General features: G+C 32.8%; 3 protein-coding genes and 1 long non-coding RNA gene across 11 annotated transcripts; 3 read left to right on the forward strand and 1 right to left on the reverse strand.

Annotated features, from left to right (window-relative positions):
• Nucleotides 1-12,751: 12,751 nt before the first annotated feature.
• Nucleotides 12,752-21,179, forward strand: LOC127722996 (uncharacterized). The gene is made up of 2 exons (XM_052229409.1): nucleotides 12,752-12,826; nucleotides 16,976-21,179. The coding sequence occupies exon 2, from the start codon at nucleotides 17,633-17,635 to the stop codon at nucleotides 19,547-19,549; it is 1,917 nt and encodes a 638-aa protein (XP_052085369.1). The 5' UTR covers nucleotides 12,752-12,826; nucleotides 16,976-17,632; the 3' UTR covers nucleotides 19,550-21,179.
• Nucleotides 21,180-27,985: 6,806 nt separating this feature from the next.
• LOC127722990 (glutamate-rich protein 3-like) lies at nucleotides 27,986-95,292 on the forward strand. 6 transcript variants are annotated; one of them, XM_052229400.1, is made up of 21 exons: nucleotides 27,986-28,627; nucleotides 31,347-31,440; nucleotides 31,959-32,156; nucleotides 36,156-36,278; nucleotides 38,235-38,333; nucleotides 38,963-39,190; nucleotides 41,454-41,516; nucleotides 43,114-43,318; nucleotides 45,857-46,043; nucleotides 47,076-47,206; nucleotides 52,161-52,223; nucleotides 72,666-72,910; nucleotides 74,415-74,481; nucleotides 75,321-75,402; nucleotides 77,031-78,490; nucleotides 80,098-80,193; nucleotides 84,229-84,402; nucleotides 85,433-85,593; nucleotides 86,056-86,187; nucleotides 87,508-87,599; nucleotides 91,337-95,292. In XM_052229400.1, exons 1-21 carry the CDS (start codon nucleotides 28,023-28,025, stop codon nucleotides 91,932-91,934), a joined length of 5,103 nt encoding a protein of 1,700 aa, XP_052085360.1. In that variant the 5' UTR covers nucleotides 27,986-28,022; the 3' UTR covers nucleotides 91,935-95,292. The 6 variants fall into 6 exon arrangements, with proteins under 6 accessions (XP_052085360.1, XP_052085359.1, XP_052085363.1 ...); XM_052229399.1 differs by lacking the exon at nucleotides 36,156-36,278 and adding an exon at nucleotides 37,124-37,264 and having other exon boundaries at nucleotides 75,327-75,402; XM_052229398.1 differs by lacking the exon at nucleotides 36,156-36,278 and adding an exon at nucleotides 37,124-37,264 and having other exon boundaries at nucleotides 27,987-28,627.
• On the reverse strand, nucleotides 73,463-74,314 carry LOC127723006 (uncharacterized). Of its 3 annotated transcripts, none has more exons than XR_007991787.1 (4): nucleotides 74,133-74,314; nucleotides 73,787-73,956; nucleotides 73,649-73,716; nucleotides 73,463-73,508 (listed from the first exon to the last, which is right to left on the reverse strand). It is a non-coding gene; the product is annotated as an uncharacterized LOC127723006 (long non-coding RNA). The 3 variants fall into 3 exon arrangements; XR_007991788.1 differs by lacking the exon at nucleotides 73,787-73,956 and adding an exon at nucleotides 73,993-74,026; XR_007991786.1 differs by lacking the exon at nucleotides 74,133-74,314 and adding an exon at nucleotides 73,993-74,042.
• A 17,164-nt stretch (nucleotides 95,293-112,456) lies between the features above and the next one.
• Nucleotides 112,457-126,938, forward strand: LOC127722994 (uncharacterized). Its single transcript, XM_052229407.1, has 2 exons — nucleotides 112,457-112,519; nucleotides 123,022-126,938. The coding sequence occupies exon 2, from the start codon at nucleotides 123,043-123,045 to the stop codon at nucleotides 126,271-126,273; it is 3,231 nt and encodes a 1,076-aa protein (XP_052085367.1). The 5' UTR covers nucleotides 112,457-112,519; nucleotides 123,022-123,042; the 3' UTR covers nucleotides 126,274-126,938.
• Nucleotides 126,939-133,539: the final 6,601 nt, after the last annotated feature.

Here is a 133,539-nt window from a genome sequence, read left to right on the forward strand (position 1 = left end):
CTTGGTCTTTTGTGGGTAGTTGTCTCATTGGCAATCATACCACATCTCCTTGGTCTTTTGTGGGTAGTTGTCTCATTGGCAATCATACCACATCTCCTTGGTCTTTTGTGGATAGTTGTCTCATTGGCAATCATACCACATCTCCTTATTTCTATAATGTTATATGAACACTAACCCTGTTTTGTACTAGATTGACAAGCTGGGCCAAATTTTTAATGTGGAAGTTCACAAGGCTGCAGTCAGCAAGAAAACATGTCAGCCTACTGGGACACATTATTCTGACTTGGAACTGATACATGTCAGCCTACTGGGACACATTATTCTGACTTGGAACTGATACATGTCAGCCTACTGGGACACATTATTCTGACTTGGAACTGATACATGTCAGCCTACTGGTACACATTATTCTGACTTGGAACTGATACATGTCAGCCTACTGGTACACATTATTCTGACTTGGAACTGATACATGTCAGCCTACTGGTACACATTATTCTGACTTGGAACTGATACATGTCAGCCTACTGGGACACATTATTCTGACTTGGAACTGATACATGTCAGCCTACTGGTACACATTATTCTGACTTGGAGCTGATACATGTCAGCCTACTGGGACACATTATTCTGACTTGGAACTGATACATGTCAGCCTACTGGGACACATTATTCTGACTTGGAACTGATACATGTCAGCCTACTGGTACACATTATTCTGACTTGGAACTGATACATGTCAGCCTACTGGTACACATTATTCTGACTTGGAACTGATACATGTCAGCCTACTGGTACACATTATTCTGACTTGGAACTGATACATGTCAGCCTACTGGGACACATTATTCTGACTTGGAACTGATACATGTCAGCCTACTGGTACACATTATTCTGACTTGGAACTGATACATGTCAGCCTACTGGGACACATTATTCTGACTTGGAACTGATACATGTCAGCCTACTGGTACACATTATTCTGACTCACATTATTCTGACTTGGAGCTGATACATGTCAGCCTACTGGTACACATTATTCTGACTTGGAACTGATACATGTCAGCCTACTGGGACACATTATTCTGACTTGGAACTGATACATGTCAGCCTACTGGTACACATTATTCTGACTTGGAACTGATACATGTCAGCCTACTGGGACACATTATTCTGACTTGGAACTGATACATGTCAGCCTACTGGGACACATTATTCTGACTTGGAACTGATACATGTCAGCCTACTGGGACACATTATTCTGACTTGGAACTGATACATGTCAGCCTACTGGTACACATTATTCTGACTTGGAACTGATACATGTCAGCCTACTGGTACACATTATTCTGACTTGGAACTGATACATGTCAGCCTACTGGTACACATTATTCTGACTTGGAACTGATACATGTCAGACTACTGGTACACATTATTCTGACTTGGAACTGATACATGTCAGACTACCGGGACACATTATTCTGACTTGGAACTGATACATGTCAGCCTACTGGTACACATTATTCTGACTTGGAACTGATACATGTCAGCCTACTGGTACACATTATTCTGACTTGGAACTGATACATGTCAGACTACCGGGACACATTATTCTGACTTGGAACTGATACATGTCAGCCTACTGGTACACATTATTCTGACTTGGAACTGATACATGTCAGCCTACTGGGACACATTATTCTGACTTGGAACTGATACATGTCAGCCTACTGGGACACATTATTCTGACTTGGAACTGATACATGTCAGCCTACTGGGACACATTATTCTGACTTGGAACTGATACATGTCAGCCTACTGGGACACATTATTCTGACTTGGAACTGATACATGTCAGCCTACTGGGACATATTATTCTGACTTGGAACTGATACATGTCAGCCTACTGGTACACATTATTCTGACTTGGAACTGATACATGTCAGCCTACTGGGAAACATCTTTCTGACTTGGAACTGATACATGTCAGCCTACTGGGAAACATTATTCTGACTTGGAACTGATACATGTCAGCCTACTGGGACACATCTTTCTGACTTGGAACTGATACATGTCAGCCTACTGGTACACATTATTCTGACTTGGAACTGATACATGTCAGCCTACTGGGACACATTATTCTGACTTGGAGCTGATACATGTCAGCCTACTGGTACACATTATTCTGACTTGGAGCTGATACATGTCAGCCTACTGGGACACATTATTCTGACTTGGAACTGATACATGTCAGCCTACTGGGACACATTATTCTGACTTGGAGCTGATACATGTCAGCCTACTGGGACACATTATTCTGACTTGGAACTGATACATGTCAGCCTACTGGGACACATTATTCTGACTTGGAACTGATACATGTCAGCCTACTGGGACACATTATTCTGACTTGGAACTGATACATGTCAGCCTACTGGGACACATTATTCTGACTTGGAGCTGATACATGTCAGCCTACTGGGACACATTATTCTGACTTGGAGCTGATACATGTCAGCCTACTGGGACACATTATTCTGACTTGGAACTGATACATGTCAGCCTACTGGGACACATTATTCTGACTTGGAGCTGATACATGTCAGCCTACTGGGACACATTATTCTGACTTGGAACTGATACATGTCAGCCTACTGGGACACATTATTCTGACTTGGAACTGATACATGTCAGCCTACTGGGACACATTATTCTGACTTGGAACTGATACATGTCAGCCTACTGGGACACATTATTCTGACTTGGAACTGATACATGTCAGCCTACTGGTACACATTATTCTGACTTGGAACTGATACATGTCAGCCTACTGGGACACATTATTCTGACTTGGAACTGATACATGTCAGCCTACTGGGACACATTATTCTGACTTGGAACTGATACATGTCAGCCTACTGGGACACATTATTCTGACTTGGAACTGATACATGTCAGCCTACTGGGACACATTATTCTGACTTGGAACTGATACATGTCAGCCTACTGGGACACATTATTCTGACTTGGAACTGATACATGTCAGCCTACTGGGACACATTATTCTGACTTGGAACTGATACATGTCAGCCTACTGGGACACATTATTCTGACTTGGAACTGATACATGTCAGCCTACTGGTACACATTATTCTGACTTGGAACTGATACATGTCAGCCTACTGGGACACATTATTCTGACTTGGAACTGATACATGTCAGCCTACTGGTACACATTATTCTGACTTGGAACTGATACATGTCAGCCTACTGGGACACATTATTCTGACTTGGAACTGATACATGTCAGCCTACTGGGACACATTATTCTGACTTGGAACTGATACATGTCAGCCTACTGGTACACATTATTCTGACTTGGAACTGATACATGTCAGCCTACTGGTACACATTATTCTGACTTGGAACTGATACATGTCAGCCTACTGGGACACATTATTCTGACTTGGAACTGATACATGTCAGCCTACTGGGACACATTATTCTGACTTGGAACTGATACATGTCAGCCTACTGGTACACATTATTCTGACTTGGAACTGATACATGTCAGCCTACTGGTACACATTATTCTGACTTGGAACTGATACATGTCAGCCTACTGGTACACATTATTCTGACTTGGAACTGATACATGTCAGCCTACTGGTACACATTATTCTGACTTGGAACTGATACATGTCAGCCTACTGGTACACATTATTCTGACTTGGAGCTGATCAGTCTTTGCTCTTACTCTTTAATGCTGCATGCTTAGTGGAGAATCAGCCAATACCAATTTCAAGTCTTAAATATTTGAAATCAAACAGACTGTATGATGTAGGCCTCCTGTTGTCTATGGTTATTTTTGTTGTTGATTTATTGATTTATTGATGATCACCCCACGTGTCCTTTTATTTATAAAGAACTGATATCAGTGTACTTATTCTATGATCTGTACCACCTTTTATGAGATAACAGACTTTTTACATCATACATTTAACTATTAGCAAGTTTTTCTGATCCCCCGGCTTTTTTAACTTGTGGTCTTGTTAACACTTCTGACCAGTTATCTTGTTTCTGTAACATTCGTTCTTTCAGGAAAATCTTAAACATGTCTATAGTCAATGCCTAATAAAGACATCAAAACTATATAAATGAAAATAACACTTTATAAATTTTGTGTGTCTGAAGCGTATTTTCTTGATTTATCTTCATCTGGAATGCTCAAACCTAAAAACTGAAAAACCAGGATGTAAATGATGTATAAATGCAAAGAAAGGAGCTACATAACCAAAATGGATCTAAAAATAATAGCCAAATTTAACTATGCTCAATTTTGTCGGAGTATGCAGAGGGAGTTGCAAATATGAATCCAAGTTTTTTCTAACAATTTCTTAATCTATCAACAAGTTGGAATAGAAGTAGGTTATAATAATCTCAGCTATGAAGCACTGGCTATTGAGCTGATGATATCAGCTGGGAATAGCAGTCTGAAAGTTATACATTATTGATAAATAATCTTTGGTTATAATTTGTGAAAAAATTGACAAAATGCAAACATTGGAAGTTCTGCTAAAGCAGTATGTGTTATACCTGAAGCCGACTTGGTGAAAACATGATACTTGCAAGCGTGTGACTAGTAATGACTAGGGATGTCAATGGGAACTCAAATATCGCTCAATAGTAACGAGTGTTTAGTACCGAGTATCAAATACCAAAGTGATACTGACTTATTGGTTACCTGTTAAAATGTTGTCACCTTCTTTAAGTATAATTGATTTTTACTGAGAGCATCTCTCGGGAAATTAAATAGTAATCTTTGATTAATCAAAAGTTTCCAATGTTTGCGCTTGATTGTCATTTACAGTTCTTCCGAAAAGAGGTGGACTATGCACGAGAGCAGCTTTCCTAGGCTTACATTTGGCTAAACATGTCTTAGACATTCCACCACATATATACCATCAGAGCAAATATTTTTTGTCTTTAAGACTGTTATTTACATATATATATATGACAAATAGTTGAAAAACCAACTCTGCCCAGAAAAAGTTGACAAGATAATATCAAATAAGAACAAATTCCATGCACCCTGTGGTGAACCTCAAATGATGATTAAACTAATCATCACCCCTTTGTTAATCATTAAATGTGTTTTCTTTATGTCACCAAACAGGTGTTTATTAAATTACTGATTCGATTACAATTAGTATTAGTACATGTAGAAAATGAGCTATTGATTATGGTATAAAGTTCCTGTGACTATTATCTAGTCCTAGATAATCAGTGATAATAATGTAGACCTACATTACGCAAAATTGGTAGCTACGGTCTGTGTTTTCCATTTTATAGATATTTTCCGAGCAAGTACTTTGTTAATTCTTCACCAAATAGCATCATTAGTAATGTCTAATCTGAGGTACTGTCCCCTTTAGGAGCAAACCTTATATGAACACACCTTTTTTTGGCTAAGTATGTAATTCAATTTAATCTCATTTAACTACATATAATAGATGTTAGCTGAAAAATTATGACTTAAAATGCAAATTACTGAACAATTAAACGGCTTAATTTAACATGATAGACTTACAAATTATGTGTTAGAGCACAAACTACAGATAAAAACAAGTAAATTATAGCTGGCACTAGTATTTATGACCTGTAAATGTATCAGTAGAAAACATTTATTTCAAGAGTACAAAATACTACTTTATCTAGAGGGAAATATGTTCTATCATTGCTAATTTTTCACCTGTATAAATGAATTAAAATTCATGGTTGGATACTATCACGAAATGATTTTTTTTCTTTGTTTAAGTAACAGTGACCTTGAATTTCGACCTGTTTTCCCAAATCCTCGTCTCTTCTATCTGTAAAAGTTTCATTCTAATCAAGAGAGGAAAATTCAAGTTACCACCCAGATATCAGTTTTTATCTCATTTTCTATTTTAAGTAACAGAGACCTTGAACTTTGACCTATCAAGTCAAACATCACTATCCTTTTTACCCTTGCCAATATCTGTATCATTTCAATCAAGAAAGAGAAACTGAAAAAAACATCTAAAAACTATTCTTCCAAACCAATTTTATATTTAGTAACATATAAACTTTGACCTTTGAACTACTGACCCAAAATGACTCGGCTTCTCCCCTTCCCAATGTCTTCCATTTGTATAAAATTTATAATGATAAAGCAGGGAATCATTAAATAATTGTCTGTCAACTAACTAAAGACTGAACTTGACAGAGGGACCAAACAGGCAAAATTAAGGATCACTACATTTGCTCCAAAATATTTCAGGAGGTGCATAAAATTCAATGTTATTACAAATAAAGATATAATACTTTTTAAATTATGTGAAATTGATACCCTCTAAGAATAAAACAGAGGCAAAAGATACCAAAGGGACATTAAAACTCATGAGTCGCAAAAAAAATGAAAACGCCATAGCTAAAAAAAAAAGGAAAAGACAACAAACAACAGTACACAAAACACAACATAGAAAACTAAAGACTGAGCAACACGAACCAAACCAAACACTAAGGGTGATCTTGGGTGCTCTAGAAGCCCTGGTAAGCAGATTCTGCTCCACTATTGGCACCCGTCATAAGTTCATATAAAGGACCAACAAATGCACTTGAATCTTTAATTTAAGAACTCTATAAACAAGATCAAAATAAAAAAATACAAATCATGTGGACATATGTTTTAGTGCATTTTCTTAGAGAAAAGGTTATTTAGCAAGGTTAATCGATGTATAGACATTGCTTTTCACTCTCAAACTTAACATTATTATTATTCAGATTAAAACATTTAGTTTGTGAGGGAGTAGCCTTAGTTTACATATCATTAAAATCCATCATACTATTTTTTATTTCTATAATAATCAATTTCTAAAGCAATAAAATCATGTCTGTAGCCAATCCTGATTACACATTAATTAATCTAAATAAATATTTTGTTTTAATTACTGTTTTTCTTAGAAATTTAAAATTTCAAACAAAATTTTGATTTCAATGAAAGAAAATATACCAGAAAATTTCTTCAAGGAAGTAGGAAACAAACTAAACATTTTTAATAATTTTTTGTATTCATATATCATTACCATTCAGGACCAGTTTGTCAGGTTATATATATATACTACTACTAAAATAGCAAGATTAAATTTGTTAGCCGACATGACGTAAAACAAAGAATCAAAGAATTCAACTTTATATATAACTTATATAGGACAATGGTGTCGTTTAAATATTACACCAATCAAGGCCCTTTTGTTTTCCACATAATTAATATTACCAATAATTAACACGTTCTGGGTCGAATCAGAATTCTTCCAGTGGTTGCTTTGTATCTATGTTACACTATAGTACACTATTTGAAAAGTCTGCTTTCTTCCACATCAATACCACTATTAATTTTGGTCAATTAGTTAAAACATTAAATTTAGTTTTTAGTAAGTGTATTGCAGTAAGAAAACAAGGACGGGTTCAAACAGAAAGATTTTAACCGCAGTGAAAACTGTGCACCTTACAATCAGCAAGACTTTATCAGATGAAAATACGTATACTAAAAATCCAGGCTATGTACTTTAATTCGGTCGTGGTTAAAGTCATCAAGTTTGTGACCCGACTGTCTGAAATGCTGACTAACTGGGAGGAGTAGTCAACATTTCAGAAAATCGGGTTACAAACTTGATGACTTTAACAGCATGAAAATCCTTGTGATTGAACAGAACATTCACTGGAGTGATGCCCATCGACAGGTTCTGGAAAGCTTTTGGATAAAGGAACTAAAAGTACTTCATCAAAACAGCATCAATAAGAAATACTAGCAGTTTTATAGAGGGCTCTTCTTTTAATTTACACACATTCTATTGCATTTTGACAATTTTGGATGTATGTATACACAGACACGTCTATAAAGTATTGAGTTTTGTTTTAATTGATGAGGTTCAAGATTTGGAATTCATAATATTCTTTATTTCTATAATAATCAAAAAAAAAAAAATTCTATTACCATTTTGCTTAGAAATTGAAATTATAAATTAAACTTTAACTTTCAGTGAATGAATATACAAGAAAATTTTAAAAGTAAGTAGGGAATTGACCTAATATTTTTAATTTATATTTATCAATCTAGGTTAACATTCAGGAACATTATATCATGTTTAAAATATAACTGAATATTAAATAACTTTCTCTAGACCTGTCCTGGTACCATCTAGAGCATGTAGAGGGCTTAATCTCCTAAGCTCATTAAGATGGAGGGATTGTAGTACCAGCTAGAGGGCTTAATCACCTGGGCTTATTAAGATGGTGGACTCCTAGTACCAGCCAGCGGGCTAATCTCCTGGGCTCATTAAGGTGGAAGTATCCTGGTACCAGCAAAAGGGCTTAATCTCCTGAGCTCATTAAGATGGATGGTACCTAGTCCCAGGCAGAGGGCGTAATCTCCATGGCTGATTAAAATGGAGGGCTCTTGGTACCAGTTAGAGGGCTTCATCTCCTTGGCTCATTAAGGAGGGCTAGAATGCCAGCCAGAGGGTTTAATCGCCTGACTTTTTAAGATGGAGAGCTCCTGGTAACAGCTAGAGGGCTTAATGTCCTGAGCTTATTAAGATGGAGCTTCTGGTTCCAACCAGAGGGTTTAATCTCCTAGGCTTATTTTAAGGTGAAGGGCTCCTGGTACAAGCCAGAGGGCTTAATATCATTGGCTTATTAAGGAGGCCTAGAAGTGCCTGCAAGAAGGCTTAATTTCCTGGCTTATTAAGATGGAGGGCTCCTGGTACCAGGTATAGGGCCTTATATTCTTGGCTTATTAAGATTGAGGGCTCCTTGTACCAGCCAGAAGGCTTAATCTCCTCGGCTGATTAAGATGGAGGGCTCCTAGTACCAGCCAAAGGGCTTACTCTCATGGGCTCATTCAGATGAAGGGCTGATACATAAGGGACCATTGGAAACTAACTTGTGAATATCTGTTTATCACATATTTTAACTAACTCTAAAACAAAACATTGAATTTTTACTTCTATTTTTTTATATTTCATATATTGATATATATACCTAGTAGTTATATTATCATATCAATATTAATTATTATGGCAATAAAATAAGATCACTTGTTTTACAACATGTATCACATAAACTAATCATGATTAGGATCAATGTAAATAAAGTGATGGTCAGATGAACTTTACCAGTAATTCTTCACCAAAAAGCATCATTATTAATGCCTAATCTGAGGTACTGTCCCTTTTAGGAGCAAACCTTATATGAACACACCTTTTTTGGCTAAGTATGTAATTCAATTTAATCTCATTTAACTACATATAATAAATGATAGCTGAAAAAAGATGACCTAAAATGCAAATTACTGGACAATTAAACGGCTTAATTTAACATGATAGACTTACAAATTATGTGTTAAAACACAAACTACAGATAAAAACAAGTACATTATAGCTGGCACTAGTATTTATGACCTGTAAATGTATCGATAGAAAGCATTTATTTCAAGAGTACAAAATACTACTAGTACTTTATCTAGAGGGACATATGTTCTATTATTGCTAATTTTCACCTGTATAAATGAATTAAAATTCGTGGTTGGATACTATCACGAAATGAATTTTTTTCTTTGTTTAAGTTACAGTGACCTTGAATTTCGACCTGTTTTCCCAAATCCCCGTCTCTTCTATCTGTAAAAGTTTCATTCTAATCAAGAGAGGAAAATTCAAGTTACCACCCAGATATCAGTTTTCATTTCATTTTTCTATTTTAAGTAAAGGAGACCTTGAACTTTGACCTATCATGTCAAACATCACTATCCTTTTTACCCTTGCCAATATCTGTATCATTTCAATCAAGAAAGAGAAACTGAAAAAAACATCTAAAAACTATTCTTCCAAACCAATTTTATATTTAGAAACATATTAACTTTGACCTTTGAACTACTGACCCAAAATGGCTCGGCTTCTCCCCTTCCCAGTGTCTTCCATTTGTATAAAATTTATAATGATAAAGCAGGGAATCATCAAATAATTGTCTGTCAACTAACTAAAGACTAAGCCTGACAGAGGGACCAAACAGGCAAAACTAGGGATCACTACATTTGCACCAAAATATTTCAGGAGGAGCATAAAATTCAATGTTATTGCAAAAAATAAAAAGACATAATACTTTTTAAATTACTGTGAAATTGATACCCTCTAAGAATAAAAGAGAGGCAGAAGATACCAAAGGGACATTAAAACTCATAAGTCGGGAAAAAAATGAAAATGCCATAGCTAGAAAAAAAAGGAAAAGACAACAAACAACAGTACACAAAACACAACATAGAAAACTAAAGACTGAGCAACACGAACACAACCAAAAACTAAGGGTGATCTTGGGTGCTCTAGAAGCCCTGGTAAGCAGATTCTGCTCCACATGTGGCACCCGTCATTAGTTTATATAAAGGAACAAAAAATGCACTTGAATCTTTAACTTAAGAACTCTATAAACAAGATCAAAATAAAAAAAAAAATCATGTGGACCTAGGTTTTAGTGCATTTTCTTAGAAAAAAGGTTATTTAGCAAAGTTAATCGATGTATAAACATTGCTTTTCACTCTCAAACTTAACATTATTATTATTATTAAGGTTAAGACATTTAGTTTGTGAGGGAGTAGGCTTAGTTTACATATCATTAAACTCTGTCATACTATTCTTTATTTCTATAATAATCAATTTCCAAAGCAATAAAATCATGTCTGTAGCCAATCTTGATTACACATTGATTAATCTAAACTAAATATTTTATTTTAATTACTGTTTTTCTTAGAAATTGAAAATTTCAATGAATGAAATATACCAGGAAATTTCTTCAAGGAAGTAGGAAACAAACTTATCATTTTTAATATTTTTTTTTATCCATATAGCATTACCATTCAGGACCAGTTTGTCAGTTTATATATATATATTAGACTCAGATCGACGTCCGGTCTCTAATCGACGTCCGTTCCTATAATCGACGTCCAAATCTGACGTCATATTCTCAAATCAGTGTCCAATATTTTTACCCTCTATTAGACGCCAATTGTGACGTCGTGTATGGCCAAAACGACGTCCGATCGGTTGTAGTCTTCTCTTATCGATGTCCAATATCAATAAAAATAGATTACTGCACGTATACATGTACATGGTGGATTTCGGCTAATTAAGATGGAGGGCTCCTAGTACCAGTCAGAGGGCTTACTCTCGTGGGCTTATTCAGATGAAAGGCTGATACATAAGGGACCATTGGAAACATGGCGTTGTCAGTTTATTTTCGACTTATGAGTTTGAATGTCTCTTTGGTATCTTTCGCCCCTCTTTTACTTGTAAAGATCTGTTTATCACATATTTTAACTAACTCTAAAACAAAACATTGAATTTTAATTTCTATTTTTTCATATATTGATATACATGGTAGTTATATTATCATATCAATATTGATTATTATGGCAATAAAATAAGATCACTGGTTTTACAACATGTATCACATAAACCTATCATTATTAGGATCAATGTAAATAAGGTGATGGTCAGATAAACTTTACCAGACAGACATATGCCCACCTTACAAACATTGCATGCACAAATATAATTGACCTGTTGCTCATAGTATCTGAGAAACAGACGTAACTCAAGGTTCACTTTAGGCCAAATATGGCTTTGAATTTCAACTTTATCATAAAATTTCAAAATGGCCATAATTTGGTTCTTAAATGGATCTATTTCAAAAAATTTACTTTTTTGTTAAAAGAAATCACTTCATACGAGTACAGTTTTGGCTTCAAAATCAGCACATTTTCGATATAGTGTCAAAATATGATGGTTTTGTCTATTTTTCGGACCTAATAGCACAACGACATGAATAGCTTGAGGAAACTCTTTGCCGCAACCTAGGATCCAAAATGTTCTGTAACTAAGAGTTGCCAATGATGATATTGAATCCCAAGACACAAAAACTTTCTGGATCTTTGGTGGCAGCCAAGGTAAATTATGCTAAAAACTGTTAAGAATTTTTGAAAATTTTACCAAAACTGACGTTACAACTCAAATAATGCATACTTAAAAGAGTCAATACTTCGTCAGTTTTGATATGAAGTGCCAAAATAAAGTTATTTTGTATTAATAGTAATATCGTTACTATTTCTATGTGAAAATTGTAGTATAATGGCCTGATTAAAAAAAAACATAAAAATCTTAGGGCCAATTTTAACCCTTCGTGAACTTGACCAATGATCCATAAAAATGAGGTACAGGTTAACTAATATTTTTATATCGAGTGTTCAAAATACTTATTTGCTTGGAAGGACAAATAACTGTTCACCTGTATAAATTTGTTCCAAATCAGTAAATGGGATACTGGAGTTATTAATCAAAATTGTAACCAATACTTTTTTCAGAGTTCCAATATACTTATAAACCCCTTCTAAAATATACTAAAACAAATTGGGCAAGTTTGATACATGTGCTCATTTTTTTAGCAATCAGATTTATGTTTTGCACACTACAAATTTGCGCTAGAAATTGTTATATGTTAAGTGCTTTGTGATGAATGAATGAAGGAAATAAATACTTACATTTAATCTCAGTGGGTTTTTATTATCATTATCTTTCATCGATCTCAGTGGATTTTTGTTTTAACTTTTCATTAATATAACTCTATAATTGGAAACTTGAGTTTGTCTGCCTATAAATACTGTAATTTCATCGTATAAGAAGCATTTTCTATGTGAGAGTTGAAACATTAGATAAGTTACCAATAGAAAACAAGTAAATGAGTGTAGTCTTATTAGAAGGTAAGTAAAGTTAATATGCTATGGGTAAATGAATTTAGGGCTGCGCTGATACTTGGGTGGTTTGTTTCAATATAAAATAATGCCAACAGTGATATATTCAACAATTTATAATAAAGGAGATGGGGCAAGACTCCAAAGAAACAAAACTGTTGGTGCACTGTAAAGGTCTTGTAATGACTATTAAAAATAAAAAGGCACCAGGGATAATGTGAACATTTTTCAAATTATTAATTAATTAATTACACGAAAGCAGAGGGGAGGTCTCCCAGGAACAAAACATGGTTGACTAATAAGGTCTGGTCATGGCATATAAGAATATACATGTATATGGTAAAGAGGTTAAAATTGAACCATTTTAAAGATATCTAGCAATTACTGATCAAAAGTACTTGAAATGTCTTGCTACCGCAAAGCAAAAAGTACATGGTTTTGTTGTGGGCATGAAAATGTTCCTCAAAATCATTTATTTGACCTGCACTGTTTGATTATTAAAGTCCACTTTATCTGAAATGACCGCCATCAAAACAAATTCTGAATCAAAAGGTCTGCTTTCTTATTCAATTTGTGACATTGAAAACCAGACATGAGATCTGGTGTTCAGGAAGAGTAAACTAGTGGTAGCCGTTATGTTGTCCCTGAAAGGGATTTTATTAAATTATGATCAGGTTGAGGTATAAATTTGTCTTGTGCTCCAGAAAGATTTGATATATCCTCCACCCTAAATATACCTCTTTCTCCTTTCATTTTTCAATTTTGGGTCTATTTTAATAGGATTATTTTGTTTATATACAGGCCTACTGTCATGTGAAATATTTTATTTAAAAATGACATTGAATGTCAATGATTCTGCATTTCTTATAAATGTAGTAGTGTTTTTGATTGATTGATTATTGCTTGCTTTACGTCAAGTAGCCATTATCTCGTGCTTATTGCGAACGACTAGTATTTTTGACAGGTTGAGGGTATGATCTACAGCCAATTGCTATAAAAGGAAATTGAACATTATTTATAGATAGAAATTATGAATTAAAATAATTGAGAAAAAAATATCTCATCTTATATTTTTTTTTCTACAATCAGATATTCTTAAAAAGGTACAAATAAAAAGAAGCAATCAACATAATTACGTCCCAATTACACAAACATAGTGCTTAGTATATTGTTTAGCATATATTATGGTGAATATAAAATTCTAATTGACATTAATAATTAAACAACATAAAATGAAAAGAACTCTGGTGAAAAGTTTTCTCATTGTCATTATTAGCAGACCACGTCTCTAATTGTTTTTAAATATAATTATTATACCTCAGTATGTTTTTTCTATGTCAAAAAGAATGAAATATTTGTGCTATTTCATTCCACAGACTATTTGCCAGTCAATTGTTTCAAAGACTATTACCCCGGTCAATAGTTTTATAAACATATTTCCCGTACTTTTTCATACTAATTTTTCATTGGACAACCAGGCGTCATTGACTATTCTGCTTGGATTTGTGTGTTTGGCAACGTTAAACTATGAAATATCGTAAACGGCATAAACTGCATGTGTTTGTTGTTGTAATTTCAAGTTATATATTACTTACAGAACCAATTAAAAAAGAAAAAAAAATTTACGCGACATAGTTTAAGAACTGAAACATAACACATGTATGGCATGGGTCTGTCGTCGTCTTCATATGTGATTACTTTGGTGTACTCTAATATATTTTAGCTAGTAGTCATTATATTCACGGGAATTTTCACACAAGGATTCTTGTATTTGTCAATATTTGATTTACTGTAATCATGATCAAGACCCACATGGGCAAAAAAATAAAAATAAAAAAAAACCTGATAGTTCATATTGTCCATGTTTATGCCAAATTTTATGCCCATGTTTATGCCTCTGGCCTTTGTTAGTCTTGTATGATTTTTAATTTTAGTTCATTTATGTTTTGGAGTTTAGTATGACGTCCATTTTCACTGAACTAGTACACATTTTTGTTTAGGGGCCAGCTGAAGCCCGCCTCCGGGTGCGGGATTTTCTCGCTGTTTTGAAGACCCATTGGTGGCCTTCGGCTGTTTTTTGCTCTTTGGTCGGGTTGTTGTCTCTTTGACACATTCCCCATTTCCATTCTCAATTTTATTATGTGACTATTTTTTTTCCAAAGTGTTGTATGTAGATCGACTCGAGCAATAGTTGGTATCTCATGGACAACAAACTTGCTATTATCCTCATAACCAGTCAATAGGTGTATAATATCTGATGCCAATAATAAACATTTAAGTATATTTAAGATGTGCTATTGAAACTATGGTATCTTTCTGTTTCCTAGTTTATACTTCCGTACTAAGAGGAAAATTCTTCACTACGTAATGACAAAGTTTGGAAAACCCCGCTAAGAAGAACCTTAGAAGAACATCCTTCACTTCAAATATAAAAGTATAGATTTCTAATAAAAATTTCCTCATTTCAAATTATCTTAAATAAATCATTATATGAAAAACAAACCATATAGTTACAAATATTGATAAAATTTGCAACAAAAAAAATTTGTTTGAAATGATTTCATTAAATCTGTGTTTGTATACTATAATTGTTTCCCCCCTTACTTTAGGCACACTCTTAGACTAGATATCTAACTTATAAAACAAACTGTCAACCCAACGATTGGTTAATACTACATTTAAAATAAATAAAGAATGTGTCCATGACACAGATGATGCCTCCGCTTGCATATAACATTATAAAGGGGCATAACTCGAGAACAGTACAAGTGACGCCACCCAAATTCGAACGTGTTTAGCTCAAGTTTGGCTACACAATTTCATTCCTTATATATATAGTCACACGTTTGAATCTCATTCAATAGGAAAAACACCACTAATTCAAAGCCCTAATCCATGCAATTTCCCATACATTTCCTTTGTCACAATGCTTATGTTATCACGTCACAGTAAGAACCGATAGTTCAATGACATAATTTACACCAATAACGATGGGTCAACTAGTGTAACCCATTCATAAAAAAACATCTTGAGATTGGTGTATTGCTTTCTATGTTAAATTATGAAACTCCCAGCATTCATAGCTATTATTTATTATGTTCAAATCAAGTGATAGACATTTCATGTCAAAACTATACCTTATCCTGACTTGTGTTTAAAAATTCAACATACCTTTAATTGCATATTAGAGTGCACTGCTTCCCAGACGTTTGGTAGAACAAAAACAGGTACTTCTGATCCAAGCAACAGGGCAAATATACCCTCCTATTTTAATTTCATATACTGTATTATGTTTTTTCACGGTGTATTTCTTTTCACGAATTTCGCGGTAGATATATTTTCGCAAAAATAAATACACGCGAATACAAATGCAGCTTAAATAGATGTAAAACCTTTGAAAAATTTTCTCCTGAAGTTACACGTACATGCACGTTCACCTGGTTTCCCTTAACAATACCTCATTTGAACTGTGAAACCCGCAACAATTTAATCTGAGAATACTAATAATCTCTTTCTAACTGTTTTGTTGATTGAATAATCTTTGTTTATTTTGTAAACAATTTCATTGACCTGTTATTTATAAGTTTATATTTTGTTTAACAAATAAAGACTTAATTAATGAAAATTTAAATATTAAATGAACATATTTAAAAAAAAAAACACACTTTTGAACCCAAGTATGTATTGACTGATAAATAGATTTTTTTATTGTCATATTGTGAATGAACTATTACCGAAGGTATAAAATAAAATTGTACTTACTTTTAGCTTTATTGCCTCAGGCTAAGGCTATTTACCTTGTTAAAACGAAACTTTTGTTCACTTAATACAGAACATCCTTTATTGATGTTTTGATATTTTCTGCACAACCGCGAAATTAAATACACGCAAATTCATCGGCAATACCGATTGCGCGAAAATAGGTACACGCGGGAAAAAGTACATATTCAGTATATCTTTAATTATCCATAACTTTTAGCAAGGGTTCTATAATGATCCCTAGCCCTTCAGCTTTCATTTGATTAAAAAAATCAAACAAATATTTTACTTATTTACAAAGCTACAGCTATACATGAGAACTATTTTGTTTACAATATACTACTTATTTTAGTGGTTCTATACTAATTAGTAAAATATGCAAGTCTTTATTTATTTAAGGGAAAATAAACATGAACCTTTAGAAGGATAAAAGACTATCTAGATGATAATACAGAACCATTAACCAGAAACAATAATACAGGTAAAAGAATATCTTGACAATACAGTAATAATACAGTACCGTCCAGAAATCATTACAAGGATAGAGAATATCTAGACAATCATACAGTTCCGTCCAGAAAACATTACAAGGAAGAGAGACAATCACCACAATCATACTTTACCGTCCAGAAACCATTACAAGGATAGAGAGAATACCTACACAATTATACAGTTCCATCCAGAAACCATAACAAGGATAGAGAGAATACCTAAACAATACAGTACCGCGTCCAGAAACCATTCCAAGGATAGAGAGAATATCTAGACAATCATACAATACAATCCAGAAACCATAACAAGGATAGAGAGAATATTTATACAATTAAACAGTATCAACAAAAAAATAGACCAGGATAAAAGTCTATTTAGGTAATAATATAGAAACCATTACAAAGAAAAGACTAAAGACAATAATACAAAAACAACCAGAAACCATTACAAGATAAGGGAGAGTTCCTAGACAATCATACAGTACCAACAAGAAACCATTACAAGGATAGAGAGAATATCTGTACAGACAAACCATTAAGAATCTCTACAGATTTAAAGACAATTATGTCTTGCAGTAAAACAGAATCATTGCATTTTTATAAATATTTGTGTCAGAAGATTGGATCAGAAGAAGTAGTAAAAGCTAGACGACTGACACTTATAAGTACAGACGTCGAATCTTCCACCAAATTACTTCCTCAAATAAGCAGTGGAAGTAAGGGAGAAGGACTAAATCTTAAAGGTAGTGATCATGATATAATGTTCATTCATCCTTTATATGCAGTAATCGAATCAGATAAAGATTTTGTCCAGAATTTGAGGACTGTGTTTGTCATGGATACTGATGACACATCTCCTTGTTTTACACATCTACGCTTGTATGACAATTATGCTACTATACCATATAGTATTAAACAAAATCTACAACAACACAGAGGAGAGAACCTACTTTCAAATGAGCTATTTAAGTCACAGATAGAGAATATTATTCAACCGGTTTTTCCAGAAATGCCCACTATATTTCATGGTCCTTGCTTATCAGACATTTATGGTTATATTGATTTAGCATTTTGCCTTAAAGCTGATCAGTGGGTATCTCAAGCTCAACCATGGATCTCTAGATCACGTTCATTATGGCCTAAATCTGAAATTATTTCCAAAATTAAATCATGCGGTGTTTTATTTGTTCCAATTGGTAACAAGGGGTCCATAAATGAGAATCTGCAGTGGCGAATATCATTTTCTGTAGCAGAAAAAGTACTCATATTTTCTTTTAGTCATACCCAGTTACTATGCTATGCTATGTTAAAAATATTACTGAAAGAAATAGTAGATAGAAATGAAGATCTAAAAGGTTTATTGTGTTCATACTTTTTGAAGACCCTTATTTTTTGGATTTCAGAAGAAACAGAAACATCAGTCTGGAGACCAGACAATATTATACCCTGTTTTATGGCTTGTTTACAAAGGTTACTATACTGTTTAGAATATTCAACATTGTTACATTATTTCATTCCTGAAAATAACTTGTTTTATTTAAGGTTTAACAGTATAAACAGGAACACATTAATCAACATCTTTAAAAATTCATATCAAATAGGAGTTCAGATTTTCTCATCATCTCAGACTTTGCATGATTATAGAAGGTTTCCATGCGAAATAACAAGATCAGTGTATGAAATTAATTCAATAATGAAGTCAATTAAAGCGCAAGGTGACAGTAAACAGTTACTTTTCATAAACATGCTAAACATGTTCAATACTTTGCTACATCATTGTAAAACATTATTATCTAGATATATCTTTAAACAGACAATTGCAACTGCATATCGAATAATCCCTTTTGCACTTCCACATATAATTAACACAAACAATAAAAAACAATACAAAAACTACAAATGTGAGCTCAGCCAGTTGTTGGTTGGTGTACATTCAGATGCAGTTTCAGGGTGGCTGAAATTGGCTTCTTTCTTCTATGTTCACAAAAAATATTTAACATCAATAAATATTATAAATTACAGTTTGTCAAAATGTACAGATGAATCTTTTTTGTCAAAGACGACACCGAAACAGATGCAGAAACTGAAGTTTATACCATTGTTGAAGACATTTTCATTTCCATTTGTTACATTTAAAATGTTAGGATCAAATTCCTCAGGCATCCCAAAGGAACTTCAGTCTGGTAGAACCATTTTGGGATTATTTGCTGGTATTTCCCTAAATGTCATATCATTTGCACATTTCCTGAATTTTCTATGTTGTTACCATCTACAGGACTTTAGATCATGTCTAGATTGTATAAATAAGTTATCAGAAATAGAAATAGCAAATCCTTTTATTTCTAGTCAACATTTAATTTTACTGGGAATAGCTGTTCAGTTGTTAGGTGATAGAGAAAGAGCAAAACATTATTTTTATCTTGCTGCACAGAGAGATAAGTATAACTTCACAAGTGCTGCATCCAGACTGTGTCAACTCTGATCACAGAGAGATAAGTATAACTACACAAGTGCTGCATCCAGACTGTGTCAACTCTGATCACAGAGAGATAAGTATAACTTCACAGGTGCTGCATTCAGACTGTGTCAACTCTGATGAGGATGCCTGGCTTATGATGTATTTTGTTAACACAAATTGCCCCAATTCTTTTTTTACTTTTTTCCAGAAACAAGATTACAAATGTCAAACAAGCATATTATGCTTTATAGTAAAATTCCTTGAATAACTTAAAGGTCTGCTGACTATAATAAACGTTATCACATGAAAATTAAAGTATTCCCTGAAATCACACAAAATAAGTTATATATAGCTTAAAATTGATGTTAACAGGAGGCTGGAAGGATGTACTTCACTCACCTGGTAATCATTATGACTGCAATCTTAACAATGAATAACCTAAGTCGTGGATAATTCTAGTCAAATTAATTTTTCAACTGATAAAAGGTTTTTGGAGACGAGCTATTTTACAGTAGTTATCTATGTGGTATTTGCATCCACCTATTTAGTTTTAGATTTTCAAATTAAGTTGGCCTTGAGTAGCACTGAACAGACATTAATTGTAAAAATACACCTGTGCATGCTCTGTGGCAGTAAGATTTGTACTGCTAATGTTATTAATGCTGCTAGGAACTGAACTTGTAGCATATATATTCTTTTGCATCCACTGAAGAACACCTAAATGCAGAACATGCCATTGGATACAAACTAATAATAAATGTATGGATTATCTGTGAATTTACCATTCAATATACTGGTAATTCCCCTGTAATTACATTTATAATAAAAGAGGAGGTATGATAGCGCCATTATCTGGCCTCAGGCATTCTAAAATAGTTAAATCATAAATTATCTTTAAAGTTAAAAAATTATGTTACTTATATTGATAAATGAACAAGAAGTTATAATAAGAATTCTTCAGTGCAGAAAGGTCATGCGTAATGTCACTATGATCATGATGATGTCATATGTTGATATTGACATATTTGACCTAAAATGGCAATTTTCCCGACACTTTTAGAAACATTGTGTTAGCAAAGGTCTTACCCAGAAACATATTTTACACAGATTAAAATGTTTGTAAAATACAACTTGCAGAACAATATATGTACGGGTAAAGCCTTGGTTCATATCAAAATATTTAATGGAAAGATATCAAAATGAGGCTATTTTAACAGTTTTTTCAATTTTACAACAAGTTTGAAGTATGACAAAATTCTAAATATTTATACTGATGTCTGACAGACTAAAGTCTAGCAAACATCTGAGGATCTTATTTAGTATATTTCTAATATTTCTATATTTTCAAAATGAAGGGGCCAAAAAGTGGCCTGATCAAACCTCATCCTTTCATATTTTTTGTTGTATTTTAAATGGTAATTATGCTATAACTAAATAACAATGTACATGTATGTATACTACATCATTTCATTTCACACCATATAATTATAATCAAATATATATGTACACTGTTGTATTATATATCATTTCATTTCACAGCATATAATTATAATCAAATATTGATGTACATTGTTGTATATTATATCATTTCATTTCACAGCATATAATTATAATCAAATATTTATGTACATTGTTGTATATTATATCATTTCATTTCACAGCATATAATTATAATTATATATAAATGTACACTGTTGTATACTTTCAGACCCAATAAACCATTTTATTTCATTGCATTTTTACTTTGACTATAATTACTGAAAATTTTTAACTACTGAATGAGTAGGTTCTGCCTACTCATTTGATATAACTTATCAACGTAGTTAGTGAAACATGATGAGTGTCACATGTAGAGCAGGATCTGCTAACCCTTCTGGAGCACCTAATATAAAAATAAGAAGATGTCGTATGATTGCCAATGAGCCAACTCTCCACAAGAGATCTAATGACACAGAAATTAACAACTATAGGTCACTGTATAGCCTTCAATAATGAGAAAAAACCCTTACCGCATTGTCAGCTATAAAAGGCCCCGAAATGACAAATGTAAAACAATTCAAACAAGAAAACTAACAGCCTAATTAAGGTACAAAATAATGAACGAAAAACAAATATGTTACACAGAAACAAACGACAACCACTGAATCACAGGCTCCTGACTAGGGACAGGTACATACAGAATGTGGCGGGGTTGACTATTTTGCTGGCGACAAACCCTCCCCCTAACCTGGGACAATGGGACAACGACAAAACACAAGAACAAACTAAACACAAGAACAAACTATACACAACAATAAACGAAAAAGAAATATAAGAAACAGCAATTAATGACAACCACTCAATTACAGGCTCCTGACTTGGGATAGGCACCTAAGTTCAACCCCAGTTTTTGTTAGGGTTTGTGTTGCTCAGTCTTAAATGCTCTATGTTTTGATTTGTAGACTGTTGTTAGTCTTTTCGGTTGCATTTATGAAAAACATATGTACACACGCTGAAATGTCTCCCCTGCATTATGGTTCATGATTGATTTTATGTTGAAAGTATTTACAATAACGGTTTGTTTTACAAGATGAAAAGTAACCAAGTTATCAATGATCAATGTAAATGGGGTCAAGGTCAAATGACCCCTGCCAGATAGATATGTACATTTAACAATTATACACCAAAATTAGTTAGTCTATTGCTTAAAGTATCCAAAAACAGACCTATCTACGCAAACTTTATGTTGACCAACAACCCATGAAAACGTGGCCAAGGTTAGATTAACCCTGCCAGAGGGACCAACCAGGAAAACTGAACATTGACCTATGAACCATGAAAAGGAAGTCAAGGTCAGACAATACTGCCAGACAGACATGTACACTTTCCAATCATTCAATACACCATATATAGTTGACCCATTGCTTATCATATCTGAAAAACCGACCAAACGAAAAAAAATTAACAATGACCAATGAACTAAGAGAATGAAGTCAAGGTCATATGATACGTGCCAGATGAACATATATAAGAATAAGGAGATGTGGTATGATTGTCAATGAGACAACTATCAAACAAAGTTCAAATGAAGTAGATGTAAGCAATTATAGGCAACTTTACAGCCTTCATCAATGAGAAAAACCCATACTGCAGAGTTGGCTATAAGAGGTCCTGACATGGAAAATGTAAAACAATTCAATTGATAAACTATAATGTGTACTAAGTTTCAAGTTGATTTGACCTCTACTACAATGTAAACTACCTGAATCAAAAACTGTTGTACTCTGCCCTCCAAATCAGCACAAATGGTTAAGCTCAGTCACTTGTTAAAAATTGAAACATGTCCAATAATACTACAAAGATTTTTTGTTTACGCACTACTTTTGTGTTCCTTAATTTGAGGCGCATTAGGGATATTGACCGAACTGGGGCAAGCTGATATTTCGGGTTAATGATTTCCAGATTAAAAGTCAATGTCATTATTATTTTTATTGGCAATTTTTTTTTAATAAGAAATTACATGAAGGAGTTCATAAGACTATTTGTAAGCGTACATAGGGTTGTGATAGTTGTTCTGTATCTGTTGTCAGAATAAAGTCGTATGGATTTTATTGATAAATTGATGTGGAATGACATGAAAATTAAGTGACGTTTCTGTATCACGCTTCTGTATCACGTTTCTGTATCACGTTTCGTCATTGGTTTATATTTTTGAATATCTTGTCTTGTCCTTGATCTTAAAAATGTTGAGCAGTAGTATCAAAAGGGAAATGTAATACTTGGCAATAAATAATGGTATTGTACAGTTCTATGCATGGTGCCTACAAGCTTTAATCACTAAGGTTTAGTTGAAACCTAGTCTCCAATGAAACAGGATCATTTCAACCATCACTAGACAACTTTAAGAGAATTAGGAAGAGTTTAACAGTTATTGTGTTACTTGTATGCCTCAACCGCTAGATGATTGGGTGCATTAAGGTTGATCCGTGTATGTCCATCCTTCTGTCCCGAAATTGGTCTCCATTCTCTAATTTTAGTTTGTCTCAACCAAATGAAATTTATACACAATCCTTATTGCTCCAAACAGAAATCAAGTTCGAATTTGGATGGTGTCACTGTCACTGTTCTCGAGTTATATAAAAATAAGGAGGTGTAGTATGATTGCCTGAATGAGATAACTATCCACCAAAGTTCAAATGAAGTGGATGTAAGCAATTATAGACAACCATACAGCCTTTAACAATGAGAAAAACCCGTACAGTATATAGTCGGCTATAAAAGGCCCAACATGAAAAGTATAAAACAATTCAATTGAGAAAACTAATGGCCTAATTTATTAGTAACATCACACAATAAATCAACAGTTGAACATAATTATGTATTCATTTATTATCAAGTCATCACCAGGTGATTTGTTATTTTTAACATTCTTAAGGTGGTACCTAACACTACAGGGAGATAACTCTGTAAAAATCAGCTAAACGTTTTAATCACGTTGTATTGTTAAGGAAATATTAAGCTTCTCAATGATCAAAATTAGTGTTTGTCAAACTGCTATATAACCAATGAAATTTTTCTGATAAAGTGGTTGGTTCAAATTTTTTGAAATTTTTATATTTTTGTCAAAGGGTCAAAGTAAACATTTTGTCAAAATTTTAGGAAAATTAAACGAGCCAAATTAATATTAGTCAAGGTGTTGGGTACCACCTTAATAGCTTTAATAACTTCGTCTCTTGTAATACTATTGTTCAAGAAATCATATGATTCCTAGTGATAAATATCGAAATTAGGTTCCGAGTTTGCGTCATAATCTTTATTTTTATTCATATCCTTATAAAGGAATGAAAAAGAGATTGTAAGCCGATCTCATTATTAACTGTCTTTTTTTTCACGTTCAAAAGTTTTCAAATATTCACGGGGGGTTTCTGGTTCTTAGTGTTTTCATTTTTTGTTTAAAATCAATATTAAAAAGACGAATGCTATTAGTCATAGTTTTCTTATAATGTTTTTCACTATTTCTTAATCGTTGCTTAAATACATTATAGCCATAATGTTTAAATAATCTTAGTGATTTTCTATATGCTTGTCTACTTTTATTACAATCTTTATTAAACCAGTTCTTGTTATTATTATTATTCTCATACTTAGACGTATTGACATGTACACCAAACGTTTTTTTAGCAGGTTTAAGAAGAATATTTGTTACATCGTCTACTATAACATTTATACAGTTTTGATCTACAACATCGACATTTTCGCTCTTTTCTAATAGACGTGAAAATAGTTCATCAACAACATCAGTATTTATTTTACCTTTGAATTCTAAAATTTGGTTCATGCTTCCATTTACCTGTTCAGTATCGTTTGTAGAAAACGATTTAGTCTCCTTTGGTGAGACTTTTTCACAATTTAACTCGAGAAATAATGGAGAATGAATATCAGAAAAAAGACTGCAAAAATATAGAACTTCAAAACCCTGCAAGTCTTTGCAGAAAATAATATATTTTGACGGTATATAAGTCAGATAATGCATATTTTGAGGTTTTTCTTTGCAGTATAACACACCTTTGGGTGTCAGGATTGACCAAAAAAGACCTCCCTACGGTCGGTCTTTCGTTTGATCAATCCTGGCACCCAAAGGTGTGTTATACGACAAAGAAAAACCTTAAAATATGCATTATCTATAACGCAAAAAATATTTAGAAAACAACTATCAATCAATTATAAAAATAAGAATATGTGGTATAATTGCCAATGAAACAACTCTCCAACAGAAACCAAATGACATAAAAGTTAACAACTATAGGTCACCGTACGACCTTCAACAATGAGCAAAACCCATACCGCATAGTCAACTATAATTAACATGGTTCAATTGATGAACAACAAGTTTTTCTTAATTAAGACACAATAATTACATTGCATGTATGTTTCACGAGAATCTGTTAGTTTGATTGGCTAACAACAATCGCGCGTCATTCAAAAATTAACCTTCATATATCAAAATGAAATGTTACATTCGTGATGACACGTGCTTCCACAAAAACGTGCACAGGTAAATAAAGGAAAAAATTAATAAAACTCTTTTTTCATGGTCTCATTAGCATAAAAATGTAATTATAAGAAATGAATGCTTCTTTTTGTAATTTTATTGGGGTGTAAAAGTGTTGATCGTGCACACATTTTTAGAAAATACAAAATGTGCTTCGGTCAACACTTTAACACCCCAATAAAACTACAAAAAGAAGCATTCATTTCTTAAATAATATTCATCTAATTTCAAAATATACGGATGTGTCATGTCCCCTATTGTGACTTTTCTGACTGTCTCGTAGGAGAAGTACGCTTCCCCAATCGACATTACAGGTCTCGCTGCTATAGGGATTCACGCGATTTACCGTTTAATCTTTCTCTTTCTTTATATTTCTAATTGATTTACGAACGGATCAGTCTAATTTCATTAAATTGATAAATGTAATAGACATGTTACGAAAAGGTAAATACTCGACGCTAGACGTTAAATGCGGGGACTGTGTCAAAACATTTAAACCGGTAAAATTAAAATCACATGGGTGATGTTGACCAGCTATAACCTACACACGTCATGCATGGTTCATTGATTTTTTTTTTACATTCATTATTATCAAAATTGTCTTCAACAATAATTTGTATAGCGCTGAATAGCATTTTGATTTTATGAATGCATATTATTATTTGCTGTACGAAAAAAAAAACCCATTGAGCTATTAATTACGTTTCAACAACAAATCTATATTGACCCTGTGTATTAAAAAAATACAAGGGAAATTTGCTATTCCCCTTAATCATGTAATATCAGATACATACAAATATTTTCTTATAACTCCAGCCTGTTTAATAAACCGCGATTATTTTCTTATAACTCCAGCCAGCTTAATAGACCGCGATCTTAGACTACAGTTTTAAAGTTTGATTTTGTAATATGACAAGGACTCGTCAGCGTTTTGTTTGCTGAAGTAAGATGAAGGATGTCACTAGTGGAGCAGGAATATGCTCACCCTTTGGGCTTCCAGAGAGCCTAAGTTTACTAGATTTTTGGTTGAATTCATGTTGTTCAATTTATAATTTTCTGTGTAATTTCTATTGAACGTTGTTTTTCTTGTCGTGCTTTTTGTAGGGGTTGCCATGGTTTTGTCTGTTTAACTTTTCTTTTCTTTTCAACTGATGGTTTTCATTTGCTCCCTTCGCATTTCTCCCCATGTTTTTTTTTTTTTTTGGGGGGGGGGGGGGGGAAGGGGTAGGGGCTAATTACTTATTTGAACCATAGCTACAAAACTGAAATAACCGCTATAAAACAAACAACATTTACCAAATAAAATGAAATTTTCTTCCTTTACAGTAAAATATTGTTTAATTTTGCAACCTATATTTATAGTTATAAAATAACTATTAAATATCTTCCGAATCATTGAATCTTGTGATCATCAGTTGTACAGTTAGATCCAGGATGCATGTGGAGCAGCCCGGGAATGTATACCTATGAGGTATCTTAGCATTAACTCCACATAAAACATACTTTATTAATGGTTTCTATGTACAAAATATTTAGACCGTGGTTAGTTTAGTTTAAAACAAGTTACCAGATATGTGTTTGATAGAGAATATGACGCATCGTGTTAGAAACTAACTTGTCGAAGTTTTTAAATGATGAGTTGATTGAATATTTTAAGCTGAATCGTCATAAAACTTACTAAAAAATAAGCAAAAAATACTGGTAAGTCTTACATACTATAATGTTTTGTATTCTTATCAGAAGTAGTAAGAATCTGCAATTCTGTAAGGTTTCTTAAAGAATTGTTTAAATTAGCTCATCCATTTTAAATTAGATAGTGTTGAATTTTGTGAAAAGAAGTAGTAATAATCGTGAATTCTGAAATGCGTTTGGTAAAATTGTATAAGATTAATTCATACTTATTTAACTTTATTATGTTGTAATTTTTTGTATTTTGAATATAATTACAAATCTTGGATTCGCCGTTTAAGAATCTAGTGCATTTTCAAAAGCGAGCAACAAAACGTAATGATTGGGTTCAAACGTACTAAACAATGGAAATTGAACCAATGACGTAATGTTATATTCATTTTGGTGTACGACCAATGTGATTATCCATGGACCTTTAGATTCTAAAAGGGCGAATAGTGAATTGCATCTTAAAGAATTGTTTAAAAACAGTTCAGAATGTTTAATCTTTATGTTCAAGTATAAAATTCTTATATCTAATTATATTTTCTAATGTTTTAGCATTAAGTGAACTTTTACATGTATATATTAATACGGTCGTTGTTTAAAATCATAAAAAGACCGTTGTATCCCTAAGTAATGGGTGTGTTATTTACAATAAATTATTATTTATAAATTATCCCCTATCTGCTCGATCTATCAAAAGTTTGTAAATACAATGAAACCTTGTGTTACTTTAAGAATGCATTTTTACAGGAAATGTCTGGTGGTTTGGATTTTGGGTGTACGTGCCATGATATGGAAAATGCAGGTGGATTTTGGAAAGATAATTTTGAAAGATCGTGCTCAAACCCGTTTCTGTCTAGTGGAAATAATAATTTTGTTGCAATTCCCTCTGAACATTACAGTTGTGAGACTTTTTCATCAAGTCCATGCTTGCAGTCACCTTATAGTGATAATATCCATACTACTGGGACTGCATCTGAAAGGGGGAATTATTCTGATAATTTCTTTTCCGAGGGTAGAAAACGATGGAATTGTGAAACATACTATACTTGGAATCAAGGCTTAAATGGCGACAGGAATTATGGAAGTAAATTTCCATATGAAAGCTGCGCATGTATATTATATCCTGATCAAGGTTCAGCAGGAAACCTTTTTACCGATGTTCCTTCTGAAATATTTGACAAATACCAATACTTTTCTTCACGTAACTTAACAGAGAGGGAGTTTAATGTTGATGATTTTTTGTCTAATCTGTGTACCTGTGAAACATCATATTTAAATCAGCTCAGAGATTATCAAGCAATTCAAGATTCTACAAAAGGTGGAGCCACTTACTCGGGTGACAGCAATGGGAATCTGGGGAACAAGTTTGCAAATCGCAGTATTTATGATTATGGGTTAGTTTCTAGCTTGATTTTGGTCAGTTAATATATATAAAACGGGCAAGTTCGTGGCAAATATACATTTTTATTATACATTTGAATATATTGTAATCATAGAATGTATCAGTTGACAACATTGATCTGGATATGAATTTAACATTTGCCACTGGACATGAAGCAGCAACCACCTGTCAATGATACAATGTTTTTCGTATTTTTAAACCAATCATTTCATATCAAGTTCATGTGATTTCATTATTAAGCCCTTTCACAGAGACGGGGAGCAGAGAATATTGTTTTACCACTGTCCCTATATATATGCTTTAAGATTTTAAAATAATTAAACGCGAGCAATCACTTTCCTTCAATGTGTGTATTGAACATCCCGAATAGCTGTCTACTTAGTTTGCAATCAAAAAATTCATTGTTGTTCGCTTAATCAAAGTCATATGAAACGATTTTCTTGTAATTTTAAAGCTGTTATCGAAATTATTGAACCAATGCATGCATATACCAAATTAAGTTCTGTATGCAAGTTTTTTTCTAATATTTTTTTAACGAATCTATAACATATTAATTATTGACAACAAATATTTCATTCAGTGATTGTTGATCACAAGCTAACTAACTTTCAAGTTTGTTGCCGAAGTTTTCAAGGCCGGATCGTGAAATTGATAAACAATCAACACAGAGCACGTAGATCATGTGACAAATATGTGAGTTGATATATATAGAGCCATGCTATATATCTTTTACATTTTCCATGCGTTCCCATTTGTTACATGAATTAAACTTTTCCTTACAGTTAATGTTGTTAAATGATTTGATGTATTATATTTATTCTTTGAGAATCAATTATTACTATTTACCTTCCAGTGCACGTTTGTTTACATTCTTTCATCACGGTTTTCCCCTCGCACTTACGCTGTGCGGTGGCCGAAGTTCTGACGAGAGTTCCGTAGTTAAGGTTACCGCATACGGGAAAATATCGGCGAATTAGTGTACGGGAAGACAATAATTTCGATAGCAGTACATTTATGAAGATTTTGATAATATAAAGGATTTTCTTTTACAAGAAAGTTCACGTATACTTGTTTCATAGTAAAACTCAGCCATGAATTTATATAAAACATATTAAACTTTTTTTTTAAGTTGAAGTTTCATATGACTTTAACGTTCAGTGGCAATTATTTCATGCCGCATGTTCAGGACGATAAATGAATAGTGAATAATGGTTTGCTGAAATAGAGAATAATGGTCAAAATGAATAAAGAATAGAGACAATTGCACTAAATAATTAAAGAATAAAAAATTGAACTGAAGATACCTCCTCCCCCTTTTGCGTACTCCAGACCCTCAGCTCACCGGGTATTCAGTGATAGAAAAGAGACGGATAAAAAAGGTTTCTTAAATCAGAGGCACATTTAGGGGGCCCAGGGTGCACTGGCCCTCCCTTATGGAGCTACATGTATGGTTAATCCAGACTTTTGACCGGTTCCACTCCAAACTTTGTCTAGTTTGGCCCCCGACCCCCTTTTTCAAAATCCTGGATCCGCATCTGTAAATTGTCAATAAATAACAGATCACACCTTTCGATCACCACTAATCCGAATTTTATGAAATGTTTCGGTCAAATAATGCCTAAATATACGAAAACATCATTTAAAAAAAAAGTGGTCGAATATATTAAATGCCATCCACCTTTTTCTATATTCCAACATTTCAAAATTTAGGAAAGATATGTTAACTTTTTTTCCGTTAAACGACAATTTTAAATACAATAATAGACATTGTTTTGCAAAAATAAGAATATAAATTAGATTTTAAATACAAATTTTGAATTAAAGTTTAATGTCATTCATTGGTGCTCCCTAAGAAATAGGAGGAGATACTTGTAGCAAAACACGACAATTAACGGGGCACCTGCGTGAAAGAGTTGTTTGGTCACATGACTCTCCCCGGCGACGAATGTTTATGACGGCAAAATAGAGATTTTACATTTAAACGACATGGATTTGTGACATCATTTAAAGTCCAATTTGCAGTTTTTATACTTGCAGAATTATCTTTTAACATTGACAACTGAAAATCAGCAAGATGAGCCAAATACATGATGGGTAGGTCTTGTCGTAGGGTGTCCAGGAAAAAGGGGGGCTACTTCAATCAGTAAAATTGTTACACATCCCTGTCTGTCATTCGATTGTGTCAGTTTGAATTACAGACAGTAGAAAATGTGCCATGTGGGAGGTTCGCACTCACATCGTGTTGACAGGCTAGTTAGTGTTTTCTACAGGAGGCTTTGACCCCTGTCCCGTTTTCTAAATGCCCTGCCCTTATTTGTAAAAAGAAATTGGACTCTAGCCCCTTTTCTGTCATACATACCACATTAATATGATCTCATGATCCTGACATTTAATGTCTTTGTCACTGGACTTAAAACAGTCAGCCAAAGTGAAAACAGCAGCCTCTCAGAGAGAGTACTGAATAGCTATATTTCTATACCCAAGCATATGTAAACATTCACTTTCAATGACAGACTCTAACCTTCAACAAATTTTTGTACAGAGGAGACTTTACTTGAAAGAAAATTGAAGTGGGTTTTTTGAAGAAATATTAATATTATCAGTTGTTAGGTGATTTAAATGTTATTGTGTGTGTAACCTTCATCAATATGTTGTGTACATCATGTAAATGCTAAGTAAATTTATAATTCAGATAATCCATCTATTTTCAGGCCCCTTGCTACATACTGTAGTCTCACAGATAAGAATTTGGCAGGGTATTTTTCCAATACCAAAATGCGACGCCATCTCAAAAAGGCTGGTCTGGTAAGTACAACTTCACATTTAAATACTTCATGGCAAAAACACCTTTTATTTATTTATATGTATACATTCATGACATTTGTTTATTGCAATCATTGTATATAAAAACATATTTGACAGCCTTGATCTGGATATGCATGATTATATTTGCGACACGACATAAAGCAACCACCTGTCAATGATACATTGTTTTTAGTATTTGTAAACCAATACATGTATTTGGTTCATGTGATTTCATTTTAAAGCCTTCTACAAAGAAGGGGCACAAGAATATTGTTACCACTAGTACTGTCCCCGTACTATAAAATTTGAAAAATTGAATCTTCAGCAATCATATTCCTTCATTGTGTGTAACTAAACAATAGCTGTCTATTTGGCTTAGTGTAATCAAAGAATTTTCGTTCACCACTGTCAAATAAACTATACTGGTTATTCAGCTTTTTAGTTCGTTGCTTTGGCTGAATAATAGTCAGAATATTAAATAAAATTCTCTAAAAACATGATATTTATCAAATTTACAGGTTGACAGGAGAGGACAGATCATATCTGAAAACCAATACAGACTGAACATGGCTAGGAAGGAACACAAAAAACATGTAAAAGATTTACTGGCACAGGCCATAGTACATAAAACATTGGATATTGAGAGGAACAGACAAGTAGAAATTAAAAGGAAATTAGAAGAAATTGCCAAACTAGAAGTTGTAAGGAGAGTAAGGGTAAGTGATAGGGGAAGATAGATTAGTTTTCAATTTTGCTGGTTGTAATGTCATCATCGTAAGCTTAAATGTCTCTGATGTTTCATTGGGCTTAGATTTGTCAATGATTTTGACATTCGCATGTAGAATAGATTTCTTTCTTTAAAAAAAAAACTGGCTGCAGGACACTTTACCAGAAAGACTGTTTCACTGGAATTTATTATACTCGTCCAAATCTTTAAAAAAACTGTAGACATTTCTATTTCACTCTGAAACCAACATTAAGTAAGCTGTGAACTTCTGCCCCTCAACAACAAAGGTCATTGTTCAACTCGATGGCGGTCAATGAATTCTGCTTATTTTCTGTCTATAAATGAGACCCACTGTGATGAGACCGTCCCAGGTTTGAGTTCTGCTTTAGATTTCATATTGGTACCCTCAAACCTTCTCCTTTGATTTTATATTGATAAACTCAATAGGACTGTTGTGAAATTTCTTCACATCCTAATTGTATTTCACAATCAGTAAATTAAAGTCTGAGTACAAAACTCCGGTAGATATCCTTGAGAATAATAGCACTCAAGAAAACTGTTAATATGCTTCAATTTATTTTCTTAATAGTTTTAAACTGTTAAAGATAAAACCTGATAAATTGATAACTTTATCATTTAATGTCTGTCAAATATTTTATTTGAGATGAAACCATCAGGAGTGGGTTGCACAAAGGTCACTTTAAAACAACATTAAATTTAAGAGTCAATTTTTGTTCAATTTGTTTATGATTTGAGAAATAACTGCATTGTATTTGAAGCTTGGCTTACGTAAAACCAAGTTTTTTTATGTGGGCCAAGTTTCATATACAATAATGTTATCTCTATTCTAATGCAGAATAAACAAATCAGTCCATTTCAGTCATTATTTCGGTGTAATACAATGTACTGCATAAAACAAAAATTCTGCGTAATGATAGTATCATCTTTTGCAACTAAACAAGGTGACGTCACATGTATGCTTCTGGCATCAAATGTAAACACCGGGCGTTTTCAGGCTCCTTATATGCCTCAGAATGTAATGAAATTATATAAAAATTTGAGTTTTTTTATTTATTATTGAAGAAATACATGTAACATGTCAGTACATTCCATTATTCAAAATGTCAGCATTCCCTTAACTACAAACAGGTAAAGAGAATTTTACATGCAATTGTTGTCATCCAATCAGAACCATTGATACAAAATGATTGCATTAGAATTAATAATTGATACTTAAAATTTAAACATAGATTCACTTAAATTGAAGTTTGCAACCCTGTGCTGGTTTGTTTTCATCAATTTAGAAAATTAAAATAGCTTTCTGTTGCTTCTTTGGATATTTGATATTGTCTGTCCTTTCTCCCTAAATTTTCAATTGTGTTCATCTAATATTTATAAGCTTTCATCATTTGATGTCTGTTTATATCATATTTCTTACAATCTGTAACATGGTTATAATTAACCCTGCCACGTTCTTTATGTGTCTGTCCCAACCCAGGAGCCTGTAATTCAGTAGTCGTCTGTCATATTTTGTTTTTTGTATATTGTGTTGTTATAAATTAGGCTGTTAGTTTTCTCATTCATGTTATTTTACATCGCTCATGTCATGGCCTTTTATAGCTGACTATATGGTATGGGTTTTTCTCATTGTTGAAGACTGTACGGTGACTCATAATTGTTTATATCTTCATCATTTTAACTCTGTTGGAAAGTTGTCTCTTTCGCAATCATACCCCATCTCCTTATTATTAACCCCCGCTGTGTCGGAGGGTGCATTAGGGGTTACCCTTGTCCGTATGTATGTCTCAAAAATAGTTTCTGTTCTTTAACTTTAGATTGCCTTAACCAAATGTTTTAAAAATCATACACAATTGCTTATTACCATAAAACACAGATCAAATTCGAATTTGGGTTGTGTCAGTTTTACCGTTCTTGAGTTATGTCCCTTTATAATGTTATATGCAAGCAGGGGCATCATTTGTTGCCCATGGATACATTCTCCATTTATTTTATTTATGTACACATGTAGATTTGATTACAAATTCCCAATAAGCATGCTGATTTACTAAGGAGTCTCAGCCAAATATTTTCAAATTTCAAAATCTCATTATTGAAAGTGGACACATATAATTAATTGATAAAAGTTAATCTTTAATATTGTGACAGTTTGCAATTGGGCCCCTAGAAAGATATTGTCTTACTCTGAAGTAAGATTTTCAAACCAATATTATGACAGGGAATCACACCTCACTATTTAATCAACCTACATGTACATGTATGGTTTTACCCAACATGTACCACAAAGAATAAAAAAAAAACTTTGTCATGTTTGTATAAAACATAGATAATGGTTTAAATAGATATTGACTGGATCATGTTAACCCATGTCTTAGCTATAATTGTGAAAATAAAGAATAACTAATACTTATTCATGCACATTTTTTTTAATATTTTTTATGAATCTATAAAATTAACTTTCGAGCTTGTTGCCAAAGTTTTCCGGATATGGACATTGATAAGAATAGAGAAATAAAAAATTTGAACTGAGGATACCCCCTCCCCTTTTGCGTGCTCCAGACCCTCACCTCAGTATTCAGTGAAAGAGAAGAGCAGGATAAAAAGGTTCTTAAATCAGAGGCAGATTTATGAGGGCCCATGGTGCCTAGGCCCTCCCTTATGAAGCTACATTTATGGTTAATCCAGACTTTTTACTTGTTCCACTCCAATTACTTTGTCCATAAAGAATTAGAGAAATAACTTTGTCATGTTTGTATTAAACATGAAAAAGAGTATAAATAAATATTGACTGAATCATGTAAACCCATATCTTAACTAATTGTGAAAATAAAGAATAACTGAATTATTAATGTAACAACACCCCAACCAGGTATAAAACAGATCTACCTGAAATCCAATATTATATCATATTGATTTTTAAGTAATCTACCTTTCTTGGTTTACAGTTGTGCAGTAGTTATATGTTTACGTAATCATGTGGTTAAACAAATATACTTATTTGGATTTGTTTTGTAAAAAAGATTAAAATACACATTTTCAGTTCTGTAGGTGTTGATTAGTCAGATAAACACATCTCCCATGAAATTTAACACATTGATTTTTGTATTGATTTGAAGAGAAGTTAAAGTTTTCCTTGATGCACAGAACAACATACAAATAATTAATACCTACAAAATATATTGAGCCAAACCCAACAATGAGCACTTATAAGTCTAATTAATGTTCATAACAACATACATGACATACAATATACCTTCAAAATATTTTGAGCCAATTCAGAGATCTCAAAACCTTTTTTAGCCTGCCTGGTGGTCATTAGGACCACTAATATAATTTAAGACTACAAATTTGTTACTGGTGTTGAGTAAATTACTGTAAAATATGATGATCTATGTATATTGATAAAACTTTGATTTACAATCCTGTCATGTAATACTAATCAAAGTTACAAAGGTTTTTTCATACTGGATCGCCTAAATCCCCAACATTCACAATGACATATCACCAAGTGTTTCAATATAAGGTTTTCTGTACCTAGTTCTATCTCAATCTCTTTCTCCTATCAGATACCAAAAACTGTAAGTCTCTCCCACATATACACCTGATATAAACAGGCACTCATTTTTCTTATACATGTACATGTACAATTCTTTAATTTTCATTATTCACTATTTCATTTACATTGTTATACTTCTTCAATGTTCACAATTTTCAGTTTACATTATACTGTCAGTAATTTCCAGTGCTTCCTTTTTTTAAGAATTATGGTAATTCTCTTTTTTTACATTCCATATTTAAATATATCTAATATTTTTTGTTTGTTATATATTGATTTTGAAAATTAAAACAAATCAAAGCTTAGTTTATATGGTAAAATGCATATATATATGTATGCAACAAACATTTAGATTTATTTCTTTGAAAATAAAAAAAAAACTTATTTAAATGAGAACTATTTTATGATGCTTAGGCAGACACAAAGAGGAGAAGTGATTCAACTCTGATGCCTTTGTTGACCCCAAGATTGCGACCGCCATCTTCAGCTCCAGAATCTGTACAGGAGGAAGAAAATGTTCTTACTCCAGGGTCTTTGGTTAGTTGATTGCCATGTGATGTTGTCAGATTGAATTAATCTTGAATTGAATTAATCTATGAATTGAGTTTAAATGTATTGTTGCTCAATCAGTGATGAAATTTGCATTCGTAAATGTTTACATATGTATGAGTAGTAGCTTCTCTAACCATTGTGATGTGGAGATTTATTCACAAATGTTTTACATGAAAAAAAAATACATGTGTTTTTGTGTTTTGTGTGTTAATATATATGGTTGAAGACCCTTTCATGGTAATGTTGTACATGGGAATGTTAATGCAAGTTTATGCATTTTATGCACATGTACAATCATATCAATGACATTTTTGTATGTATACATTATTTGGAATAATTATGCAGCCTTAAAATCATTAACATGTCTTTTACCGTCATTGATTTAAATTTTTTGTCTATTTTTAAAGAATTATTATTGGCATAGATTTGCTTTTCAAGCAAATTTAAAGATAGAAAATGGAATTTTTTACCAAACATTATATAGTCCTAACAATTACTCTATTTTATATATATCAATTTTAAAGTTGGAATTTTATCATATTACATGTAAATGAAATCATGGAAATGATTTTTTTATTGTTTTTTTAACAAAAATAACATATTTGACCATTTTTAGCCTTTCAGACTTATCAAGACAAACATTTAATTTTTCAACTCAAAACTGATATTTTGGACTTTGCTTGTTGTTGTTACGTACCATGAAAGGGTCTGTACATAGTTTATCAGATACATGTATCTATAATGAGTTTATGTACATACTTTACTACATATACTAACAAGCTATTGTTGTGTTCTATAACACTGGATTTGTGTTTTGCTTTAATCCTCAGGCTACTAAATTCAGGAAAGGTGATGAAGACATATTACCTTATTTGTCACCAAGGTCAAGTCGACCTCAGAGTAGATCTGGTAGATATCGTCCACAAAGTGCCCCGGCAGACAGACAATATAATGATAGTTATGATGCTGACGTGAGTATTCACATGTTTTTAGTTGGTTATCCAACAGAATATAAGTGAAACTGATCTTAGGGTACTAAGGTTCTTAAAACTATAGGTTAGCTGAAATACTTAAATTGCATTGACCATATATTCATTTGTTAGTATGTTTCAGAATTAACTAATTTAACTAATTGAAATGTTTAGGAAAGCAGACAAAAATCCATAATTGAAGGTGTAAAGTCAATTTATGATCTGTTATTTATATAAAAAAAGAAATAATTGTTAAGGCTTAATGGTATTACATGCCTAATATTTCTCAATTACATTTGTGTAACTAACATTAGATTAATAAAATGATAAATACTCAAAAATTATCTAATTAAAAAAACGTATGTTCAAATTATCTGAAAAAGTTCATTTTAATTATAAAAACGTAATTGGACTTTAGCATCACTAATAGTTTTCAAAGATAATCAATTTACGGATGTTCGCTCCTCTTGTTTTTGATTTTTTGTCAGATATTCGAAATCCTCTGGGTTTATCCATGTATTGCCATTAAAGATTTTGCCCACTAAGCCCTATTTTTCTTTTTATAATTTTATTAGATATAGTTTAAAAAGCCATATTTGAAAATCTTATAAAATTCTTGTTATTTTTTCATAGTTTTTGAAAGAAAAAAGCTGCCAATGTTAATTATACAAAAAATCTAGAGAGAATCATTTCCCCCCAAATTTTCAATGGCTTATATCTCGAAAACAAGCACATGGACGCTTCATTTTGTTCTGCTTTTTGAATTCCTTTATATATATACTATTAATTTAAAACGGTCTTTTAAAAAGCTTGTTATTTTGAAACAGAGTAGCAAACATCCTTAATGATTAGTCCAAGATTTTTCTGATGGCTGGCTGCCAATTTGAGACCTGGTGGAACAGTCATCACAGATAACTGTTACACAACTAGGATACATTCATGTGAATAATATAATATGTAACTATTTTAGGTGATATATGTTGATGATGAGGGTCGTCCTGTGACTCCACCTAAAGATATACAGGAAGATCATAAAAGAGAGGAAATTGATACCAGACATCTTTATGCTGTAGGTATTTTGAGTGGCAAAAATCACATTTCAATGGTTGTTCAAAAACAAAATGGTAGATTTTTTGCATGTTTACACTAACAGTAATCAAAAGCCCATCCTATTTAGAAGTTACCATAGCCATTATTATGAATAAAAGGAGATTTGAGTCATTATGTCTTTAAGACCAAAAAAATTGCAAGACATATAAGAGTTTATTTGTAGTACCGAAATAATTCATAATACTTATAAGCAGTTCTTGACAGTTGTGTCTGAATCTACATGTATTTGTAATATGACCAATCTTAATTTATTTGACAGTCACAGTTAAGGCCAGGGCTATCCTTAAAAAAATGGAAAATCTCTTATATTTTAACTTGAAGTGGTTGAATTCAAATAAGAATCAGTGGTGGATCCAGAAATTTTCATAAGGGGGGCCCACTGACTGCCATAAGAGGGGGCCCGCTTAGTCATGCTTCAGTGATTCCCTAAATATTCAACCAAATTTTTCCCACAAAAGGGGGCCCAGGCACCCGGGGCCTCCCCCCTAAATCCACCTCTGAGAATTCAAAGAAACATTTAGAAAATGTTAATGAAAGGTGTTTTTACACATGTTTAAAATTTTTACCTGTATTTTGTTTTCATTTTAGCTGGACTCTGCTGCTTTGAAAAAATATGCTTTAACATTGTCAAAAATAGAACAAGGTGAAGGAATGACATCTCCATATTTGATTTCACAAGTTCCTTCTCCTCCAAGAAGTGCTAGAGGAAGTGCCAGAAACAACTACAGGGATGCTAGGTACAAGTCCCGCCTACAAAGACCCAGAACAGCCAATAGCTTGAGTCCTTACAGAAGTACTAGGACTGGAGCTGTACAGGTAATTATCTCCCTTTCCTATAACTAGGATACTATGAGTATTGAGAAATTTCTGTGCAGAGTACAGCTTGTTTATTCAGAACCAGTAAGATCCAGTCAAATTCAGATATTCTTTCATCACATGAAAAAAGTTTTAATTTTAAGAGATCAGATAACATTTCTAGGAAGCTACTGATACAGTCGAACCTCGTTGTGTCGAACTCCGTTGTGTCGAAAACTTGGATGAGTCGAAGTAATTTCTCGGTCCCGGTAAAATTCCTGTTTGATCAATGCATAGTTACCTCTGATGAGTTGAACTTGGTTGATTCGAATACTCGGTTAAATTGAGTGAATCTGTATAGTCCCGTCGATGTATAATTAATGTGAATTGATCCCGATGTCTCGAAGTTAGAAAGTAAGAATTTTCAAAAGATGTATTTCTTATGTAACCTAATCATTTTCAAAAGAGATTAAAGCTGAGTAAACATACTTGTTTGTATAACAGTTAAAATGACATGTTTATGGTGACCGGTAATGAACACCTTGTTTGATCGTCCAAGCGAAACGTTAGTGTGTTGGATATATTTCACCTGAAATAAGAACGAAACGAATTTAAATGACCCAGCCGAGATTAAATGAATTGTTAGAGTGGAAATTCATTAATTACAATAAATAAAGTTATGACGATTATGATAAATTTATAATAATTTGATGTAAAGCAGACGACCTCATCAGAGACAGTTTAGTACTTGTTTCGTTCCGCGAGTGATTACATAATTTATAGTGACTGACCTTTGTAAATATTTGTGTATACTATTGATTTTATTTGTGCATGATTTGCATCTGTACTTGAATGTTTAATCATAATTAAGTACCAAACAATATGGAGATTGAATGCGCAATCATAAAGTGTCATATCGAAAAAAGGCACACTGTTCAAAGTATCTAGTTTACACAAATCTCATACCGTATTTTATGCATTCCAAATTTATGAGGACACACTCTACCTCAGATGAGTCGAACCTCGGATAAGTCGAATACTTTGGTCTGGTCCCTTCGACTTCAACATAAAGAAGTTCAACTGTATAAGATTTTTTTCTATCAAAAACACATGTCAATGGGGTGTTTTAAAGAACTTCTGTTCTAAGAAATATTCAAGGCTTTTCTTATATTGTTGCAGTTTAAGGAAACAGATAAGTGTAAAGATGTTTACCAGAAACCTGTCTCAAATAAACTGGTAGAAGTAGGTTAAACAATTTTTCTAGAAACACTTCATTATTTTAAATTTTGGTTAATTGCAATTATTTTATTTTTGTCAATACACTTTTGTCTTTTCAAAAATTTATTTCTTTATTGCAAGAAAACACAAATTTCAGATCTGCATTATGTGTTACAAACATATATATTTAGAGTTATCCAGTTAAAGAATTTAATTTTTAGGATTAAGTATATTTACTCATCTCATCGATATCACTTGGCGTCCTTCTTCTGTTGTTTGTTAACTTTTACAAAAATCTTTTCCTTTGAAACTACTGGACCAAATTTAATCAAACTTGGTGACAATCATCATTGGGGTATATAGTTTTAAAAATGTGTCCAATTACCCTGCCTGACAACCAAGATGACCGACATGGCTAAAAATAGAACATAGGGGTAAAATGCATGTTTTGTCTATTTTGAAAACTGCTACAAATAGAGAAAATCTGACAGTGGCAAAAATGTTCAAAATTTTGAGCTCTACCTATTGTCCATTTACGTCAAAATTGTCAGACGACTTCTTCTAGGAGATATCGCCCTTAAATGACAAATTTTACCATTTATTTTCTTTTTTGCCTATTTTCGTGAAAACTATAATAAATACAGAGAAACTTTTATTATTTAAAATGATCAACAAGACAAGATCTACAAATAAGTCAGCATGGCCAAATTAACAGACGACTCTCTCAAATAACAATTTTTAACAATTTTTTTGCTTTTTTGCCTAATATTGTTAAAACTGCAAAAGATAGATAGCAAGACAGGAGCCTCTAGTTTATTTTCTCCTAAATATGTGTATACCTTATCTGGTAAAAAGAATTAAAGAGGGATATGCCTGAGGTTAATTACCAAGTCTTATGTCTTCAGTTGATGTGTTTTAAAATTGCTTCTAAAGTTTTGCTACAGAGCATTAGAAAAATATATGATTAATCATAAGAATAAAATGGTTGAATTTTTAATTTTTTCTTAGAATTTCTGCATATTTTAAACTTGTATCATTATTACAAGGCAGATTGTGATTTTTCTAGCTTGAATTCAGAGATAAATGGCAGCTAGCTGACAAGAAAGCTCACAAAAGTTCATCTGTACATGTAGGTCAAAGCATGATTACTATACATAGTAGTAATCTGGCATGGTTCTATAAATAGATTGATCTTTAATTGATCTATGCATAGATTAACCTAGCATGAATTGAAATATTAACTAGATCATGCAAATGTAGTTGGCATGGAATTAGATATAAATTTGGTTTATAAATTTTGCTGGGTTCTTGAAACAATTGTTTTACATAAATATAAAAAAGTCATTTAGTTATTATGTAAACTTTTCTTTGACTTCTTTACCGCTCTCATCATCTAAATATATTTAATGCTTATTATAAAGAAAAGATATAATCTGCGTTAATCAATGAAGAAAAAAAAGTACTTAAAAGGATTAAATAATTATCATTTTTTAACAATTTCAGGGACTAAATATTTGTACTTAAATCCTACGTTAATGTTCAAAGTTAGGACTATTCGTCTGCAAGTCAGATTGTGATGAAATCTTTTCAGTAGAACCTTCAATTGCATGCAAAGATAAAAGAAAATTTGTGTTATCTTTCCTTCCAAATTTGGTCAGACTCTACTTTAAATTGTGTCACTTTGTCTTACATTTTACACATGAATGACACTGGTTAAGGTTTTATTTAAAATCTGACAATAAATAAATTTTGGATATTTCAAACAGGTTGTATATATACTATAGTGGATCATTTTATTTTGAAAATATCCATATATCAAGAAAAAAGCCATTTTATGCATTAATTTTAGTCGTAGGGTTAAAAAAAATCTTGAAAAAGGGAGTATCCCTCACTTTATCTATTTGCATTTAGTATTTTACACTTGCTGACATCATTTAGCAAACCACAACTGATAATTTAAAAAAAATTGTGAACATTATCCATGAAGGTAAACTTAAATGAAGTTGAAGACTTGACACATTGCTTACTTTATATTACACTGATTATAGTTATAATAAGAAATAAATCCTTGCACCATATATATACAACAAAAACCTAATGTGCACTGCTTATATAGTTATATGAATGTGTAAAGTTCAAATTCAGAAGACTGGTGCCACAAAGGAATGCATTATTTCCTATATAAAGACATGCATGCATTGGTATTTAATATTTCATTAATTAAGTTAAATTACCATTAAATTTATGAAAAGATGTCCTTGAACAAACAATAGGAATGTTAAAAGTACAAGTTATCTGTCGAAGTCTGTAATTAGTGACCAAGAACAGTTGAGAGATGATGCATTGTAATAACATATTATTGGGTGATATTCATAATGTGAGGTAAAAATTCATATTAAGATAATAATATTGTGAATTTTGACAAATGAACAAAAATGTGAGATTAATTATTGTGATTTAAGGAAAAGCTGCATGCAGATATTGCTACTTATATTTCTTATTCTAAAAAGCCAGTTTTAATTTTTTTTTAAATTAATCCTCAGTTTCAAATTTCAAAATGATAAAAAACATCGCAAAAATTAAAAGTTCTTTTTATAAAAAAATCCAAGATCGCCCAGTGCAATTTGATTTATTTTGAAACTGAGTTACAAAGGAATAACTGTAGAGGCAACCAATGTAGAATTTGGATTTCTAGAAATGTTTTATTTTGAAGTATATCTTTTTAGGGAACTTTAATGCTTCATAGACAAGAGCCCGCCATGATGCACCAAGGAGAGGTCCAGACCCTTTGTGAAGTGACAATGAAATATTATGGGCCAAATCTTATACTGCCAAGAGACCAGAGAGACCCTACACAGGATGTTGAAATAGAACAACAGCATTGTGGGGGAAATACACTTCCTGTTTTCAAGGAAAGGATAAAACCTGGAGGTATTCAAATATTCTATGCATGTCTTCCTCTGGTGTAAAAACAAGATGTGGTATGAATGCTAAAACGTTCCCACAGAAAATAAATCACATAGAATTAAGCAACTATAGATCACAGAATGGCCTACAAAATGAGCAAAACCCATACCATATATAGGCCCCTGGCTCAAGGCTGCCAAAACGGTCATATATTCCGGACATTTGTATAATGTCCGGTAAAAGTCTGGCTGGGCAAAGCATGAAACGGACATCTACTTTTTAGTTTTCAAGGCTTAAGAGACGGTCATTTTAACGTATTTCACAATCTTTTTGACCCAACCTTTTGTCTTTAACAGCAACACTTTTCCGGTCATAAAAGTGACATGATCATTAAGTACTATCAAAACAACCCCTACTTTAATACCTTCTCATTTTAATCAAGGCTAATTAGTTGTCGAACAGCTGAAATTTACCTGTTCAGGTGACAGGTAAACTATTTTGAACCGGACATTGATCGGTCTATTCAAAGTTATTTTCTTACATCTCAGCGGTTTGCATCTAATTAATTTAGTTAAAAAGATTTAAATTATCAGAAATACGTTTACAAATATGATTTGATGAAAAAATTAAAAAGGTGAAAATGAAAAATCGTCATAACCACGTTGTTTGAACCAGAGACATGGCTCTGTTTGAACTAGTACACGTGTGCGCATGTGCGCAGGTGTGAAATTTAATTATGCATCCTAATTTCTTCAAAAAATGCTTAAATTGTCATTGATACCTTTAACTCACGTTTATTTCGAATATTTTCTTGAAGAAATAACGTAGAAAAAGCTACTTACACTCATTCATGCTTTGCAAACGTACACGGAATTTACGTATCCGTCTCTGGTCCATGTTTTACCATTGTCAAGATAACATCCGGTTTAGATTTAAAACCGAAAGTAAAGTTTTTGACAACGTTATTTTGCACAAATAAAGAGTCTAAGCAGATATAAGTACGCTGATGTTGCACACTTCGAATGATGCACTGCCAATTTAACAGTTTACGTCAGAACTTCGAATTTGAATCAAAGAAAGTTTAATATCGTTTTTTTTTAATGTCAATCATTGGGATAGCCAACTCGGCAACTGATAACCATAATTGCCTTTTATTTATTTAGTCTTAAGGGATTAAAATCGGGATAATATATAAAATGTCCGGCTGGCTAAAAATAATTTTGGAAGCCCTGCCCTGGCTTGATAAAATTCAAAATACTCAAAAGGGAATACCACCAAACTTTATGCTAAAAACAAAAAAAATAAGTTATATATTGCAGATAGCAACCAGTGATAACTAGTGAATTACATGTTCCTGACTTAAAAATTACCTATTACTGTAGATTCAGAAATTATTGCAATGTTTTTATTATTGCAAAAAATGCGACAGGGTTATAATCACAATAATTTAAACTCGCATTTTGTATTGTCTCGCGTCGCCTTGACGGAGTCAAAAAGCAAGACATAGGTATGCTGTTTCCGGCGTCGTCGCCATCAACAATGTATTAGTTTGTGATTAGGTCTAGTTCATGGTGATCCACTAGGGTAGGTCAATGATATTTGGTATGCAGTTGTATAAGCATTGGCATATCTCATTTCCATGGAGATTATTTGGCTCCGACCCCTTAGTCATGGTCTATAGACTTTGAAAATTTTGCTAAGTTAACAGTTATTAGTTTGTGATTAGGTCAGTTCAAGGGGAACCATTAGTGGTAGGCCAATGTTAATTTGTGTTCAGTTGTATAAGCTTTAGCACATTTCATTTCCATGGAGAATATTTGGCCCTGCCGCCTCAGTCATGGTCTATTGATTTTGAAACTTTTGCTTAGTTTACATGTATTAGTTTGTGATTAGATCAGTTTAAGATGAACTGCTAATGTTAAGTCAATGATATTTGGTATGCAAATGTATTGGCATTTGCAAATATCGTTTCCATGGAGATTATATAGCCCCACCCCTGATCATGATTCATTGACTATGAAACTTTTACATAGTTTACAAGTTAATGTTTGTGTTTAGGTTTGTTTAAAGGGAAAAACTTATAATAAGTCAGTGGTATTTGGTATGCAGTTGTATTAGCATTGGCACATCTCATTGCATGGAGATTGTTTAGCCATGTACCTTCAGTCATGGTTCATTGACTTTGAATATTTGCATAACTTACATGATAAAGTATTGCTATTTTAATTTCAACATTTACATTATCAAAATTACAAAAAGGCGAGACATATCTCTGTGATAACAGTTTATATGAATTAAACAGGATTTTTCTCAATATCGCAAAAATTATGATCGCATTTTAGTCTAAAATGACAAAATTCCAATAATAAATGCACGCAATAATTTCTGAATTTACAGTAGTTGGCAAATCGTTGATTATATATACCTTAAAATAATCCTATGCTGCTTAATTCTGATCAAGGGTATGTTTTGAATCTGATTTTTATTTTCCAACGACCATGCAAGACCTTTATAAGGTTTGTTAAACACCCCATGGTAAATTTTCTATTTTTCTATTTTCAGATGAGTTTACTTTCATTTCTAGAAGACATAGAGGATATCCTTTCAGTCTGTCTATATTTGTGGATGGCAGGATCAGCGCTCGTGTCAGTACATGTTGTGAATATGGCCATGCCAAAGGAGTCAGACTAGGCGGTAAAATGGGACAGTTCTGTCTGAAAAATATCACTGGTGCTACACCTTGCTACAAGTAAGAATATCACATATATTTATAGATTATCAATGGCTTTTGTCGAGCCTGTGACTTCTGTCGCAGAAAGCTCGACATAGGAATAGTGATCAGACGGGGGCGGCTTTAACTCACTACTTAAAACCTTAATTATTCAGAAGGTAGAAGACCTGGATGCTTCATACTGTGTATATAGATGTCTTATGTTATGAATTTTCCGTCTGTCATACGTCCTTTGTCCTTGACCTCATTTTCATGGTTCAGTGACTATATGAAAAAAAGTTAAGAATTTTTTGTAATGTTGATTTCTCTCTTATTATGAGTAATATGATAACTAACTATTTAGTATGTGCATACCTTGCACAGTCCTCATGCCTGTCAGACAAATTTCTCTTGACCTCGACCTCATTTCATGTATTAGTGAACAATGTTAAGTTTTCGTGGTCAAGTCCATACCTGGAAGGATTGTAAGGTGTCATCTCACCTTGACCTCATGTTCACAGTTCAGTGGTTAAGGTTAAGTTTTGTGTTTTGGTCTGTTTTTCTAATATTGTATGCAATAGGTCAGCTAAATTTGGTGTATGGAAATATTTTATGATGTACATGTCAGTCTGGCAGGTTATATTTGACCTTGACCTCATTTTCACGGTTCGTTGCTCAATGTTAAGTTTTTGTGTTTTGGTTTGTTTTTCTTAAACTGTAAGCAATAGGTCAACTATATTTGGTGTATGAAATGATTGTAAGGTTTATATGTATGTCTGTCTGGCAGGTATCATCTGACCTTGACCTCATTTTCATGGTCTTTGATCAAAGTTTTCCTGGTAAAGTTTGTTTCTTAGATACTATATGATAGAGTGAGGAGGGCATTATATCCTCTGGACAAATATTCTTGTTTATATGTATAACTGGAGACTTTGTGTGCTTAGATAACAATTAAATTAACTTCTCAACAGAATAGTACAAATATTCATACTTCTTTTATTAATCTAATTATTGAATAAAAATAAGATTTTCTATATCAGTAATTTTAATTGGGATCATTTTTTTGTGTAGATGCAAGTTGAATGCTCAAGCTAGTCCACGTACATTGAAACGTCCTACTTCAAAGAGAAGACAACAGAAAGTAGAACAGATAAAAGAGGAAATTATTGTAATAAGACCAGAGAGGAAGGAGAAAGAAGAAGGTAAATAGTCACATGATCTTTAAAATGACAACATTCTAAGACACATTTTAGAAATTTTAGCAAAACAAACTGGTAGTAGGGAATTTCCATTTCAAAATGCACATTTTTCATACTTTTGAAAAAGCACATAAGTTTATTAGATGTTTCAAGATCTCTACACTTTTGCACATTTTAGATTACATGTAGACGTACTGTAAATTCAGAAATTATTACGAGGTTTTTATTAATGTGAATATTGTGACTGGGTTAGTATCACAATGATAAGAACTCGCATTCTGAATTGGATACATAAATCTATGTATTTTTCCTGAAATTGCAATAATTAATCTCACAATTTTATCCGTTCTTCAAAAATCGCAATGATGAATGCACTCAATAATTTCTGAATTTACAGTATATATAACTAACTCCATAACTGCAGTTTTAAAAAAATGGTAGCTTTGTTTTTTTTATGTGTGGAAACATGTTACTAATTTGTGGTCTTTAATTTTTCATCAGCACTAGCTTAGCTAGATGATATGAGTGGTTTTCAGTCAAACCTGCTCTGAAGGTCACCTCCTTAATGCTAAATACTGTATGGTGAGGTCACTTACTTCTTGTCCAATTGTAACAATACCTATGCACTTTGAACCTCAAAAGGTCACCTCTTTTATAAGATCAGTTTTCTCTGGAAAGGAGGGTAACCTTTATATGCAGGTATGACTAGTTAAGAAATGCAAGATTCCAATTGATCCTGATTTTAAGAAAGCTTTCAACTAACTAAGATTTTGTTACTAACATGGACCATTTCAGAGGAAGCAGAAGACAATGTAGAGGTACCAGTAGAGGGCGCTCGTGATGATGATGACGATGATATAACAAGATCTCATAAAGCTTATATTAAAACTGACACAGATTCAGATCGCAGTGATAACAAAATTAATGAAAATAAAACACAGAATGGTACAAAATTATTCATCTTTATAGGAATGCTAGTCGTGTTTCTCCGTTGTTTTGACAGGCTACAACCAGTTATTGATTTTATATATTGTTTTGTGTGTTTTGGGCAATAATTTATAAACTTGTTTTTACCTTGAATTTTATTTACTCTATTTATTTTAAGTAACTTTTGTTTATTCTTATTGAAATGGTGAAAAGTATATTAAAATTTTCTCATAGATAATTAGTTTGGTATTTATAGGTTTTTACTTTTTAGGAAGAATATATTTACTGAATTTGTCATAATTTTTAAAGTAAACATGGTAAAGATTTTTAATCCGAATTAAACTCACAGAACGTTAAAATTTTCTAATGGATAATTTATTAGATGAGTATTTAATGGTCATACTTTATTAATTTGTTGTAGCCTTAGAATTTTTTATCTGCATGCAGTTCATTTTTGTTGTCTCATACATTCATGTTGACTTTATATGCATGCTTATACTCTGCTAAAAGTTACATGTTATCAAGACTTATTTATTTGTAAGAAATGTCTAGAATTAGTTTTTCACTAAAATCTCCCAGATCAGTAACAGATGAAATAGTTTATTCAATTCAAAGATTTTTTTGTTTAAATCAATTATATTTAAACAAAGGGATTGGATAAAGGTTCAGCCAATATAAATCCTTTCAAATACAAGATGGATAATATAATAATTGTTTTTATGCCCCATCCAGGGGCATTATGTTTTTTATTCTGTGCGTCCGTTCTTTCGTGCATCCGTCTGTCTGTCCCGCTTCAGGTTAAAGTTTTTGGTCAAGGTAGTTTTTGATGAAGTTGGAAGTCCAATCAACCTGAAACTTAGTACACATGTTCCCTATGATATGATCTTTCTTATTTTAATGCCAAATTAGAGTTCTGACCCCAATTTCACGGTCCACTGAACATAGAAAATGATTGCGCGAATTGGGCATCGGTGTACTATGGACACATTCTTGTTTACAGATAACATTAATTTATGCATCACTTTAATTTGTCTCACAGTGAGTCAGGGGAAGCAACCCTTCCTCGTCTAACCATTGATTTGATTCAGTAGTTGTAGTTGGGAGGTATGAAACTATGAGATGGAATACAACAAGAATTTTGTTACCCTTATACCTTCAAGAAACCTTCCTCTCCACTCATTTCCCTAAAACAACCATTGAGAATAGTATTAAATATATGCAAAAAATTTGTGGGTACAAATACTACTGATAGATTAAACCCTAATTCCTGATCCAACTGTATTTGTATATGATGGCTTGATTGTTTTTTTTTCTTCGCACCTCTTTACTGTGAAATTCCTACACTGTAAACCAAACATGATTTTTTAAATTATATTAGGAAAGTATTATTTTTACTAAATACTCTAATTCAAATTTGTATAAACGTAAGTCACAGTTATGCACTGATACATTTTCAACTAACGAGAAAGTTAGTTTCTGAACTGTAACTTTTTGTATATAAGTAAGGCATCTGAGCATATATCTTGCTAGTTAACAGTAGATATTTATTTTGTTAAAGTTGTTCATGTTGTCCCAGCTGAAGAAGTAATGGAAATAAAAGGTATAGGATTGTGATGGTTGACATGGACAGAACTACTAATTCTACATTCTTTACATGGACATGATCTCTAAATAAACTAACCTCACACAAGGATTAACAGGGGTATATATATAGTCATCCATGGACTTCTTCCATCCACTTAGTGCTGGATGTATAAGTTCCCAGCCATTTCCTGTCAAAATAGGGACGTTAAATCTGATGCATCATGGGGCTGCAATCTCTGGATGATTAAGAACAAAAGCAACAATTATCTTAGGGGTCTTAAGGTGCCCTGTTTCACAGCAAGATTTCTGCTCTTATCCAATATTTTATCATTTTCTGGTAAAAGAGAAAATCTCCTGCCCTTCATCCCTGTGGTCCCACATTACAGCACCTACTAATTATAATAATTGTTAATTTGTTCTCTTACTGAATATAGAGTAGAATTTTGGCAATGTGTTAAGAGAGAAAATGCATTTTCATACAATCACTGAAATTCAGATATTTTTGCAATATTTTATTTATAATTGCCAAAATTGCGACAGGATAGGTTTTGCAAAAATGGAAACTCTTTAAATTTTGATAACATTATTTATATTTTGCTTTTGCTTTAATGGAATCATTAATTGACCTAGATTTTGTTGTCCACTGAACATGAACATGTGATAGTCATGATAGTGGTATCCAATAGACACATACATATTCTTCTTATTTAGTTAACTCATTTTAAGGTTCAAACAATTTTAAGAGGACAGTAATTTGACTTTGAAATGTGACATATCAACTTGGATAGGAATATTTTTTGTTCTTATATATGTTTTAGAATATTATAATGGAACAGAATAATGCTTTGAGTATGCATGACACATTTATTACAGGGCATTAAGTAAACAACAATCAATCATCTTGAGTGGATGATTAGTATGAATATATTTATCATTGTTATTGATTGAACATTTTTCGATTTGACTATATATGATATTCACCATTACATTTTAAACATTGCATGATATTATCACAACATAATCAGGGGTTCAAATTAGTGGTGGTCCGAGGTCCATGACCTTCCATTTACAGGTTCGGACCTTCCTGCTGGTAGTAAGTTACACCAGATGGACTTTCATGTTTTTGCAGGTTAAAAAAAGTACACAAGCATTTTGAACAAAAAATATAAAAATCTAGTAACTTATGTGTTTGCTTAAATTCTTCACAATTGATTTGAAGTGCATGTAGTCAAGGGACTAGTCATCGTACAAGATACCGTGAGACTCGAGAATATATTTAATATTAAAAAATAACTAGCAAACGGTATTAGTCTCTTTGGTTTTGGGGTGACCTCTTCCAAAAGATAACCTGATGGAACAGGTGATACAGCAACGCTGATTGATGAAATGCAGCCCGAAAGACAGGATCTGACTAAAGACCAAAAATATGATAGGGAAAAGCGAAAATGTAAATTTTTTTCAATGATTCGATTTATCGATCAGCTGGTTTAGCCCACATACAGTGAAAGAAAAAGTGTCCTGGTTTGTTAGACAAAAAAATCATGAAACTACCTGACATAGCATCTAGCTATCTTGCCAAAAAAACAGTGTTTAATAGAAACTGACTCCAAGTTTCATAACAAATTAAAGTCGAGCTGTGTTCTCGATTGCAGCGCGATTGAAACCAGAACAATAATAAATGTACAAAGTGTAATTTTTCACAGTGTATAGTGTTAAAGGAAAAGTCTTTTCTGACTGAATTTATTTGAGAAATTTTGAAAAAATGAGGTTGATGTAGTAAGATATGACGAGTGCTTTGGAATGGTAGGCATATTCTGTTTTTACAAATTGATTTTCAATTAAATTGGACCTTCTACAAGTAAAGGAGGACCTTTTAGTATTTTTGGTCAAAGGTCCTGGACCTTCCATTGCCTAAAGTCAATTTGAACCCCTGTATAATATAATAATGTACTGCATGTGGTATCATTTATTTTTGGTGTGTACCAATTTTCATGGATTGAAGGCCGTACGGTTGCCTAGCTTTAATTGCTTACATCCACTTCATTTGAACTTTGGTGGATTATAAGTTGTCTCATTGGCAATTATACCACATCTCCTTATTTTTATATTGTAATTTTCACAGATATTTAATAATTCCTGGTTTTGCCATATTTTGCAATTGTTGTAATTAATGCAGGTTTCATTCTAAAATTGTTTAAAAAGTTGATAAGACAGTAAGAAATATAGGTTAGAAAAAACTGTACAATAATTCAGCACTGAGAAAAAAAAATATTTTAATACAGTATCCTCAACGAGAGAAATTAATAAATTCAAAGAATTTTATTTTATACATTTAGGAATATTTGAATGTATATGTTTCAATGATGTTTAGGGCCCAAGCAATGTAGAATTATTGAAATGCAAATGCTGATTAAGTAAATTCAGTGTATTTTGTTTTATTTTGCAGAGGATAATTATGACGATGATTTTGAAGACGAAGAATCTGGCAGTAAGAAAGATAGTGGCACAGGTGAGTACATGAGATTTGTCTCATTAGATCAAAAGTTGCACAGGCGAGTACATGAGATTTGTCTCATTAGATAGTGGCACTGGTGAGTACATGAGATTTGTCTCATTTGAAAGATCTACAACAGAAGAATAAGTAAAAGCATGAGATAGTCTCTATAAATGGTCTACAATAGAATAGGTTAATACATGCAATTGTCTGGTTACTTGGTCTTACAACAGAAGAATATGTGAGTTAACATGAGAATAAACTGACATAGGACATGAGATTTTTCTCATTGAAATTGTCTTACAACGTGAAACAAATATGTCTCTCATTAGAAAGCTCTTACATCAGTACAGCACATGAGTACATAAGATAAGTTTCATTAAATGGTCTCATAACAAGAAAACACATGAGCCCACAAGATTTGTCTTATCAGAATGGTTTTTCACTAGGAAATTGTATACATTTGAGAAAATATGTAGCAAACTTACAATAAGATGGATACAATTTTTTTAGATGGTTTATTTGCAAATTTTAAGAGTTAAGTATATAAAGACATGAAATATTTTGTACACAAATTGTCACACAAAATAATTGAGTATGTTTAATCTGTTATTCAGTACAGTTATATGTAATGTTGGGAAATATTGTGTCAAATTTTCATACTGTAAAGTGGAGATTCAATTTAGCATTTTTCTTGTCCCTGACTAATTATGCTTAAAAATAAAATTGGGATGTTTTCGATTTTTTTTAATCTTAATCAAGAAAATATAACCCCTCGCCAAAATTTCCCACTTAACAGTATCATGACCAAAAAAAAGTATGATATGAAATAAGAGGAAATAAATAAGGAATATTTAAGATCTTTTTAGTGCTGAGTTTTTTCAAAATATACTGTCTGACTGTAATTCATATATCCACTTTTAATTTGTAAAAGATCATCTGATATATATACATGTAGCATAGAATCTAAGCTAGCATTGCAGAATTTAAAAAAAAACTTCTAAACCTTTTCTGAAATGTAATCTTGATCTTTTGTTTTTATATGAAATAATCTTGATCTTTATAACATAAAACTTGATGTTTGTAAGAGATTGGTGAGGGCTATTCCAGGAAAAAATGTATTGGGGTTGGTCAACACTTTTGTTATACCACCCACAATTTTTTATTTTATTTGTAACAGAAATGTATTTGAATTTACCAACATAACAAAATATCAGGTTCACCCCTCCTATTCATGTTTTTTTCTGGAATAGCCCTAACATGATAAGATCTTTATAGATTAAAAAACTGAAAAAATTATGACTTTGTATTTTTTTTAAATTCCAGATGATTGACTATAGAAGGGTTATTATTATTTTATATTTTTATTGTTTTTATATACAGAAGTAGTTTATTATTGTAAATGCATATTTCATGTAATTTTTCACTACTTATATTCATTTTCAATCTTGAATAAAAAAGGATGTTTCAATGATAGTAATAACGGTAAGATAAGTAATTTTTCGGCTTTTGGGGAGAAAGAACTTTCTAATGTGCCCCACCTTAATTAGTTACGGGGCAATATGTTTTCTGGTCATCCTTCTCATATATCAGCTTAAAGTTTTGGTTAAAGGTAGTCTGTGGTCTCAGAAAATTTTAAATTAGTACACGTTTATTATGAATTGAGATTTTAAAAGTTGATGCAGAACTTTTTATGCCCCATTTATGGGCATTAAGTTTTTCTGTCTGTGTGTCCGTTCATTCGTTCGTTCGTTCGTTCGTTCGTCCGTCTGTCCTGCTTCAGGTTAAAGTTTTTGGTCAAGGTAGTTTTTGATGTAGTTGCAGTCTAATCAACTTGAAACTTAGTACACATGTTCCCTATGATATATCTTTCTAATTTTAATGCCAAATTAGAGTTTTGACCCAAATTCCATGGTCCACTGAACATAGAAAATGATAGTGTGAGTGGGGAATCCGTGTACTATGGACACATTCTTGTCTTTTTTAACCCAGAATTCAGTTTACTGAACATAAAAATGTGACATTGTGAGTGGGCCATCGACACATATTTTTGCTTTGATCATATTTATAACATTGTGTCAAACAAGTCCCCACTGTCCTGAAAATACATGAAACATTTGTCAGTAGATGTTAAGCATTTAGACTGCTAAAGTGGGTGTATGAATTTAAAAAAAACATTCAAAACTTTTCAATACCGTATATTTCTAAAACATCATTAGTGTTTTGATTTCTTGAAAAGGTTGAAAATGAATCATAGGTGATTATAGAATATAGTAGTTTATTGTTTTATTTATTTATTTTTTCCTAAAATGTTTAACAATTATTCTCAATTTACCAGATGCCAGGATAAATATTCTGGACAAAGATGATACAAATGGTGATTATTGAGTTATCCCCATTTAAGTTCACTTCCTGTGTCACATTAAATGTTTGCCCTGTGGTCAGGGAAAACAAGTCTTGTTACCTAATTATAGATTTTACAATTATTATATATAGTCACAGCTTAATCAGTGATCGAGTTATAGAAGATTTTGCTATTCCTGCTTTTCACAAAATAAACATTCCATTTAATAAGAGTTGTGTCCCTTTTTCAGCAATACTGATAAATAATCTGATCTTAAAGTGAGTTTACACTCAACAACAATACCCTTAATTGTTCACTCATTACGGTATAGTTTTAATTTTCAAATTAACATTAATCAATAATTGCTGTAGTGGTAGAACCTATCTCCTTTAGCATAAACAAGAAATCAACTTTAGAATATATTCCTTTCATGGAACCCTAACATTACCTTGAATAAATTCGATGACATATACAATTTCTTTCATTCATTTTATAAATTTTTATTTGAGTACAGAAATTTGAACTTCCATAGAATTTATATTCCCCACCTGCTGTTTCTTCCTCAAAGTATTTCTATAAAAAGGGGGATTATGAATATGTTTTGTGAAAAGCTGAACTTCGCAAATCACTCAACTGAAAAACTGCTGTAATGTAAAAGCACGCAAGCATGTAGTTTTTCAAGTCGCTGGTTCAGGGAGTCATATAATGCCAAAATTAGTCAGATAGCAAAAAAATCTTAGTTTGCATGCTGCTTTTTATTTTTACTATTTTTTGTTATTTAAATTTTTTCCATCTGTAAGATTGATATTGTACTTTTTCCCTGACCACAGTGGCAAATGAATTCACTGCATGGTTGATGTGATATTTACAAATTTTGACCTTGAACAACCTTGTTGGCTGCAGTTTTTCATGGTTGTTAGGACTCTTGACAAATCCCTTCATTTTGTTAAAAAAAATTAAAGATTTAAAGAAATTTATTATTCATGAAGTGACTTATTTTCATTTGATTATTATTTGACATTTCACCAACAATGTGATTGGAGATTTTATAAAATTTGGATTTTAAAATTTTGTCCAAAGGCAATGCATTGTTTTGCCAGTTAAGGTCTAGTTTAATGTTGACTATTCTAAAAATTCCCTACATCTTTGTCATTGCAGCCAAACATTCTTGTTCAAGATGAAATTAAGATCATGATATCATACTAAAGAAAAAATAAGTGACATGTTCAACTGTGTAAGATGCATATAACTAATATATGAATATGATACATCTTCAGAGCCTACAGATTTTGTAAATTATTATCCATCTTTATATTTAAATATTCAGGTAATTTAAATTATAAGAATATTATTGACAATTATCAATGATTATTGCAGATTTCTGTGTCTATGTGTGTAATACAGTTACATGTTTACATGTGTGTTGTGTATTTTATGTTGTCACCTTACTAGAATTTAACAGGGCCACCATTTTACCTGTACTCATATGAATGACATGTGCCTCTCACCTATATATCACATGACCATCACCTCATCACCACAGATTTTGAATTTCAAGACTTTTGTTTCGCAGGTTTGTATATTTTTACCATATTGATAGAGAAATGTAGTCAATAATGATTAAGAATGATGAATCTCATCCTTTTGAAAATACGAACGATCAATACGAGTATGATTGCCTGAATGTGACAAGTATCTACCAGAGAACTAAGTGCAAGGATTTAATAATGTTAACTAAATATAAAGAAAACAAAACATGATACAAAACAAATACAAATCAACATGATATTATCATCAAACAGATAATTTTTTTGCTCAAAATTTGAAACTAAGGAGACATTTAGGTTGACAAGAGTAAATATTTTTAATTTGTGAGCAGGATGCATTATGTATGACTACATGAATATATCTGCCTTTGTTTATTTTTCTTGCCAAACATTTGCTTTGAAGTGACCAAACTTGTGTTCTTTTGTCAACTTTTTGTGTGTATAGACTACAAAAGTTCCTTAAAGGAAAAAAATATTCACAAACATTGACAATCATTGATGAGAAATTTGATGAATAAATCTTCTGCTGGTAACACTATTTTACAAAGATTATTGGTGTTAAACACCACTGTCAGCACTCTTGGTTATTTCATGGTGGCCTGTTTTAATTTGTCAAGCAAGCCAGAGTTCCTGGAGAGAACCATGGACCTTCAGTAAAAAAACTGGCAACCCTAGTCAATTAAGATCAAAGGGGAATGAATTCCCTTTAATTGGGTTTAGAACTGACAACCTCAGTGTTAAAAATTGAAAAAGAATTCCTTTTGATGGGGGGAAGACCAAGATAAAGAAAATAATGGTTTAAGTAGATGAGACAACTATCTAAACAACTTTTTAAGAGATGTGGAATATACTTTATGGGACAGCATCTCAAATATGCCAAAAAACTGTTAAGATATTCAGTCCAAAAAGTGAAAACAAATTGTTATAAATTTTATGTGTCTGAAGCCCTTTTCCGGATTACCCTTCATCAGGAATGCTCAAAGCCAAATATTTGAAAGCCAAGGATTTATAAGAACCAAACAGTTGAAGAGCTATATGTCGAGACAGGACCTGAAAAATAGCCAAATCTGTCTAAGTTCAACTTTGCCTGAGGAAGTAACATACTGTCTTCATTAATAACAATTGTCTGTACAATATGTCTGTGAATTATTAGAATGTTGGAAAGTTTTCAATAAATAAATTTAACAATGTCAAGCAACAATCTGTACTTTACATTAAAACTTATATAAAAAAAAATATAACAAAGTTTGATATATCTTACAGAAAATGACCTTGACATTAGAGGTCAAAGATGTGAAGAAGATGATGAAGATGATTGGTCATATATTGAAGATGCAAAGGTCATACCACCTAGAAAAGATCTACAGATGAGGTCAAGTACACCAGTTGTTGGTTGGGATGAGGAAAAGGAAGAAGCTATTATAAGTAGAGAGGAGAATGATGATGATGAGACTGACGGTAAGAGACACGTTCATTTTGACGAGGATGTTCAATGTATTGCAGCGTCAGATGAATCTGAAGACACGTTAGGTCGGAAAGAATCTGACAATGCAAAAGATAGGGACTTAAAGAAAGAGAGAGAAATTGAAACCAAAGTTGAGGAATTTTTACAGGATAATGATACATGTGACGAAGTGTCAGAGATAGAGACTGACCTTGACTCTCCAAGGAGAAAGCAAGAATCTCAAGGTCGTGTGAAAAAGCCATCAAGAGAAGATGAAAAAGGAGGGGTAACAAGAGAAGATAAATTAAAACGACTCCAGAAGCAGGATAATGAGGTTTACAGTGACGATTTTGATTCTGTTACATCTTATGTAAGTGAATCAAGTACAAAGTCAACTGAGGTCATTAAAGGGGAAAGCACTGAAACGTTTTCTTCTGAATCCTCAACTCCAAAAACTGGTGAGTACAAAGAACATAAAAACAAGGCACCAATTGATGTTGTATCACCAATGCACATGCATGTTAAAGTGCACAAAGATGATTTGCCCGAAATAAACAAAGTGAAAGAAGAAAAAACTGTTCTGGTGGAAGAAAAAGAACATAATTTCGAAATAAGACGGGAAAGTGATGAAGAGGAAGACTCCAGTATGGAGTTTAGGAAAGGAGGACCAATGTCCATTACATTTAGTGAAATGGACATCATTGGGCCACTTGCAACTCTTCTTGTGAAAGTTCGTCGGAGAAGACGTGAAAAGACAGAAAAACGATCAAGAAAGCAGATGTTGATTATGATTGATGAAAGTGAAACAGATAGTTCGGATAAACCAGTTGACCATATTTCTGTAGATACCACCAGTAAAGCAAGCAATAAACAGGCTGACCATAGTTCTGTAGAGTCTGTAGATACTACAAGTAAAGCAAGCGATAAACCAGTAAACGATAGATCTGTTGATACTGTAAGTAAAGCGAGCAATAAACAAGTTGACCATACACCAGCTGATGCTACAAGTACAAGCGTGAAGGAAGGTACAACAGACGCTGTTCAGAATGAAAAACACGAAAGTGAGACAGAGGTGAAAGATCAAATTATAGAGGACAATGATTCAAAATCTGAAACTGAAACTGACAGCAAGGCAGAGAATTCTGAAAAAATAATTTGCCAGGGGAGACTAAAGCCAATATCTAAAACTAAATCAAGGACAACTAAAAAATCTCAAAGGTCAGAGCACTCAGACTCCTCTTTATCAAGCATATCAAGTTTGAGTGGTTCTTCAAACGGTACAAGAAAAACTGGTCGAAGAGACAAGGCCATTGTTGTTAAACCAGCACAAGCTACGAAGGAAACATCCATGTCAGAGGTCGAAGTTGAGACAGTTAATAAACAGAAATTTAAACCGAAAAAAGAATTAATTAGTGATCATTTTGATGCAAACATAGTCACTACACCTACTGTTAGCTATAGCAAAGAAACAGTCCTTCCACAGCAGAATAGCAATGTAAGATTTGTTAAACCAAGTTATTTACAGCGAGAGTATGATGATGATGATGGTTATGACAAAGTCCGTATGAAAAAGATGGAACAGAGAGATAAGAAGAAGGACCCTACAGATGAGGATATACTACGGCAGTTAATTCAGAGTACTTTTGATGAATCATATGAGGTGGACGATGAAATGAGTGTTATAGACATCGATGATGATGAACCGTCGATTTCAGAAAAATTTAGCACCACTGATAAATTATCAGAGAGCTTTGCTCAGACAGTTCACCTGAAAAAAGACAATGTAAATGATGACACTAACAATTCAAGCAAAATGTTGACTGCAAAGCTTAAGGCCACCAAGCAATCTGAGTTGGATAATGCTCCCAATTTAGAGATTATTGGAACAAAGTCCAATTTGTACACTGAATTGACTGATGAAATTGAAGAAATCAGGTTGGATGATGAGAAAAATGAATCTGAAAACCAAATAAACAAAATATCAACCACTGATAAGAAGACAAATGATGAGCAAAGTATAACTAAAGACCAAAAGGAAGAAACAAATACATCCATGGACCATGAAGTAAAACTTGTAGCTGAAAAGTCATACAGTATTAAGTTTAAAGCAGATAGTATCGAAGAAATAAATTTAGAGGATGATAAGACTGGAAGCCAAAAAGATGAAAATTCTGTAAGCCAGAAAAATGAGAAAATTGCTACTATTGATCAAACCATACACATAACAGCAGATAGGCCTATCACTGTTAAACTAGAGGCTGAAGTGTTCAAAGCATCACAAGGAAGATCTGAAATACCTCAGGTAATGGTAGCATCAGCTGATTTCTTTGACGAAAAATTAATAGATGAGAAGCAGAACGTTTACTTGGAGAAGATTCAATCTGTACAAAAAACCGAAGTTTCTAATGAGAGGATAACTCCAGGGGATGGACGTAATGTTACTTTTATTGAAGTGTCTGTGGCTGATCCTGAAGATGCAGAACAACCTGAAACAGATGTGAAACCGGAGCAAAATGAAGTGACAGAAATAGATATGTTAGATGGAATTGATTCAGTCAGTCAGGAACTGTGGACTGTACCAAGACCAATCAAATACATTACTATGTTAGAGGAAAGAGAAAAGTCGATAGACGACAGCAATATTCCTGTAGCCAGTAGTTACAAAGCATTGTTAGAAGGTGATGCATATATTGAAAATGAGAACAAAACTGAACCCAAAGAAACAGTACTGAATGATCCTAAAAATATTACAATGGAAAATAGTGAATCTGAAAGCCAAATAGTGATACAAGATGCTGAAGAGAATATGGTTGATTTGGACCATAAAGAAAAGGGGGAAGAGAATAGTACAAAACAATTTATATATCAGAAATATTCTGTGGAGAGTCAAGCAGAAACTATAGTAATGGAATCAGTAACTAGTAAAACAGTCAACTCAACATCTTCTGTTCCATTAGAAGAGGATAATTTGTCAATATCTTCAGCCATTGTGGGGGAATATGTTCAAACCATTATAGCAGAAGCTAAAAAAATAGAAGAAGCACAGACGGTTATGAATGATCATGTACAGAACATTATGTCTGAAGCTAAGAAATTAGAGGAAATTCAGGTCAAATCATCTGTAAATGATGAAATAAAATCTGAAGATATCAATGAAAGGAAAAAAGAGGAAATTCAGGTAAAATCATTTGTAAACGATGAAATGGAATCTGATGGGATCAATGAAATGAAAAAAGAGAAATTAGAGGAAATTGAGATAAAATCCTCTACTCCTGATGAAATGAAATCTGATGAGATCAGTGAAAGGAATAAAGGTGAAGTAATAAAAACCAATGAGAACAAGGCAACAGTCACTTTAGATGAAATAAAAGATGATTCATCTAAAGACATAGCAATGATGGTTGTAGATGAAGTCAAGGTAGATGAAACAGATAGAATGTCCACTACAAGTGAAACTAACATATGTTCAGTATCCTCAAGTGTCATAGAAAGCTACGTCGACCATGTGTTAGCAACAGCCACAGAACAAACAGTTACAAATATAGCTGTAATTAAACAGGAAGACAAGGAAGATAAGGTTATTCCTTTAACTGTTGACATCAAACCAGATGTCTTGTTACAGGAAACAGTTAGTGTAAAAGATGCATCAGGAGAAACAATGCCTGCTACTGAAATAAAAGTACCTGAATCAAAACCAAAGACAAGTGTAGTAAAAGAACAAAACGAAATATCTACAGCTGTATCAAGTTCTGAAACAAGCCCCAATTCAAATCCTACTACTGTTTATAATAAAGATACAATAGCACAGCAAAAATCAGTTTCTGAGGCCGCTACAGATGAACATTTGAGGTGCAAAGTTGAGCAGCAGCAATCAGTTACTGAAACCACAATACGTCCAAATTCAGAATCTGATGGTCCTTCAAATACTGATCCATCTGTGAAAATACAAGAAAATAATGATTCTACTGCTGATACTGTGTCCTTGACATCTGTCTCGTCTAGTGTTGTCTTGGAATATGTGGGGAATGTACTGGATACTGTAAAGGGAGAGCTAACTACAGATCAGAAGGTAGAAGTAAACCAGTTACCAGACATGCTAAAGGATAGCCAATCACTTTCACTGACTCAAAATGATATGCAGAGGACATCAGTTGTTCAATCAGAAATAAAGTCACAAGTTGAAGATGGAAAGACACAGGAGGTTGACCAATCAAATAAAGAGAAACAGAATGATGTGAAAGAATTAGTTATCCAATCAGAAATGAAGTCACAAGTTGAAGATGGAAAGACACAGGAGGGTGACCAATCAAATAAAGACAAACATGATGATGTGGAAGAATCTTCAGTTTCTTCTTCTGTCGTAATGGAGTATGTACATTGTATTGTACATACCATGCAAGAAGATCTAAGTAAAATAAACAATAAGGATGAGAAAGGATGTCCTAAAGAAGAACAGGAAGTGGGAAATAATGAAGCTGAAAAAGAGGCTGTTGTGCCTGAAACACCAAGAACAGATCCAGAGGGACAGGAATCGGATGAAAAACCTGATACATCCAGGAACGTTGATATTTCAAACACAAATAATACTGACACAGCTGTGTCTGCCCCAGAATCACTTGTAAACATCAGTCGTGCAGCCATTCAGAAAAATTTATATTCAAATGAGCAAAATTATAACAGTGATACCAAGGCGAGTACATCAGATATATCTACGGAACAGAATGAGAAGAAAGAAAATCCTGAAACAATTGTTGTGGAAGCTGAAATACATACAAAGCAGGATACAGCTAAGGCATGTGAAAATGTAAAAGTATCCGAAAAAAACACAAAACAAACATCTGATGTTTTTAGCGTGGGAAAGGAACTAATTCCTTCAGTTAGTGATAAAAATTCGGAGTCAATTGCCAATGAAACAGTTATATCTGATAATGAAAATAAACATTCAGAAGAGACTGAACCAGAAAATGAAAGTAAAAAAATATTAAAAAAAGAAAAAAGTCAAGTAACTGAAGATGAACAAACAGAAGGGACTGAACCTGAAAATGAAAGTACAAAAATATTAAAAACAGAAAAAAGTCAAGTAACTTCAAAACAGATAGACAAAAAAGTGTTACCTGACAAAGAAATGATAACTGAGGCTGTCAATGAACATATATATAGTGATGATAGCGATGAGATGAGAGCTGTAGAAGTGGCTGTGTTAGAAACAGGTATGGTGGGAAGTTTGGCAGCCATAATACACCTGGACTCTAGTTCTAATGAGTCAATAAGTGGTGCTACATTGACAGCAGACAACAAGAATGTTTCTAATATAAGTGGTGTAAACAAAGAAGAGAATCAAATGAAACCTGTGGAGAAAAATGATGAAGATATTGATGAAGGAAAAGCTGTAGAGGCATGTATTTCTGGAAGAAAAGCAGTATCTAACACTGAAAACAGCTCATCAAAATCATTGGACACCACTATCACTGAAACTAAACCAGAAGATAAACCAAGCACTGAAACAAAATCAATAGATACACCAATTGCTGAAACTAAACCAGTTCATACCTCAATAATTGAAACAAAATCAGAAGAATCACCAACAACTGAAACAAAATCAATAGACACACAAATAACTGAAACTAAACCAGAAGATACACCAATAACTGAAACTAAACCAGTAGACACATCAATTACTGAAACTAAACATATAGATACACCAACCACTGAAAATAAACCAGTAGATGTACCAACCAGTGAAACTAAACCAGTAGACACACCAATCACTGAAAAAAAATCAGAAGAATCACCAACCACTGAAACTAAACCAGTAGATGTACTTATCACTGAAACTAAACCAGTAGAAAGACCAACAACTGAAACAAAATCAGAAGATAAATCAACCACCGAAACTGAATCAGTAGACACACCACTCACTGAAACTAAACCAATAGATATACCAATCATTAAAACTAAACCAGTAGATGTACCAACCACTGAAACTAAACTATTAGACACATCAAACACTGAAACAAAACCAGTAGACACACCAACCACTGAAACTGAACCAAAAGATGTACCAACCATTGAAACTAAATCAGTTAATTCACCAACAACTGAAACAAAACCAGCAGACACACTTACCACTGAAACTAAACCAGTAGATGCACAAATTACTGAAACTAAACCAGTAGAAACACTAACAACTGAAACAAAATCAGAAAATACATCAACCACTGAAAATAAACCAGCAGACACACTTACCACTGGAACTAAACCAGTAGACACACAAATCACTGAAACTAAACCAGTAGAAACACTAACAACTGAAACAAAATCAGAAGAATCACCAATCACTGAAACTAAACCAGTAGAGGTACCAACCACTGAAACTAAACAAGTAGACACACCAATCACTGAAACTAAACTAGTTGACACACCAACCACTGAAACAAAACCATTAGATACAGAAATCATTGAAACTAAATCAGTAGATAAACCAACCACTGAAACTAAACCAGTAGATGCACCAATCACTGAAACTAAATCAGTAGATAAAACAACCGCTGAAACTATACTAGTTGATCCATCAACCACTGAAAATAAACCAGCAGACACACTTACCACTGGAACTAAACCAGTAGACACACAAATCACTGAAACTAAACCAGTAGAAACACTAACAACTGAAACAAAATCAGAAGAATCACCAATCACTGAAACTAAACCAGTAGAGGTACCAACCACTGAAACTAAACAAGTTGACACACCAATCACTGAAACTAAACTAGTTGACACACCAACCACTGAAACAAAACCATTAGATACACAAATCATTGAAACTAAATCAGTAGGTAAACCAATCTTTGGAACAAAACCAGACAATGCACCAACCACTGAAACTCAACTAGCTGATAAACAAACCACTACAACAAAACCAGAAGCTGCTGAAAACACTGAAATAAAACTAGTAGCTATAACGGGAAGCAATACACAAATCATTGAGCCAAAACCAGCAGAGACACCTGTGACTGAAACAAATTTAGTAGATTCTGGTAATATTGATTCAATGATTCTTGATGCTGGCAAAAGAAGAATTGTTGTAGTACCAGATATACCAGCTAAAATAGAACCAGTTTCTGAACAGGAAACTACTGCATCAACTGGTAATATTGTAGATTCAGTTGTCATTGAGGTAGGGAAAATAGGAATTACTGCAGTACCAGAAGTATCAGCAAATGTTGATCCAAACCTGGAAAATGAAACCAGTGCATCGTCTGGTCACATTAGTTCAGTAATTGTTGATGTAGGAAAAATTGGAATAGTGGCAGTACCAGATGTTCCTGATATCAAAGAGCAAGTTTCTGAACAGGAAAATAGTACACACATCATTGATTCTGTTGTTGTAGATGCAGGCAAAGTCGGAATCATTGCAGTACCAGTTGCAACAGAAAATGCAGAACCAGCCCAGGAGCAAGAATCCAGTAGTCAAACTGGCTCCTCTGTTGAAGCTGCATTAACTGAGGCAGGAAAAGTGATAGGTAGTGTGGTACACTTAAATGCGGATGACATTTCTGAAGCTGTTGTGAATGAAGTAGCATCATCCAATGAAAAGACAGTTCACAGTGTAATTGAGAATATTGTCATCAGTTCTGAGAAAATAGCTGCTGGGGTGGTTCATATTGATGAAATAAATAAGGATGTACAAAATACTAAAGACAAAGGGGAGTCAATAGATGTAACTGTTGATCTCTCTCAGACTGGTGTGACCTTCAGAGAAAATGAAACAGTCAAGCCTGTTCAATGCTCTACACCTAAAACACAACAAAATAATCCTTTCGAAACAAAAACTGACACTGGCATACAAAATGATAAAGCTGAACAAGTATCAACTATAAGTTCTGGAAACTGGACTGTAGATATTATGGAAGATAATGGTGGACAGGAAGTTAATCCAGATTTAAAAAGGGAGATACCTGAGGTACCTAATATTGTTGTTACCTCTCCAAATAATCCACCAAATGAGGACTGTGTTGTACAAATCTCAGATCAAAAACAAGTAAAGACTAAAACTTCTGAAAATACACAGACCACTTCAAAACAATTTGATTTGCAGGATTTGCCAATTAGTGTTGCTAAAGAAGAACAAACTGAAACAACTGATAATCAACCACAACAGCCAAATCAAACACAGGAAAAAGATGTTGAATCTGAAGGAAAAATGTTGACAGAAACATCAGAATCGGATGTTAAACGTGAAAAGTCGGGCTCGGATATTGAAAATTCAGAACAGAATGATAAAATTAGTATAGAGACAAAAGAAAATTTAGAGATTAATAATGCTGCCTCCGATGAGTTAGAGATTAAAAAGGCTTCATCCAATGGGTTAGAGATTAAAGATGCTGTCTCCAATGGGTTAGAGATTAAAGATGCTCTCCCTAATGAGTTAGAGATTAATGTCGCTGTCTCTAATGAGTTAGAGATTAAAGATGCTGCCTCTAATGGGTTAGAGATTAAAGATGCGGCCTCTAATGGGTTAGAGATTAAAGATGCTGCCTCTAATGGGTTGAAATCATTTGAAGATGAAGAAGTTTCAGCCATCTTAAATGAAATTGATGATAATCTAAACAGTGGTGAGAAGAAGAAATTAACTGAAGCTTTAAAAGAAAACTTCCAATGCAATGATCAACAGAAAGAAGAGATGAACATTTTGACAAAGAAAGACATTGAGGCGTTATTAGAAAGTGATGCTGAGTTAATGATTGACAAACAGACTCTGAAAGAAATTAAATCTGCTGCTTATGATGTTGATGTTATGTCTACCATTTCTGAAGTGACAACAGACTCTGTGACACAAAGTGTTCCAAAATAAAAGCTGAAAGAAAGAATGGATAATTTCCGTAACTTAAACACAAGATGATATGCTTTTTAAACTTAGTTATTATCAGAAATCAACTTTTAGCCAGTGTTGTAATATTGATTTTTCTTGATATTGTAATCTTGAATTTTATCACAAATAAAATCTTGAACTCTATTTTGAATTTCAAGTGCACACTTACTTGATTAGTAAAATCATTTTGCATTTTCTTAAAGTTTGTTAACTCTGCATTTTTTATTGAAACTTTCATATTGTTTTATTCTTTTTGTATATTTAGCTGTAGTTGTCTACAAAGCACAAGTTGAACATGTCACATAAATATTTTTTTTCATATTTCTTTGAAACAGTATATATAGTATAGATTTATGTTCAATTGTAAACAACTTTCAACTTAAGAAAAAATATACATGATTAAGCAATATTTCAGATTTTATGAAATTTGTGTATGCATATATAACACTATTGAGCTGCATCTGAAGTTAAATCTATAAATGTATAGAATGTGCATAAAAATCATTGTTTTTCACTTTAAATTTTGATTTCTTTGAATTCCGTCCACAATTGTTTAAAAATTATATGTTTTAGCTGTGAACATTTCTGTTTTATTGATTTGAGTGATGAATAAAATTCATGAAAAAAAATATCGCAGCATGATGTCATCCAGACGTAATATTTTATTATCATTTGATTGAAAATGTTCACATAACATATCATTTTAAAAACAAAATTCTGTGGTTGCTATTTAAGTGAGAAACAGCATTTTTTACCTCTTTTTACATACATTCTATACATTTATGTTATTAATTTTAAGATGACCCGATCTTTAAGAGTATAAAAGCTTATCAATTTTTCCATATTCAGATGCAGTTCAACAAGTCACAAATACATACAAAAATTTCATATAAATCTGAAATCCAATTATGTATACTTAGCCTTAAAGACATGTCACGGTTTAATTTTTACCTAGCCTATAGCTAATAGACATGTCATGGTTTAACTTTGTTATCCTCCTTAAAAAGAAAAATATCAGGAGCGAGAAAGGTTTCAATTTTTTTTTTATTCCATATCAGGAAACAATTCAAAATGAAAAAGAAAAGTTAATGGGTGAAGGGATGAAATGTTAAAAACTAATTTTATATGTTTAAGGAATAAAACCACTAATTCACAGCCCCATTGCTTTCCATGTTAAATTCTGCAATTTCAAGCATTAATGGCTACTTTGTCTTAAGTTCAAATAAAGTGGCAGTTATTTCATGTCAAAACTATACCTTATCCTGACTTGTGCTGAAAAATTCAACATACTCAAATATCAATGTTCTTTCCTATATACTGATTGGTATCAGATATTGTTCATTAGATATAGATAAAACGATCCAAACATAAAATATAATTGATAATTTTCTCCCCCTTTTTTCTACATGTTGGAAAAGGAGTGTGTTTTGGTAAAAACCATACTGTAATGTAAAAGCATGGATCAAAAAGAGTAATTTATGTACCTCCCAGCTAGACAACTTGCTAAACTGGTTGAAAATTGCATTTCAAGTGAGATTTTGGGGTTCCTATATAAGTATATCAATTTCCCTAGAAATAAATGAAGTGCTAAGAAACCCAATAAAACATCAAAACTTACTATCCCGGAAGTTTGGTAGTACAAAGCTTTAATTTCATACCAAATTTACTCCAAATATTTTACTTATTGACAAAGTTACAGCTATGCGTAGGAACTATGTTGTTTAAAATACTTTCTTGTATGTCCTTTCTGACCGTGTCCCAATTAGTGGTTCTATACCTTAAAGTCAACTGAAGAATATCTTCTATTGACTTTACCCACGTTACTTCCAGAGAAAATAAATGACTCATATTCAGTTATAAATCTAGAGTTAGTGCAGTTCATAAAATCGACTTTATTGTAAAATTTGAAGGAATTCCCAAGGGCTTTCTGTTCAGAAAAATATTGTATGTGTGAATTAATATTGATACCGTGAACAATGTTTTAGTTGTAGAGACTGTGAAGACCTCCGGGTACCAGACAGAAGAAGCTTAAATTTAGAAGAACTCACTCCTTAGTAACATAATCATATCTTATTATAAGTAGAAGAACCCAGTTTTTAATTATAAAATAAATGTTAGTTATAGTACTGTCTATATAGAAAATTTGTGCTACTGTTAAAAACGTTATTGTTGTTAAAAATGTCTAGAGAATTTTAACAAAAACCGGTTTTATATGCCTGTAAGGACATAGGCAGGTACTAATGTGGTATCTTGTTGTCTTTCAATTGAAAATTTTATCAAAATGTTTCACATAATCTTTGGACTGACACCAAGATAGTTTTTAATGTTAATAATTTTCTCATTTATTTAACAAAGTTTTTACATTATCTTTTATATAATTGACAGTGTAATCCCGTTTGAGTAGGTTACTGTGAGTACTAATTGTATTTTTAATCCTATTTGGGTAAATCCTTTGATTTACTGTGGCAAATTGTGTTGTCAGAGACTGATATTTGTGACTATTTTTAGATTAACATTGGCAAGTATAAAAGTGCATTACTTTTGTTTCTTATTGAATGTTATACCTGAATCAAGCCTGAATTTGTAGATGAATTATTTTGTCATATGCAATTTCACTGAGCATTTTCACAGTTAATCCCTGGATTGTATCCTCTTAAAATATTTGACTTTCACCAATTAAAATTGCAGTTATAAATGCATTAAATTTAAATTTTACTTTTTAGAGTTATGGAACTTTGCATTTTAAACTTAATTGTTTTATTGGGAAAGTCATTAGTTCAATTAGCCCTTAGATCCGTTTGGTATCACTTGGCATCAATTGTCATCTGCAGGTTCATTGTATTCTTCTTTAAAAATCTTCATTTCTAAGATTGGCATAAAATCTGGTTTATCTTTTTAGAGTTATTGCCCTTGAAAATTTTCAGAATAATCGGACAACCCATATAGATGTTGTTGACCTAGAAATGTTTATTTTCATTGATTTGATAACAACATCTCAAGAACTTCTGAAGGGATTGTATTGCATTTTGAGATAGTTAACAATTGTTGTTATAAGAGTGCCAAACAGCAGTTCTTTAAAAGGTCACTTACGGAGGTCAAATTTTGCATTGAAACAGTATGGAAAATACTATTTGCATTTCTTTCTCAAGTACAGATACAGGTGAAATCAGAACAATCCACATAAATTTGCATGTTTTTGACTATTATGTTCAAATCTTAATAGATATATGAAGCTGTACACAAAAATAGAAACTAGGTCTAAATATTACTTATGGTCCAAGGTGATTGATTAAGATTCATTTGAATTCTATTGCCAGTCATTAACCTATCATGTCTGTTTGGGTTGCACATGCTCACTTATTTGTTTCAATATAACAAAACTAAATACAACTGTCAGACAAGTGAGAGGTTTAGCTAGCTATAAAACCAGGTTTAATCCACAATTTTCTCAGGAAAATGCCTGTACCAAGTCAGGAGTATGACAGTTCTTTTCCATTCTTTCCATTGGTTGATAAAGTCTAATGTTTAATTATGATAGTTTCAATGGATTCTATTGAATTTACCTAGGAGTTTGGTATTTTTATAATGTTTTTTTAGCCTCTAGTTTACTCTTGGCACAGCAGTGTGTATTGGTGTCAAATATGAAAAATCATGCATTTATTGGTTGTACAATATGTGTCTAAATATGCCAATCCTCAGATCTCTGTGATGTATGATATTTTTCCCTTTTTTATTATTCTTTATAAAGAATTTGTTATAGTTATGTTTTTTATGGATATCTTCATTGTATTAGATAGTTTTTTTTGGTATTTTTAATAATTGTGAATGTAGAGATGAGGGTCTGGATGGGGTTTACATAATAGAGAATAATTGGCCAAATCTGCACTAAAATGGACCACAAAAAGTAAAAATTGGAGAAAAATAGGCTAAAAATATTAAAAAAAAGAATAATAGGTATTAAAACTTAAAGTAAAATGACCTTAAAAATTTAAGAATACAGAAATGGATGACTACCCATCCAGACCCTCTTAGATGGTTAAAGCTTCACTTGATTATTTAAGCACTGGAGACACAATTCAAAAAAGTTTTGTTATTTTTTACTATAAGCATATTTTTTAGGTCTATGTTTTTCAAATTTTAGTGTATAAAAACCAAAACTAAATGTGATTTCAAAGAAAGATTTTTTAAAACATTCAAATCAAAAAAGTATTTTCACTCAACAGGAAATTAACATAGAAATTAGTGCCAAAATATGCTTAAGCTTTATCCTTTTGCCAGGATTTATGTCATATATGTATCAGTCTAATGTTTTAGATAGATGTCTGTAATAATGTTTATATAAAAAAATGGATTTCTTCACAATAAATATTGTTTCTATTATGCAATTTTTTTATAAATTATTCAGCTTTGTCCAACAGTTTTCAACCACTTAGTTTCGAATGAAGACATTGTTGCAGGCCGTATGCTTACATACTCTTTATTTGAACTTTTTATAAAAGTTTTGATCTGTTTAAGAAAAAAAAGTCAAACACAGTGAATCAATATTGTATGATTTTTATCATTGGAGAATGTGGCCTTGGGCTGTTTTCTGTTTTTTTGTCAGGTTGTTGTCTCTTTGACACATTCCCCTTTTCCATTCTCAATTATATTTGGTAGAACTAAGAAATCAAATATCCACTAAACTACAATTGTTTCTCAATCCACGAAAATAAATGAATCCACATTAAATGACCTGAAAAGTTAGAAACAAAAATAAACACATTAAAGAGAATCAAGTGAAACCTAATATAATATTTGTATTGGCAGATTTCACATTTGATTAAGTTACAGGGCGACATTTTTTCTTTAATATTTGGTTCCAATTTTATTCAGGTTTTTAATTTTCGGATGTTCTTCAAAAGTTGTTTATTTTTGTCAGTTGTTATAAATGCTTGTTTTTGTATGTTACAATAACTTATGATTTCACTAAACGTTTGGAGATCAGCTACTTTACAACCTGTATTTTTTAACCTGGAAATTTTGAAATATAAATGTTTTGTTTGGTTTGCCATATGGATCGAGTCTTATAATGGTGACCTATAGTTGTTAACTTTTACCTCATTAGGTCTCTGGCGGAGAGTTGTCTCATTGGCAATCATACCACATCTTCTTATTTTTATATCTAGATATAATCTAATTAATGACTTTAACCATTCTTCTTGCTTTGGAAATGATACTGTTCTTAATAGGTCACTGGGTCTTATGTCTATTTTTTTGTTGTTGCTTCATCCACCTGGTTATAATAGATAAATAGACATAATATATGTCCATAGAAATGTGGTCTTGTTAATTGAAATAAGATTTAGGTTAAAAGGAACAAGTTGTTCATAATAAAAGTATACCTATTAAAACTGTAGAAGAAGGAAATTTATTTATATATATAAAAGATAAATTTGGCCTTCTGAAAGTGCAAAATATGCAGCTTGCCTGTTTACATACAAAATATAAGGATGAACAATTCATGAAGTAAGTTGGCTGCCACATTTATAGAGTGGAAAATGCAAAATACAGTTTGCTCCTAGGATGGTCATTCTGAAACAGGAAAATTATGGTATGTATAAATTGAGACCAGTGCTATTACATGTTTACCTGCTTTGATCTATCAGCAAGTAAAATTGTTCATTATTTACCAATTTTCGTGGGTACAGAGGAATCTCAATTTTAAATGTTCAACGAAATACAAGCTTTCTATATGAATGTGTGTAGACTTTGGCATAACCACAAAATCAAATCTACACAAAAATGTAAGTTTTTGTCAATCCACGAAAATTGGTCCAACGAAAAATAAATGAATCCACAGTACGGTAAGTAAATGTTTATTTTTTTGTTTTGTAAAGTAAAGAAAAAATGCTGTGACTATATACATATATATAATATACTGGTACAGATTTTGTATCTATTTGCAACTTTCAGAAAATAATTTAAATTTAAAATAAATAATATTGCAAGAAGTTGATAGGACAACCATGTGAGGTTAAAAAAGAAACATATTAATGATGCAAACAATTCAAGAACTTTATTTAATTGATCCATAGATGTCATAAATGACCTCCAATTGCTGAAACATTTCACTTTAATACTTAAAACGCATTTAAGGTAAAAATGTAGTTTAAAGATTCTGAAAAAAATTTTAAATTCTGAAAAAAGTTTATTTTAGCTTATATATTTAAGCCTTCTGAATATTTAACTTGAAACTTAATTTTTTTTGCAGAAAAATATAAAGATGATTTTGAATCTGATGACGAGCCAAAGCCTGTTAGAGCAAGGAGGTCAAGGTCAAGTTCATCTAGCTCCTCGTCCTCAAGGTCAAGATCCAGGTCACCACCTCCAAGATCTCACACCCCTACACCAAAGACAGAAGAAGTGAATGACAGAGAGATTTATGGACTACGGGCAGATGAAGATTTGAAGAAAGATTTGTCTGATGATGAAAGATCAGATAAACCTTCCAGAAAGGTGATGGTCAAATTTTATAAAAGTAAAAAAAAAGTAAAGTGAAACCTGCTATAAAGGTCACCTCTATATTCAGTCAAAACCTGTCTTGTCAGGCCACCCACTCCTTGTCCTGCTGGGAAAATATCTATGCATTTTAAACCTCAGTAAAAAGGTCACCTATCTTATAAGGTCAGTTTTCTCTGGTCCTGAGGGTGAACTTTATATACATGTTTGACTGTAATGACAAAGAGGAAAAAAAGACACTTGAGGGGAAAATTGAAAACTGCATGTTGAAGAAAAACTCTCAACGCTATTGCAAAAAAAGAAACATCAAATTACAAAAAAACTTCACAGAAAACTAGAGATATAACAACTGCAACACGACTCAGGTGTTAAAAAAAATTCTTCAAATGCAGTTAGGGCTATGTTAGGAAAAAAAATGTATGAAAGGGTTTCGACGCCACGTAATATGTTTTCCTGTTGGTAACAGCAGTGGAAGCAAATACAAGAATTCTGTTACAAGTGAAAATAAAAAATATCGGTGGTGTGGTATAACAGAGTGTTGTCTCCTACATACATTTTAACCTGGATTAGTCCTGTCTCCCACATACATTTTAACCTGGATTAGTCTTGTCTCCCACATACATTTTAACCTGGATTAGTCCTGTCTCCCACATACATTTTTTTACCTGGATTAGTCCTGTCTCCCACATACATTTTTTTACCTGGATTATTCCTGTCTCCCACATACATTTTAACCTGGATTAGTCCTGTCTCCCACATACATTTTAACCTGGATTAGTCCTGTCTCCCACATACATTTTAACCTTGATTAGTCCTGTCTCCCACATACATTTTAACCTGGATTAGTCCTGTCTCCCACATACATTTTTTTACCTGGATTAGTCCTGTCTCCCACATACATTTTAACCTGGATTAGTCCTGTCTCCCACATACATTTTAACCTGGATTAGTCCTGTCTCCCACATACATTTTAACCTGGATTAGTCCTGTCTCCCACATACATTTTAACCTGGATTAGTCCTGTCTCCCACATACATTTTAACCTGGATTAGTCCTGTCTCCCACATACATTTTTTTACCTGGATTAGTCCTGTCTCCCACATACATTTTAACCTGGATTAGTCCTGTCTCCCACATACATTTTAACTTGGATTAGTCCTGTCTCCCACATACATTTTTTTACCTGGATTAGTCCTGTCTCCCACATACATTTTTTTACCTGGATTAGTCCTGTCTCCCACATACATTTTAACCTGGATTAGTCCTGTCTCCCACATACATTTTAACCTGGATTAGTCCTGTCTCCCACATACATTTTAACCTGGATTAGTCCTGTCTCCCACATACATTTTAACCTGGATTAGTCCTTTGTTATATCGAAATTCATGAACCAATTAAAATTTTTTTGAAACACCGCATTAAATTTCTACACATATTTATATAAGGATGTATATTTAAAAGATCTTTTCTTGATCATCAACTTTCCCTATTTTCATTTCAGCTCCAGAGTTATTCTGACGATGACGAACAGCCTGAGAGTAATAAATGGATTCAGCGTCCAGAACCAGGTAACGTGTTGATGTTTGCCACTGTTTCACACACTAAATCTATGAGGGTCTGGATGGGGTTGACAGAATAGAGAATAATGGACAAAAAGAGCTGATTAAAGGGCAAAACAAAAATAAATGACAAAAACAAAATGATAGTGAATAATGTGGTGCTAGAATATAAAGAATAGAGAAAAATGGTCAAAATATGAAAGAATTATAAAGAAATAAAGAACCCCTAATCCAGATCCTTATCTATCTAAGCCACAGGTTTTGATGGTTGAGGATTTTAGGAAATAGTACAAGTAGTTATACCTTACAAGATAATGCCAAAATAAAAATACTTCCATTAAAGCATTAAAGTACAGATAAAATTTGTTTAGACTTGTCACGAAAGGAATATAACCATTGTAAACATATTTACACAGCAAAATATTAGTGTAATACCACTAAAACATAGTACATCAAATCTGGTTTCATGTTAGAAAGGGTCAGATTAAAATATTTCCTTGAACTTAACAGTTGTAAAAAAATAACCCTGCATTTCATTGCAGAAAAAAAGTCATAAACATATATTTTGGGTTTTTCAAAGCACCATTCATTTTTTTATTTGGTGTTCCTATTACATATTTTGGAAACTTGATGTGACATGGTTACTAAAGCTTGTAAACAGGAAAAAAAGGTCGAAAGTTGAACGAACCTTACACCAAGCTGTGTGTTGACAGGCTAGTGTTCACTGTAAATAAACTACTTAAACCACTCGGCCAACGAGGTACCTATTTTGTCTTTTTGCAACTAAAATTATATCGTCATGGCAGTAGTAATGGAGTATTGATTTTATCTGATGTTATTTTTTTTAGAAACAGTGAAGAAGACCAGAAGAGGTAGCACCAGTAGCAGCAGTAGTAGTTCTAGTGCTAAAAGTAGAGATAGTCAGAAACAGTAAGTAAATATAAATAAATAGAGATAATAAAAAAGAAAAGATATGGGGTATACATCCATGACACAAAATCAGTACATGCAAATTAAAAGAACAGAGCTTTTATTGCTGTTTTTCATCTCAAAGTCATAGTGAGGCCTTCAACACGGAGCAAAAAAACTCTCACCTCACTGCAAGTATAAAAAGAGATGTTCGTTTAAATCAATCTGTAAACGAATATTACTTTTTGCAGGCGTATTTTCCTGACTGTCATTGTAGATAAATAACCTGAATATAAATTGTTTTAGATTTCCTTTTACTGTTGATTCATTATTATTAGTTGGATAGCAATTTTAGCGAATTTTGTTGGTACAGGTAAACCTCGAATTGATATAGACCCCATTCACACTTGGACATCTAGCGCATTTTGTTGGTACAGGTAAACCTAGAATAAGTATATTCTGAGTATTAAAATTTTTGATAGACTTGAAGCAAATTTTGGCAAATCACTGAAATCAAATATCCACAAAAATGCAGGTTTTCCTTAATACATAAAAATTGGTACCCACGAAAATAACTAAATCCACAGTATATGAATACACAAAATTAGAATATCGATAAATCAGATACAGTACATGGTATACAGGAGCTGCGGAACTGTAGCTCATAGGTCCTTATGATATTTTTTGACAATAATTTCCACAGCTAGGTATACAGCAGCAATCCAACAAAACAATTTTATAGGAAGCAACCAACACCATATTGGATCTGATTTAAATGGTTGTGAGTTGAAAGTTTTAATTAAAATACAAGGACTACCAAAGAATTGACACAGTCAACACTGGATGTTAATCAAGCAGTAATCAATCAGTGACACAGTATAAGATTGACTTGAAAAATATTCAATAAAATGAGTCTGCAAAAATGACACTTTGTGAAACAAAACACAAAGTTGTGAAAAGCAGCTTCCCTTAAATAGAGTACAGTGTTTTAATTATATTATGTTAGTCGTGTAAACTTTTATACTTAAAAAATACAATGCCCCAATTATTTTCTGTGACTTGCATACTGTTGATAGGAATAAAACTCGGTGAGGGCAGTTTGCAAAAATGGAACTTAATAAAATAAAGCACTCATAAAGTAAGAAAAAAAGTTTTTGATATATATGTAAGATAAATATTGTTAAATCAGAATTTATTGTAATGTTTTTACTATTGCCAAAATTTCAACAGGAAAGGTTTAGCAAAAATAAATTTTGCATTTTAAATAATTATTACATTAAATGTGTGCAGTTTTTCATGATATCATAATAATTAACTACTTATTTTTATTCCCCCGCTTTAAGGTTCACCCTTGTCCATCCATACATCTGTACGTACGTCCCAAAATTGGTTTCCATTCTCTAACTTTAGTTTCCCTCAACCAAATGTTATGAAACTTATACACAGCTCATTACCACAAAACTCAGATCAAGTTCAAATTTGGGTGGAGTCATAGCCTTTTACTGTTCTGGAGTTATGCCCCTTTATAACGTCTCCATTTGTTTTCCATTATTCCACAATCACAATAATGAATTCACGTAAAATAGAAATGTCTTTCACCAGTATAATAGGCCTGGTAAATAGTAGCTTTATGTTTTAATATTTTGTAGGAAAGAAGAAGAAAGAAAGAAAGAGGAAGTAAAAGCTACTGTTGTGTCAACGCAAAGTGAGCCCATTGTCGAGAAAAGTAAAGAAAGGAGGTCATCTTCATCCTCATCTTCTTCATCTTCTTCATCATCTGCTGATTCCAAAAGGGAAAAATTAGAGAGACAAATGTCTGAGGAGGAGAGAAGGAAGAAGGAACAACAAAATAGGATTGAGCAACGTAGAGAAGAGGAGAGAAAACGTGACGAAGAAGCTAGATTGAAAGAAGAACAGAAACAATTAGAACAAGAGAGAAAAAGACGGGAGGAAGATGAAGAAAGAAGAAGACATGAAGAAGAATCTAGAATAAGAGAAGAAAAGAGGACGGCTGAACAAAAAAGGAGAGAACAAGAGCTAGAAGGGGAGAGGAGAAAGAGAGAAGATGAAAGACAACAGGAGCAAGCAAGGAGAGATGGTTATGCTAAGAGGAAAAAGATTGATTCTACCCCTCAAATGGATTATATTCCAGATGCACCAAGTTACTCTAAAATGTATGAACAAGAGGTTGTAGAAGCTTATAGACAGGTAGAGGCAGAGAAACAGAGGGAGGTCGTGAAAGAGAAACCAAAGTCAACAAGGACTAGAAGCAGCAGCGACTCGAGCAGTGCGTCAGAGAGATCTACGCCAAAGCGTGTTGCTTCACCAAAGGTTGCTAGTCGTAAAGCATCATCCAGCTCTAGTAGCAGTGATTCCGATACGGACACAGAGAAAGAAAAAGGTTCAAAGGTCACCCCTCCAAGGACTCCATCTCCAGCAAAAGTCACTCCCCCAAGGTCGAGGACTGTTTCATCCAGTTCTAGTTCAAGTAGTGATACAGAAACGGAAACTGATGCTGAGAAAAAGGTTGTTAAATCAATAACCCCTGCTTCAACTCCCAAAAAGTCATCTGATAGTTCTAGTAGCGAAACTGAAACTACTACAGACACTGACCAAAAATCTCCAAAATCTATCACTCCACCCGAGACTAAAGTTATAAAGGAAGAAAATGAATCTTCTAGCAGTTCTGAGAGTGAAAGTAACAATGAAAAAACACCAAGGGCTATTACACCCCCACGTCCTGGAAGCACTCTACCACATCCAATAGAAGCTAATGTTGTAACTACCAGTAGACCCAAAACTGATGAATCAAGTTCAAGTTCTGATAGTGAAACTGAAACTGGTACCGAAACTGGTACTGCCACAGAGACTGAAACTGATAATGAAAAACTTAAAAAGGAAGTGGAACCACAAAAGGAGAAATTATCTGTTATTCAGGAGAAAGAGAAGGAGAAAAAGAGCACTCCTAGTAGCTCTAGTAGTTCTAGTGGAACCAGTAGTAGTGAAACAGAGACTGAGACTGATAGGAGTCAAAAACAGGTACCAGTTCAGAAAACTGAAGAAGTGCAAAAAACAGAACCAGTGCAGAAAAAAGAAGACGAGAAAAAAGGTACAGTTCTAAAATTTGATATTTATGCTTGGCCTACAATAGTAGGGATCATTATGTTTTTTTTTGGTATGTGAGTCCATTCGTTCATCAATCTAGTATCAGGTGAAATTTTTGAGTAAAGGTAATTTTTTACGAAGTTGTGTGGTCACGTCTTCTTCAAACTTAATACACATGTTTATTCTAAAGTGAACATTTTAAATCATGTATCAAATTACATATTTCTCTCCAATTTTATTGATTGCAAAACATCAAATATAATAGTTCTAAACCAGTACATTCTCAGGTTAAAGCTTTTGGTTAAGGTTAGGTTTACCAAGAGGTTGAGGTCACCTCAACTTGAAACTAAGCACACATGCTCATTATGATCTGAACTTTTAAAAATTATATACCAAACTACTTTTGACCCTGATTTCAGGGTTCACTTATGTAAAGACATAGGATAGTCGGATTGTCAGCTGGCCAACATTCAAAAATATAAAAATAACATTTTACTAAACTGAACAAAATCAAACAAAACTAAACACAATTACAACATGCAAATGAACACAAATCAAATCAATGGAGATGCAAATAATGATAAAAAAAAAAAAAATGGAGATGCAAATGAAATTATAATTACAAACAAAATGTCAAAATTCAAACATAATACACACAACTAAAAGTTAGTAAAACTTAAAACAAATCAGCAAAATATGTCACATCACAGCTACTACCATACACTCTAATTGCTGTCAAGATCTAGGATATTTCAGTATTTAGAACTTCAAATAGTTTCAGATTAAATTAATCTAAATTTCACTTTGCGAAACATTTCACTGACTTAATATTGACTTTGAAATATAACACTATTAACTTCAATAAGATGTATGGCTCGCTATATATTCACTTATTTAATATTGCACTTATTTCACAGCTTTGACACTTCCAGTTGATATTATCATCACATTTTCAAACACCAACTTTTAAATATATATTTCAGATCAAGAATACAAACAGCATTTACACTATAATACCTCTGGCAATTTATACTTCACTTATATGGAAATATGAGTTTCGTGTTAATTCAAGAGAGAAAAACTATGGCTTGTTGTAATTTGCCCTGAATATATGGTAGCTGAGGGGAGATAACCCTGAAGAAAATATATTATAGTTTCTGTGTCTTTGGTAACAAATTTGTTTTGGGGTGGGGGTTTGGTGGTTAAAGTAAAATTGAGAATGGAAGCAGGGAATGTGTCAAAGAGACAACAACCCGACCAAAGAGCAGAAAACAGCTCAAGGCCACAAATGAGTCTTCAACACAGCAAGAAAATCCTGCACCCGGAGGCAGGCTTCAGCTGGCCCCTAACAACTACTTTTCAAGCACATTTCATTTTGGAATAGCCTTAGGTTTTGAACTGTTACACATTTTTCATGTCTGGACGTTTTATAGTCAACTTTATGGTATGGGTTTTACTCATTGTTGAAGGCAGTACAGTTGCCTATACATTCATAGCTGCTTAGACCCACTTCATTTGAACTCTGGTGGATAGTTGTCTCACTGGCAATCATACCACATCTTTTATATTAATAATTATTTTCTGTATTAAACTTTTTAACAACTATTTTAGACACTACAACAACAACAGATGATTCATCAAGTGGATCGTCTGATTCCTCGTCTGATTCGTCTGACAGTGAAGATGAAGATAAACAAAAGACTGCTGGTAAGTCTTCAGGAATTTATGTATTGTTCATCTACATTTATTTTACAATGAACACTCAATCTGAAACCAGTTGGGTTGCTGTCTTATTGATGTACAGCGACATCTATTTTACAATAGGCACTCAATCTGAAACCAGTTGGGTTGCCATTTCATTGACGTACATGGACATCTATTTTACAATAGGCACTCAATCTGAAACCAATTGGGTTGCTGTTTCATTGACGCTCACTGACATCTATTTGTTTACAATCATTTTAATGCAGCTAAGTGAGCTGAAGAAAAATTAGTATGGGAAAATGATTTGATCTAATAATTGGATTGATTAGATAAGCTAGAAAAATGTAGGCTAAACTATAGTTATTTTGTAGCTAGAGTACAAGTTATTGCTGAAAATACTATTTAATTCCAAGTCGATAGGGATTGTCTAAAAAACATGCAGCTCTCATCATTTCAAATATAATCTGAGACAGTTTAAGAGAGTTTTCGTAAAATTTCACTCTGAAGAAAACTTGTTATATCCAAATCACAAGGGACAAATTGTTACATGAATCAACTTAGTCAAAATAACACCAGCTTTGCATGAATCAGCATAGTTCAAATACACAACTGTTATATGAGAAATTATGTAAAGGATTTTCAAACTATCAAATGAATTGTGCAACTGAAAAAAAGAATTATCACAAAGGGACATAACTGAGAATTATCACAAAGGGACATAACTGAGAATTACCACAAAGGGACATAACTGAGAATTACCACAAAGGGACATAATCTGCTTTATATCCTGCATCTTTTGAATTCTTTATTACACATCCTAGAATGCTTAGATACAGGTGTTAATGCTAACCATTTGTTTCTTTCCTATTTTCAGGGAAGGGACAGCAGCCTTAAGAAAAAAATGGAGTTTTTACTAAAACTTTCACCTCTCTCTCTGCTCCTTGTAGAATGTTTCACTCTTTTATGTTGATGTTTTAATTGTTTTATAAATTATAAATGCATTCACTTTGAAAATCAATTTTTAATCATTAGATTTTTTTTCCTTAATTGAAAAATCATCTTAATTGATTTCGTTTGTCTGCAGTTTTTGACTTGTATGTTTGTATACATTGGTATATATATAATCATGATAACTGCCCCTGAATGTTTGTACATTTTTTTTTCTTATCCCATCGTTAATAAATGAAACTTGTACAAAAATGAATTTAGTTGTAGATATGTTTTGCATATGTCTGGAAATTATACACAAATAAAATACAAAAATCATTTTCATAATTTTCCAAGTGAATGCATTTTAAATTTTTTAATATGGGATGTAGATTTAATATTTTAATACCATTAGCTATTAGAATCAGTAATTTTATTTAAAAGTTTCTTAATATTTATAAGGTCTCAATAATTTTTTACTGATTTTATAAATTGCCATTTACCTTCAACTGTTTGAATTTAACACTCGCACACCAATGCATTGATTTATGCTTTATTTTCCATTTTTACGCATCTTTCATTAAACCTATGTTTGTGCTTATCATTATTGTTTCATTTTATTAAAAAAATCACTTCAAATCTATTTATTAATGAATTAAATATTTTTCATTTTTTCATTGATATTCAGATTTATTCCAAATTTAGCCTAAATAAATATTTTTTATTATTTTTTTTCAAAAACACTAGAAATAATTACTTAAACAAATGGAGCCAAAATCCAAATTTGAAGTCCTTCCTTTTATGTATCACTGCTTGTTCTATGGTGTATATCCATACACCAACTCACAGTTTTTATCTTGCTTTCCTAATGTGAAATATCAGCTGCTGCCCTTCCAATGATGAACTGTATGCACTGCAACTGTCATTGACCATTGCACTTTCAACAACAAAAAATTGTGTTTGTATTGTACACATCTTTCTGTTGGCTTTACTGTTACTAACCATCTCACTCCATACAACAAAATAACATATTCTCCCATTGGCTGTAGTTGATATAACAAATTCTCCCATTGGCCGGAGATGATAAAACAAATTCTCCCATTGGCTGGAGTTGATATTCAAACATCCAGGAGACTTTGCAGCCTTCATTAAAGGTAATTTTTCATGTTAACAGTTTAGAAATAATTACAATTATGGTTTAATTGTATTGCATCATGATATTCCTTGTAGACCATAACGTTACTAGGCAATATTTTTATGTGTGCAAAATTCCGGATAGTGAAATAATTCCACTAGTGCAATAACCTTAAAAGTGCAATATAACTTGAAAACAAATGTCAATCATACCGCATCTCCTTATTTTCATATTAATAGTAATTAAACATAAGTTTTCATATTATAATAAGGCATTGTCATTTAAATTAGTTTAGTTTCATGCTTCAGTCACCTATGATTCATTTCCTATATAGAAAATAAGAGTGTGCTGTACTCAGGTCCGGTACCAGTTATCGTCAGAATTTTGTAGTTTTTTTCAATTTTTTTTTTACAGGAACTTCTGTTAAAACCATTCTCTTAGCATATAAAGGGTTACCAAAAGTTAGGTTAAACCCCACACACTCAATCTTTAAATCATCTTAAAAAACGAAAATCAGTATCTTTAAGTGTGCTAATTTTGCCCTGAGATTTTATTACTACATGGAACAGTTACCGTCATTTAAGAATCTACTCAGTAAATGATAGATGTGTCCCCTTTATATGAGTATTTATGTCATATATTGCTTTTCAGTTGTATTGGAAGCAAAAAAGCAACAAAGACATAGTAAAAATCATCATTAAAGGTCAATTACTCCAATAACAGGTCGACTGAAGATTTAGGCTATGATGACTTACTTTTAGATCTTATCTTGCTGACCATTCTTGCTATTCAAAGTTTCTATCTATCTATTAAAGTGTTCAAGATAGTAGGCAATAATGCAAAAATTGGGAAAAACAGTCATGTAATGGCAATTAACTTCAATAAGGAGTCGACTAATGACAGTAAGTTTTCTAAAATCGAGGACATCATAAAGTAATGACGTATATAATGATTCATGGGAAAATTATATGCTCAATCTTGAAAATATTTCAAGTAGCTTTTGTTACATCTAAGCAATCCTACCGAGTCAGCGATCTCTTATGTTGCAGTACGTGATTAAAAATGATATATCTGTCTTTTGTATTAATAATGTACCGTAGCTTAAATAAGTAAGATTAAGGCTGATCAGGAATTTGAATATAGTGATGTCAAAAAGAATGGATAGTGACATTCCATTATGTAGAGTGTTACCATGTGATGAAAAATCCCGGGGGGGTTACTGACTATCCTTTCGGGTATAAATGTGCCGACAACACTTGTCAAATCATACCCTGTTCTAACCAGAAAACATTGAAAAACATACCCTGTTCTAAACAGAAATATTGAAAAACATACCCTGTTCTAAACAGAAATATTGAAAAACATACCCTGTTCTAGACACACTCAGAAAATGTATACCCTGTTCTAAACCGTATAAAATAGATGCTGTTCTAGACCCGGGTTCTAGACTGTATCTTAAACAGTTAAATAAGCGATCCTGTTCTAGACAAAGACTTTGTTTCAAAAAGACCGTTTTCATCAGCAGGGCATGAAAAAGGGACCCTGTTCTAACCAGCAGGACCTGAACAAGGGACCCTGTTCTAACCAGCAGGACCTGAAAAAGGGACCCTGTTCTAACCAGCAAGGCATGAAAAAGCGACCCTGTTTTGCGGCACACTCGTACCACTAAAAATATAGGAAGTAACCCCCCCCCCCCCCCCCCGGGGGAAAAATGTAAAAAATCAAGTTCAGATTGACTGCCTAATACAATGGGGGATTTGAGCAATAACACATTAGCAAGATAACGACTTGAAAGAATGTGCACAGATTGTTCCCATTGGTCCACTTATTTATTTATTTTTTCTGACATTGGTCAAGTATTAACAAAAATGGTTCTTACATGAAACACCCCGTAATAGAAAATAACTAAACATTAATTATTCTATTAAAGAATGTTTTTGTAAGAGTCTTTATGCTACAGTAATTTCTGCTTGCAGAAAAAATGAGAGAAATCCTGACCAAAGATGACGTTCCACTTAGTGAAATGCAACCAGTTGACAATCAAGAGAAGATAATCAATGATGAACCATTTATCAGTGAAAGCGAAGGAGAGCAGATGAAAGCTACAACAATATTTGCTAGTGAAAGTGAAGAAGACAATATGCATGGAGGTAAACAAAAATGAAGTTTTAGAATTGAATCACGATGCATAATTAATTGACTTAATAGAAAAACTAAGGAAATGGGGTATCCATCCATAACACAAAATCAGTACATGCACTGCAAAATACACACAAAAAGCAAAGGAACAGCACTTTTATTGTTGTTCTTCATATCAAAATCACAGTGAGGCCTTCAACACAGAGCAAAAATCTCTCACCTCACTGCAAGTTTAAGTTGGTTCTTTCATAAAAAACCAATTTGAAAGGTATAGTTTCCATAATACCTTTATTTGTTTGTCCATCCGTCTGTCCTGGCATAACTCATTTCTGTCACTTTTTTCTAAGCAATTATAATTAATAGCTTCTTGATGTCACCAATATAATCTGGTTATATGTCATACGAGGAGCGGTAGGAGGGGGTGTCATCCCGAATTCCTGAAAAAAATAATATGCTCTTAATTCCACGATCCTGAAAAATTAATCATTAATTCACTAGTCCGTATTAGTGTTAATCCTAAATTCCTGCCAAAGTAAAGACCCAATCCTGAATTCCAGCAAAAATAAAGAGCCAATCCCATCGTCATGAAAAATGACCTTCCACACCCTCTCGTACTTTGTAGTCAGTTTTCAGTTCCATAAATCTGCTTCCTGTTTGCTGAAAATTTATACTGTTATTTTATTAGTAAACATTTAAAGCAGGAGTATAATTTGCAGGTAATAGCTGACAGTACATCATTTTTGTGTTATTATACCCCCGCTCTGAAGAAGGGGGGTATACTGTTTTACCTCTGTCTGTCCATCCGTATGTCTGTCCTCCCATAAAATTCCGTCACAATTTTCTCAGAAAGTACAAATCTGATTTTCCTGAAATTTGTTATCAGTCTTCATATGAACATGCATAACTGTGTGATGCTGTTTCAAATTCATCAATTGTCAACTTCCAGTTTACCAAATACTTCTATATTCTAAGATATAATGGCTATGTACAAAACTTTCTAGGAAACTACAAATAAGAGATTTCTGAAACTTGTTTTTACAGGAAACGACCCTGACAACTTAGCTACCAGTCACACAGAAGTGAAATCTACTTTGACCAAGATTGGAATAACTCCACCTCAATCAGTGGAAGGAACTATTTTTTCTTCAATTGAAGGCAAAAAAGATTTGGAACTCAACAATATTGCCTTAAGTAGTTCACAGGTATGCGATAGTCAATAATGGTGGTGCATTTTATTTAACTAAAGAAACATTTTGAAATATTTTTAAAGATAAACAGCATGAATTTTATATAAGAGCATAAATGATATAAGCAAATACTTACAAATGAATTATAAACGTTAATCCATGTGTTGATAATTTCTGTCAATGTCCAAAGTTCAAGATTCATACATACAAGGTGTTATTAATTAAATTAAATAACATTGAGAAAAAATTCTCAACTTTACCCAACATTCATAATTGTATGTCTTCTGATCATACCCCACCTGACAGTTTTTCAGGGGGGATATATTATAGAGGAATCACCATGTCTATCTGTCTATGAATACTGATGATACCTTTAGTACTTGAAATTTTAAAGTATGACAAAAATTAAAACAAAATATATACTGAATAGGAACCAAAAAATAGATGCTAAGAGACTATTTTTTTAATTTTGTTTAGGTAACAGAAATTTGTGATGTCCTATCTAAGGGAGATAATGTACAATCTGTCTGCCTGAGAAATTCTGGGATTGATGATGAGAAGTTTAAGGTCATAGCTGATGCCTTGAAAACCACAGAATCCAAACCACTGGTTAGTTAGTTATGTACAATTAATGTCTTGTATTATGTTAATACAGCTGTTTAATGATGTTCCCTTTAAGAAGAGGGCCTTGATGGCCAAGAGGTCCAAGTAGTTCATTGACAGTTATCAGAAGTCTGTCGACACTTAGGTTGTGAGTTAGAACCTTGCCAGAGGCAAGGGGATTCAGACTGATCACTGCTTGCTGATTTGTATTGGAGATGATGTATATAGGCCTTTGTCTGTTATCAAATCCATTGCAGTCATTTTCAGAATAAAATATTCTTGAATTAAATCATAAATCTTTTATTTTTTAGTTAAATTTAGTCTTCCGTAATAACTTTAAGTGTAAAACAGATGTTTGAATAGATAGATTTACATAGTTTCTACTTCCATTTCCATTTCCTATCAGAAAAACATTGAAAATATCTGATTGTACATAGTTTTGACAAAATTTTTGTAATTTTCCTATCCGAATTGCCAATTTATTCTTATATCTGATATTCGATTACACAATAAAACTTACATTAAACATATAGGAAAGGGTTTGGTGTTTTGAAATAATATTACAATAGCCTATATATTCGTTTAGCCGAATCCAATGAGGTGGAGTCTACTGTACCAGTATGATGTGATATGTCCTGTTACAGTGTCAAACTAGATGTGTGTTAATTGATATTTTGGTATTGGATACATGATTTGTTTGTTAATTGTTATTGGGTTTGACCTAGCTTTCTGTAACTTTGAAAATTCTCAGATCATTAATTTGTGTCACAGTGTGATACCAGATAAACAACTGTCATACAAGTGGAAGGTTTAGCTAGCTATTAAACCTGGTTAAACCCACCATTTTCTTTGAAAAATGCCTGTACCAAGTAAAGAATATCACAGTTAAAGTTGTTTTCCGATGGTTGATATAGCCTGACATTTGATTTTGTCATGTTTTATGAACTTCCTCCTTTTTGAAGTTACCTTGGAGTTTTTTGCCAGAAATAGATAACAGGTCATGGCTATTAGAGAACAAATATGATAACAGTTTTACTTCAAGGATAGTTGGGGGATGGATAGGGGTACTTCATATATGTATCCTTTAATTTTTAGGTCTTTTATCTCTATTCTTTATATTTTTTGCCCATTATTCTCTATTCTTTGTAATTTAACATCCCATTATTTTCTATTCTTTATTTGTTCCCCCTATTTTTCTCTATTCTTTATTTTTTTGGTTGATATTTCTGTACATTTGGCCCATTATTCTCTATTCTTTAAACCCCATCCAGACCCTCATAATTGTATGTGACATTTATTTACTAATAGTTCGTACTGTCTTTACAGATGTTAAATTTTAACCTTAACAAGTTGAGGTCTGGTTCTGCTGACAAGCTAGTAGAAGTTTTAACAGTCAAACCATCAATACAGATACTTCTGTAAGTATACACTTAGCAGTGGCAGGCAGACCAAGGATTTTTGGAAGGGGGCATAAGTCCATTAAACTGATTAGATACCCACTAGCAGAGCCAGGTGAAAACATTTTTGGACGACTTTATGCCAAAAAATCATATAAATCATGATCAACATGAGGTTGGTTTTTTTACTATCAAAGGGGGAGGAAGGGGGGCGTACGCCTTATCCTGGATCTTCCACTGCTTAGTTACCTTGAAAATTTCTTTGGTGTTGTAGATATTTTAAACAGATAAACATACTTTAGGGATATTACTATATGTTTACACTATGTTCAAAAATACCTAGAAAATACCTTTTCCATTTGTTAGTGTAAACTTTTAAATCAACATTTTTGTCTCGCCTGCGACGAAAGTCGCAGAAAGTGAGACATAGGTATTACTATCCGGCGGTGGCGGCGGCGGCGACGTAAACTATTTGTATAAAGCTTTATATTTCAGAAGGTAGAAGACCTGGATGCTTCATACTTTGTATGCAGATACCTTATGTTATGAACTTTCCGTCTGTCATATGTCCAATGTCCTTGACCTTATTTTCATGGTTCAGCGACTGCTTGGAAAAAAAGTTTAGTTTTTTTGTTATGTAAATTTCTCACTTAATATGAGTAATAGGATAACTATATTTGGTATATGGGTTCCTTGTAACGTCTACATGTCCATCAGACAGGGTTCACCTGACCTCAGCCTCATTTCATGGATCAGTGATCAAGGTTAAAGTTACGTGATTAGGTCCGTTTCTCAGATACTACAAGCAGTAGGTCAGCTATATGTGGTGTATGGAATGATTATAAGGGATACATGTCAGTCTGGCAGGTTTCATCTGACCTTGACCTCATTTTGACGGTTCATTGGTCAATGTTAAGTTTTTGTGTTTTGGTCTGTTTTTCTAATACTATAAGCCATTGGTTAACTATATTTGGTGTATGGAATGATTGTAAGGTGTACATGTCTGTCTGGCAGGTGTCATTTGTCCTTGACCTATTTTCATGGTTCATTGGTCAATGTTAAGTTTTTGTGTTTTGGTCTGTTTTTCTAATACTATAAGCAATAGGTCAACTATATTTGGTGTATGGAATGATTGTAAGGTGTACATGTCTGAATGGCAGGTGTCATTTGTCCTTGACCTCATTTTCATGGTTCATTGGTCAATGTTAAGTTTTTGTGTTTTGGTCTGTTTTTCTAATACTATAAGCAATAGGTCAACTATATTTGGTGTATGGAATGATTGTAAGGTGTACATGTCTGTCTGGCAGGTGTCATTTGTCCTTGACCTCATTTTCATGGTTCATTGGTCAATGTTAAGTTGCTCTTGTTTGGTCCTCTTCTCAGATACTATAAGTTATAGGTCAACTATATGTGGTGTATGGAATGATTGTAAGGTGTGCACGTCTGTCTGACAGGTTTCATCTGACCTTGAGCTTATTTTCATGGTTCATTGGTCAATGTTAAGTTTCTGTTGTTTGGTCTTCTTCTCAGATGCTATAAGTAATAGGTCAACTATATTTGGTGTATGGAATGTATTTTATTATTTAACTGCTGATTACTTACGATGAAATAGATTATTTTATAAAAATCTTTAAATAACATTAATAATGATAATAAATAATAAAAACTTTTAAGGGATCATTACTAAACCATGATTAACAAAAACATTGGAAGGTGTGAAAATGTTAAAATAAGGTCACTCATGCATGAATGTTTAACATAGAATACAGTTCACTCCAGTCCCTTCATAAAGATTAATTGGCTGAATATGTACAGATTGAAGAACTTTTGAAATTTTGTTTGCACAACAGAATCACATTTACTGATTTTTGATACATATGAAATAAGATAAGTATTGAGATAAGTAAAAAATACAAAGTTTCTGTCAGTCATATGTCCATTGTCCTTGACCTCATTTTCTTGGTCCAGCAACTACTTGGAAAAAAAACTGTATGGTTTTTGTAATGTGATTTTCTCAATTATTATGAGTAAAATGATAACTTTATTTGGCATGTGCGTACCTTGCATGGTTCACATATCTGTCAGACATATTTCATTTGACCTTGACATCATTTAATGGATCAGTGAACAAGATTTAGTTTTCATGATAAAGTCCATATCTCAAATTCTATCACCAATAGGTCTTCTATATTTGGTGTATAGAATGATCGTAAGGTTCACATTTCCAACTGGCAGATAAGTGATAAGTTCATAAAATTTTCTGTATGGAATGAATGTTATGTGTATATGTCTGTCTGACAGGTGTCATCTTACCTTGACCTCATTTTATGGTTCATTGGTCAAAGTTCAGTTTCCTCAATGAGGTTTGTTTCTAAGATACTTTAGGCAATATATGTTAAATAAATTTGGTGTATGGAATGATTGTACGGCCTACATATTTGTCTGATAGGGTTTATCTCACCTTGACTTCATGTTCATTCATCATTAAAATGTTAATTTAATGTAAAGCTTATATAAACTTATTTTTTTTACTTTCAACATAAATTCAATTATGAACACTAAAACAGGCGAGACATTTCAGTGTGTCCACTCTTGTTATATAAATAAACATTTTTGACACAAATGACTTGAATATATTTTCCAATTTTAATAACAATGAAGTGGACAGGTAGATACACAAACTGTCGTTAGCGATATGTATGTGGATATACGTTTAGCTTGAAAATACCCTGAAAAGTATAGTTCCATACACAAGTTGGTGGTATTTTAACAACTAATACTTGTAGATAATATGCTATTGGTATACTCCTACAAATGCCCTGAAATTCTTGTTTGGCTTTGAAGAGTGTGGTAGTTTTAGTTGAAAAGTGGTCAGTAAAGGGTTTTGCAATACTGTGGATTCATTTTTATTCGTGGTATACCAATTTTCGTGGGTTTCGTGGGTCACAGCGAACCACGAATTTAAGAATTCAACGAAGAATAATACAGAGAAATGTGTATGGAGTCGGATGTTTATTTCCAGTTATGTTATGCAGTTCTAGGATAGTGTTGATTAGCGATAAACATTGTAACATAACACATGTTTTTCTTGAAAGAAGATACAAGTATTTTGATTAAATCAATAATAAATATATCGAATATCAGTGACAATTTACTTTTTAAAATTGATTGAAACTGTTCATGGAAAATAAATGCAAGTTGTTAATTACCGTGTCATAGTTTGGTTTACTGGTGATTAAAAATCAATAGGATTAACGGTGCGGGGATATTGCCCGTAGGTAATATTATTTATGACAGGAACATTTATTTTCACACCTTTTACTTATACTTATATATTATATCGTGATTAGGGAAATGAGCTTTCGATCATAGAGTTTTAAATGTCTTATAAAATTCCGACAAGAATTTATAAATTGTAAAACAAACAAATAATTAGTTGTCTCTGTCCATTATTGTAATAGAAGTTTTCAATGAACACTTTAACCTAGAATGACCAAGCGAGGATTTTGACAATTCAAAACCTTTTCAATGAATTCTTTCTTTTTTGTTTGTTTTATTATTGATCAAACCAAGGAGGGTATATGATCTCCTAAATTAAAAAGAAATCCACGAATTACGTATCGGATTTTTTTTTTTTTTTTGTTATCAGCGATCCACGAATTTACGTATACCACGAAACGCCTTTTTTTCTCTATCCACGTAAATTGATACCCACGAAAATAAATGAATCCACAGTAAACCATTTTATTAAATTCTAGGTTACATGGAAATCCTCTTGGAGATGATGGTGTGAAGCAGTTAGTTAATGGTATCCTTGACATCAAACAGGCTTCTAATAAAACGGAAGAACAGGCAGTAGATGGAGCCAGAACAAGGGAGACAACTAAGCATCATTTACTGAGGGAACTGGATTTAGGAGATACAGAGATTGGAGATGAAGGAATGGGGCATGTTGCGTATCTCCTGGAAAACGATTCTGATCTGAAGACACTGAATTTAAATGGAAATTCAAAAGTCACATACACTGGCTGGAAAAGATTGTCAAAAGCTTTAAAAAAGAACAAAACTCTTCAATCATTGACTCTTGATTTCAATAAGATTGGGGATGAAGGGGTTGCTGCCCTTGTCAACAGTTTGAAGGTCAATGCCAATCTACAAACACTTGACCTTGAATCTACAGGTATCTCTGATGAAGGTGGACGACTGCTAATTGATCTGGTTAAATGTAACACCACCATTTTAGATATCACCGTCATGCCGGGGAATAAAATCTCGGAGAAAACACAGGAGGAGATTAGAAACTACCTTGGACTTAATAAAGCGGCCTCAACCAAAATGGTGTCAACTCTGAAATAATTTTTGTGACTTTTGCTTCACTGTGAACTTTTGCCAAAATGTTATATATTTTATTGACCAAAATTTTGCATAAAAAAGATGAGTGACAGATCAAAATTATATAACTTGCTTTATTTAATTTACAATAATTGTAAATCTATTAGGAATAGATAAACCCTTAAGTTTAAACAAAAATCTTCTCATTCAATCATCTCTATCCATGACTGGTTGTTACCCTTGGTGCATAACTATCTGTGAATGCCACACATACTGTATGGAGATGTTTGCAAGACAGCATATATTTCTTCAGATGGAGTAGCTGTTGGCACAAAATATTTAAAATTTAAGATTTTTTTTAAATTCCTGAGACAGTTGCCTTTTTTAAATTTTGAAACTTTTAAAGCGTTTACATAGTGTATCTAGGTCAAAGGACAATAATATATGAATTATAAACAGAAAAGATTTGTTTTAAGGACGTAGCATGGTCAATGCTTTGGTGTAGGTTGCTTTGGCTTTAATCATTTTTGCTACATGTAGACACTAGTCATCATTTTATAGATTTTATGTATAAATAATTAAGATTATGATTTTATATAATAATTTGTGTTAGATTTATATGTGTAAGGAGGTAAATACACTTAAAAGAATAAGAAAATAGAACTGTGAAATGAACGTATCTTATTTTTAGACAGTGAAATATTCAAAGCAAATGACATTTATTATGTTTAGGATATTAGTAATTGTATATACTGGTTATATTTATAAAATAATTGTTAAAAGAATTATATTCTGTTAATTGGACTTATCTGCTTCTCAAAAATAAAATCCTAACAAACGAGTCTTTAATTGTTAGTTACCTCCTTAAATCCTGACTTTGAATTGATGAATCTATACCAATGGAAACTTGAATTATAACAATTGAGATAACTTATAAAAATCCAACAATTTTGAGGCAACTTTTAGAATTGTAAAAACTGGGAATATATTATTATAATTCATGATTGTTACATTACATTCCAATACTGTGTCAGATTATATTTATTATACAACTTTTTATATATTTATGAATTATTAGTTTCCGTCCAAATTTTTGAATTTTTTATTCTTATTTTTACTTTTTATGTTAATAATAGATATTTTTTAGTCATTTAATACATGCTAGGAAAAGTGAAATGAGAAAATATCTCTCTATATTGTATATATTTTTGAGAACAATTATGTCTTGTCAGCAGTAAGGAAATTATATTAAAACATTCTATTTTTTTTAATGAAATTGGAGCTCATGTGTCTGAATCTTCCTGATGTAAGTACAAGAAAAGACTGATCTACTTGAGGATCATCTTACATGTGTTATTTGATTTTAGGCAATCTATCCAACAGATGATTGAACTCATTTCCTAAGAACTTATTTAATCATGAATAATTTTATTGTCTAAAACTTTGCAAAACATGTTCAAATGCAAATTTTTGTCAATTTCCTCATGGGACATTTCTCCTAGACCCTATAGTGTAAATATTACTTATGTTCACATCATAGTGTCTTGCCTGAATATAGTTATGTTTTTTGCAGCTCTTGAAAATTTATGAATTTTAATGTCATATAAACTATTTGTGGTTGATATTTCAAAATATAATTAGATTTGCATCACGTATTGGAACGTTTTTAATATGATATAAACTATATAGCTTCAACAAAATATAATTTAGTTTGCATAACTCATTGAAATGTCTGAATTTAAGGTTGCATTTAAAAAAACATCAATTGAAATTTTTAAAAATATGTACTAAAAAATTGTCCTTGTATGATTTTTATTTACTATTAAGGTATGCATGGTATGTGATACTCTGCTGACTTGTAAAAGTGATTCAATTGTATTCCATAGAATGTATTGTAATATTTACATAGTTGTTTTACTCTACCCGTCCACAAACAGTAATGATACAAATTCAATGTATTGTAAATTTGCTCATTTAAAAAAATGATTGTGATATTTATTGTTGACAGAAAAATCAAGGTTGTGATTTGTGATTTTATTTTTATTGAAATTTAATTAAATTTTGTTTATTTATATTTTCAATCTTATATAGAGATATTTATATACAATGTGTAAAATAAAATGAGGGTAGATTAGGGTTGTGACTATTTGTTGATAGTTATTTGCTAATCAAATTGACATGGAAAGTCCCCGATTTTGGCCTCATTTTCAGTTAGTTTTTAAAAACTTGTCTTTTTTGCTATGAACACATTATGAAAAATATATATTTGTGGTTTTGAACTGTAACATCACGAATGTGTAGTTTCAAAGAAAGAAATTAAAATTTTTTTTTTTTTTTTTGAATCAACTTTTTATCTCTCAAAATGAAATATGATTCTGATATTCCCATAAAAATATATTTGGGAAGAATACAGCAATTAAATAAAAATTGTGCAACACTTTATCAATATTCAGAAACAAGAACTAAATATTTTGACCATTTTTCCCAATATTTTAATTTTTCAGTCAGTTTTAGTTGAGATTTATATGGATAGATAACATTGGAAATAATTTGCTGCTTAATTTGATTGAATTCATGTATTTTTCTGTTTTATTATGACATGACAATAATTCTGTTTGATGTGATATACATGAAAATTTATAACAGTTATAAACATTCCTGAATCTTAATTTTAAACAATATTTGGACATCATGCTTAATTATTTGTTGTGGAAGCTACATATTTGTTGTAATATTACAGGATGAATTGTCTGATTTATTACAGGGTCATGTTGAGGTGTAGCGTTCATGTTTATGCTACATTACATATTTAACATTTTATATCAAAGATTTAGATTGGGAGAAGACTTCATGCTCTCATTTTATTGTGACAGTTGAAAACATGATAAAGCAAGCATATTTTGTTGCTTCAAAAATAGAACATTTTTGAAAATAAACGAACAAATTTGGAAAAATTGTTATTGTTGAGTTTTACTTAATATTTACATTAAATTGATATTGATGAAGTATATGAAATAAGGATTTAAAATTAATTTTAATTTTTGCATTTTCAAAAAGTGGTTTTTCAATTTTTGAAATTTTTTCACATTTCACTTATATTCCTATCACTGATAATGTAAAATAACTGAATATTTTTATTAAGAAGTGATCATGTTACATTTTCATACCACTTGTTCTAAAAAAGACTGTTATTGATATGAATTCAAATCGTCTCTACATGAAATCGAATGTGATTCATGTGAAAATAATTTAATATTGATATGAGTTGTAATCGTGTCTACTTGAAATCAAATGTGATTCTATTACCTGTGATAACAACATTTCTGTGGATTGAAATGTAGTGCCAGATGTTTTTGTCTGTAGAATAAACATAAATCTCAAACTGTATTCTTTATCTTTGATGATTTTTACAACCACAGGGTTGATGCTACAGCTGGTGGACATTTCCTCTTGGAGGGTATCATTAGCCAATTGTCAGCAATTTTGTGTTGACATGAAAAATCATTGATACGTTCATTTTCTATAAATTAACGGTATACCTGTATAAAAATGTTGAATTATTGGAAACACTAAGGTTTTTTCTACCCCAGGATTACAATTGCTTTAGTCCTATTTGTCACAACCTTTTGAAAATGTTTGTTTTTAAAGCTCTACATCTTTGTTTTTGATTTGGCCTTCCAACTATGTTTTAATTTAGCGCCGCTTTTGAGTCTTATCTAGACAAAACGAGCATCTGGCGTACAAAATTGATGCCTGGTATCTTTAATGAGTCTTATTATACCCCATGGAACAAAGTTCCGTAGGGTATAATGTTTTTGACCCGTCGGTCCGTCTGTCAGTCTGTCCGTCAGTCTGTCCATCAGTCCTGTTCTTGTCATCGCAACTCCTCTGAAACTACACAACAGAATTCCCCGAAACTTTGTAGATAATAAAGACATACTATGTAGATGTGCATATCGACAGGAAGTAATGATTCTATTTTTTTTCTGGGAGTTATGCCCGTTTGAACTTAAATATTGGCCTAACTACTGCAACATTTCGTCATCGCAACTCCTCTGCAACCACACAACAGAATTTCCTGAAACTTTGTAGATAATAAGGACATAATATGTGCATACTATGCACAGTAAAACTCAGTTTAAAAGAAGTCCGAGTCCGATGTTAGAATAGGTAACAGAAGAAACTAAGCAAAATGACAATGATCAACATAAATTAACAAAGGACTACTAGCAGTTACTGACATGCCTGCTCCAGTCCTCAATTAAACTGATTGAAAGATTATGTCTTCATTGAGAAGAACATAACCCGTATCATGCCAACAACTGGTTTTAGAATAAATGTGTTTATTTCCAATGCAAAGACCCTATGAGTAAATCAATATCAATTCAAAAAAATGCCATCTTTAATAACCTGACAACAGTATTGTAACTATATCCCTTCTGAATAAGTCTGTTTAAAGGTTTGATAAGCTTTTGAGGTGAATGACGACATGTTTGTGCTTTGTATAGAATATTACCACAAAAGATTGGATGTGAAATACCCGAACGTATAAGATGTCTACACGTTGATTTATGTTTACGAATGATGTCCTTGTACCGATGATTAAATTTAGTAAATGTTTTGACAAGTTTGTGATATCGAAAACCCTGGTGTAATAATTTTTCAGTAACACGGCGATTTCTTTTGTTAAAATCAAATACGTTGTTACATACACGAGCGAATCATACAAGTTGAGATATATAAACACCATAAGATGGTGACAAGGGAACGTCACCATCTAAAAATGGATAATTAACAATAGGAAATGAAAAATCATCTCTTTTATCGTAACTTTTGGTATAAGCTTCCCGTTAAAGATATAGATATCAAGATCCAGAAAAGGGCAGTGTTCATTGTTAGTATTAGCTTTATTTAAAGTAAGTTCAGTGAGATAAATTTCTTTAGTGTACATACTGAAGTCGTCATTATTGAGAGCCAATATTTAAAAGTGTTATCAAATTTTTGTATGTTGTTTCGATGGGTCTTTGCTGATTTTAGTCATAAATTGTAACTCGTAACAATACAGAAACAGGTCCGCAATAAGTGGTGCAGTTAATCCCATTGGAATTCCGATAACTTGACGATATACGGAATCTCCATAGCGAACAAAAATGTTATCTAGTAAAAATTCAAGTGCAGTTATCGTTTCAAAGCAGGTTCAATTGACATAGTTCTTTTGTTTGTTGTTACTAAAAAATGACATATAACAGTTTGAACATATATATTCGCATTCTGACTTTTTAAATGCCCATTTAATTAGGGTTGTGAATTTTTTCTTAATGAGATTATGAGGCATAGGTATATAGGTTAGCAAAATCAAAACTTTGAACATATTCGAAATCACCAATGTGAGCATGCAATTTATCAAGTACTTCAAACGAATTTTTGACACTCCAAAAGTAATTGATTCTACTATTTTCAAATGCCTTATTTAAACAATTTATTACTAGGTTTTTGATTGTACCAAGTTTACTAGTAAGTGACAGTTCAGTAGTGGAACAATGGCTTGAAGACGAAATAAATCTATATTTGTAAGGTGTTTTGAGGTTGTTAAATTTGATGTATGCCTTTTTGTGCTTCTTTGTTATATTTGTTTGTTTTTATAGTGATTAAGATGATAACACAATGTTAACTGCTGTATTCCTATTTTTGACATTTTTACCTATTGTCTGTTTGTTTTGTTCACGCATCGTTGTCAATATAATGGAATTTGATGCGACTGTCATACAAGTGAGAGGTTTAGCTAGCTATAAAACCAGGTTCAATCCACCATTTTCTACATAAGAAAATGCCTGTACCAAGTCAGGAATATGACAGTTGTTATCAATTCGTTTGATGTGTTTGAGCTTTTGATTTTGCCATTTAATTAGGGACTTTCCTTTTTGAATTTTCCTCGGAGTTCAGTATTTTTGTGATTTTACTTCTTTTTTTTTTGCAGCTTCCGAAGCCAGTCCATAGTTGGAACTTTCATGTTAATCGGTGCTGCTTGTAAAGAGGTAGCTAAAAGTTTATGTTTGTTACAGATGTCATTTTCCGAAAATAGAGTCAGTTGGAATGTTGGTGAATTCGTGTTTTCTTTTTTTGCAGAATCTCATTGTAAAATTTACGTTAAACAATAATGATATTATTGGCAGCCTTATCAGCCGGGACAAAACAAATTCCTTGGCGGGTTCTTTCAGCTTATGTTTGATCTGAGACTACTATATATAACACATGTAGTATAGAAGTCTCAGGTTTGGTACGAGGAATTGAGCTATTATGGTTGTTGTTACGAGTAAAAAGTTCTTTAAAATGTTTAATAAGAATATCAACTATGTCAGGGGCGGATCCAGCCATTTATAAAAAAGGGGGTGGGGGGGGGGGGGGTGTCCTAACCCAGGATAAAAGGGGGGGGGGGGGGGGGGGGGGTTCCAACTATATGTCCCCATTCAAATGCATTGATCGTCAAAAAAAGGGGGGTTCCAACCCCCCCCCCCCCCCCCCCCCCCCCCCTCGATCCGCCACTGTATGTGCATTACTGAATTGAAAAAAGAATATAAGGATTTTTTGTCAGCTTTTTCTCGTTTTATCCATTTCGTGCAGTAAGTACAGAGTGAGTCGTGGATGATTTTACTTCACTCATTCCAATTAATAATTGACGGGCAGTGGCGGATTTACCGGGGGGCACAGGGGCACGTATCCCCCCTCCCCCCAGTCGGGTTCACAAAAAAAATTCTAACATAATTTTATTGCTACGTACTGATTCGGCTTATCTGCATCAAAAATAAAGTCACAGCTTGATTTGACTTCCTTAACTGGCTGTTAATTAACCCCAGCTTCAAAATGCATGATTTATGACAACTTATCGATGGGTGTGTAAATATTGACACGTATGTGTAATATCTATATCCAAATGCAATTTATGTAAATTACATGTACATGCTGATTGGAATACGAATATTTTTATTGGTTTCTAATACAATATTACAGGATAAAGATTAACAAGTGAAATCTTTTAGTAAAAAATTACCAACAAAAATCGGTCTTTAAAGAATAGGTACCGACTACGAATAGATGTTTAGTGTCAAGAATGTTAGTTTCGATATGAGATACGTCTTTATTAACAAACACTCACACTGTATACAGTTTCTGGGGAATACATATTTCGGACGTTATTATACAAACGACCTTTTTAATAACAAACAGGAACATTTTTTTAACACTGAATGTCGAGTTTTTTCCCCCCTTATTTTTAATGGAAACCAACAATTATTTTAAAAAAAACCTTCCCCTCCACAAATCATGAATGGTCATGTGTGCCTTATATAATATGATCATTAAAAAAATGCTATTGTATTTTTAAAAGACCTACTTTTTAACATAAACAGTGATATATATATATTTTTTCTTGTTTCAATTACCATGTATGAGGGTATGATTGAGTTACCGTGAGTGAGGGTTTACATATTAGAGAATAATGGTCAAAGATTAGAAAAAAATGAACCCCAAAATTATAAAAAAAAAACAGATTAAAGGTGTGATGAAATATAAAGAACAATTGGCAGAAAATCAAAGAGTATAAAGAACAACAAAATGAAAAGATATAGAAATGAAAACCCTTCTCCCCCCCCCCCCCCCCCCAAAAAAAAAAACACCACCCCCAACACACGCTACCACCACCACCACCACACACATTCGCATATATATACATATCTAAACAAATGTTTAATTTTGGTTTCATGGTGCCCCCCAGACATCGAGGTTCTGGATCTGCCCCTGACGGGGGACGATATTTAGGTCCTTTACTGAGGAATGACTTCAACCAACGGTCATGGACGATGTTAAGGTCTCCTGTTATAACATGGGAACTGGGGCCATACATGTATTTGGAATTACTGCAATTAGCATTGCTTGTTAGTTAACTACTCGATCAAGGCTGCCAAACCCTGGGTATATATCATTGATTGTCAGCTACTCGATCAAGGCTGCCAAACCCTGGATATATAGCATCGCCTGTCAGTTAGCTACTCGATGAAGGCTGCCAACCCCTGGATATATAGCATCAACTGTCAGTTAGCTACTCGATGAAGGCTGCCAAACCCTGGATATATAGCATCCCCTGTCAGTAAGCTACTCGATCAAGGCCGCCAAACCTTGGATACCGGTATATAGCATCGCCTGTCAGTAAGCTACTCGATCAAGGCTGCCAAACCTTGGATATATAGCATCGCGTGTCAGTTAGCTACTAGATCAAGGCTGCCAAACCCTGGATATATAACATCACTTGTCAGTTAGCTACTTGATCAAGACTGCCAAACCCTGTATATATAGCATTGATTGTCAGTTAGCTACTCGATCAAGGCTGCCAAACCCTAGATATATAGCATTGCTTGTCAATTAGCTACTCGATCAAGGCTGCCAAACCCTGGATATATAGCATCACCTTTCAGTTAGCTACTCGATCAAGGCTGCCAAACCCTAGATATATAGCATTGCTTGCCAGTTAGCTACTCGATCAAGGCTGCCAAACCCTGGATATATAGCATTGCCTTTCAGTTAGCTACTCGATCAAGGCTGCTAAACCCTGGATATATATCATCACTTGCCAGAATCAGAATCATCGGATGATGAAGATTGACATAGAAGCTACTGAGTAAGCTCGTTAGCTTGTTTTCTGACTTTATCTGTATCCCGTAAGTCATTCAGTATTTGCAGCTTAATAACTGTTTTAACTTTAATTTTACCATTGTCCATCGCTTTGGTTCTTGGAGTCTTTTTTTATCAACACCGGATGTTTTCTTTCCTACAAGGAGCGCGTGTTGCTTCGCCAACAAATCCCGTTCCAATATTTTGAACTGAATTGTTAATTTTTCAATGTTTTTGTCCAGTTCATTCACAATGTTCGTAGATGTAGGAATTTTCAGACGAACGCTAGCACTTGCTTTATTTGATTTTGGTGTAAAAGTCTGAAGTTGAACCACGTGTTCAGAGCAAACGTCTCCAACTTCGGAAACTGAAGCAAACTCGTTCTGCATTTCAAAAGAAGATAGAATATAATCCTGTTAATAAGCTGGAGGTTTAATAGTTCTATGATTTTCCATCGAATCAAAATATCAAATGCATAATTAAATGTGACTGGAACATGCTCTCTTGCTTAAAACCACATGTTAACTAAAACCCGGATGAAGTTACAAGGGGGCAAATCTAGTACAAGGCGTCATCAATTAGGTACAATGAGAGTTACCTTCCATTGTAAGCAATGGTGTTTTGTTTTACTGTTACTTTAATTTCGATGAATATACATGAGATAGATGGTGATGAATTCGAAGGACATTGCTTTTGCAGTTAACTCCTCGGCAGAATGATTGCAGACTCTTTTTGATAAGTTAAATGACGAAGTAAGCACCAAAGTGGAATTAGATGGTTACGCACCTTACGTGAAACTCGCTTTACAAGCCACTCAGATACGATGTGCCTTTTCGCGTTGTGTTTCATGTCATAATGAGCTATTACAGAACAAATACAGCAGAGATTATGGTTGGGCAGTACCTAATGGCTATTATAACATTTGACATTTGAGTTTATAACTCCGTTTGTACAATATTTTTTGTATCATCCGAGACTATTTTGAATTCTACTGTTCACGTATCGACATTTTTAAAAGGGGGGAAGGAGTATTTGTTATAAACAACATATTAAAATCGAACGGAACGAAATGATCAAGATGTGTCAGGATTTTTATTTGATATTGTTGTATCCATCGCGAACCCACTTGAAAACGTACCGGCAATTCCGAGGAGAAAGGACCACAAGATCAACCGAAATATAAGAAAATGATTGTGTAGACAGTAGAATGTAAAAATCCTTGATGTAGATGACCTCTAACTCATAGTTATTAACGTAGGTTTCAAAAGTCAGCAATTGAATTACGAAATTGAGGTAACCATGGTAAAAGACAAATGACATATATGTCAAATGACAAACTGACATCTAAACAATAGCAATCTTATGTACAATGTATGCATTGTCTAACTCTTCAATCCTCTGAAACATAATGGCTTATCAGGCCCGTAGTCACTAGATGTCGCTGAGTGGTGTTATTTGGCTCAGAATTTAATAATCAAACTTCAATCTGTGTTTCGTCTTTAAAAGTCTTTACTAGAATAGTCTTTAATATTGTAATTAGATCTTTAAATATTGTTTTATTGGTATAGATATTGATTTTGTTATCAGTAAATTAAAATCAAACTAATATAATTGTTATATACATATACATATACATATGAACATTCTGTCGATACCTGTATTTTGGCATCGCACAAGGTCATGTTTGTCTCTGACTGTTTATGACGTCTTTACACTAAATCCATTGGATGTTGGATGTGTGCTGTTGATACTTTAGTCTTAGGTACATGATTTTTTTATTAGTTGTTATTGGCTTTGAACTAGCTGTCAGTAACTGCGAGTACTCTCAGATTTGTACATAGTGTCTTTTTTGTTGTAGGCCTGGGATGTATAAATACCCTGCCACGTCCTGTCCGTGTTTTTGTGATCTGATGAGTTAAGCCCTTATCAATTAATTTGTACAGTTTGTTCATATGTTGTACTGGTATGCCGCTGTCCCAGGTTAGGGGGAGGGTTGGGCGCCCGCTAACATGTTTAACCCAGCCACATTCTATGTGTGCCTGTCCCAAGTCAGAGTAATCTGACATGCCGAAATGCAAGTGTCGTTGATTATTGCTTAATAAGTAATACACACTTTTTACACCACTTCGGTAATCTTGATATTTTAAAAATTTTTGAGTTTATTTTCGGATGTTCATTGTCCCTTCGAAATAACGGTTAAGTGTGAATTAGCACAAAACAAAACAAACCATATTCTAAATTTTAAAAAAATAGATACTATGAACAAACTAGAAAATACAAAAATTGGAAAATGAGAAGTTTGAGGTATTTCAAGATAATATCAATATTGAACAAATTAATAGTATTTTATTAGAGTTAAAACATAACAATAAGAATGATCAAAATTTTATTGACATGATAACAAATAAAATAGCAGTAGTCTTCACTGATTCCGCAACCAAAAAAATGGTACAAAAAACATTAAATCGAAAATTACAAAGTTGCAGCCTCACGCAAATTTGCAAAATAAACCTTCGTTCAACAAAGAATGTAAAACAGCTAGGAGTGTTTACTGAAAATTCAAAAGCTGTAAAAGAGAGTCCGAAAATTAAGTTATGTAATCTTGCAAAAATGGCAGAAAGGCACTATACAAAAAGTTCTAAATAAAGCGCAAAAGAGATACAGAAATGACTTTAGAAAAAAGATAGATCAAATGAGAAGTGGCAGTCCAAAAGAGTTTTGGAAAATTCTTAATGAGCGAGAAATTTCCAAACAACCAGATATTTTTTTTGTAGAATTGTTTTCTTTATTTAAAGAATTAAACTCACACAAAGAAGATACCCATTACGACCCTACATTCCCAGTTACCGAAAATATATTCGATAACATAAATGAAGAAATTAATATGCCAATAAGTAGAGAAGAGATCATCAAATGTGTCCATAATTTAAAAGAATAACAAGGCGTGTGCAGATGATAATATTATAAATGAATATATAAAGGCCTCTATTGATAAGTTCATTGACATTTTTGAAATTTTTTCAATTTGATATTTGAAAAGGGGAAAATTCCTGAGTCATGGTTGATGGGGAACCATCAAACTTTTTTAAAAAATAAAGGCGATAAATATAATCCTAAAAACTATAGACCAATCACTATTGTTAGTTGATTTGGAAAACTTTTCACTTCTATATTAAATAACACACTTAACAAATTTTCAGAGCACTTTCTTCTAATAAAAGAAAATCAATGTGGATTTCGTGAAAGTTATTCTACTGTTGATTGTATGTTTGCTCTATATTCATTTTTCGAAATCCTAAAGTACAAGAAAAAGAAACTTTATTGTGCTTTTGTTGATTTTGAGAAGGCCTTTGATACTGTGAAGCGAGAAGCTCTTTGGAATAAAATGCTTCTTAATAACATAAAGGGGAAAATATTTAAATGTAAAATTGGGAATGGAAATGGGGAATGTGTCAAAGAGACAACAACCCGACCAAAGAGCAGAAAACAGCCCAAGGCCACCAATGGGTCTTCAACACAGCGAGAAAAGCCCGCACCTGGAGGCGGGCTTCAGCTGGCCCCTAAGGTAGCAATAAACAGTTAGGAAAAAATATTAAAATTTTCCCTCATAAATTTTACCATCCCCTTTCCATTGCCTTCTTGCAATATTAAGCTTATTGTTTGTGTCATATATGTGCATATGTATGTAATCAGAATCTTCCATAGATTTCATATCCAGTATATGAAATGGTAAAATATAATTTCTCCTTGGTGTATCCATGGCAACACTCTGCATTTTTTTGTTATAAAATATAGCAAAAAGGGGGGAAAAGATGTCACATATTTCCCCAAAATTTGACCAAAAGTAGAATTTCAATCACTTAAAGTAATACCTTTTCTGAAACTGTTTACATATATCTTTCAATAAATCCAATGAAAATCATATGTCTTTCGTCTCATTTTTTTGTAAAATTGCGTCAAAAACTTCGTGTAGAAAAAAAGTGTTTGTAAACATTACATTAATTTCTGGACCGATGACCGGTCTAGCTATGAAAATACGGAGAGTCAAACAGAAAATAGCCCATAAAACATGTAAAAAATAATCTTGATGTTCTTATAAACCACCTTTGAAGGCTAAATTAGTACTCAGCTGTCTAAAAATGAATTTTATTACACAATAACTTTCATATTTGAAAAATCCACGGGGCCAAAATGCGAAACCAAACTCCTAACTGTGTATTGCTACCTAAACAAAAATGTGTACTGGTTCATTGAAAATGGACGTCACACTAAACTCCGAAGCATATAAATGAACTAAAACTTTAAACAAAATACAAGACTAACAGAGGCTCCTGACTTGGGACAGGCGCAGAAATGCGGCGGGGTTAAACATGTTTTGTGAGATCTCAACCCTCCCCCTATACCTCTAGCCAATGTAGAATAAACAAACACACAGCAATACGCACAGTAAAACTCAGTTTAAAAGAAGTCCGAGTCCGATGTCAGAATAGGTAACAGAAGAAACTAAGCAAAATGACAATGATACATAAATTAACAAAGGACTTCTAGCAGTTACTGACATGCCAGCTCCAGACCTCAATTAAACTGATTGAAAGATTATGTCTTCATCATATGAAAATCAAGTACAATCCCGACCTTAAGGGTTTAGTATCATACTATCATAAAATATACGAGAAGAACATAACCAACAACTGGTTTTAGAATAAATGTGTTTATTTCCGATGCAAAGACCCTATGAGTGAATCAATATTAATTCTAAAATATGCCATCTTTAATGACCTGACAACAGTATCGTAACTATATCCCTTATGAATAAGTCTGTTTAAAGGTTTGGTTAGCTTTTGAGGTGAATGACGACATTTTTGTGTTAGTTTGTGATATCGAAAACCCTGGTGCAATAATTGTTCAGTAATACAGCGATTTCTTTCGTTAAATCAAACACGAGCGAATCGAACAAGTTGAGATATATATAAACACCATAAGATGGTGACAAGGGAACGTCACCATCTAGAAATGGATAGTTAACAATAGGAAATGAAAAATCATCTCTTTTATCGTAATTTTTGGTATTAAGCTTCTCGTTAAAGATATAGATATCAAGATCCAGGAAAGGGCAGTATTCATTGTTAGTATAACAAAATATCATCCAAATATCTAAAAGTGTTATTAAATTTTTGTATCAGATGTTGTTTCGATGGGTCTTTGCTTATTTTAGTCATAAATTGTAACTCATAACAATACAGAAACAGGTCCGCAATAAGTGGTGCACAGTTAGTCCCATTGGAATTCCGATAACTTGACGATATACGGAGTTCATAGCGAACAAAAATGTTTTCTAGTATAAATTTAAGTGCAGTTATCTTATCAAAGCAGGTCCAATTGACATATTTCTTTTGTTTGTTGTTACTAAAAAATGACCTAAAAGAGTTTGAACATATATAATCGCATTCTGACTTTTTAAATGCCCATTTAATTAGATGTGTGAATTTTTTCTTAATGAGATTATGAGGCAAAGTGGTATATAGTAGAAAAATCAAAACTTTGAACAGATTCAAAATCACCAATATAAGCATGCAATTTATCAAGTACTTCCAACGAATTTTTGACACTCCAAAAGTAATTAATTCCACTATTTTCAAAGGCCTTATTTGAACAATTTATTACCAGGTTTTTGATTGTACCAAGTGATCAAAATTAGTGTTTGTCAAACTGCTATATATCCAATGAAATTTTTCCGATAAAGTGTGTGGTTCAAGCTTTTTGAATTTTTTTACATTTTTGTCAAAGGGTCAAAGTAAATATTTTGTGAAAATTTTTTGAAAATAAAACGAGCTAAATTAATTTTAGTCAAGGTGTTTGGTACCACCTTAAATGGAAATTAAGAGTCAATGTCGACAAAACCAATGTTATGGTTTTTTCACAAGGTCGGCTTCCAAGGAATTTAAAGTTTCTTTACAATGACTTAAATATAGAAATCGTAAAGGATTTTAATTATCTAGGTGTATATTTTTCAAGAACTGGAAATGTTAAGACTTGTAAATTACATCTTGCTGAAAAGGCTACCAAGGCCATGTATTCCTTATTGAAAAAAGGGCGTAACCATAATCGCTCCGTTATATGTCAAATGGACCTTTTTGACAAACTTGTAAAACCGATTCTACTATATGGTTGTGAAATATGGGGATTTGGTAACAATGATATGCTTGAAAAAATTCATCTGAGATTTTGTAAACTTATACTCCACGTTAAGTCTTCGACACCTAACTCAATGATATATGGCGAGTTAGGCAGATATTCATTGCATATTGATATTGAAATAAGAATGATTTTATATTGGACAAAATTATTAAACGGGAAAGAGACAAAATTGTGCTCAATTGTTTATAAATTAATGACTCAAATGGCACTTGAAACAAATTTCCGATCAACTTGGCTACAAAGCATAGAAAAAACCCTAAACGAATGTGGACTTTCCTTTATATGGACATGTCAAACTTTTTATGATGTATATTGGCTTAAGCGAATTGTTAAAACTACTTTAAAAGACCAATTTACTCAAACTTAGAAACGTAGAAACCTCTGCAAAAACTCTGAATTACAGACTGTTTAAAGAATCGTTTATAACTGACAAGTATTTCGATGTACTAAGCGACAAAGATATGTTTACATTATGTAAATTTAGAATGGTCAACCATAAACTGCCAATAGAATGTGGGAGGTGGTCTAATATCCCACGAGAAAATCGGACCTGCCCTATATGTGAAGATGGCTATATTGGTGATGGATACCATTATCTCCTCAAATGCAACTTTTTTACAACAGAAAGAAAAGAATACTTAGATAAAAAAAATCACAAAAAATTGTAATATTCTTAACTTCAGGGAACTGATGAATAAAATTGAGAATGGAAATTGGGAATATGTCAAAGAGACAACAACCCGACCAAAGAGCAGAAAACAGCGCAAGGCCTACAATGGGTCTTCAACACAGCGAGAAAATCCCGCACCCGGAGGCGGGCTTCAGCTGGCCCCTAGATAAAAATGTGTACTAGTTCAGTGAAAATGGACGTCATACTAAACTCCAAAACATATTAATGAACTAAAATTAAAAAAACATACAACTAACAAAGGCCAGAGGCTCCTGACTTGGGACAGGCGCAAAAATGCGGCGGGGATAAACTGTTTTGTGAGAACTCAACCCTCCCCCCTATACCTCTAGCCAATGTAGAATAAACAAACACACAGCAATACGCACAGTAAAACTCAGTTTAAAAGAAGTCCGAGTCCGATGTCAGAATAGGTAACAAAAGAAACTAAGCAAAATGACAATGATACATAAATTAACAAAGGACTACTAGCAGGTACTGACATGCCAGCTCCAGACCTCAATTAAACTGATTGAAAGATTATGTCTTCATCATATGAAAATCAAGCACAACCCCTCCCGTTAGGGGTTTAGTATCATACCATCATAAAATATATGAGAAGAACATAACCCGTATCATGCCAACAACTGGTTTTAGAACCAATGTGTTTTTTTCCGATGCAAAGACCCTATGAGTGAATCAATATTAATACCAAAATATGCCATCTTTAATGACATCTAAACATCTAAACAATCTAAGCTTAGAAATTTGTGTAAGTTCATTAGAGTTATAAACGATGAAGTTGGTTCTCTCAATTAAACGTCTCCCTCCTCCCCCATAATTTTAGGTTACATTTAATATACACTGCACATTTTTAACATATTTATGTATCTCTATTGTATTGATTGTTTATTTCCTCAACATGTGTACCTTTGTATTATGTATATTTCCTCAACATATGTACCTTTGTATTATTGTATAATGTCTATGTTCTTCTGTGTACCTTTGTATCTACAGCGGTTTATCAGAATAAAGTATATATATATATATATCAGGAGTCTGTAATTCAGTGGTTGTCGTTTGTTGTTGTATATCATATTTTGTATTTCGTTCATTGTTTTTTTTTTTTTTTTTTTATATAAATCAGGCCGTTAGTTTTCTCGTTTGAATTGTTTACATTTTTCATTTCGGGGCCTTGAATACGGGCATATTCATACAACTCGTTAATGGACAGATCATTTGTATTCTGAACGGGGGGAGGGGGGTCAGAGGAAATTAAGGGAGGAGCTTTGAAATATTTTGGGAATGAAACGAGGGGTTTCCAATTTTTCAATACTTCAGATGTGCATAGAAAGTTTTTCACATGATGAAAAATTCTGTACTAGTATTTCAAACATGCAAAAATTGTAGCTAATTTGATAAATACACTAAATCTGTATCTTACTCTTCATCAGAAGTGTATATCTATATCTCTTGTGTCATCTAGCTTTTTTTTGGCTTCAAAGTTCATTTCAATGTTTGTTTCATGATCGCTGAACCTGTATAAGAAAGATTTTTTTTATATCTCAATAAATAAATAGATGGCATCTAGTCTCAAGTACGCACAAATGCTGATACTTTATAGGGAATCCATGCATTACTAAGTATTCCTTTTCGACTTTTTTGTAATTTGGATATACGTTTTAATATTTATAAATCAAATTTGAGAATTTCGGTCAAATCGGTCAATGAACATAAATTTGACAGCTAATGCCAATTGAAGATAATAATAACGAGTTTTAACATGTCTTTGTGTGAATATTTTTTCTTTATGACCTGAAGATGCAAACCCCTATAATAAAATAATATCAACTTTTCTTCGACTCGTTCCTCTCGGCAAAATTTGTTAAGATCCAAAACCTAAGTAACATCATGTTCTTCCAAGAAAGTATTTTTATCTGAGGATAATTTACTAAATTAAATGATAAAGGATAGGAAAACTGCTTAAATTGAATGAAGGTGTGGTGAATGTCATTGAGATCATAACATGCATAACCAAATAAAGTTCCCTGAGCAACAAACAACTTCTCCACTTGAAGCTCTATGGTCAGTTTAATCTAACATCTGTTGTATTTTATTTGTTATTGCTTGACCTTTATATAAGTGTAATTTTGCAATTAAGATTATTATATCCTCTGCTGATGTAACTTGTATAATAATAATGATATAAATTAGACTTGAAGTGCATGCATGTACTTTTTTTTGTTAAGAAAAAAAAAGGTGTTGAAAAATTTGCTATTTTGTCGGCTCTGATTAAAATATCTTAATTCAAGCCGGCAAAGTAGCATATTTCTATAGAAATGGCTATTTTACCGGCACGGCAATATAGTGAATTTGTTGCCGGTACTGGAAAAATAGAAAATATGCTAGTTTGCTGGCTCTAGGTAAGCGGAAACCAAGTTAAAATCTATTTCGTTTACATATATGCCATTCAAAGAACTGACTATTATTTCAAAAGCAAATTTAATTTAAACATTTTTGATTTTTGATTTGTGAAACTGTGTGATTGATTTTGTTATATTGTATAATGTTTTATCAAATTTATGATGCAATGAGATTTTAACTTTTTTTTATACGCACATACAGTTAAAAACGGCTGAGATTTTATTCTTATGCATACATGTAGCATTAGACTGTGACTGATATTAGAAATAATTTCAACTACATGTTTTGATATGATTTCATTGCAACAAATGGATGCTCAATATTTTATCTTTAATTCTTGTTATAAATTCTTCTTCTTCTTCTTTATATACAGAAAAACATCAACTGGTTGATGACTACTTTCTTGCTCATGCCTGGTTTAACAATATTGTTAATGATTAAAAATATATTTTTTGATTTCATAATAATTTTTCAATTTTTATATATACAAATGTATATGTAAGTAATATTTTTCAATTTTTATTTTTATATTTTTGGTATAAGATAAAAACAAGATACAAATTAAACATGTAGGTTTTTGTAAGTGTCAAGGAGCATCTCTCTAGTGAGTTTCTCCTTGAAGCACTCAGTAGTGGTGCTGCAGGCTATTGGTTCAGGTAATTTGTTCCAGTCTTTTATAGTTTGGCAGAAAAATGAAAATTTGTAACTGTCTTTGCTGCATCGAATTTGTCGGTATGTTTGTTCGTGGCTAGACCTGGTGTTTGATTTGCTTTTAATTAGTATGTCAGTATGTGGTATGGCAATTTTGTTGTTTTTTATTCTATGGAACATATTTAATCTGCTTTTGAGTCTCCTTTCTTGTAATGTTGGCCAGTGAAGTGTGTTTATAATGTTTGTTACACTTTCAGTATATTTGTAGTTGGAGCATACATATCTCGCTTCACGTCTTTGGACTTTTTCTATGGAGTTAATGTTCTCTGTTGTGTAAGGGTCCCAGACAGTGCAGCAGTATTCAAGTTTTGGTCTAATAAGGGCTTGGTATGCTCAGTCTTTGGTGATTACTGAGTTTATTTTTAAATTTCTTCTGATGAATCCAAGGGTCTTATTTGCTTTTGATGTCATGTTCTGAATGTGTTTGTTCCATTTTAAATTTGATGATATAGTTATACCTAAATATTTTGCATTTTCAACTGACTCAAGAATGTGACCGTGCATGTTATAATAAAAATGGATAGGTGTTTTCTTTGTGGTCACTCGAAGTATGTTGCATTTGTCAGGGTGGAACTGCATTAGCCAGTCTTGTTCCCATTTGATTGCCCCTTCTATGTCTTCCTGGAGTTTAAGGCAATCTGATGTTGATTTTATCTGTCGGCAAATGATGCTATCGTCAGCAAAGAGCCTGATTTGACTGTGATGTAAATAGTCAGGTAAGTCATTAATGTATATTAAAAATTGTATTGGACCTAATACAGTGCACTGAAGAACACCTGATGTAACTGGTATGTTGTCAGAGGAATGGTTTTCTAGCATAACTGTTTGTGAACGATTTGAAAGGAAAGATTTTATCCAGTTTGTAGCTTGATCTGATACACCGAAAAATTTAAGTTTATATAGTAAACGGTTGTGTGGAACTTTGTCAAAGGCTTTTGCGAAATCCATGATGATTAGATCGGTTTGTATGTTTTTGTCGTTATTTGAACACAGCTGGTGAATTAGTGATATTATTTGGGATTCGCATGATCTATTTGCCCTGAAGCCGTGTTGCAAGTCATAAAGTATGTTGTTGGATTCAAGGTGTTTCATGATGTTGCTTGCATGATTATGTGCTCTAATAATTTGCAGGAAATACATGTTAATGAAATTGGACGATAGTTACCAGGATGATGTTTGTCTCCTTTTTTGAAAACAGGTGTTACATTTGCGTGGTTCCAATCATGAGGTACTGACTTTTCCTGTTTGCATTGATTTTGTAAAAATTAGAGTGAGTATGTCTGTGCATGTGTTGATGTTTTCTTTTAGCACTATTCCAGTAATGTTATCTGGTCCTGTTGCCTTTTTAGGATTTATATTTTTAATTAATTTATAGATGCCTTCTCTGTTGATGTCTATATTGTCCATTATTGGATGTGTTGATGGACCTTTGTCAGGAATTACTGTATTAGTCTCAGATGTAAAAGCTGATTTAAATTGTTCGTTTAATATATTAGCTTTTTTCAAGGGATCTGTATAAAGTAAACCTTCACTCCTAAGAGGTGCAATACCAGTGTTTTCATTGTTTTGGCCTTTTATGTATGAAAAGAGTTTTTTAGGTTGTTTGTTAAATCTCGGATTTTCAGGCTCTTGTATTTCAATGTCAAGAATCATGTTTTCGATATAATTCCAATATAATTCTTATTTTCACTTGATTCTTTTATGTTGACAGTGCACGATTTCGTAGTAAATTTCAAAAGTAAATATTAAATTTCACTCTTTAGTTTTGTGCTGACGAGGCGTGCCGCAATGCAATCACCAATCAAAAATATTCCAACTCGTCAAATTATGTTCAAACCGGATCATTTATGCCCGATGTTGGTTTAAATTTGTTTATGTTTTTCAAGCGAAACCACAAACAAGACCAGAGAACCTAGGTTTGTTGGAAGTAGAAACGAGTATATTGGTAAGTCATTAGAAGGTATACGTTGTCTAGATCTTCTACACCTATAATTACTTGAAAAAGTTGAAACATGTCTAAAGCTATTGATACGTAAAATCATACTCTCTTTCCGGCAAACAAAAAATGGCAAAGGCTGCTGCCACGTAAAGATCTCTTCCTTAAGGTTCATCATAACAAATGGACAAAAATGGCTGTATTTCCACCTCAAAAACTACTCTGAGTACAGACTTACCTGTGCAGTTGGAAAAGTTTTAATGCCTGGCATCCACTAGATATATAGAAGTTAAATGCATTTTGAGTTTCAGAAAGATAAAATCTTTTTTGGATTTTGATGGGCATTTGTTTTCATTCCTGCGGAATGTGTAAAAATAAACTAAGTTGGGATACAACTTTGAGATGCTCCCTCTCAGGTGAAAAGTATTGATTGTCCTTGATTGACATAAACAATAGACAGACAAATGATATCTACACAACTATAGGTGAGTTAAAGGGTTTTAACTGAGTGGACAGTATCAAAGCAGTTCAGGTGTTTGTTTATTTTTACACCTTCTGCAGAAAGGAAAAAAAATGCCCATCAAAATCCAAAAAAAGATTATATCTTTCTGAAACACAAAATGCATTTACCTTTTATATATCTAGTGGATGCCAGGCCTTAAAACTTTTCCAACTGGACAGGTAAGTCTGTATATACGTACTCAGAGTAGTTTTTGGGGTGTAAATACGGCCATTTTTGTCCATTTGTTATGATGAACCTTAAACACTTATTAACCTGTTAAAATACCAGTAGCTGTGGAACCCTTACTGTTTGGTACTGTGCTTTTTTGGGTTTTCACATTACCAAAAATATCCTAAGCCTAAGGACCATAAACAGATTATAAACATGTTAAACACTGGGTATGATTACCCGCAAAAAGTAACAGTAAGAAATAATTATTGTTCGGACAGGAATCTGATTTCTTACAGAAATTGCAGGTAGCAATAATATCAATTTTATTGTTACCTGCAGTTATTATCAGACCCGCAAAATGTATTTAGGCACTCAGGCAATGACAGGGATTTTTCTGGGTATTTTGGGAAAAAGGACCCTGGACAGTTTGGGATTTTTTTACACGATTTTCAATGAAATTGGGAAAAACAACAAATATACCAGATGTTAGTTTTATTGTGTCTAGTTCATTAGAATTATCTTTTTTGTGGAAATAAAGTATTAGAAACTACATCATCATCCTGATTGCCATTTATAATTTTATTCCTGAAAATGAGATAGTTTGGGAATTTTTCCTGCTGAAATTGGGAAAAATGTAGGGGTTTTGCCATTGGGAATGGATCCGAATACCGGACCCTGTGGAATGCTAGAAAAATCCATGAATGATATAAACGAAAATTGAGTTACGAGCAATCTGATTAAGAAATAAATTAAAACAATTAGATTATGATGTAAAACATTAACATGATTAAATTTCCATGGGTGAACATGTAATTAGGGCGAACGGATGCAATACTGTATTGACCAATCTGACGTTCACTTTTGCCATAGCATGTCTATTAAAACAGCTCTCTATTCTTATTCAGAGGAACAATTTGTTCCAGTTGAGAAATTTCCTATGAAAGTACTCGACAAGAACATTTTCTCAAGCGGCTCAAAAATTATTTTTTCAATAAGTCTTGGAAAATGCTCAAATAATCAAGATATCACCAAAGAAGGACATATCAAAATTATACTGTTTTGTGTGCTATAAAGACATGCATATATATATCATGTATATGGATCTATAGTTTTCGACGGGTGTCTTGAGTGGTACCACCTAAAATGTGTTTACCTCAAAATGCCACCTACGGCTACATACTGGATAGCTAAAAGAATTCTAAATACATGTATGTATACATGGGCTTTCAATTTAGTATTGCTATGTTCAATAAATAAATTTCTATTCATATAAATTTGTTCAAATATGTAAAGCAACGTATACGAGACAATCAGACACGAAGACAGTCCAAAGTATCCCAATGCTACACACAAAAAATAATTTTGTACATAATTTGCAAACGTAAAATTTTGCAGGTAACAATAAAAAATGATATTATTGTTAGCTGCAATCGGATATACATTTCGTCAATTAGTTTGGAAGTAACAATAATTATTTCTTATTGTTACTTTTGCAGGTAATCGTAGCCAGTGCCTAATTATATTTGTAATCAAGGCATCAGCAGGTTTGGACATCTTCAATCAATTTATAGAATTCTTCCCATCTAGTTGAAGTGCTCTTAATTTTGTAGGTGTTTTCTTAAAAAAAACCAGCTTTGTTTTCCAGCATATCATTAAAAGTAGAGATAAAAACAGAAAGATATGTTTAAAACAGAGCGATAAAATGATTGTGAAGTACCAACTTCAATCAGAGCTCTAAACTTCAATAAATGCAACTATTTTCATAATACATGTAAATGTAAAACTCATTTTAGTGACATGTGAAGCCATTTGACCTCACTGTTTTATTAAACCATTCAACTGTTTCCAACAATTAGTTTATTGCGGATGGCTTATATGCCTATACCTTTTTACAATCAGCGGATTATTGATTTTTCATCAAAATTGAAACGGGTGATGAGTTCAAAGTTACAAAGCTGAGTGCTTTCTGATAACATGGATAATGGGAAAAGTCAGAGAATCCAGAAAAAAATAAGCAAGATGAACGATGTCTTACCGCTATAATTCTTTTCATTTTTGCAATGAATTTTCATCCCAAATTATGTGATAATTGTGACCACCAGTGGAAACCCTGGTTAAAAGTAAACCGCACAAGATCAAAGAGCTACCATACTGTTCTACTTACTGTACTTAGACCTATTAAATGTATGTATATCGCTGAGGTTAAACTGATGGCAGTTACTGCAATTAAGGTGTAATACCACCATTGATTTTCCCCTAATAGTCTTTGTTAAATTTGCACTTTTCAAAAAATTGTCCAGAATTTATCTTTGTTTCAAATAAAGAAATACTTGGCATGAGTAAAGTTTTATCCTGTCCAGTACTATAGAAAAAATTTCACATAACATTTCATTGCATATAAGAAAATAACCATCACTGGAAGTTAACCAATCAAAATTTCCCCTTTTATTAACCTGTGTACAAGCTTTAGTAACCATGTAACCTCAAGTTTCCAAAATATTCCATAGAAACCCCAAATAAAAAAATAATGGTGCTTTTAAATACCCAAGATATATGTTTATGACCCAGAAATGTTTTACTGCAATGAAATGTAGGATCAATTACCTACAACTGTCAATTTCAAGGGAATATTTTTTTTCGACCTATTTTCGTATGCAACCGGATGTGACGTACTATGATTTGGTGGTATTACACCTAAAGAAGACTTTTTTGTTCAATAAACTGAATGTGACTTTTTTCCTTTGTAATACTGGTTATTTCAAGCATTCCTGTCAAGTTTTGTCATAATCAGTTCAATAGTTTGAGAAAAATCTAGTATAATGTAAGACGACATCTACAGCGATTCGAGCAAAATTTCTTTGAAAGATCCAAACCAAGCCGCATCATGATAGAATATAGTGTGGACCAATAAATGATCAAATATTAATCTCATCTGCCTACAAACAGTTGAATATGATACAAAAGATGACTTCAGGATGATAAATACCACTAATGGACCTCTTTGTCTTCCTTATAAGGTCTGTTTTGGTCCATTTATACCTCTCATTTCCTCAAAATTTCTACTTTTTAGGCCAATAAATAAAAATTTTGGGATAACTTTCACTCATTTATGATAGAAATGTTATGACAAATGAGTAATTGAAGTATTCAAGCTGAATGAACTATCAATATAAAAGTTTACAGTCTCCAAGGAGGTTTCAATAAGTCCTTACGTAAAACTTAAATTTATGCCGCGTTCCAGAGAGGGACATAAAAAGCTTCTCTTCTAGTGAATAATTTGTTGTTACTGCTTTAAAAATAATTTTATTTACTTATAACTATATATTTATTAAAGTATTTCTTAGGAAAAAATTTCTATTATAGCAGAATATAAGAAATAAGGAGAAAAAGCTCCCCAAAACACTAAGTTTGGCTTGTTCTGTCAACTAATATTCATGGTAGAGTCCTATTTCAAGAATATTTTCTCATAAAATGTGTTTTGGAGACTCAATCCACTCAGAATATTTCATTATTTGTAATATTTCACTTAAATAGCAAGAAATTTTAACACATGAGAGTACTCACAAGGTCAAAGGTGCATGTACAGCTTCCCATAAAGAAGACTTTTTTGTTCAATAAACTGAATGTGACTTTTTTCCTTTGTAATACTGGTTATTTCAAGCATTCCTGTCAAGTTTTGTCATAATCAGTTCAATAGTTTGAGAAAAATCTAGTATAATGTAAGACGACATCTACAACGATTCGAGCAAAATTTCTTTGAAAGATCCAAACCAAGCCGCATCATGATAGAATATAGTGTGGACCAATAAATGATCAAATATTAATCTCATCTGCCTACAAACAGTTGAATATGATACAAAAGATGACTTCAGGATGATAAATACCACTAATGGACCTCTTTGTCTTCCTTATAAGGTCTGTTTTGGTCCATTTATACCTCTCATTTCCTCAAAATTTCTACTTTTTAGGCCAATAAATATAAATTTTGGGATAGCTTTCACTCATTTATGATAGAAATGTTATGACAAATGAGTAATTGAAGTATTCAAGCTGAATGAACTATCAATATAAAAGTTTACAGTCTCCAAGGAGGTTTCAATAAGTCCTTACGTAAACTTTAATTTATGCCGCGTTCCAGAGAGGGACATAAAAAGCTTCTCTTCTAGTGAATAATTTGTTGTTACTGCTTTAAAAATAATTTTATTTACTTATAACTATATATTTATTAAAGTATTTCTTAGGAAAAATTTTCTATTATAGCAGAATATAAGAAATAAGGAGAAAAAGCTCCCCAAAACACTAAGTTTGGCTTGTTCTGTCAACTAATATTCATGATAGAGTCCTATTTCAAGAATATTTTCTCATAAAATGTGTTTTGGAGACTCAATCCACTCAGAATATTTCATTATTTGTAATATTTCACTTAAATAGCAAGAAATTTTAACACATGAGAGTACTCACAAGGTCAAAGGTGCATGTACAGCTTCCCATATTAGGTGTAATACCACCATTGATTTTCCCCTATTAGTCTTTGTTAAATTTGCACTTTTCAAAAAATTGTCCAGAATTTTTCTTAGTTTCAAATAAAGAAATGCTTGGCATGAGTAAAGTTTTATCTTGTCCAGTACTATAGAAAAAATTTCACATAACATTTCATTGCATATAAGAAAATAACCATCACTGGAAGTTAACCAATCAAAATTTCCCCTTTTATTAACCTGTGTACAAGCTTTAGTAACCATGTAACCTCAAGTTTCCAAAATATTCCATAGAAACCCCAAATAAAAAAATAATGGTGCTTTTAAATACCCAAGATATATGTTTATGACCCAGAAATGTTTTACTGCAATGAAATGTAGGATCAATTACCTACAACTGTCAAATTCAAGGGAATATTTTTTTTCAACCTATTTTCGTATGCAACCGGATGTGACGTACTATGATTTGGTGGTATTACACCTAAAGGGAGAACAATTTGATTTTCTGGGGGCCAGGAGGATTTTTTTGTGGATGGAATATTCATTGTCACCTGTTACTAATATAACTTACTTAAACAAGTTGTTTTATTATACTTCATGTCAAAATGCCAGATTTTGATTGGTTAATACAAGGGAGACAATTTACTTTATTATACTTCATGTCAAAATGCCAGATTTTGTTTGGTTAATACGAGGGAGACAATTTACTCTATCCCATGGCAAATACTCTAATACCCTTCACGGAGACGCTTGCTCAAGTGTGCGCTGTATTATACGGATGATTGTTATGTACAAGACGACATTGTTTATTACTTTGAATTTAAAATTTAATAGACAGTAATAACAGAACATTCAGTATAATAAATTAAATAACACATACATGTATCTGAGAGGGTGATAGAGCAGATTGTTACCCCTCGAAAAGACATTGTCAACCTTGGCTTCGCCTCAGTTGACAATGTTTTCTCGGGGTAACAATCTGCTCTATCACTCTCTCAGCTATGTGTTATTTATATATTGTTAACTATCTATATATGATATTTTTTAAGAAAAAAATATTCACTAGAGCTGTTCTAAATTTCAATAAAAACATGGACTATAATAAGTTTTATGAAATTACATTTAATATTTTATTACATAAAATTAATATCTAATTGCAATGGAGAGTAGTAGTCTATACAGATAGATTTTAAGGTTACTTTTGAAAAAATGACAAAAAAGAATTACTTCGATAATTTATTTTCTACATCAGTTACATCTTTGAAATAATTATTAATTACAATTATATATTAATCATAATGTTGATGAAACGTCCATGTATGTCATGTGTATGCAATTGTTTTGAGTTACAAATTAAAGAAATGGTTTTAAATGGTGCCAGACTTCATATATAAATCATAATGTAACCATATAATGCTAATGTGCATCTATTTGGTTTTAGTTTTCCTTACCAAAGCATGGACTTTACAAAAGGGGGGGGGGGGGGTCATTTTGTGAGCTTTGCTCACATTTCCTCTAGACTTTTCTTTAGATTATTCCCCAGGGCTCCACAACTAAATTGTACCATACCAAATAAAATATTTTTATTTAAGATCTGCATGGTATTTATGATATATATTATTGGCCTGGTTGCACATAATCCATATTTGCCTTCAAACTTTCCAGATTATTTGTACATTTATTGTGGATACATTTGTAGCTATCAAATGCCTTTAACCTTTTTATACGACCGCAAAAAAATTTTTGTGGTCGTATATTGGTATGACGTTGGCGTCGTCGTCGTCGTCGTCCGGCGTCGTCCGAAGACACATTGGTTTTCGCACTCTAACTTTAGTTTAAGTGAATGGATCTCTATGAAATTTTACCACAAGGTTCAATACCACAAAATGAAGGTTGGGATTGATTTTGGGGGTTATGGTACCAACAGTAAAGGAATTAGGGGCCAAAAAGGGGCCAAAAATAAGCATTTTTGTAACTTCCAGACATAACTTGTGTGTTAGTGTATGGATCTCTCTGACATTGTACCACAAGGTTCCATATCACAAAAGGAATGCTGGGATTGATTTTGGGGGTAATTGCCTCAAAAATTTAGGAATTAGGGGCCAAAAAAGGGGCAAAAAAGAAGCATTTTTCTAGTTTCATGACAATAACTTGTGTGTAAGTGTATGGATCTTTCTGAAATTGTACTACAAGGTTCCATATCACAAAGGGAAAGCTGTAATTGAGTTTGGGGGTAATTGCAGAAACGTTTTAGGAATTGGGGGCCAAAAAGGGGCCAAAAATAAGCATTTTTCTAGTTTCCAGACAATAACTTGTGTTCAAGTGTATGGATCTCTCTCTGAAATTGTACTGCAAGGTACCATACCACAAAGGGAAGGCTGGGATTGATGATGGGGGTAATTGCCTCAATATTTTAGGAATTAGGGGCCAAAAAGGGGCCAAAAACAAGCATTTTTCTAGTTTCAGGACAATAACTTGTGTGTAAGTGTATGGATCTTTATGAAATTGTACTACAAGGTTCCATATCACAAAGGGAAAGCTGGGTTTGAGTTTGGGGGTAATTGCCCTAAACGTTTAGGAATTTGGGGCCAAAAAGGGGCCAAAAAACACATTTTTCTAGTTTCCAGACAATAACTTGTGTTCAAATGTATGGATCTCTCTAAAATTGTACTGCAAGGTACCATACCACAAAGGGAAGGCTGGGATTGAGTTTGAGGGTGATGAATCTTAAGGGGGTTCAAAAAATTTGGGGGGGGGAATTTTTTTTTTTCCTTTTTTTTCTTTTTTTCCTTTTTCTTTTCTTTTGAAATTTTCCATTTTAAGTTGGGTATTTCTGATTTATATTTAAAAGCAAATAATAATGATATGGAAGGAGATACACACCAAACAGGATGTGTAAATTATTATATAATAAGTATTGTGCAATAGCAAGAAATTTTCAATTGCACAGTATTGCACAATAGCAAGAAATCTTCAATTGCACAGTATTGTGCAAAAGAAGATACTTCGTATAAATTGCTTATTTCTTGACAAATTTCAATGGGGTTTTATTCTTGAATTCTTGGGGTTCTTTAATATGCTGAATCTAACCGTGTATTTAGTTTTTGGATTTTGGGCCCCGTTTTTAAATTGGTCCACATTGAGGTCCAAAGGGTCCAAAATTAAACTTTGTTTGATTTGCATCAAAAATTGAATTATTGGGGTTCTTTGATATGCCGAATCTAACCGTGTATTTTGATTCTTAATTTTTGGTTCCGTTTTCTAATTGGTCTACATTAAGGTCCAAAGGGTCCAAAATTAAACTTAGTTTGATTTTAACAAAAATTGAATTCTTAGGGTTCTTTGATATGCTGAATCTAAACATGTATTTAGATTTTTGATTATGGGCCCAGTTTTCAAGTTGGTCCAAATCGGGGTCCAAAATTAAACTTTGTTTGATTTCAACAAAAATTGAATATATGGGGTTCTTTGATATGCTGAATCTAACCATGTATTTAGATTTTTGATTTTTGGGCCCCGTTATCAACTTTGTCCACATTGAGGTCAAAAGGGTCCAAAATTAAACTTTGTTTGATTTCATCAAAAATTGAATTCTTGGGGTTCTTTGATATGCTGAATCTAACCATGTATTTAGATTTTGGATATTGGACCATAATAGGTGAATGTCCAATTAAAAATTTTTAAGTTCTTAGACCACATTCATTCTGTGTCAGAAACCTATGCTGTGTCAAATATTTAATCACAATCCAAATGCAAAGCTGTATCAAGCTTAAATGTTGTGTCCATATTTGCCCCAACTGTTCAGGGTTCGACCTCTGCGGTCGTATCAAGCTGCGCCCTGCGGAGCATTTTATTACAATTAAAAGGAAAATTGTATTGTTAGCGCTCTCATGTGTGCAATTCTTGCCAGATTTTAATAAAACTTATGTCATAGGTTTATATCAACAATGTCTTGGACAAGATCGAAAATCAGTGCTGATCAACAATTTTTAAAAGAGTTATGCCCCTTGGAAATATTAATTATATGGAAAATTGCATTGTAAGCACTCTCTCATGTACATTTTTTGCCAAATTTTTATCAGATTTATATTATAGGTTTATATCAGCAATGTCTTGGACAATTTTGAAAATCAGTCATGTCAGTGCCAACCAACAATTTTTACAAGAGTTATGCCCCTTGGAAATATTAATTATATCAGACATTGCATTGCATTTGCTCTTAGTCCTTCATTTCTCTAAGATATTCATAAAATTTTAAATTATTTTAAATTTTAATCTATTTTATCTGTCCTAGGGCAATAACTGAAAAAGATTCTTTTTTAGTTATCGCCCTAGGACAGATAAAATATGTGCAATGTAAGGGGCATTGGAATTCTATTCTTATATTTACCTACATGTACATGTATATATAATTTCTTGATTTGTCACATCACAACAATTAACAGAATCATTAGATAACCCCAATTAATTTACTTCTGTAATCAGACAAGTTGAAATACATGTATTACGAAACCCCTCATATTTTTATCCTGTGTTAATACATAGTTTAAACCAATTGAAATATATATATGTTGACAGAAATTATACTTCTTCATTAGATATCATTTTCTGTTTATATTTTTCTGTTGATGATATTAATCTTCAGTTTCATTTAAATATCTAGTAAAAAAAATTAAAAAGATATAGAAAGGTAAAAAGTGTGAGGGGTTTGGTTATAAACCATATAATTTTAATCATAGATAATCCTTGTAATTCTATTAATATTGAACTTCTAAAGAGAATGACTTTATATTTGGTCAGCAGCTTAACAGTGAAAAGTTGTAATGTGAGTGAAGAACTGTCAGACACCTATGTCCTGTTGAATTACAAGTGGGGGGTGCTTAGCATGACAACTCACACATTCTTGTCTCACTAGTACAATCTACCTCTGTTTTCTTAAATTAGTAGTTACCATAATTTAGAAATAGAAAAAGATAGCTATTATAAAATTCCTAGAAATGATAGAATATGTAAACTGTGCCACTTGCTGGAGGATGAAAAACACTGCCTCATTGAATGTAAAATTAACAAAACACTAAGGGATAAATTGTTTACCTTCTCATAATTTTATGTCTCTTACCCAAGAACAAAAAGTTAAAGAAATGCTAAACCCCTCTATTAATATTGGCTCCTTTATAAAACAGTCATCAGAACTGTGGGCAGAAGTCTTATAATTTTTTCCCCATGTGTTCACTTAATATTATAGAATTATTAGTTCTTTGCTATGTTATGTTTGTTTTTGTCACAAACTAAATATGTTTATATGACAATAAAGATATTATTATTATCAATTCATAATTAACAATTTTATATTTTTACAGCTTCTTCAGTTTAGAGGTACAATGACACAAGCTCAGATATGTCGCGGAGACCAAAACAACATGACAATATTTTCTATTCCTATGGCATCATTTACCTGTAATGAAACAGAACAGGTCATTTACAAAGTAGAATTGGGACATCCAGCTCATGGAGAAATTTCAGCTTTAGAAGATATACAGTGTGAAGAAAAGCTATTTGAATTACCACTAGCTTCAGAAAAAGAAATGGCTTCATCGATCAAAAGTGCAAAACGTGGAAGGAAAAAAAAAACAGGTGATGATTTAAAATGTGATATCTGTGGAAAACAGTATGCCTGCTTGAAACAATTGACTACTCATAAAAAATACCATTCAGATAAAAGACCGTATGAATGTTCCGTTGTTGAATGTGTTAAAAAGTTTAAATTTGCGAGTGATTTGTCAAGACACATGCGTATCCATACAAACTCACGGCCATACAAATGTAGTTATTGTGATATGGCATTTACCCAGTGTAGTGCCCGAAATCACCATCATAGACTACACACTGGTGAAAAACCGTACAAATGTCAACAGTGTGATGCTAGTTTCATACAGTCTGGATCCCTGACTAATCACATGATAAAACATACCAACGAACTTAACTATCAATGTGAAGACTGTTTAAACACGTTCAAAAGTAGGAAGGCCCTTCTTAGACACAAGAAAATCCATAAACCGACTAGAGATTACCAATGTCAGTATTGTTGGAGAGAATACTGCCAGAAATATGAATTGCAGCGACACTCAAAGGTATGTAAGTTCAAAGACAATCACCTACAAGAGAAATTTGACCTTGAAAAAGTGATTACAGAGGTTACTGAAATTGAATCCCGAAAAATTGATGAGGAAAAGGAAGAAGACAATCAAGATCTGCCTTTGAATCAAGATTTAAATGATGAGGAAAAGTTAGAAGACAATCAAGAGTCCTCCAAGACGCAAGAAAGCAATGAAAAATCATCCAAACATTTGGTAAAGCCCTATTTATGTTCTATATGTGGGAAACAATTCAACAGTAAAGGGAACTTAAAACATCACTTCATAACACACAATTTTACAGGAGGATTTCTATGTGAAGTCTGTGGTAAAAGATTTCATCATCAATCTACTCTAGACAGTCACGTTAGAATACAACACAAAGGGGAATCCCCTTATCAGTGCTCCATTTGTAATAAGATGTATACTTCTTCAGCTAGTTTGAATAATCATTTTAGAGTTCATTTTGATGATCGTCCCTTTGCCTGCAAAATATGTAAGAAAAGCTTTAAAGTAAAGAGGGCACTGCACAGACATATTAATATTCATGTCCAGGACTCTCCGCTAACAAATTGTGAATTCTGTGGTAAACCTTGCGTTGACAGAGGTGCAAAGATCACTCATTATAAACTTCATTTTAATCGTTTGTTTCAAAAAGCTGAAGTGAAAAAAACAAATACTGAGAGTGGTGCTGAGCAGATTCAGATCTTGCATTCCATATTAAAAAATAACAGAGGTCTGATCAAAAACCCAAAATGTGAAAATAGCCCATCTACATGTAAGTTAACATACAAAGAACAGCGGAATAAATGGCAAGAAAGTATGTTCAAAGAAATTGTTGAGGTTCTTGGCACTGAGAAAAAAAACTTTAATACACCAGTTAAATTGAAGGACATACCGAAAATAGGTATTATACAAAAAGATGTCTATATTGAAAAACCAATTATGAAACGACCACCAAAGAAAATGAAAATAAACCATAAAAGAACTGCACAAATTGTCAATGATGAAAAACATACAGAGGATATTAATAATTCTGGTTGTCATAGCAACCGTGCAATCAACAGATTAGAAAAGATAACTAGCAAGAGTTCAGATGTTTCTCCTAATTCAGAAGCTAATTCAAAGACATCAGAAAATAGTTTGAATGAAAAAAAGGATGGTGGTTTGAAAAAGAACTTATCTGAGATCAAATTGACACATATTAAACAGGAAGCTGAGGAAAATAATAAAGCATCAAGTGTTAACATGGATAAGTGTCCTTTGTCTGAAAATATCAGCATTGAAAACGAAACCAAGGGAGATAACAACGTGAAGCTTGAGATTTATGATTTTATTAAAAAGATAGATGAAACCGCTTTACAAATAAAAGATGATAAAGCTTTGAATTCTATTCTTCAGTACTCAAATAATATTACAAAAAACTGTTTTGAAACAAATGATGAAAATTCATCTGAAAATGTGGAAACAATTATAATGGGGGATAACTCTTCTGGGTTGAAAGTTTCAGATATTGGTTCATTGAAAGTGGATAGCTCCTTTGAGATAACAAATGATGGCACACATGGTGATAATTTTACAAAAGATGTTTTATCAGTGGAACATAATTCAGACATGAATTTTAGTAGTATGGAAGGCTTATTAGATTATTCATCAATGGGTGAAAATTCTTGTGTGTCAATTGAGGATAACAAAACAGCAGAAACGGAGAAACCAGAAGACATGCTCTCACCTGTTACAGATCAACAAGGAAATGAGATCGATGATACCAATAGAGACAACAAGAAAACATGTACCAGTCTGACTCAGGGGAATACATCAGAATTACTACAGAACGGTTTAAAAGTTTTAAGAGTTAATTTAACAAAAATGGGGAAACATGGTGGCATAGCTAAATCCTATTTCTGTTCGGAATGTGATAAAGGGTTTTACTTGAAACGTATGGTTGATAAACATGAAGCAAAGTGTCGAAAGGATGATGAAGAAAAAGAGAAAAATTTCTGTCACATTTGTGATAAAGAATTTAGTTCACGAAGTGGTAAAGCAAGACATATTGAAACAGTTCATCCATTTGATGGCATCAAGAAATATGCTTGTCAGATATGTGGGAAAAGATTCTCACAAAATAGTGCCAAAGTCCTTCACATGATTCGAGTTCATCAGAATGAGAAACGATATAAGTGTTCGGTGTGTAAAATTCGTTACAATATATTAGCTGACCTGAAAACTCACCAGAAAAAACATAGAAGTAGAATAAAGAAATTCGGCTGTCAATTGTGTGATGGGCTTTTCAATCGCAAGAGTGATTATGATCATCATGTTGGAAGAGTCCATCCAATGTCAAGGCCGTATAGATGTGGAGGATGCATGAAAGGTTTTAAAACAGCAAAGGAAGTTATGAATCATGGACATATTGAAAGATGTAAAGCTGCAACACCAAAAATATTGAAATTAGTTGTTGTAGATGAAACTGATTAATTGATATCTAATGACAATTGATACTGACATTTATAACAACTTATTTTCAGAGTATTGTACAAATAGTATCATTGTTTGGTAAAAAAAAAGCTATCTTTATTTATTAGAAGAGTAGGAGGGGGTATAATCCTGTATTCCCGAAAAAATAAAGTATTCTTTCCCGGATCCCGAAAAATAAATCTTCAATTCCCTAGTCCCGATAGGTGTAAATCCCAAATTCTAGCAAAAATAAAGGCCCAATCCTGAATTCCTCCAAAAATAAAGGTCCAATCCCAACGTCCTGAAAAAGGTCCCTCCGCCCCTAAGAAAACTTTTCTCCTTTAACTACATATTTTTAGAGAATTGTAGTAATAGTATGATTGTTTGATAAAAATTAAGAAATGAACACTAAAGAATAACTTTATTGCCCTTGCTGTGTAAAATTTTTTCAATCTACAACATTCGCCCTGTAACATATACCTATATGTTACTGAAGTATGTGAGAACATTTTTTTTCATTGTGACTACATTAATTTAGAGATTATTGCACATAAGGCTAAAATCTTCAAGCATATTTGATATATTTCTGATTTTAGATTTATTTGTTTTACATAGATATAAGAAGATGTGGTATGAGTGCCAATGAGACGACTCTCCATCCAAGTCACAATTTGTAAAAGTAAACCATTATACAGTTATAGGTCAAAGTACATGTACACTTCAATCTAATATTAACATGATTAAACAAAAGTTTGGAAAATACTATCTAACTTTATCAGTAAAGTTTGTTTTACTTCTTCACCATAGACATGATAGAAAGACTTATCAGAAGAATTTTTGAAGTATGTTTTGTCAAATAGGCTTGTTTATATATGAAATACTTGCCAGTGGACATTCAGCAAACATCAAGCAAACACCAATCAATTATCACTGATTATACAAAAAACTGGGAATTATTTATTTTAATCAACCTATTGTCAATCCAAATATATTAATCACAAACTTATTCATTTGTAACACCACAATGAACTTGTACCTGTTGTATAAATTGTATTTCTTTATTTATGATTGTATTTTATTAATGGATAATTATATTCTCAAAGATTTTTCTATATTGCTTTAAATACAGTAGCAAGAACTTCTTTCTTCAACTTTATTTTTCCATTTAATGAAATGTCTGTCACCATCTGCCAGGGGTAGACTTGTTAAAATACTTATAGGTACTGGTAACTATTTTTGGAGATAGTTATCTCCCTTAGTCATCCAGATTTTGTTTAAATCTATATTTATAAAATTATATGCTATAATATTGTGTTCAATTGTCTGTCTTTAAAGGTTATCTTAATCATTTACAAAGACAATGAAAATTTTATTTGTTTGTAATTTTCAAAATACTGACCATTTTCTTCACAAATTTGTTAAGTAATTGCGTAATCACTTAACATCTGTAGAGATCTTTGTTAAATGCTTCAGGTAGACAAGTTTGAACTGTAAAACATATTAGGCAAACAGAAAAAAATAATTGATGCATGTTTTTGACTTACCTATAAAACTTGAGAATTTCAGGCATTGTTAAGAAAAATTACTGAATAAATGTTCATACAATTAACATGTACAAGTAAATATTTTAAGAAGCATAAGGGGAGATTATTCAAACATTAAAAGAAAATGTTTAACCTGACAAATCAATACTTACACATGTTAATATTACTTCAGTGTTCTAGCTTCAGAAGGGCACACTTTCAGTAGCAGATCAAACCAGGATTAAGAAGGCACATTAGTACAGTTTTTTGTATGAAAAAGGGACGAAGTTTATTTTATAGACAAATATAAGAAATAATTGAATGAATTAATGTATTTTTGCTGGATTTGTAGTATTTTTTAGTTGCAAAAATCTTTTTCCAGTTCAATAAATGATTTTTTTTGCATTTGAAATTATTTATCTATCTTCAAAAAAAAAGAAGAAAAAAGGCATAGAGCAGAACTATTAAGGCAGATAGATCAATGCCCCTCTATTTTGGGCTAGCTACGACACTGTACTTACATCTTTAAGTATATGAAGATTACTTGTGGGATTTGTGTAGCTCAGTCTTTAGTTTTCTATGTTGTGTTTTGTATACTGTTGCTTGTCTTTTGGTCTTTTTCTTTTTTGCCATGGCATTGTCAGTTTTTTTTGTTTTTTTTTTTACTTATGAGTTTGAATGTCCCTTTGGTATCTTTGCCTCTCTTGTTCAAGTTATACCCCTAACTAACCATGTACAGACTAATACCTTTAAATCCCCTGTATTATTTCAAATTACAAAGAAATTTTTACTGCATACATTGAAAGTGAGTTATTTTTAACTTATACTATTATATGAAAGTTGGACAGTTTAATGAAAATAATAACAGATACAACTTGAGCTACATGCATTTAAGTTGCTGTTGAGAAATTCAGTATTCAGACAAAAACATTTCAAGATTTTTGTCTCTCAACCATTCATTTGAACTCCAGAGAACAGGTATGTCCCTTTAACAAATAATTTTCATAGAAGTCAAGGTTCAAGGTCACTGTGACTTTATTATGATTGAGGCCAAATTTGGTTTAATATTGGTCCCGTTATTTAATAAAATATCCTGGTGGCCGTCTTGAACAGTAAATCGGCAACAAAGAAGCAACACTTGGTCAGCACCTCATAAGGAACATTCATGCCATGTTTGGTTTCATTCCATTCAGTGGTACTCTAAAAGAAGACATTTGTATGTATTTCCCATAGGGTCCTATATTAAACGAAGTCCCCCGCTGTCGGCCATCTTGGATGATGGACAGACTGCAAAGTAACAACACTTGGTCAGCACCTCATAAGGAACATTCATGCCATGTTTGGTTTCATTCCATTTAGTGGTTCTCTAAAAGAAGACATTTGTATGTATTTCCCATAGGGTCCTATGTTAAACTAAGTCCCCCGCTGGCAGCCATCTTGGATGATGGATTGACTAAAAAGTAACAACACTTGGTCAGCACCTCATAAGGAACATTCATGCCATGTTTGGTTTTATTCCATTCAGTGGTACTCTAAAAGAAGACATTTGTATGTATTTCCCATAGGGTCCTATATTAAACTAAGTCCCCGCTGTCGGCCATCTTGGATGATGGACAGACTGCAAAGTAACAACACTTGGTCAGCACCTCATAAGGAACATTCATGCCATGTTTGGTTTCATTCTATTTAGTGGTTCTCTAAAAGAAGACATTTGTATGTATTTCCCATAGGGTCCTATGTTAAACTAAGTTCCCCGCTGGCAGCCATCTTGGATGATGGATTGACTAAAAAGTAACAACACTTGGTCAGCACCTCATAAGGAACATTCATGTCATGTTTGGTTTCATTCCATTCAGTGGTTCTCTAAAAGAAGACATTTGTATGTATTTCCCATAGGGTCCTATGTTAAACTAAGTCACCCACTGGTGGCCATCTTGGATGATGGATCGGCTGTAAAGTAACAACACTTGGTCAGCACCTCATAAGGAACATTCATGCCATGTTTGGTTTCATTCCATTCAGTGGTACTCTAAAAGAAGACATTTGTATGTATTTCCCATAGGGTCCTATGTTAAACTAAGTCCCCCGCTGTCGGCCATCTTGGATGATGGACCGACTGCAAAGTAACAACACTTGGTCAGCACCTCATAAGGAACATTCATGCCATGTTTTGTTTCATTCCATTCAGTGGTTCTTTAAAAGAAGACATTTGTATGTATTTCCCATAGGGTCCTATGTTAAACTAAGTCCCCCGCTGTCGGCCATCTTGGATGATGGACCGACTGCAAAGTAACAACACTTGGTCAGCACCTCATAAGGAACATTCATGCCATGTTTTGTTTCATTCCATTCAGTGGTTCTTTAAAAGAAGACATTTGTATGTATTTCCCATAGGGTCCTATGTTAAACTAAGTCCCCCGCTGGCGGCCATCTTGTAAGATGGATTGGCTGCAAAGTAACAACACTTGGTCAGCACTTCATAAGGAACATTCATGCCATGTTTGGTTTCATTCCATTCAGTGGTTCTCTAAAAGAAAACATTTGTATGTATTTCCCATAGGGTCCTATGTTAAACTAAGTCACCCACTGGTGGCCATCTTGGATGATGGATCTGCTGTAAGGTAACAACACTTGGTCAGCACCTCATAAGGAACATTCATGCCATGTTTGGTTTCATTCCATTCAGTGGTTCTCTAAAAGAAGACATTTGTATGTATTTCCCATAGGGTCCTATGTTAAACTAAGTCCCCCGATGGTGGCCATCTTGGATGATGGATCGGCTACAAAGTAACAACACTTGGTCAGCACCTCATAAGGAACATTCATGCCATGTTTGGTTTCATTCCATTCAGTTGTTCTTTAGAAGAAGTTCAAAATGTAAAAAGTTAACGACGACGGACGACGATGGACGCCAAGTGATGAGAAAAGCTCACTTGACCCTTTGGGCCAGGTGAGCTAAAAACTAACAAAATAAAATGCTCCGCTCGGCGCAGCCTTATACAACTTGATATGTATATTAACCAACACCAGAGGGTGTGTCATAATGTATGTACAACTTCCTAGGTCAAAGGTCAATGTCAAAAACTTTGGTTTTAGTTGACAACCCAATGTCCTATGGTAAAGATCGTGTCTGCTCTATATCTTGAGAACCGTTATGAGTTCAAAGTTTATACTTGATATGTATATAAACCAACACCAGAGGGTGTGTCATAATTTATGTACAACTTCCTAGGTCAAAGGTCAAGGTCAAAAACTTTGGTTTCATTTGACAACCCCATGTCCAATGATAAAGATACAAATTTGTTACCACACATTATTCACAGCGGGGCCCACAGAGATGGCTCCCATCTCAATGATACCAAGTTTGCTTTTATATATAAATCAGAAATAACCAATTTAAAATGGAAAATTTTAAAGAAAACCCCAACCCCCCCCAAAAAAAAAAATTTTTGAACCCCCTTATTATTCATCACCCCCCAAACTCAATCCCAGCCTTCTCTATGGTATGGTACCTTGCAGTACAATTTCAGAGAGATCCATACACTTGAACAAAAGTTATTGTCTGGAAACTAGAAAAATGCTTGTTTTTTTGCCCCTTTTTGGCCCCAAATTCCTAAACATTTAGGGCAATTACCCCCAAACTCATACCCAGCTTTCCCTTTGTGATATTGAACCTTGCAGTACAATTTCAGAAAGATCCATACACTTACACACAAGTTATTGTCATGAAACTAGAAAAATGCTTGTTTTTTGCCCCTTTTTTGCCCCCTCATTCCTAAAATTTTGAGGCAATTACCCCCAAAATCAATCCAAACATTCCCTTTGTGATATGGAACCTTGCAGTACAATTTCAGAGAGATCCATACACTTGAACACAAGTTATTGTCTGGAAACTAGAAAAATGATTATTTTTGGCCCCTTATTCCTAAACATTTTGGGCAATTACCCCCAAACTCAATTCCAGCTTTTCCTTTGTGATATGGAACCTTGTAGTACAATTTCAGAAAGATCCATAGACTTACACACACAAGTTATTGTCATGAAACTAGAAAAATGCTTGTTTTTTGCCCCTTTTTTGGCCCCTAATTCCTAAAATTTTGAGGCAATTACCCCCAAAATCAATCCAAGCATTTCTTTTGTGATATGGAACCTTGTGGTACAATGTCAGAGAGATCCGTACACTAACACACAAGTTATTTTTGGAAGTTACAATAATGCTTATTTTTGGCCCCTTTTTGGCCCCTAATTCCTGAACTGTTGGTACCCTAACCCCAAATATCAATCCTAACCTTCCTTTTGTGGTATTGAACCTTATGGTAAAATTTCATAGAGATCCATTCTCTTAAACTAAAGTTAGAGTGCGAAAACCAATGTGGCTTCGGACGACGACGCCAACGTCATACCAATATACGACCACAAAATTTGTTTGCGGTCGTATAAAAACTATAGACACAAAGTACTGATCTTAAAGTACTAGCAGTTACTGAAAGCTAGTTCCAAAATCAATTACAACTAATAAATAAAGCATATTCCCCCGACGTATTCAGTCACTGTTACATGTATTTACCACTATATCAGACAAGTGTGTTATTAATATGAACTTACTGTAAATTCAGTAAAACTTTTACACTTGCATTAATTAGATTCTACAATTTTGCAAGTAGTCAAGGATTCGATAAATTTATTGCACTAAAAGTTCTCTCTAATCAACAACCTTCAGGAGCAGTAAACTGTAATAACAGATATAAGGTCAATAGAATCAACCCCATATACATGTTCACTATAACAAGGTGAAGTTTGATTGCCCACGAAACAACTTTCCACCAGAGACCAAATGACATAGAAGGTAGCACCTATTGGTCACTGTATGACCTTCAACAATGATTGAGCAAGCCCATAACATATAGTAAGCTATACAATGTATAAGGTCCTTTAAGCAGTCGACTGTGGATTCATTAAATTTTGTGGATTCAAGAAAAATTGTACCTTTGTCGATATTTGATTTTGTGGTTTTGCCAAAGTCTGCATACAACTATAAAGAAGATTTGTACTTTGTTGAACATTTCTATTGAGGTTCAACTTTATACACTAAATCCATAATAATTGGTATCCCAAGAATAATATTGAATCCACAGTATAATGAATAAATGGAGAATGTGTCCCCATGGACACAGATGATGCCCCCACTTGCATACAACATTATGAAGGGATATAACTCAAGAACGATAAAAGTGTATTATGTACAGGTTTCATAATGTTTGGTTGGGGCAAACTTAAGTTAGAGAAAGGAAACTAAAAATTTTGCATTTTTTTTCCATTTATAAAGGGGCATACACAGAGAATGGTTAAAGTGACCACACCAAAATTCAAACTTGATCGGTGTTTTGTGGTAGTAAGCATTGTGTATAAATTTCATAACATTTGGTTAAGGCAAACTTAAGTTAGAGAATGGAAACTAAATATTTTGCAATTTTTCCATTTATAAAGGGGCATAACTCTAGAACAGTTAAAGTGAGGCCACCAAAATTCAAAGTTGATCAGTGTTTTGTGGTAGTTAGCATTGTGTATAAGTTTCATAACATTTGGTTGAGGCAAACTCAAGTTAGAGAACGGAAACCAATTTTGGGACGTACGTACGTACATAAGTACAGACGGACAAGGGTAAAACTTAATGCCCCCTCCGCTACGGCAGGGGCATAATAAAAGAAGATGATCAATAGTTATCATTATGTATTGAAATTGTACATTAGTCACTTTTATGTAG

This window comes from Mytilus californianus, unplaced genomic scaffold (assembly GCF_021869535.1).
Source record: "Mytilus californianus isolate M0D057914Y unplaced genomic scaffold, xbMytCali1.0.p SCAF_13, whole genome shotgun sequence".
NCBI lineage: Eukaryota > Metazoa > Mollusca > Bivalvia > Mytilida > Mytilidae > Mytilus > Mytilus californianus.

What these genes read in the sequence shown, in the direction of transcription:
- LOC127722994 (XM_052229407.1), top strand. Translation starts at nt 123,043, where the DNA reads ATGACACAAGCTCAGATATGTCGCGGAGACCAAAACAACATGACAATA.
- LOC127722996 (XM_052229409.1), top strand. Translation starts at nt 17,633, where the DNA reads ATGTCTTGCAGTAAAACAGAATCATTGCATTTTTATAAATATTTGTGT.
- LOC127722990 (XM_052229398.1), top strand. Translation starts at nt 28,023, where the DNA reads ATGGAAAATGCAGGTGGATTTTGGAAAGATAATTTTGAAAGATCGTGC. An exon ending in ATCTCAAAAAGGCTGGTCTG is followed by an intron (nt 31,441 to 31,958) that starts GTAAGTACAACT and finishes TCAAATTTACAG; the next exon opens with GTTGACAGGAGAGGACAGAT. An exon ending in AAAAGAAGACGAGAAAAAAG is followed by an intron (nt 78,491 to 80,097) that starts GTACAGTTCTAA and finishes CAACTATTTTAG; the next exon opens with ACACTACAACAACAACAGAT.